The 112,086-nt window shown below is 51.6% G+C and overlaps 4 protein-coding genes across 9 annotated transcripts; 2 read left to right on the top strand and 2 right to left on the bottom strand.

Moving 5' to 3' along the window:
* The first annotated feature begins 10,457 nt into the window (after positions 1-10,457).
* On the top strand, positions 10,458-28,817 carry MFSD12 (major facilitator superfamily domain containing 12). 2 transcript variants are annotated; one of them, XM_006267378.4, is made up of 10 exons: positions 10,458-10,784; positions 18,219-18,429; positions 21,071-21,203; positions 21,705-21,902; positions 22,781-22,873; positions 23,133-23,225; positions 25,202-25,372; positions 25,925-26,019; positions 26,761-26,891; positions 28,367-28,817. In XM_006267378.4, the coding sequence occupies exons 1-10, from the start codon at positions 10,514-10,516 to the stop codon at positions 28,453-28,455; spliced, it is 1,485 nt and encodes a 494-aa protein (XP_006267440.1). In that variant the 5' UTR covers positions 10,458-10,513; the 3' UTR covers positions 28,456-28,817. The 2 variants fall into 2 exon arrangements, with proteins under 2 accessions (XP_006267440.1, XP_059575477.1); XM_059719494.1 differs by lacking the exon at positions 10,458-10,784 and adding an exon at positions 12,134-12,245.
* Positions 28,818-46,332: 17,515 nt separating this feature from the next.
* LOC102557863 (GRAM domain-containing protein 2B) lies at positions 46,333-65,954 on the top strand. 2 transcript variants are annotated; one of them, XM_019489905.2, is made up of 13 exons: positions 46,333-46,595; positions 56,027-56,164; positions 56,606-56,687; positions 57,107-57,176; positions 57,263-57,366; positions 58,462-58,560; positions 59,604-59,675; positions 60,175-60,249; positions 61,175-61,238; positions 62,051-62,119; positions 62,802-62,898; positions 63,191-63,298; positions 64,584-65,954. In XM_019489905.2, the coding sequence occupies exons 1-13, from the start codon at positions 46,543-46,545 to the stop codon at positions 64,597-64,599; spliced, it is 1,047 nt and encodes a 348-aa protein (XP_019345450.2). In that variant the 5' UTR covers positions 46,333-46,542; the 3' UTR covers positions 64,600-65,954. The 2 variants fall into 2 exon arrangements, with proteins under 2 accessions (XP_019345450.2, XP_019345449.1); XM_019489904.2 differs by lacking the exon at positions 46,333-46,595 and adding an exon at positions 52,517-52,745.
* A 481-nt stretch (positions 65,955-66,435) lies between these two features.
* TEKTIP1 (tektin bundle interacting protein 1) lies at positions 66,436-72,743 on the bottom strand. Its single transcript, XM_006267380.3, has 4 exons — positions 72,566-72,743; positions 71,398-71,630; positions 67,102-67,227; positions 66,436-66,591 (listed from the first exon to the last, which is right to left on the bottom strand). Exons 1-4 carry the CDS (start codon positions 72,646-72,648, stop codon positions 66,449-66,451), a joined length of 585 nt encoding a protein of 194 aa, XP_006267442.1. The 5' UTR covers positions 72,649-72,743; the 3' UTR covers positions 66,436-66,448.
* Positions 72,744-75,522: 2,779 nt separating this feature from the next.
* Positions 75,523-109,000, bottom strand: FZR1 (fizzy and cell division cycle 20 related 1). 4 transcript variants are annotated; one of them, XM_006267381.4, is made up of 14 exons: positions 108,915-109,000; positions 96,693-96,829; positions 92,544-92,669; positions 92,162-92,225; positions 91,481-91,608; positions 90,456-90,538; positions 89,878-90,061; positions 89,119-89,184; positions 87,926-88,028; positions 86,418-86,602; positions 84,937-85,170; positions 84,742-84,846; positions 81,066-81,158; positions 75,523-79,229 (listed from the first exon to the last, which is right to left on the bottom strand). In XM_006267381.4, the coding sequence occupies exons 2-14, from the start codon at positions 96,759-96,761 to the stop codon at positions 79,188-79,190; spliced, it is 1,482 nt and encodes a 493-aa protein (XP_006267443.1). In that variant the 5' UTR covers positions 96,762-96,829; positions 108,915-109,000; the 3' UTR covers positions 75,523-79,187. The 4 variants fall into 4 exon arrangements, with proteins under 4 accessions (XP_006267443.1, XP_014455337.1, XP_059575844.1 ...); XM_014599851.3 differs by having other exon boundaries at positions 108,911-108,992; XM_059719861.1 differs by lacking the exon at positions 108,915-109,000 and adding an exon at positions 108,355-108,461.
* Positions 109,001-112,086: the final 3,086 nt, after the last annotated feature.

Genomic DNA, 112,086 nt, shown 5'->3' with positions numbered 1-112,086 from the left:
GAGCGCTTCCAGGGCCTGCTGCAGGCAGCATGGCCAGAGGCCGCCGGTTCCGTGGTGGATCCGCCGGCCAAGTTTGCAAACCTCTACCTGACGGGCAGGGCAGATCCGTGCGGCTCGCCCTGCGACGAGCGCCCTACGCAAGCCTAAGGCCGGCCGGCTGAAGGCTCAACTCTTGGGCTTGGTTTGCTGTCAAGCGCTCCATCCAGCAAGAGCAGGCGCACACCCGCCGCAGGTGCTTCCTCAGCCTGGCGAAGGGTTTTTAAACCCAAAAGCTTGCAAAGAAAAATTGAAGTCAGTCTCATAAAAGATATCAGAGTCGCCCAAAGAACCTCGTCTTCCTAATCGTCGAGGCACTTTATATTGGGCTCTGGTCTTTGTGCCAATCTCAGTTGATCGCACTATCACAAGGCCGCTTCTGGCTTATTTCTAAATATGCGTGCTGTGTATCACTCGTACTGTAACCAAGCCTAGCAGGTTTAGTTAGTTGGTAGAGTGCGAATCTGCCCTGCTCTGCCTGGGTTCACACTAACCAGCTACCTGCCTCTCTCTGCTCATGGACAGCTAGTTTAAATCCAGCGTGGCTTGCATCGAGAGGAGCTGCTGTCATAACAGCAGGCAGAGGAGCTTGTATGCTCTGCTGACCGTAACAGTCAGGCGCTCGTATTAGCACTTTACATTTTCAAAGCTTACACAAATATTGACTAAGTCTGCCAAAGCCACTGTAAAATGACAATGGATTTCATTACATTTTGGGATTCTCCCTGGGCTATTTTTCCTTTATTGTTATAAGCGATATTGCTTTTTAGCACATGACCATGTTTTCTGTGTACGTGCTCAAACTTTGCTTGTAACAATTATTTTAATATGAGCAAAGAATATATTTTTCCTTCATTTCATTCTCAGGAACATCTGACCTGATTTTGCTGAATTTTTCCAAAACAGACTAAGCCATTTGAAATCAAATTTGAATCAACCTGCTTGCTGAGGACCTATCGTAGATTGGCTCTTGTAGTCCAGGCACCGACATAGGTAATATAGAGGGATGGGGGGCACTTAGTTGCAGTTCGGAGTCAGTTGAAGGATCTGAGGGTCCACACCCATCAAATTTGCTCTCTGCCTGCTGCCTTAATGGATGGGAATGAAGTTCACCCACTAAAAACAAGGCTCCTTCTCTAAAGCCCATCTGATCACTGCAGGCAAGAAGTGAGAGCCAGACTAGGGTAATTACATAATCACAACTCAAGGCCTTGGGGACACATCGGACAAGAGGGAACAAGGTCTCCTGGAAGGCTTATCAGTCAGGGCCTTTCTCACCCTTTCTCCTTATCAGTCAAGCTTCTCTCATTGCACATTCCCAATGGCACTTAACTGCTCTTGTCCTGTCTCCTCCATGTGCACCCATCTGGCCCTGCATTTTCACCCTCCTCTGCATGATCCCGTATCACCCTGGTTTCTCCTCTTCCATGGCATATTGTGTTGTGATCCAGTCACCACCACTGCCACTGCTCCCTTTCTGGCCTGGTACCAAGTCCTCTGCCTCCTCCTACATTGATGCCACTTCACCTTCCTCTGCTCGCTGCCTTGCAGCCCTGCCTCTTTCTCCATTTGTTGCCTTGTGGTCCTGCTGTTCCTGCTTGGCGTACTCTTCCACATTCTCCTTTGCAATTGTCCTTCCTTCTCCTCCTCCTCATGATGCCTCGGGGTTGTTCCTCCCTGCCACCTTTTCCTCTTTATGGACAGCACCTGGGCATGGGCTGCTGGTATCACAGCATTTTTACATCAGCTCCAGTGGGAAGAATGTCAGGATAAAGGAAGGTCACAGCCGGTCTTGAAGCCTTATTGTCCTTCACACAGTCCTCGTTGCCTTACTCACTGGGCAATCACAGGACAGCAGGGATGGAGCTCACTCATCCCACAAACACCAAGAATAGAAACTGAATAGTCTGGAATGTGTAGCCACAGACCGCATCCATGGGGAACCAAACCTTAGACTAAAGCCAAATCTGTCACAAGCATCAGCTGATTTTGGCATCCAAGTTGAGACACCCGCAACCTGATTTTTCACTTAACCTTGACCTTGAGGCTGGTGATGGACTTGGTAATTTCCTAAGGGCCTTCCAGCCTTTTGCTCTGTGACTTATGAAAGCAGATGTTCTTATGTAAACACCTGGCTTCAGAAGCTGGAGCATTAAGAACCACCCCATACAACATGAGATTATTCTCAAGAAAATTGGGAGACCAGTCCCTTAGCATAGATGTTCTGTGCCAGCACCCATAAGTCTTGCACCAGGCTGGCTGCTCAGGGGCAGCTACTTTAGTACAGTTCCCCATGCGGTAGGCAGGCCCTGGTTTCAAACCAATGGCATCCACTAACTAATAGGCTGCTGGTTTGAGTTCTCGTGTTGACAGTGCTCTAGAAAGAAGATGGTGTGTTGCTTTCCAAGGGATTAGCCATTCACCATGACCTTCAGGAGTCTCTCAGATAGCTGACTCTGAGAATCTAGAATTCTTACATCAGATATGGGAGAGAATATGTAAGGCCATTACATGCTCTTTGCAAGTTGCTGGCAGTTGGGCATCTAATTTGGGATGGGGTCTTGAAAATTTTCCTCCTTAGGACTTCACATGACTGCTAAAAACCCTGGAGTGGCTGATGCCTGTGAGGTACAAACACAGTGGAGACATGGCACTGTAGTTTTACTGTAAGGCAAGCTCACCAGCTGGAACTCATTCTAGGGGTTCCCCAGCTGGGCTGGAGGTTGGAGTGGGTGAATTGGAAGGTGGGGGGGTCTGATACACCCGACTCACCCTCCAGCAGGGGATGTAAAAAACCCCAGACTGAACTCCCTCTGCTCCCTTTCCCCGCTCCCATTTTGAAAACAGCTTGAGGCTGGGAGGCAGCATAAGTATAGATGATGCTATGTTTTGAAACATCTTCATCTGACCCCTCATGCAGTGGCCTGCAGCCATGCACTTTTGTTTGGTCACAGCTATAGTCCACTTTCTTTGGCCAGATAGGGAGAAAATTGTCACTTCTGTCTGCACCCTTGGACTGACCTAACTAGAGGTCTAAGTGCAAACTGTACAGAAGTTCAGGAAGGAATGGCTGACCCAATCTAAGTTAACCCTGCTTCGGAGGTAGTCTAACTTAGATTGGATCTTGCGAGGATCATCTAACCGTATAGTTCCCAGCATGGCCCCAGGGCTGGGAAAGCCCAGTCAATGGCCCCAGGCCTAGGGCTGTGCTTTTCCTACCCATCCCTCTGGCACTGGGCTGTTTTTAGTCCCCCAGCCCCTTGCCCTTCCCCCAGATGGACAACCCCCCACCATGAGGACCAGCCAGCCCCAGAGCCCACCAAACCCTTCATCCCACAAGTTACTTTCAGTGGTAGGGGATTGAAGTAAGGGGAGGGGTGGATGGGATGGGGGTTAGATCTGCTAAGGGGGATTGTTCATCTGGGAGTGGAGGGTGTACCAGAGGTCGAAAATTAGCCCCTGGTCTATGGGGGGAACAGAGCCCCCCATCCTCCCAAGCCCCCCATGGGCCCTGCTAGCCCCCGATTCCACCAAACCCTCCTAGACCCCAGCAACACCCCTGTGGACCCTGCTCACTCTCTCCCCTGCAATCACTCCAAGCCCCCTGTGGTCCCTGCTTGCCCCCCCGACCTCCCCCATCATGGACCCCTTGAGCCCCCCCAATGCCCTCCACAAACTCCGTTAGCCCTCCTAATCACAACCCACCCGATAGGCCCTCCCTTCCTGACTTACCTTTGATCAGGTGGCCCTTTTTAACTCTATCTAACCTCCCCAAATGCCTGTACGTTCCCACAAAGATCAGCCCAAGTGGCTGTATAGCAGGAAGACTGTCTTGTAGTAAAACTAATGTGCTTTGCTGTCATTGTATTTTTCCCTCAAGCAAACTTAAATGTTCAATTGTACATACCCCGCAGTGAGCAAAATGCAGTGTTTTGAGCAGCAGAGGTAAGCCCCAAATCTGAATGGTGCTTGCAGCAAATTGTGTCCACATCAGCACAGGGCCATTTCTACTGTTTAAATTACACGGCCTAGCCAACATGCCCTTAGCTATGCCGGCAGAACCCCTGGGGTGGATACAGGGATGCCAGAACCGAAACCCATTTTTTTCACGTGAAACACCATCACCATGGGGTTCTGCTCACGCAGCTGTGGGGCGGAGGCCCCAAGGTATAGGCAAGTTGTCTATGCAAAACTAACCTAAGTTTTGCAGGAAGACAAATGCATCACTGGCGGCTGGTTAGCAGGACAGCTGGAAATCTAAGACACTGGAGAACGGTGACTAGAAATACAAAGAATTACTCTCTGCAGATGGGGGAGGGGCAGCAACCACTCCCCCCCTCCCCCCTCCCCCCCCCCACGGCATCTGAAAGCACAGAGCAGACACAAAAATACCGCAGGCAAATGAGAACATCCCTTTTCTTGTTTTGCAGCACCCCCCTTTGTAGTCGACATCTGTTGCACCACCTGCCAGCCCTCCATGCAGAGAGGGTGAGAGCGCTGGCTGGATCAGCCCAGTGGGTGATCCTTTGCTCCAGAGGTCCTGCAAGGTCAGGAACTGTGGGCTTCCTGCCAGTGTCCCTGCAAGACCTGCCCTGGCAGTTTTGTTTGCAGACATTGCTGTTCTGAAGTAATGCCTGGATAACACTGAGCTTGACCTCCCAAGGGAAGGCAATTTGACCTGCGTCTTACCTGCATTGCCAGATTCACCCTGCTTCTACTGACCCGCATGCACCAGCGTGGCTGAGCAAATGATCCAGGGAACAGAGTTGGGGGACCTGTGGTTTCCTTGCCTAGCAGTGCAGTTTTGGTCAAAGATGTCATTCAAGCCAATGTTGTAGCTAAATTGTCTAAGACAGCGGTTCTCAACCTTTTTTGCACCAGGACCCATTTGTAAACTTCAATGGCCAGTCCCGACCCAGTGCCCCTCGCTCCCGATGCACTGCCCCCCACCTCCAGTACGCGGGGCTGGGGGTAGCTGTATGGGACACGTGTGGGGGGCACTAAGCAGCCCCTCGCAGGCTGGAACTCTCGCAGGGAAAAGCCACAGCTTCCAATGTTTTTCTCCTTTAAAAGAGAATCCATTTTTAAAGTTTGTTATCATATATTCTTGAGACTCATGTTTGGATCACGACCCATGGACTGAGAAACACTGGTCTAAAGCAGTGGTTCTCAAATAGGGTTCAGCTGCAAAGCACCCCCTGAAAACAGAGGTACACACAGCAGCTCTACTGGTGGCAGCAGCAGCATCTAGATCCAGGCTGTCACGCTGCGGGGTGTAACAGCCCCACGCCTCTGTTTTCTGAAGGCACGCTGGAGCAGAACTGAGAAAAGCTGCAGCAGAAAAGGTGGGCCTGCCAGTATAATGTAAAGCAGGGAGGTGCAGTTTTCTCTCGCAGCTTCTTCTCAGTTTGGCTCTGACATGCATCCTGAAAACAGGTGTGCAGGGCAGTTCCATGTACCCTGCATGCCTCGTTTCCAAAAGAAACTGTGCATGGTTGGACGGGAAAGACTGAGGCAAGGGTGGCCACAGTTGCTTCCTGATCTGGCACTGCAGGACACTCATGGCACAGATCCACCGGCCATAGCTGCACTGGCAGGGGGGTGAATAGAATGCAATTAGAATGACCTAACTAATTAATTTAATTAGCAATGTAATCACATTTGTATTATAATGTTCTTAATCTATTTTAAACAGATTTTTAAATGGGGTGCCACCAAATTTTGAGAAGTTTTGGAGGGGTGCCTTGAGCATCAACATTTTGAGAACCACTGGTCTAAAAAGGCCTGGGTAGATTTCCTGTATCTAGTTACATTCATAGCCATTACAACAGGGAACAAATATCATGATCCGTGATATCATCAAGCCACTTGTAGGGCTCAGATTGGAAGGAGGCCTCAGCTGAACCTTCTGTAAAACAACTGAAATTATACCTACCTGCCAAGGAAATGGCAGGGCTTATTTCATTGTAAAGTTGTTTTTAGCCAATGGCTCTGTGCATTTTTCTTGGGAAAGGAAGTTGGTGCTTTTCTCTGTATTTTTTAGTTTTGCCTCCGGCACTCTTTTGTTTTCACTTCCCTCTGGCTTCACTGATTCACAGAACCACCTTTTCATGGTTGGTGGAAAGTCTGAGCCAGCTGATGCAATGGCTTAATGGTCTGCCCAGAATGCTTTGGTGAACACTGGGGAGTTTCTGCAAAAATCACAAGACCTTGTGACAATGACAATTATTTGCTCAATGCATCCCTGGCTCAGCCAGCTGCCCTTCAGAGCTGCCAGGGCAAAGGTGAACTAACTCACTAACAACAACACATCTCTGGTCATCAGTCCCTATGCTGCCCCTATAGCTATTTTCAGTTTTGCAATGGCAGCTTGGATCAGAGCCCTGATCATCTCAACCCAGAGCCACTGGAGCTAGTGGAGAATCTATTAGCCATACAGTGCCCATGGCACGTAGATAAGAGTCTTTCCTGCCCAAGTGCAGGGGAGCTGAACCCGATGATCTTGTAAGGTCCCTTCCAGCCCCTAACAACTATGAAACGATGAAGCTCTGATTCCATCTGGCACAGGACAGCAATACCTAGGCATAGTTTTTTTACCACACACTGCACTTCCCTAGCACCTTCCATCCCATGGGTTTAGAGAACTGCACAAATACTAACAAATTGAGTCATAAGAGACAGGTGCTATCTCTGTTTTGCAGACAGGGACACCAGGCATTGAGCAATTAGATATTTGCTTCTGGTAGTAGAGTGAGCCAATGGCCAAGTTAAGAACGGCACTTGGGAATCCTGAATCACAGTCCTGTGCTTGGACATGCAGTGTCTCAGCTGATCACAAGTGTACTAAGGTGGGCAGCTTTCCTAAAATGGCATAACATTTTCAATCAATACCACACAGAGAAGCAAGAAGAGATTTTTCCCAATACGACACAGAGAAGTGACTCTATAATCACACAATGATGACCCAGCCAGTGGGAACTGCAGCTTGCAATTAACCTCCAAAGCATCCTCAATACTGCACATCACAGCATGCGGAGAGGGACAATGTCTTTCTGATTTCACCAGGGACAGGCTTACAGTCTGAAATACGGAGCGAGATTCTCCCTGCCCTTATCATGCCATGCCTAGCTGTGGCTCAGAGTAGCCACAGACCCACTTTTTAAAGTGTCACACTTTTTCTGGATAATGCTTTATCAATGAGTCCTACTAGCTGCTGTCACAGGGTGTGGTGAGGCCTTAGCACACCCATCCTCACCTAAAGTGGGCCCACGACTGAATTGAGCAGGGGGACTATGGTTATAACTTGCTGGCCAGAGATGGCTGACTTGATGGACAGAATAAGACTGAAGAGAAAGGCAGAGGTAGCAAATTTTCCAGTAACGGAAGGCGTATGCACATATGCGAGCAAGAGAAATCTGTGTGCGCGCTGCAAAAATAACCATGTGTTAACATAACTGTAGTCAAATGATGTCACACGTGGTTTGTTCTTGCCCAGGTGGATATTCTACAACCCTGTTAGATACCTGTGCTTTAACTAGGGTTATTACATGGTCTCTAGCAAAGTCTATCACATGGAAAAAGCAACCATGCTTTGGGTATAGCCATTTTTGAAATTCAGGTATAGCAGAATTACTTTAAGAATAAGCAGGGAGGAAGTGGGCAAGGTGTTAAACAATCTGCCTATTTCCAGGGATCTACTTTGTAGCTGTGCTGGCCTGAGACAAAAAGAGATACACAAAGCTCTTGGTTCAGAGGTCATATCTTTTATTAGGCCAACTAAATAGTAGCAAAAACACTGGGTCTCTCCTTGTGAGGAAATGATAGCAATGCAAATGACTTGCCTTCAGGACAGGGCTGTGGTAGCATGGTAGAGACAAGGCTGCAAGAAGGTGGTCAGGCAGTGCAGAAAGAAGCTTTCTAGCCTTAGGAGATGTGTTTTGTGGCTTTATGTTAGTGTCAGCAAGAACCTGCTTTAAAAGCCAAGTCTCCCAGGATCCCAGTGAGCCCTTAAAAACAAAGGCGTCTCTGGGGAAACTGGTAAAGCATTGTGAATAGTGCAATTCAGAATACTGACCTCCTGCTACAATGGGATCAGGTCACGGTGGTCAGTTAAATTAGGACTAATTAAATCATTCAGTAAAAGTAAATAAAGAGTCTTTTAACATTACAAGGAATCTCAGAGCACTGGCTAAAGAGATTGAGAGTGTGTCAATACTGCAATCCAAGGGTGGAGGGAATGCAACCCGTGCCAGGTAGTGTAGCTAACACAAGTAGCAACAGCAAGGCAGCAAAAAAAACGGGCTTTAGTGCATGATGGTGACCAGGGCACAGGAACTCAGGGCATGGCACTTTCCAATGGGTGCCTGGGGTCTAATGAGGTTGAGAACCACTGGTGTAGATAGACCCCGAAAGCACTGCGAACACCCCTCACATGGCAGACTGGCTTTTATCTGTTCACGGAAATACTTAAGTGAATCTTTTTGCATGCAGGGTGTCTGAAGTCAAGAAACCAAACCAGTGATCTGACTCTCAGAGATTCTCACAGAAACAATTGCTCAATCCCTCTGACTGTCAGGTCATTGATTTCAGACTGTAAGCATCAGAGGCGTTATGTGGCTGTAATTGGGACAGGAGGCTAGTGTAAGTCACTTTTTATGTTGGCAAATTCCATCGACATTAGTTGCTACCTCTGGTGCAAACCTCCAAGGAATAACAATGGATTTAAGTGCCTACTGTTGTTGTCACTGTAATTATTGGTATTATTATTGCATAATACCTTTTACATCAGCAGACACCCCAATCTGAAAATGGTGCTATTAATAGTTTTCAAATTTTTTTATGTAATGTAATCTTGGGCTATAAGTACAGAGAGCTTGATCCTGCAGGTATTGCCATGGAAATAGGGTGCTCACTACCATGAAGTTCAATATTTTACCTGCCAGAGAAAGCAAGTGCCCAGCAGCATTTCCAGGATTGGACCCTTGGATTGTAAATTTCTTGGGAAAGACTGGTAGCGCAGAGTGATGTTGTAGCCGTGATGGTTCAGAAATTATGCCAGAGGCAAGGGTTTCTTGGGATAATGTCTTTTATTGGACCAACTGAATAGAAAATCCCAACTGTGGGATATCCCAGCTACACAGTTAGTCCAGTAAAAGATATCACCTTAAGAAATCCTTGCCTCTTGGGAAAGATTCTCACTTCTCACAGGTCTTGTCACAGCAGCAGAAAGCGCATGTAAAATGCTACTAGGATTGTGACCTCTTTGGGGAGCATCTTTTCCTGTTCTGTATGTGTACAGCACCCTGCCCAGTAGGCTGCTGGGTGCATACCAGGCACTACTTTGAGCCAGCTAAGCTACCAATTAACATAATATCTGAGATTGCTATTAGTACCACCACTGAGTCACATGGAGAATGCTGCTGTCTCAGCCCTGCAAATGGACTGTGCGTGAATGTCAGTGCATCTGGCAGTCAGTCTCCGTCTCTGTGCGCTTCTGGCTTGGGATAAATGTTAAGCTAGTTATACTGGGAAGCTGTGACTCATTCAAAACAGGATACAGTCAGTGTGCAACAAGTACACCCCCCACCCAGAGCTCTGCCAGCTGTTCCTACTAATGCTCCTGCAAACACGAGAGCCGAGTTCCCCCTGTTTGGAAGGTCAAACGCTAGTCACATGACTAATCTTACTCCATTGATTTAATTGGGTCTTGTTGCCTGCACACTCATGTACAAGGCTGGAGATCATGGCCTGATTTGAAAGGTATTTAGGCGCCCGGTTGTCACTCCAATCAATCAATGAATCTAGACCCAAGCAAAGGGACTCCCTTTGACAGCTCAGGGTGCTGCCTCACCTCTGAACCAAACCCAGGCCTCTATTCCCAGTGCACCAACAACCGCCTCCCCCTCATACCCAGCTCTCTCCACAGCCACAGATGGGAGCAGCTCTGCGCAGATCCGGCCCGCACCGCTCCAAATGGGCATCGCAGGGTGAGGAAGGGCAACCAAAGCGATGCGGGCCTGGAGCAGCTGCCGTGCCAGGAGAGACCGGCTTGTGGGCTTAGCACTAAATAACGCATTACGTACAGTGGATTCTGGGGGACAACAAATGCACACACACACACACACACAAAAGGGGGGGCAGTGCAGGTTACAGGGGTAAACCGAGTGCAGCAGGTGGGCACAGCACCCGCCCGCCCTCGCGCGTGCCAGCGGGGCAGGAGAGAGCCGGGCAGAAGCCCTTCCCGGGGCTGGAGGCCGGGGGCTGCCGCCGCCTCCCGGGGCCCTTCCCACGCCGGAGCCGGGCCGCGGGCTGCGGGCAGGAGGCGGGCTAGGAGCGGCTCCCGCCCCCGCCACATCCCCATTGGCAGCGGGCGCTGCCGGCCCCGAGCCGCCTGGCCGCGCGGGGTGGAGCCGACGGCAGATACCGGCCCGGCCCGGCCGCGGCGGGGAGCGGAGCGGAGCGGAGCGGAGCCGGGCCCATGGCAGAGCCCCCCGGGCGGGCGCTGCCGGCGCGGGCGCGGCTCAGCTACGCGGTGGGGCACGTGCTGAACGACCTGTGCGCGTCCATGTGGTTCACCTACCTGCTGGCCTACGCGCACAGCGTGCTGGGCTACAGCTCGGCGGCCGCGGGCGCGCTGCTGCTGGCGGGGCAGGTGGCCGACGGCGTCTGCACCCCGCTCGTGGGCTACGAGTCGGACCGCTCGGCCGGCTGCGGCCGCTACGGCCGGAGGAAGTCCTGGCACCTCGCGGGTGAGCGCGGCCGCCCCGTGCCCACTGCCCTGCCTGGCCGGCCGGGACTCTCCATCCTCCTTGGGGGCACTCTCCATCCTTGGTTGGGGGACTATATCCATCCTTGGTGGGGCTCTCCATCCTTGGAGGGTTTGAAGGCCTGGGTTGGAGTGAGAGAGTTGGGGCTGGTCCTGCTTTGAGCGAGGATGGGAGGAGATCCCTTCCAGCCCGATTCCGTGACTCCAGGCTGCTTGGGTCTAGATGCGTTGCTTGACTGGAGTGAGAACCGGGCACCTAAATACCTTTCAAATCAGGCCTTGATCTCCAAGGTCCCAGCCTTGTAAATGAGTGTGCAGGCAATGTGACCCATTTAAATCAATAGAGTAAGATTAGTCGTGTGAGCAGTGTTTAACCCTCCAGGTGGGCATGCGCTGGGTCTAGGCCAGGGGCTCTCTGCCTGGGTGGACAACGTTTTGCTGTCACCCGTGTGTCGCCAACAGGAACTAATGTGGCGCCGCTTCCTGCGGCACCCTCGGCAGGACCTCGAGGCTGCGGCACCCTGGTGGAGAAGCTGCCCCTCCGAGCTGGAGGAGGCAGGCGGGAGCCTCCAGGGAGGATGGTAGGGAAGCAAGGCTGGAAGGGATCTGCACGGGTTATCTAGTTCAGCACCTGTCTGTCTATTTGTATCTTCTCTATTAACGTGGCACTCGGCCCCTGTTTGAGGCAGGGTCATGCTATCTGCCCCATCCTATACAAGTCCTTGTTTAGCCTGTGATCAGCTCTGCAAGGCACAGCGCCCTGACTTGGTACAGGTAAAGGTGGGGGGTGGACAGTGGTGGTCAGTGTCCTGCTGCTGCAAGGACTGTTAAAAGGCACTAGAGCGCTCCAAGGAAAGGGGCTGGGTCCCCTTCTGCGGAGGAAGACAAACCCCTCACAGTCCACACCAACCTGACCACCTACCCTGGTGTCTTCCTGACCCTAAATGCGGCTCTTGCTAAGGACTGGCTGGTGTTGGGATGTTGGAGATAACTGAGGCTGCTCAAGGTTGCATTTAACAGTTAAAGTTGCTTTGAGTCTGTGACAGAGGCTGGATCCTAGAGCTGGGCTATATTAAAAAAAAAAAAAAAAAAAAGTCATGTGTCTGGCTGATTCCCATGTAGATGTGCTGTGCTGCCAAATCACCTGAGTTGGTACCATCAGGGAAGTCCCGTGTCCTGTACTGGGGCAAATGTCCCTAAGCAGGTGTGTCCTACGTTATGCAGGGAAGCCAGCCCTGCTGCAGGTCACTGTTTGGGAGCATAGTCCATGGACTCGTGCTTTCCCGCTGGTCAGTCAGCCCCTCTTCCCCCCCCCCATCCCTAAGATCACAGGCCTTGCATTCGAGCATGCTACTCAGGGCTCCTGAAAGGAAGGCTAAGGAAGAAGTGACTAAGTGTGCAAGTGCCTGCCTATGGGGATTTCTGTGCTGTTGCTCCTGTGATGGTGAGGCTTCTCAAGTTGCTGTGATGGGCAGGGCTCTCATGGTGCAGAAATTCAGTTATGATGATGAAGAAATGGATACCAAAATGAGATAAAACATCCCAAATGCTTCATTTTGATAACGATGAAGCAACTTCTAGCTTTGCAGTCAGACATGCAGAATCCCAGAGCCTTTGGGGGGGGGGGGGGGGAGTGCATTGAATTATGCTTCTAGGATGCATCTGACTTATTTTTTGCTTCCAAGTGGTATCTCCTCAGAGTTTCATGGTCCATTTAGCTGAAGGAGCCCCTGAACAGAGACAGTTGAGCCCAAGGATTTAGACAGTCTGTACTTGAGTTTTGCTGGTGGAGCATATTAGTTGGTGTAGAGGTAAAAAGGTATGTGTTGGGTGGGGTGGAGGGGAGGGAATTGCATTGTTGACCAGCATCTGTATCAGCAAAAGCCCTGACAGATGTGGTTATACTGTGGTAAAGAGATTGTTTTGTCAGATGGCTTATTTTATTTGGGGATTCTCTTTAAACTTCAGCAAAAGAACCCATCGCCAAAGCACACGTTTCTCTATTAGACAGGTTGGCCAATATAGCTCTTAGCCAGGAGGGGACTTGCTTTCTTGGAGTGCTGTCCACCTCTCTTGTAAGGATTTTGGTGCCTTTGCAACCTCTCTGCAAAGGGGAGGATTTTTTCTCCAGCTCTCAGGTGGGGAAACTGAGGCACAGAGCAGGGAGAAGAGCCTGTGGCAGACTGGAGGTAGGATCTAGGAGTTCAGAGCCCAGGGTCTGGGCTGTCAGACTGACACCGTTTCAAACCTCAATATTGTGGACTGGTTGTAACAAGCAGGGTGCCACTAGCAATAGAGTTGTAATTTATGGCACAGTTGTTACATTTATCTTCAGAAACAATACTCCCTTGCTCTGTTATGCCAGAGAATAGAGTGCTTCGTGCTCACTGAAGTTATTTTCCAGTAGAAATGATTTACTGTCAGTGCTTGCTGCATTAGCTAATCAGTGCTCACGTGCTCTCCACCCTCCCCTGGGCATACTGACATGTATTGGATGCTGTCAGGTCCCATAACCCACAACCAGTGTGGAGGGCATTCAGTGCCTTGCTGGACTGGAGGCTCGAAGAGCTGCAGGAGCAATATGATCTCCTTGACTGCATGGTACTGGGGCCGTAAATACAATCTGAGCATCTTGTGCGTATTTATTCCTGAAGGGTTCCAGTGATAGGTCGATGCTATGTTCCTCTTACAGATGGGATGCAGGGCCAGACCCACAGAGGAACTGGATCACCTGTCATGGAACTGGGGTGGAATTTGGGCACCCAAGTCCAAGGGCATAGTCTTCTCCCTACCACACCCCACCCCAATCTTGAAAGCATCCAAAGTCTGTAGGCCCTTACATTGGTCCAGTGCGGTTTCTCAGACACCTACAGTTTTGCTTCTGTGTGCAGTCGGGGCTGAACAGCTCAGTCTGATTATTTGATGTCTGAACTTCACTGGGCTTGTTAAAGGAGATGTTACTCTGGTCCTGTCTCTAGAGGGGCCTGGGTCTGTAGGTTTGTGTGGACAACTTGTGACTCATGCCAATGTGGTCTGACCATGGACACTGCTTTTGTTTGAGAGGGACACCACTTCTTTTTCTTTTGGTCAGTTTGGGAAACTCCTCTCCCGTCTGCCTGGAGTATGCTAGTCTCGGGTGGAGAGCGGAGAGGGACACTTCTTGCCCTTCCTGCTGACACTGTGCCCCTGAGCCAGACAGAGGGAGATGGCATGCGAGGGCCCTAGCGACTTACTGTCCTGCTAGGAGAGCAGCGAGACAGTTAATGGGCTGTGTGGGGAAGGGGGATCTTGGCCTTAGAAAGCACTTGTTTTTAGTTTTATCCGTGCCTGGAACTTCTCTTTTGTGTTTCCGGTCCAGCAGTGCTTCACAGGAAGCTGAAGCCGCAGAGGCTTGGGCCTGCTTACACCATTGCTATGTTTCTGATAAAAATCAGTCCTGGACAGAGACTTTGGCAAGAGCTTCCTAGCCTTCCTGCTTGTGAGCGAGGCACCCCAATTCTATCTGATATTTTTAGCAGGCACATTTGTGACCGTGTCATGAGCCATGTCATGAGTAGACTTCAGGAACTGAGTGCCTCCTGGGAGTGCAGGCTTCAAACAGATGGGTCAGTTGAAAGCCCTAGCATCTCTATAGACCCTTTCATGCTGGCTTCTTCTGAATGCTGGGGGCACATCCTGACCTGCATCCCTGCACACAGCGCTCATTGATGTCTCCAATGAGGACACCATGTTGTTCCCAGGCTCAGAGTAACAGCTTTGATCCCCAGACTGGGAAGTGGACTGTCCCTGCTGGGCACTTAGATGTGTTTCGACTTGATCCTGTCCCACAGGGCCTTTGATTTGAGCTGTCCTAAAGTGCATGCCCAGCTTGGTCATGAGGCAGACTTCTGGCAGCTGATCACCAATGTAACAGCTAGAGGAACAGAGGCCTGGTGTGCACTAGAAAAATGTCCCCTGGTGACCGTCTCTACAGGGAAAAACGTGCCCTGCTAACCTGGAGGCTGACTCAGCTTGCCCGGCTACACTTCAGCAATTGCTGAGTCTGGTGTTTGCAGATAAGCTGACTACTACAGTTCAGGCCTTGAAGGAGTGATGCAGGAAAAAAAATCTCTAGGCTTCGTTGCAAACTGCAAATGGGGCCTGGTTGGCCACAAAGCCCGTTGGAAAATGTGACTGGGGGGAGCTCACTTCAGCCCCCTGCTCATCAGTAGCATGCGTGCTGTGGGGATCGTTCCTCTACCACAGGCTGGTTGAGAGGCACAGCTGTGCCAGTCTTGGATTTAAACCGATATAGTTAAAGCAGTGTGACCTTGGTGTGAACACTCTCTGGTATGAGAGGCTTGGCTGAAACGGACTTGGAATAGATTTAAGCTAAACTGGCCATGCAGGAACGTAAGCTGGTTTTAACCAGGGTTTGTCTCCATTGGGATTGCTCTGCAGTAGCTATTATGCTTTACCTTCACACCCTATCTTAATCTGGATTAACTCATTTGGAGACTAGCCCAAAACCTGTCTACATTTCTACTCAAGTCTAAACCGCTGTAACTGTCTCATTGAGAGAAGGCTTGAGACTGCTGGTTCTGAGGATGCTGTGTGTCTGCATAGCATCTAGCACTGTGGGGACATGATGCTGGCAGAGGCCTCTGTAATGCCAATGACATTGTTGAGTGGTGGGTGTTGGAGGGGTGGCAGGCAGGCAGGCAGCACTGGAGGATCCATGGGCAACTGGTGTCTCCCGAGTCTAGGGGGGCACCAGCGGTGCATGACTGGGGGGGCAGTCCGCCAGTGGCCAGCTGGCAACCGCATGCTGGGGCAACCCCCAGCACTTCTGCATGCCGCATGGCAGCAGTGGAAGTGCTGGGACTTCCGCCGCTGGCACTTCCACCACCAGTGGAGCCAATTTTAGGGAGGGACACAAGCGCTCTCCATGCCCCTGTATCAACTGGAGCATTTGCTCTCAGGGGGGTGTACCAGCACTCTTGGGGGGGGGGGGGTGCATGCCCCCCGCATCTCCCCTACACATTGCCTATGGGAGGATCAGTGCCTCTGGCTGGTGCTCAGTTTGGAGGAAAACTGCAAAACCATCTGGTTAAGAGTTGATTTTAAAGCCAAATGCTGGGAAGCTGGGATTTCCTCTCTCAGGTGGGATCAGCTCTTGCGCAGATCTTTGTAGCTGGTTCAAAGCTGCAGGGACTTGGTTGGCAGAGAGACTTAAGTTGGAATCTGGGCCTAGACTCGGAGTTGTCACCCACACAGAGTTGAAGAAAACAGTTGGAAACAGGATCCAGCCCAGCTGCCCTTCACGCTTCCCCTCCTGCAGATGAAGCAGCAAGCGTGGCTGGGAGCAGGAAAGCATCTTAGTGTGCTTGGATGTGTGCATTAGACAGGATGTGACACATAACCCCGTGGAAAGGAGATGCAGCCCAGCCAGCCTGTTCCTGCTTGCACAAAGCTGGAGCGTGGATATGGCCTCTTCCTTGTGAAAGGGGGCCGTGGTACTTAAATTGCTGTACTAGGCAGAGAGGCAGTTAATATCCTGTGCTGGAGCCGGGGAATCTCGGCCTTGGCTGGCACTTGGTTTCATTCTCATCCTGTGCCTGGAACTTCCCTTTTATGTTTCTGGTCCAGCAGTGCTTCATAGGAAGCCGAATCCACAGCCTAGCTCTGAATGAAGGTGGCAGCTTCTCAGAACAACACTTCTGGGTCCCACGCAAAGCTGCCAGAGCGTGTGGGGCTTGTTTGGAGAAGCAGCAGCAAGGGCATGTCTTGCCTCAGCAGAGTCCTGGTGCCACAATGCCTCTAGCAGCTCTCAGTGCATTGGTGCAAAACTTGTGCTGCCTTCTCTCTCTGTTAGCTCTTGCTGGGAATTTTGGGCAAAGTCAGGAAGGAGCCTTCCTGCTGGTCCAGAGCCTGCAGGGAATGGTCCATGAGCCTCCTAATGCTGTCTCTTCAGCCTGGCCCTTACTCATGTTTTGCCTTCTTGAGCGGCCTCAAACTTCCTTCCTCTCCTACTCTGGGCCTGGCAGTTTGCAAGTGCAAAGCCTGCTGCAGTGGATGGAGGGTGCAGGTGCCCTGTACAGGGAGGCAGGGTTATCTGCATGCTTACCCTGGGGGAGGTGAGTGAGCCACCTGTGCGGTGTGGTGTGGGTGGTGAGAGCAGCACTGAAATGAGATAATGTGGAGGAGTCACAAGCCACAGACCACGTGGGTTTCTCATGCATCTTGCTTCTGCAGAGAGGAGGGTGGAAGGGGCCTTCACGAGACTTTTCCGCGGAGAGTCCTCTGAAAGTGTTGATGGGGGAAATGATCTGGAGATGGTGTCTGCCCTTGTGGGAATGATCAGCTGCTGAATCTCTTCTGCTGATTAATGTCTGTCCATAATATAGTGCGCTGGCCTCAGAAGGGCTACTGAAGAGGGTTTCTCCCCTAGACTCAGTGGGAACATGAGGCACTGTTTAAGGCACAAAACAGGGAGCCCCAGCTGGATCTTGTCTGGGGTAGATCCTGGCTTAAGATGCTGCCTCACTGTCTGACCTTGAATTTACCCTTTTTCTGGGTCTGTGAAATAGGAAGATTGCCACCTGCCCGGGCAGGAAGGAGGCTGCTCTTGCTGTCTGCAGGGTGAGGAGCTGGTTGGCACCTCTGTGCCTTGGTTTCCTGCTGGAGAATCCTGGGCCTGAAATCTCTGAACCAGCAGAAAACTGTTGTCTCTTGTGGAGCAGCCTAATGCAGCAAGCTCCTCCACTTGGCACTGGATTGTAGCTTTTTGCTCCAGACTGATGCTTAGAGAAGCACACTTGTGCCTTCGGGTGCAGAAGAGGCTGGCCTGGGAGTAAGAGATGTGGGCCTGGAGCATCACTTGTCCAAGGAGCATTGCTCAGGCTGGAGCAGGGACTGGATCCTGCAGGCTGTAACTCTGGGGCTGAGAAACTCTTACCTGCTGTGTTCTCCCTTGCAAATAAAAATGTTGCCTGCCTTGGTTGGTGATCCATGTGATCCCAAGTTGGTCCAGGGTGCTGGTTGCCTCCAGCCTCTATACATCTGGGGGTGCTGCCTTCCCATGGTGACAATAGCTGCTTTCTGTTGTCTGAAGAGGCAGGAAGGTATCCAGGAGGCATTTGCACTTTAGCTGGGACGCTGCAGGAAAGGGGCTCCCAATTCTAGGACAGTGTGCCACGGACACATCTCCTGAGTGCCAGGGGAGTGAGGGATGATGGCTGGCATCCCTGTGGAGTGCCGCAGTGCAGACCCTGCTTGCAAACAGTGCTCTGTTGTTTTGTAGTCTGTGGAGTAACTTGGTCCCTGCAGGGCCATGTGGGTAGAAATGGGGCTTGTGCCTCTCGGGCCCAGTTCCCTCCCTTGTGTCTAGCTGGGAACAAAACCAGGCATTTAACTCTCGTCTCTCTTGCTTCCCCAGGGACTATCTGTGTCCTGCTGTGCTTTCCCTTCATCTTCAACCCCTGCCTGGGCTGCCAGGAGAGCACACCCCAATGGGCAGCTCTCTTCTACTTCATCCCCTTCATAATCATCTTCCAGTTCGGCTGGGCAGCCACCCAGATCTCCCACCTCTCACTCATCCCAGAGCTGGTGACGACCGACCATGAGAAGGTGGAGCTCACTGCTCTCAGGTGAGAGGTGCTGCCTGTACTGTGACTGCCGAGGCTGCCAGCTGGGTCCAAGCCTGAGACTTGGTGCTGGTGGTGTGGGCTGCTTCTGCATTAGAGGGAGCAGCCCGTTGGCTTTGGAGTTCAGGAAGGGGCTGAGCCCCTGCCTCAAAGGAGGAGCTCGAGTCTGGGCAGACCCCGGTACCCTCAGCAGGGAGATGCTGGGGTCTGTAGTACTAGGAGGCAGCTCTGTCACGTGCCAGATCTAGGGGCTGTAACCTTCTGTTGTGCTCTTGGTGATATGCCGTGACCCCATCTGCTCCTGCACTGCCCCTTATGGGACCAGGGCCGACTGGTCACCAGCGAGAGCCTACAGCTCCTGGTGACCATGTGCAGCAAGACTGCTGTGCCCTGGCATGGCTGAGGCAGGCAATGTGCTCTGCATATTCTTTCAGCCAGAACGGGCCTGGTTTGGGGCCCCTGTGCAGGGAGCTGCTGCGGAGAAGATTGGGCTAAACTGGATATACTTGGCTATCATGGCAGTAGATGATAACCCCTCCACCTCTCCCCAATGTCTGGGCATAGGCTGATAGGACTTGCTGATTGCTTGGTAGTGTTATATAGAGTGCCAGGGGGCCCAGCCCGGCCCTCTCACTGCTCTGTACCTTGTGCAGCACCTGGGACTTGGCACGATCCATTCCAGAGAGGCAGCAGGATGGGACCTGCCAGCAGGTTCTTGCTGTGCAGTGAGAGGTGGCTGAGTGGATGGCTGTTTTCTCTGCATGACCAGCTGCTGCTCCAGTGGGGAGCGGCTGTGCTTCTGCCCTTGCCTTGCAGCTGTTGCTGAAGTATAGGCCCCTTTGGGGGCTGAGAGGGTTAATCTGGCTCCTATAGGATAAATGCAGCTAAAACCTGACAGTCCTGAGCCTGAGCAGGATCCTAATCCAGACCTGTCACCTGTGGGCTGCTGCCCTGAGTGCCCCTTCTTTCCCAAGGAGCCTTGGGCTGGATCCAAAGTGCCTGGGACTCAGCCCTTGGCTCCTCTGGGTTATTGCATTGGGCCTGAAGAGGACTGGCCATGTTGGGCACTGCCCAGTCTCCACGTCCATTCCCTCCAGCAGCCAGGCTCTGGGGTGTGACAGATCCTGGATCCTCCTGCCATGCAGGAACAGTGGTAGCTGATGGTCTGTCTACTACAGGGAGTTCCCGCAGGAAACTCCTCCAGCGCGGGTAGTGAGGTAGGCACTGCCTTGCAAGGGTCCTCTTACAAAGCGAGGAGGAGAGGGTATTGATTCCCTTGGGGCAGGCCCCTGGGAGTCTGTTGCATGTGCCCAACAGCTTGTAAAGACCCTGGGCCAGCAGCTGCAGGGGAAATGCAGGTAGGGTAGGTGCCTGGACTGCTCTGCTGCCCTAAATGAGCCCAGCCTTGTGACCCTGTCTGTTTTCCTGAGGGGAAAGGATCTGAGCTGCCCTGCAGCCTGAGATGTTTGGGTCTGGGATTCTGGTTCTAGCCATGGAAACCTGGTGGGGGCTATTTCGGGCACTGGTCAGAGGGGCCGGGCACTCTGGGCACTTTTATACATGCTCCAACGCATTCTGATTAGAGCGTTCTGCTTAATCGACTCTCTTGGAGCATTCTCATCTGAGCGCGCCAGCGTGCTGCACCGTCCTGCCTGTTCAGCATCCCCACATTTCAAAATGGGGGCGATTTAACTAAAGCTTGTCCAAAGTGCCCCCCACAATCATTTTGAAATGTAGGGTGTTGAATACATGAGACGTTGCAGGCTTTTTAATTGAAGCATCTCCTGAGAGCCACTCTAATTAAAATGTGCTTCCTCCTGCCCCCGCGAGCACCTGCACAGGTGTCCTCTGAGTGGATGGGTGCTATGTATGGAGCTGGCCTCACTTTGCAGCCAGCTGAAGACATGACCCTTGAAGCAAAGGGCCCTCAGACACACAGAATGAGGACCCCAGCCCGACCAGCTTCAGAGCCCAGCGCCATGCTGCACTATCAGGCTGGATCAGGTGGTAGGGATGGCCGCCTTATCAGTCTAAGACAAATGCATGTGGCTTGGTTATCTGCAATCAGTGGGCGGAAGCCACCTCACTGTGGTGAGCTCTCTCGGCAAGTCACCCCCAAAGGACGGATGCGGACAGCACAGGGTCTGCTGGAGTCGATGCTGTGTTTGAGCTGGTGGCCGGGTGGGACCCAGCTGTAATAGGACCCAGACAGGACCCCAGGGTTTAGTATCCAGTGCTGTGCTGGCCTGCATCCCCCCCCAAGCGGGTGGAGGTGAGTACTGGTCTCAGCAGTCCTGGAAGCACTGAAGTGCTCCCCCCACTTTGGCAACAGAGACCTCCCCCCTTCCTGTGTTCAGGGACAGGTCTTTGCAGTATGCACTCTGGGTGCTGCAACACGCTCGACACCCCCCTCCCCCTCCCCCTCCTCCAGCAGCAGGCTGCATCCAGTACACACTTGCACACAGCTGTGCCTTGCCATGAGTGTGGCAGGCTGGTGGCCTGGGTTGCAGAAATAACTGAAACCTGGGAAGAAGTTGCTCAAACCAGAGGCAGAGCCTTGTTCTTTGTCTTCCTCTCCTGCGACACAGTGCAAGGTGGAGGGCCATGTGCAAGCTCTCCATGAACTGTTGTGCTCTCCCCCCAGGTACGCCTTCACTGTCATGGCCAACATCACTGTGTATGCTGTGGCCTGGCTACTCTTGCACTTCCAGAATAGGCACGCAGGGCCACAAGAGCAGATGGATCACCTGGGCAAGCAGGACATCCCCGTGTTTCGGGTGAGCCGGGCTGGGCAATGTGCAGGGGAGGGGTAGAGCGCTGCAGAGGGGGTGGGGTTTGGGGACGGGTCACCTGCAGATCCAAGACTCCTGGGTGTGGGGCAGGATTCTGTGCTCCCTTCCCTTGCCCCAGGCTCGTGCACATGGCCGGCCTGTCTGCCTGGATGGCTTGGGTAGGAGGAGTGAGCTGGGGCTGTGATGGCTCCAGGGATGGGGCAGGTGATATGAGGGATACCAGTGAGATGGCGCTGGGACTCAGCTTGCCCCCTGCCCCAGTACAGAAGTGCTGGGGGAGATGGAGGGACAGCATGAGGTACCTACACACAATTATGAACCCCCCAGCATATTGGGACTTGAAGCCCAGGGTCTCCTAACCCAAATCTCCCTGAACTCAGCAGAGGTGCAGCAACGGATTAACCCTTGCATGCCTGCCTGGTACCTGCTTTGTCCCCACTGGCTTCTGTGGCCTGTCTGTTCAGTCTCCTTCCTGCCCTTCCCCAGAACCTGTCCCTCATCGTGGTCGGGCTGGGTGCCCTGTTCTCACTCCTCTTCCACATGGGCACCAAGGAGAAGAAGCACCCCCAAGCCAGGCCACCTGACCCTGAGGAGCACACACCGCTGCTGCACGGTGGGGGCAGGACCCCCCCACGCCCATTTATGCTGTGGAAGCACTGGCTGCTGGAGCCTGCCTTCTACCAGGTATTGGGGACTAGGGCGAGGGAGCTTCATGAGAGCTGAGCATCACTGGCTGACCTGGACCTGTGGGCTGGTGCAGTCCAGGCAGCAGTGAGGTTAGTGCTGTGTGCCCCTGCAGGGCTCATCCCGCCCTGCTTGATTGGCATCACTTCCAGGCTTGGCCCCTGCTTTGAAGTCCATTGTACTGGCACCTTTGTGTGGCTGCTGCTGCCCCACCATGAACAGACCAAGATCCTCCTTGCTTTGCATGGTGACTTGCAGGCTGGGGCCTCTGGGGGCTTGTTCATTCACACCCCTCCAACAGCAGGTGCCTGGGGCTGGGGCTGGGCATACCCATCTGACCAAGGCAGCTGATGTACTCCAATCTTGGACCTTCCTCAGGGAAGCTGCCCTGGGCTTGTCCCCAGACCTGCTTTTGGGTGCCGTGAGAGCAGCCCCCGTGGTGATCTGTCAGGTCTGGAGCATTCAGTGGGGTTGGGTGGGCCTGCCCACACTGCGACCAGCCCCTGCATCTCTGTAGCTGAACTGTGAGTTCTGCAGTGAATAGCCCTAGTCTTGCCGGGACTTGCCCAGGCATGGAGCAAGGAGGAGGGGTTAGGAGTTTGCTCTGGTGGCAAAGAGAAGCAATATCTGCTTGTGGCAGCTAGCTTTATTTTGGGCCCCTGCTGGTTGGGCCTCCTATGGGACAAGAGCCTAGTGGGGGCTGAGCTGATCCTGGCCCTACCCCTGTAATGCCCTCTTTTTCTGTGCCCCAGGGTGGCAGGGGCTCAGTGCTGTGTGCTCCAGGGGCCCTGTTCATCCTGCACACGCTGCTCTTGAGCTGTGCTGGATGGTGGGGTGGGGCTGGGCACCAGCTGAGCTGGCACGACTCTCCCTTGCAGGTGGCGATGCTGTACATGGTCACACGGCTCATCGTCAATCTGTCTCAGACCTACATTGCCATGTACCTGACCAACTCGCTGCTGCTGCCCAAGGTGCGAACAGCAGGGGATGCCAGCAGGAAGGGTTCCTGCCAGTGCTGGGTGCCCACCCCCTTTGGGGCATGGGGCGGGTGCTGCCCTTGAATATTGGGCTCCAGATAACCTTTCATCCATGTGCTTGCCCCAAAGGGCCCAGGGGCAGGGCTGCTGGGGAAGGATATGGGGTAGGGCATCTCCTGCTTGGGGGAGGAGGGGTCCTCTGAGTCTAGCATTGGCTCCAGGGCTCACCTATCCTCATCTCTCCCCTCTCCAGAAGTTCATTGCCACCATACCCCTGGTGATGTACATCAGCGGCTTCCTTTCCTCATTCCTCATGAAGCCAGTGAACAAGTGGATAGGCCGAAATGTGAGTAGCTGGGCACAGGGGGGTGGGGGTGCAGTGTCGCCTGAAACCCAAGCGTGACTGAGCCAGAGGGAGGGAAGGAGCTTCTCGTCGTCTCTCTGAATAATCTGTAGGCCTGGCAGTGGGATCTAGGTGGTCCTGGACACCTCAGTGATTCCTAGCATGCATCTAAATCCCCAAGGGTCTGGCTGTGGAGCCCTGGGAGGGCTGGAGTCCCAGAGAAGGGGTTGCAGCTCCCACTGACTCGGTGGAGTTGAATGCCTGGCACTCCTGGAAACCCATCTGTTCTCCCTCGGTCAGTCTGGGCCACTTGCTCTGCTCTAGTCTCACACCCTCGTACAACTAATCTGCCCCGGTGCTGTTCCCCACTCTGTTGTGACCGTGAGAGGTGAGAATCATCTCCTTGAAGTCAGGTCTCAGTTCAGACAGGCGAAGGCAGGAGGGCTACCCTCTTGGTGCCAACTCCTGCTTTGCACAGCTAATAGTGCCATGGCACTAGGGAGTAACAGCAAGTGCTTGCATCCCTGTGGGTCTCACTTGTGTGGAACCCCATGCCCTGCCACTCGCTTACTGAACAAGGCAGTGAGGAGAAGCAGAGGCAGGGATGGACAGCAAGCAGTAACGGGAGTCAGCTGCAGGCGAGAAGAATAATGATGGGCCTGGACATGTCTGCGTAGGACTGAACGGGTTTGGGCTGCGCAGGAGTCAGGCTTAGGAAGCATCAGGGGTGAGGAGGCACTCGGTCAGGGGCTGGCATGGAGGTGGGCAGGGCCTTGCTGGCTGGTGCCTGAGCCTTGTGATGGCAGCTGCCAGGTTATGCAGGCCATTTGTAAATGCATTTGGGGCTGCTTGAATCTCACTGGAGCTCACCTCCCCAGGCTGTAGTGGGGACGCTACCCTGGAGCCTTGTGGCTCTGACTGGAGCACTTCTTGCAGCGTGCACTGTTTTGGGACTGTGGCCTCGGGTTTCCCCAGCTGGGGAGGTCAGGTCATGGGTTCATCACCCTTTCCTCCCCAGGCACAGCAGAGCTTCTCTGAGCGGGAGCCCAAACCACTAAGTCTGAGTAAACCCCCTTTCTTTTTGGCCGTGTACCAAACCAGCTTTGTCCTACGCGCCTGTTACTGCTGTGGCTGCTGGTTTCAGGGACGTTTCGCTCTCACAATGAGAGAGAGTGAGAGTGAACAGGCTCGTTGTGGAGAGCTGGCTGTGGCTTTCAGGCTCTTGGGCACTGACCCAACACTGCAGTGCTGGGCTGGCTGCTGTACGTAGGGAAGGGTGCTTTTACTGATTGGGGTTCCCCAGACTGAGTTAAGACTCCTCCAAGAGGCCCAGCTCTCAGAAAGTGCTTAGCGCAGGCCTGTCTGGAAATCGGGGCTCATGCAGAGTCATTTAGGGCATGGGGCACTAGACTCTCCAGCCCATCAGTGCTGGCCCACAGGCTGGTTATTTATGGCACAAGTCCAGGGCACAGGAGTTAGCCAGACTGGTCTTGAGGGTTCAGCAGGAACTTGCAGCTCAGTGGAGACAGCCCAAGCAGCACCGGGAGCAGAATACAGCCACTGTTGGAGCCTGGCTTCGGCCCAGGGCAAGGTGTGATGACTTGTTCAGTGTCTTATGACAACCAAGCTCCAGTTATTGGGGAATCTTTCCTTCTGGGCAGTTATGTCCACTGTCCAGAAGCTGCAGAGGTGACACCAGTGTTCACTACAGAAGGGACTCCTCTTTTAGAAGGAGGGTCCATATTTGACCCTGCAAACAGGATCATATCCAAGTTCACCAGGGAGCTGTGCTAGCCTGCATAGGCTTTAGTGCTGCTCTGCCATGGGACCATCATCCTGACCCCACCTCTGCTCACTCCTGTCCTGGCTTCACCTGGTGCACTGCTCTGCTAATGGGCTGAAGCACAAGGATCCCAGGAAACCAGGGTTTAAAGAGAGTTTTTCCTCTTCTACCCACTTTCTTCTTGTCTCTGGAGCAGCTGACCTACTTTGCAGGGCTGCTCATCATCCTGGCCTTTGCCACCTGGGTGGCCCTGGATCGCCGGATAGGAGTTGAGATTTATGGAGCAGCAGTGCTGCTCGGGGCTGGCTCAGCCACCATCTTGGTCACGTCCCTCTCCATGACTGCTGACCTGATTGGTTCCAACACGGTATGCTCCTTCTGCTCTTGCAGGTGGGACAGTGGGATGGGCTTAGTTGCTGTTGGGCTGCATCTCTTTGGGGTTTGAATAGCCAGTGCATAGCTCCTTGCCATCCCCGTATACAAGGGCTTCTCGGATGCTGTTGTAGGACACTTTGGCACCTGCCAACGTGGCTGGGGCCAGGGCTGCATCCAGGGATGGTTTTGGCATAGAGCTATCTGGGAACACCAGGCTCTGGGCTCTTGGGGCTGAGCTGTTCCTGGGTTTCCTGTCCCCATGCCTCTAACACTACTCAGCAGGGAGCTTGTCTGTGCAGAATAAGGCCCCTGCCCCAAGCTGAGGATTCTGCTGCAGTAACTCGTTTTCCCACGAGAGGGCACAAGGGCCCCATTCCTCATGGTCCTGGCCAGGTCTCCCTGGCTCAGCACTGGCAACAGGGTGCTTGAGCACTAAAGAGCCCAGCATGGGTTTACATGCCTGGATTCGGGCAAACTGGGATGTGGGGGCCCCCGCTCTCACCTAGCGGCAGGAAGATCTCAGCTGTTTGTCTTTGCCTTGCAGCACAGTGGAGCCTTTGTCTATGGGGCCATGAGCTTCACAGACAAAGTGGCCAACGGGCTGGCAGTGATGGCCATCCAGAACCTGCATCCCTGCCCGTAAGTGGTCGCTGGGTTGGGCACGGAGCAGGGCTGAGGCAGCTCGCCAGAGATGGAGATGTGGATTGACTGGGGATTGTCTCCATGAAAATGCACCCCCTACCCCCTCAATCTGTATGGAAACTGAATACTTCAGCTTCTGGGCATGAAGCGCTCTCAGGACTCCCTGGAATCCTCTTGGGTTTAAACTGTTCAGCCTCAAACAAACCATGCTGGCCCTAAACCACTTTATCTTTTCTTAACACATTGGAACTCCCTGCAAACCAGATACAAACACAACGAATGCTGATGTGGCTGGAGCATGAGTGCCTGGGGAAGGCCAAGGGCTCCTGAAAAAGAGGTTCTCCTTCCCCACCCTGCCTTGCGATAGGCCGCTGTGTCCTCTGGCAGCCAAAGGGAGTGACCTTGCAACTATCAGCACAGCCCTCTGAGCAAAAAGAGCTCCACTAAATGGTAGCTGTAGTAAGCAATCATCTACCCACCTCCCAGCAGGTGGGCACATTTGGGCAGTGGGGCACAGATATGGGCACATTTGGGCAGTGGGGCAGCTACGCCATCCCTAGTGTTAGTGCATGGCCTAGGGATGACTGCTGTATGGGTGGCTGCACTTTGCTGCACCCAGTTCTCATCCAGCCTGCCCAGAGCACCATCTTCTCCAGCATGGGTGTCAGAGCCTGGGGGATTTGGGAGCTGGACACGCAACTGGTGCCTCACTGCAACCTTCTTCCTCTGTCTCTGCAGGTCCCAGCTCTGCTGCACTGCTTGTATTGAGTTCTACCACTGGGTGATAGTGGTGGTCACTGGTGGGGTAGCTGTGGCTGCCACTGTATGTCTGTGTTGCATCATGATCTGGCCGATCCAGATCCGATTCCGTGAGTACTGTGTCCTGGGAGGGGGATGGTCTGCCATGTGCAGACTCAGGGGCCAGGTTTTATGGGCCCGTTAGCTTGGCAGGACCTCCTGCCAGGGCAGGCACCAGCCCTGTCTGACCAGGTTACGAGTGAAGGAACCTTCTCAAGCCATCCTGGCCACAGGGAAGTCCCGTACCTGTGTCCCAGCAGGGTGTGTGTAGCCAGGCCGGCTATGGGGCATCTCACAGTGTCCTTCAGGGGATGCTGCGAGGAGCCAGGTAACATTTCACCATGAATGGCATGTTTAACTACCAGAAAACTACACTCTTCCCTCTCTCATTGTGCCTGCAGTTTCCCCTGCGACTCTCCTGGGCAAGTACCCCACCCCTGCACAGCCGCTAGCTGTTCTTCACACGGAGTCCTAGAGACCACCCCCTCCCCTTCCCTCCCCCAGCCCTGTCTCCAGGAGGGTCAGCCAACCCAGGCTGTGGCCCCAGCTGCATGCCCAAGCTGGGGCTCCTAGTCCCTGCTTGCCGCATGTATGCACGTGAGCCTCTGCAGTGCACTGGATGGCAAAGCCTCGAAGGTAAAATGAGCAGAGCTTCCGCCAAGATGCTGCTGGCTGTGCAGGAGGGCGGCGCGGGGCAAGCTCCCACAGGGCTTGGCAGCGCCATTTCCACCCCAGGAGGCAGCCGTGTCCCATTGTCACCCAGCCCCACTGACAGAGTCCCTTAAACTCCCAGGCACCAGGTGGTCCCTGCAGCCCTGAGCCAGGCGTTGGGAGAGGGTGGTGCTCCTGCTCTTCACGTCCCAGTAGAGGTGCCATTGCTCGTGGGAGCAGTCCATCAAGGCCAGCTGTTTGAATGTGACAGGGGCTGGGGGACACTGCTCTATGGCTCCGAGTCCCGGGGGCTTCAGCTTGCTTTGAATGCCAAAGCAGTGCAGCCTGCTCCTGGCGCTCACTAAGCTCTTGCTCTTTGAAGCCAACACACCTTGTCTTCATGCTCAGAGCCAGGCAGGGGGAGTCGGGCACCAGGGTCCAATGCTGGATGAGCTGCTGTTCCTTGGCCCTGGCATGCTTGGTGCTCTCTGCAAAGCTGCAGCACTGCCTGCTGCTGGGGGAGCTGGCCAGGCTGGGGATGGGCGGTGCTGCAGCACTGAGGTCTCAAGGTTTCCTACGAGAGCTGCATGGCGAGTCCCCCACGGCTCTGTCCATTGCAGACTTTGAGGGCACTGGGCCCTAGAGGAGGGCAAGCCGTGGGCTTCAGCACACATAAACACTGCTCCCTTCCCCTCTACCTTACAGGGTGGCAACTGCTAAGCATCTCAGTTTAGGATCCCCATTAGCAGGGGCTCTAGTGTGAGCTGAGGGAGGTGGTGGAAGCAGCTGAAGGGACTTCAGTGAATGCCAGGGGAAGCTGGGCAGGGCCCCAAGTGGCCAGCGAATGTCTGACTGCCCATGGACAGCAAGGCAGACACTGCTCTTCTTTCCACAGATGATGTCTCGGTGCTGGGGCTGGCTGGAGACACACCCAGGGAGGCTGGGAGTGTTGAAGACAGGAGCCGAAGCAGCACGGTCAACTGAGGGGCTCTCGCTCTGATCCAGGACTGTGCTGAGTGCGCCTGGCCTGCAAGATGCTCTAAGGCAAGGGGCTGGCTGCAGGGGCAGGGCTCCTGCTGAGGCCGCGGCTGGGGCAGGCTGTTCCACGGCCCCTTGCACAGACTTTCCCCTCCCTGCTGTGATGTGCAACATTCCTGATCTGCTGCTTGGGCATGGGTGTGGGGGAGGGCACCTCCACACATGCCTGCATATGCCTGTAACACTAGGACTGGCTGGGTGGACAGGTTGGCTCTGCCCGGGCTGGGGGAGGGGCTGCGGGGCAGAGCTGTGCGTTTTACCACGGTCATAACCTCATGTCTGTAAAATAACACTTTTTGTACAAAGTTCCTTTGGCGTGAAGAGCTGGTGTTGGGTGACAGCAGTGTCTTCTGGGCTGAGTGCCATGCTCGGGGAGGTGGGCACCTGCCGGCAGGTTCCAGTACCCAGCGGGGCTGGCGTGATCCCAGTCCCTAGGCCCCTGCCCCTGCTGCTCTGTCTCAGTCTGGGATCCAGGTGTGCCTGTGCCCTCACTGCTCAAAGCCCCAGATCCCGGAGTCCTGGGACTGACTCTCAGTTGTAACTCTTTGGCCCCTTTCTAGTCTCTGGCCTTAGAAGAGACTCGAGAGGCTGCCTCTGAGGTCCCCTCCTGTAGAAAGCACAAATCCCATCCTGAAGCAGGTTTCTTCCCCTTGTGATGTTGGGCTCCAACTTCTCCACCTGCTGCTGGGGCTGGTGATGCTGCCTCTCTAGTGTCAGCACTGCCTGCCCCTGCCCTGGCCCTGCATCAAGTCTGGTCTCTCCCCAGAGCCCTGTCCTCAAGTGGCTGCAGTCCCCTACCCCCTTTTCTCTGTGCCTGCCATCTTGCTGTCCGGCTCCTGGCAGCAAGCTGAGTTACCCATCCCAGGCCTGGGCTCCTGAGGTGCCACCTACCCGGTTGGTACTAAGGGGTGGGCTAGCCAAGGCAGGGGCTGGTTCAGCTGGGTGGCAGCACAAGGATTTCTTCCTTGCCACCCTGGAGGAGGGAAAGGGAAGTGCTCTTCCCGGGGGAGGAGGGGGATGAAGGCTGGAACTGTCTGCCCTGGTCCTGCTCCTTTGTACTAGCTGTGTGCTCCCTGTGCTGGTGCCACCTGGGACCTCTGAGCTTAAATGACTGAATCTCTTCTGTTTTTATTTTGAAAAAGTGAGAGGGCTGGGCAAGGCTGCCAATCCAAAGATTTTTTGATTTTTTAAATTTTTTTTTACTGACGTGTTTTACGTAATGTAAATGTAACCCTTCAGCCAGGCACCGGATGGCAGTAATGAGGGATGGGTTCAAATGCAGAGGTTTAACACCAACTTTCTAAATCTGGCTCAACCCCCCACCCAGAAACCTGGGGAAACCAAATGTTAACTGGGTGTTGCAACGTGAACAAACTTCTCCACTTACAAGCAGCATTCAGCTAAAGCAGGTTTATGGCAGTGGGAAAAGGAATGAACACATGACCTTAAAGCAAACCTTAACTAAGTGAAACCCAAACTGTTAATAGCCCGGGGTGTCCTTGCCAGCAGCAGTGAGTTTGCACCATACAGCCTCCACCCCAGAGATTCCCTACTCACCCCAGACCCTGACAGCCCAATCTCGTCCTGCACCGTGCTACACTCCCCTACCCCCCGGCAGCCCACCCCCACCTTATCTGTGGTGGTCTTGCTCCCCACATCTTGGCCTGGGCTCCCAGCCACTGCCTATCCCCCTCCTCTCCCTGGCCCTGTAGCTCCATTCTGGTTGCACACCCCCTGCCTGGTGCTTCAGACTGTCCAGGCCACAAAGCCTCTTCTACCTTTCAGGTGAGCAGTCATTACAGGCAGGCAACTATGGATGGGACCCAGTGGCAGCACATGGCTGAGGGGAAAAGACCATGGAGGCTCTGGTGGGCTGTAAAACCCTGATGTGGCACTTTGTGCTCTGTCTATCAGCAGTTGCATCCAGTCTTTCTGACCACAGATCATCCATCAAGCTGGTGGCTTCTTACTATTTCACAGGCAGTTTAATTTTTTTTAAATTATTTTACAGACAAGCATTTTATCCTTCTTTTTCTTTTTTTTTTAAACAAATTATAAATTTAAGGACAGTTGGCAGCCTTGCAGGATAGCAGTACAGACTAGCTGGTGCAGAGGCATGAGCTTTTACAAGCACCAGCCTACTTGCTATGAATGGCCTTGCAGAAAGAAAGGATATCAAATAAAAAGTAATTAAATACAAAGAAAAGGGATGGGGGGGCAGTGCTGTGAGAGTAAAGGTGAGTTGAAAAGGTAAGGGGACTGAGTTAATGTACTGAGGGACATAGTAACTAGCAGCTGGAGTTAATAGCTAGTGCAGGTAAAGGGATACGAGTCTGTAGTGTCTGTTGAGATGGTACCTGACACAATATAGCATGCAGATAATTCCTTGTTCTGTAGTTTTGTGTTCAAATTGTTTTTTCCCTTTGTACTTAAATTCCTCTCTATTTTAAGCCCCTTCTGTGAGGCTCTGAGGTGCCACCCTGCCCTGCCTCTGCCTGACAGTAGGCACCATGGCTGACCACCTCTGTCATTTAAACAAGGATAACTCCAAGGGAGATCATTTTCCAGCAGCCCCAGCCCTTGAGCAGGGCCTGGCCAAGCCCACAGGGCTCTAAAATAGCAGGTGTAACTGGACCAGGCTGAGTAAATACACAGCAGGGTAAAACCTCTGCACCCACCCAGTGCCTAGCACAGCACAGTGGCTGCGTGGCAGGGATTTGGGAGGTGCTGTTGTATGTGCAGCAGCCTGTCATCCAAGCCATGCCGACAGCTGGCTCGTGATGCTGCTTCCAGCCCTGCTCTGCTCTGCTTTCCGGATGGCAGAGCCTCCTCCAGGCCTAACTGGGGTCAAGTGCTGGCTTGGAGGAAACCTTCCCTGTGCCTCTGTTGAAGCCCCCCATTCCCTGCCTTCTGCCCCAGCAGAAACCCCAGACTCTGCAGTGAGGCTGTGGAGCAGGAGACCCTGGGGCACTTTTGCCAACTCTTCCCTCCACCCCTGTTGCTGGTGGCACTCTGATGGGGGCACAGCAGCTTGAGTTAGGCTTTGTGCTGGGTTTGGTACAAGATAACAGCATCCCTGGTGTCAGTGCTGGGTGCTGCACAGTCTCTGGCTGTGGCAGGGGCAGGTGGTGGTTTGACTGCAGCCTGGAATGAGGATCCAGGCCAGATTCTCCAGTTTAGGGTGGATTTCTGCTGAGGCCAGGCACACCCCCGCACCTGTTATCATGGCCATGTCACTGCCTTGTTCCCGTGGCCAGCAGCACAGAACTGAACAGGACTGGTTTGTCCTCTAGCACCATGGAAGCAGGGCAGGAAGGCACAGGACCCTGTGTGAAGGCCTCAGCATCCATGATCTCCTTGTGCCAAGGCCAGGAAGGAGGCAGCTCAGGAGCATGGCTGTAATACCTGTCCCCTCCCTGGAGCAGGGGAAGTGCATGGACGTGTAGGGTATGCTCTGAGATCCCGGTGTGGACGGTACAAGGTTGGACATGGTTGTGATTCCAGCGTCACCCAGTTTCTCCAGGCCACATTGCTGCAGTTTGCCCCACGATTCCTCCATCTTCTGGTAACTCAGGCAGCAGCATCCCTGGTTACTCCTAGCTACTGTATCCATGGAGAGGCGTGGAGGGGATGCTAGACTCAGTCTGTGGTCAGGTTAGTTCAGTGCAGCAGCCACTGAATTGAAGTTGCAGTGTCCATGTGGCAGCTGGGGGAGGAGGTGCAATACCTCCAGCATGGGAAGGGAGGGGCATTTACAAGGGGGCATGCTCTGTCCCTGGGCAACACCTGCTCTTGTCACTCCAGCTGGGAGGTAGACTTGCTGTTACTTGGGCCACTTGCACGCACAGACCCCCCCCTGCCACCCCCCACCCCGCAAGGTCCCAGATCTTTTCTATTCCCCTCCCCATTACTGCTAGCTCTCTGGGGTTACTGTCCCTGCCTGGGTGTCCCAGCTCCTCCCTGCTCCCCATCGGGCTCCAGAGCCCTGTGCTGAAGCCATCCTGCAGTGCTGTCTGGGACAGGCTGTCACCACTCACCTGGGTACCCTCCCTTCCTTCTCACCCACAGGTCAACACCAGCTGCTGATTTGCTGCCTGCTTGGCACTTGCCACAGGCCAGCAAGTAAATGTCAGCCCCTGCCAGGCAACACTGCAAATGCCCTGGTAGCTTCTCCTACCTCTCCCTGGGGAAGGGCTTGCATCCTGGGCCTGGCACAGTGGTACCCACAATGTCTACCAGGAGATTACCCTCTTAACAAGCCCTTATAGGCCCCACTGGCATCAGGGTGCCTTTCTAGAGAATGGGCCAAGAGTGGTGGGGAAGTACAGGTATTGCCATCCCAGCTGCTCCCAGCCAAAGGGAACAGAGCTGTGGGGCAGCTTCAGCCTCTTCTAGCAAGGGATGCCAGGGAGTGTGGCAGGTACATGGCCCGTGGGAGTTGTCAGCTAGTCCAGCCCAGTTACCAGGGGCTGGACTAGCTGACCTCCTGAGGGTCGTGCCAGCTACTTTCCTATGATGCTGTGGTTCCTGAGGTCGGTGGCACTGAGGCACCAGCAGGCCATTAGCAGTTGGGTCTTAGTCCTTCAGGAAAGTGGAAGGCCTGGGATTGCTCTGACAGCCGGTGCCATTGGTTTATTGTACGCTGCTCCTGACCGCATCCAGGCAGCTGATGCTTTGGTTGATGGTGAGACCCCCACACCCCTCAAGAACACGTGGCATACCGAGTACTGCTGCAGGCGCTGGGGTTCCTGCCCGATCTCTGTGCTGGGTTCTCCACCACGGCATGGATCAGACTCCTATTGCCGGCGGACGTCCATCCTTCCCGTTGTCTCAGCACTTGGAGCTGCAAAGTGCTGGTGGCTGAAATGGATATGTGGACGTGTGATGCTGGGGGGCAGAAAGCACATTTCCTCTGCTTTCACTTTCCTATCTCCACTAACAGGCCAGATATACTGGGGCAGAGGGGAGAGATTTCCTTATTCCTCAAGGGCAGGTCTGGCAGTCTCTCCTGGCAGGACCCCACTGACTTGGTTTCCTCCAGTTCTCATTTTATTGCTGCCAGAGCAGATTCATCTTGACCAGGTCAGCCAGATATGACCTGAGAAAGGGACAACACGACTGCCTGGGGTCCAACTCACCACAAGCTCCCTACCTTTAGGCACTCGCAATCCAAGCGGTCTGCGTGGCATGGGCACGCATGCAGCACTCTCCCTGATCTCCTGCCCCAGCCTGTCCTGGCCCTGCAGGTAACCTGCCCTGCTTCTCACAGTGTTTGGCTTGGGAACACAGGGGGTCTGACCTGTTCATTCAGTGGACTGAAGAGGCCCAGCCAACGGAAGGAGCAATCGCAGGCCCCTTGCTGCAGTGCCTTAAATATGGCTCAGGCTTTGAGTCCTAAGCCCGCAGATTGCTTAGTGCCATGGCAACAACCACTGTTGAAGCTCTGCATTACCTTTTATAAAAGAAGACAGAAAAAAGTTTTAGGTACCAGATCAAGCACTGACCATGAAAAGTATTGCCGGGCTCTTGTTTTAATAGTGTCCGTTATACCCCGTGGAAAGATTTTTATAAGGGAAAACTTATTGTCGCTGTCCTTTTGAGGAACCAGCAAAGAAGTCAGCTGGATGGAGATGCAGCGGCTGGGAAAGCCAGATTCTGTTGAAGCCAAAATTAAACCCTCACAAAAGGAGAGAGAAAAGAGCAGCAACAAGAGGGGGAACCTGTTGGGTCTGGCCCTGGTGCTGCGACCTTGCTGCTGGGGAAACCGGCCCCTCGCCCACCCTTATCAGGAGAGAGGGATGAAGCCCTTTCTCCCCCGTGCACATTTCCATTGGAAAATGTTGCTTCAGGAATGCACGACATCTCTCACAGCTTGCAATGGAGACCAGGCTTCCTGCCAGCCCAACCTCCCCATCTCCCTGGACGGACGTGTCCCAGCGCTGCGGGGCACCATAGGCTGCTCGCTTCTTGGGTGATGCCCTCCCAGTGCTTCCCGGCTGTCCCCACAGGGACATTTGCAGAATGATGCTTCCATCCAAAACTCAATTCAGCCCGTTTAGGATTTTTGTTCTCTACAAAATCAAAAGTTTTCAGCGGCATAATATTGTGTTTGCTAGCCATGTCCCAGCTACTCCAAGGCTTGGTGCTCTGATACCCACAGCAGACTTCTGAGAGCACTTCTTTTACCTGCCCCATGGAGCATGAGCTTTCTGCAGTGTTGCTAAGTACCTGGTGCAGGCCAGCTAAGCCTGACTTATTAAACAGATGGTAGAAGGGGAGAGATAAGAAAAGAAGAGCTACAATGAGGAAGGAAAAGGACGCACTGGCTGGGGGTGTGAGCATGAATCCAGGTCTGATGGTCCAGGCGGTGTTTGGCCTGGGCCAAAGCTGCTCGAGGCGTGATGTAATGTGGGTTCCCCGCCCTGGTTCGGTCTGGTCAGGGAGTCTTTCATGGTCCAGGGCTGTCGTGACTCATCCTGGGGTCCAAGAAGACTGTGTTGGTGCCTACTGACTATTTATTCCTGGCTCAGTGTGTGTTAGAGTAATAATCCTTGGCCTCAACAGAGCACATGTAATCCACAGATTGTCAAAGGCTTCACACAGAGTGGGGCAGTGTCATTACCTGCCCCCTTGTAGGTAGACCAAGGCTCACAGAGGAGAAAAGATATGCCCGCGGTCATTCAGCAGAGCATAAATGAGGCCCGTGTCCTGCCAGCTGTTCCTCTCCCCTGGTCAACACTTTCCAGTGCTGCAGCACAGTTAGCTGAAGAGACCCACCTTTTTCTGCAATTGGGTTTATGCTTTAATTTTTCATGGGTTTTCTTAAAGCCTCCAGGGGACTTTTATGTTTACGAATAACACACAAGCTGGTTTTCTTAGAGTATTTCTGTCATCCAAGAAATGAATACCAGCAGGAGATCAGAGTCATGTTAGTTCAGGGCCATAAATGGTTCATTGAGGTGCTTTAAAAGCCTTTGAAAAACTTCAACACAAATAAGCAGCAGTACAGGAATCTGGGTCAGGCCAGGTGGTGAACACCAAGTGTGCAGTACTCCACTCCCTGTGACTGGTCTATATATCAGGTAGTAGCCTACTAACATCTAAAGGAGTTACTCCTCAGTTCACATGGCAGAGGTCTGTGCCATGGATCCTGGGTTCACTCTTGGCTGACAATTCCAGCCGGAGAGCATCATGCACCCATATGCCTGTGAGCTGGAGCACTGTGTGCATATACCAGCAGGGTGCTTCTCATCAGCGTGTCCATCTGTTGATGTGCATGCAAGTGTGAGTACTTGCCTGTTTGTGAGCTCTCAGGGACAGGTGCTGCATGCCCATCTGTACTTGTGCGAGTGTTTAGATGTACACAAGTGAATGAATACCTCCCTGCGTGAAAGGGGGCATGCATACTCCAGTCTCACATTGCAGCAAGGGGAGTTTCAATTAGATATTAAGAAGAATTTTCTCACTAGGAGGGTGGTAAAACACTGGAACAGGTTATCCAGAGAGGTGGTGGAAGCTCCATCCTCGGGGGTTTTCAAAACCCGGCTAGACAAAGCTTTGGCTGGGATGATCTAGTTGGGGATGGTCCTGCTTTGAGCAGGGAGATGGACTAGATGACCTCCAGAGGTCCCTTCCAACCCTCACTTTCTATGACTCTGTGAATATGTCAGTCTGTGTTTTGGGTGTATATCAGTCTGCACATGTACACTGCAGGAGGATGTCAGTCATTAGTGAGTGTGTATCAGTGTGTGTTGGTGCGAGCCTGAGAACTGGAAAAGCTGCATGCACTGCCCATGCCAGAGTATGAATTTCTGTGGGTGCATCTACACGTGCCTCTTTTAAGTGGGCTTAGCCTAAAATCACCATGTTTAAGGCACATTAAGGGCATATGTGTACACGTTCACACCCTTAATGCGCCTTAAAAATGATGATTTAAAGCTATGCATAAAGCAAGTATCAAATTTAGGATCAAATAGCTAAGTCATATTAGCGCACGCGTAGATGCTCTAATGTGCATTAATGCGGTGTGTGTCAATGGAAACACACCGTGTTCATGTGCATTAGCATGTCTGCACTTGCGCTAATGCGACTTAGCTATTGGCGCCTAGATCAAATGTGCCTTAATGTGTATTAGCGCGTTCATGTGTAGCTGCACACCTAAACTGGCTTAATACACCTTAAGTAAAGGCACATTAAGTTTAGGCACGTGTAAATACATGTGTAGACATGCCCTGTATCTGTTATTTCTCCCCTCCCCACCCCCAGCTCACGTCTGGGCAAGCAAAGGGCTTGTCTATCCTGAGGCATGTAAAGGGTGTTGGGAAAATTGCCCCATTGTGTGAGGCTGCACACAGCCAGGACCATGACTCAGACCCCTGCAGCCTTAAGAAGAGAGTCCTGTGCTCACCCATGTGCAATTCTGAGCTGTCACCTGGAAGGGTTGTAAATGCTTTTATGAGCAGTAATTGTGAAACCCAGCTGCTGGGGTGAAGGCCAGACTGCAATAAATGGAGATTCCCAAACACTCTGCTTCAGGGAACTAACTCCGTGCCCCTTCCGTACCACCTCCACAGCAAAAGTGAGAACAAGGAAGGGGAAATGTGGAGAGCTGGGGAATGTGACCAGATGGCCTGAGCACAGGGCTGGCAGACATCCAGGAAGGCCGGAAGTCCTAACCCTGTCACTGCCAGTGGCTTACTGGATGACCTTGGGCAAGTCACTTTATTCCCTAGAGTTTTCAGGAGGGGATGTGCTGGTTAAGCATTACGTCGGCCCCTTCAAGCAGAATGTGCTTTAATGCAGCCCCATGCAAAGCTATATCCCTAGGAACAGGGGTGCAGGCCTCTACTCCAGAATAAGGAGACTGTATCCTGGGAAGCTGTGACTCTGCAGGGATATAGGGGTCACAGTGGACAACTGAACATGAGCTCCTACTTTAATGTGTTGACAAAAAGGACTAGTGCAAGCCTTGGATGTATGGGCAAGTAGAGGGTGGAGAGGAGTAGACAGTGGTTTAACCTCTGTACAGAGCATTGGTAAGACTGAGAGTGGGCCATTGCATGTAGTTATGGCATCCACATTTTTAAAAGGATGTCACAAAACGGGAGGGCACAGAAAGGGGGTAGAGCATTGATCTGAGGACTGGAGGAAATGCTTTGCAGTGATATAAAGAGTTTCAGCTGTTAGATTATCAAAAGGTTTAGTGACTTGATGACAATCGGTGTACCCCGGTGGGGGAAAACACCGGGTACAAAAAGGGTGTTAGTCTAGCAGAGCAAGAACCAATGGCTGGAGGCTGAAGGCAAACACACTCAGATTGAGGGACATGATTTCAGCTGCAAGGATGTCTAAACATGGGGACACTACAGCAGTCACCTTCTCCTGCTGTTTTCAAGCCAAGAAACACCCTTTCAGCTGGACACCAGCTACTAGGTTCAACAACTGGGTGGAATTTAACAGCCTGGGAGATAAAGGAGGTCAGGCAAGATGATGGCACTGTCCTTTTTTGCCTTAAATTCCATGAATGTATAAATTAACCTGTAGGGAGGTCCAAGGTAGCCAGTCATCAGGTCAGAAGCACTGACCTTGCTGCATCTATATATGTAACACTTGTATCCGTTGAGCTGTTAGGTGGCTTGTGCCCTGGCCCCATGCAGCATAGCCACAGGAATCCATGGGCTGGCATAGGGGGCAGGAAGGTGAACTGAAGTATCATGTTTTGAAGCCAGCACTTGGTTTCCACCTTCACACCTCTCCCCCCACCCCAGCTCTGCAGCAGCCCTACCAGAAAGCTGACTTTCTTCCTATTGCAGTTCTCCAGCCTTCTCCAGTCACGGTAACTTTTATTAATGAGCCTGTAGCGTTTGGGCTCAGAAGCACTCTTTCCTGGCACTCCCACTCCTATATGGGATACATCATCACCATGTAGTGTTTTTATATGTACACAGCTCTGAGGCTAGCAGGGCCAGGTTTGGGTCTAAACACAATGGACCCAAATCTGAGCAATGGAGAAGCAGCTCTCCTGTAGTTATCACCTGTCTGGGGTCTTGTGAACCCAGCATTCATTCCTGCCTGTGGCAGGGGGTCAGGCTAGATGATCTGTTCAGGTCCCTCCTGACCGTAGCTACTATGAAACTATGAAAGTGGCATCTGTGCCACAGACAAGACCTCTTTCTCTAGCTCCGGTTGTCAACCGGAGATATGCAAACCCCTAGGGGTACTTAAAAAGGTCATAGGGGATACGGGGAATCCTGCTGCTGTGTGCACCCCAGCAGAGGCCCAGGGGGCATGTACCCCTCCCCACCCCCAATCTGTGCGTGGGGCGGCGGCAGCTGCTGCTGCACATTGGGCTTTGCGCACCACTGCAGCTGACCTGGGAGTGGCGTGATGCCACCTGGGTCCCGCTACTGGGTGGGGAGGGGGCATGGCACAGCCTGCTGGTGGCTGGCACATGGCATCGCACCACTTCCAGGGCAGCTGCAGTGGCCTCCACCCCACATACACATCAGGGGGCACATACCCCCCAGGATCCTGCAGCAGCAGGATCCCCCCCACCCCTGGATGAACTGCCCAGGTTCCAATTGTCCCATGACCCGGCCTGGGCAGGACCCCATTCACCCCAGCCCCTGCCCCTCTGTGCCCCACTCCCTTCCTCGCTGTGGGGGCCTTGATCTGCCCCCCTGGTCCTTTCCCCTCCCCCAGAGACTTAGCTGCCAGGAAGGGTGGTGCATGTGCATGCACACATGCACATGCTCAGCCCCCCCCCCCCCCCCCCCCGCAATAATTTTAATATAAAGGGGTACATGAGCTGAAACTTTGAGACAGAAGGGGTACACTTGTTAAAACGGGTTGAAAACCCCTGCTGTAGCTCAACCTCTGGCCAGGGAATCCCTGAGCTGCCTGGGAAGAAATTAGGCTATTCCCTGTATGTGTGTAGCTTATATGTTGGCACTGTTGGAGTTTAATGACAGGCAGGAAAGTGCTCTGGCTCATACATCTATGACGTGCACAAGGCGTGAGCCTAAATAGGTAGCATCCTGTGCCCTGTACTTCAGAGGAAGTCAGGCTCATGCTGCCCTTAATATCTCTGACTCCATCCATCACATGCACTCAGAGTTTTCATATATTTATTACTTTCTCTGGGTTAGTTATTAGAAAGCTGATGGCTTCAGCAAGCCAACTGAGGGAAGCAGAATATACTGCACCTGGAGTACATTGTGTAGGTGGAGCTGTCATGTCATCATACGTAAATCCTGGCTGTTGACCTGTTCACTGCAGTGTTTACTGTACTAATACATTAGATGGTATCAATAGGGATATTGGGAAACAAGTGAGAGGTGAAGCAATGACTCATAAGATGCCCGCCATCAAACACTTCAGGCCTGTGAAGAGACAATGCCCAGGCTGCTGGCTGAGAGGATAAGTGACCTAGAGAAGACAAAGAAACTTGGTGACTTTTATAAAGAGATCTCTCGCTGCAACAGAAACCAGCCGTGTTCTGAAGCCAGCAAGCTGGAACATGTTGCTTTACATAACGACAGCTCAAAAGCTTGGAGGGGACTTTCCCTGAAGAAACATGATGCAAAGGAGAAAATGGGGCAAGGCACTATCCATAATGCTCTGGATAATGCCGTATGATGACCACTCTGCTCCTGGAGAGCACAGGGAGCTGGTGGGGAGTCAGTCAGCAGGTACAGCCCCTTGCCCAATGTGTCGGCTAAAGCTAGGTCTGCCTGGGTCCCTATCACAGGGGGCTTTTGATAAGACAAATAATATGTATAGCAGTGGCGATGCATAGGGGGTGCACGTGCACCCCCTGAGAGCACTAGTGCATCCCCTGGCAGGCTGCACTCCTCACTTAGGTGACGGGCAGGTGGGGCAGGTGGAAGCGCCGGTGCCCCCCCTGCAAGTGCCAGCTGCGGAGTGGGGGCACGAGGACAAGTGCCGTGGCCATTGGCAGGAGCGCCATGGCTGCTCCCCAGTCAGTGCCATCTGCGGGGGGGAATGTCTCCCCTCTGTTTGGCACGCTTAGCCATGGGGGACCCCCACCCCAGTTGGTGAGATTGCCTGCCCCCCAGTCATTGAGACTGACTGTGGAGGGACACCCCCCCCCAGTTGCTGACTGATCACTTTTTAGCTTTGAGGCACTCGGTCATAATTTTTTGGAATTAGGGGGCAACCCAAAATTGTGGATTTGGGGCTCCCCAGCTGAGAGCCACTAAGCTAGAACCTCACTCATGCCAGGTGAGGGAGAGGGGGCAGGACCTCACCCCACTGTGCCCTGCTTTTTCCACCAGCTGCCCCCTCCCAGCCCCTGGTAAGCCCCTGGCAAGCTCTGCTCCTCTGGGAAGTGAAATGCTGGCAACTGGAGCCACGTGCACCAATGGCCCCTCTTGCCAGACCCCAGAGCATAGGAGGAGGGGTGAAGGGGCAGGAGATGAGCCAGGCTGTAAAGTGCAGCCCTGAAGCCCCATGGTTGCCTCCACTTGCACACACACACGCAGCACAGCACACTTCTGGGACTGGCCTGGGAGCTCTTGGGGAGTGGGATAGCCATGGACACTGCTTGTCTGTGGGATGCCAGGGTGCCCAGCACAGAGGAGGAGAGATCACTTACATCCTGGCACAGAAGCTGGATTTCATGGCACTCTTAGAAGGATCTCACAGTAGTCCCCAGTTGAGAATCACTGGTACAAAGCTGGTGTTTGAAAATCTCTTTTCTGTTTTGCTTTGGTTTGGTTTCAGAAAGCTATCTGGTCATGCATCCACCTCCTGCCCCAGGCTTTCAAAGGGAGGAACCACAGGTACCACACCTGGTTGGATCTTCTGGGTCTATAGTGGATCCAGAGAGTGTTATGGCACCAGACCTTGTCTACGGGTGGAAGATTTATGAATCCCATTTTGGAGAGGGAAGGGCAAGACACCTGGCACATGGAGGGGAGACTGAGTGAGAACTCAAAGAGAGATAGAGGAACACCAGGCCGAGAGATGATGTTTCAGTCCCAGTGCAGATTACACAAACACTTTGAGAAGGAAATGTGCACCTCAGTGAGTGAGGAAAGGGGAATTTGCCTACCCATGGGTGGGGTTGTTTGCAGATAGAAAGCAGTATGTATGTATGTATGGATGAATATGGTGTATGTGTGTGTTCATGTGTATGCATGACCATGTGTGAGGCCTGTGTGTTTACAATTCCTGGGTGTATTTGGGTGTGGGACTGTATATACATGGTCAGTATTGCCAGTCCCCACATGCAATAGTCAAATTCAAAACCATGAAATTTGAAAGCAGCAGTAGCAACAGCAGGGTCTTTTCCTTTCCTTCTGGCGTTTGAACCTTTTCATAAGAATCATAGGATTATCAGAAAGTTGAGCTGGAAGAGACTTCACAAGGTCATGTAGTGCAACCCCCCTGCTTGAGGCAGGATCCTCCCTGATTAAACCATCGCAGACAAGTGTGTGTCCAGCCTGCTTTTGAGAACTTCCCGGGATGGAGACTCCACAACGTCTCTAGGCAGCCTGTTCCCATGCTTGACCACCCTCAGAGTCAGATAGTTCCTCCCCATCGACTACCTAAATTTCCCCGGCTGAAGCTCAAGGCCGTTGCTCAAGCAATGTGACACTCCTGTTGATAAAACCCAGTGTGGTGTTGGCCTTTTTTGTAACAAGAGCACACTGCTGATATACAGCTTATGATCTGCTGTAACCCTCAGGCCCTTCTCTGCAGCCCTGCAGCCCAGCCAGGCATTCCCTAATGCGTATTTGTGCATGTAACTATTCAGTCCCAAGTGGAAGACTTGGCACTTGCCCTTCCTGAATCTCACCTGATTGGTGGCAGATCATTTCTCCAGGCTATCCAGGTCATTCTGGATCCTAACCCTACTCTCTGGAGTATACACCCAAGTCCATCCAACTTGGAGTTTGCAAATTTGCTAAGGGTATAATCAGTCCCATTTGTGGAGGGGGGAGGGGGGCTCATATGTTCCAGATTCCCTTCACAACCATGAAGTCTAGAAATTTACTTTTCTTCTTCTTTGAGTAGCCATGATCTCATTCAGACAAGAAACGAGATCCTTTGGTACCATCCATTGGAGCTGCACCATCTGCCTCACCATCTTCACCAGGAGTTTTTGAGACCCCTGATACTCTCGTGCAGCAAGTAGCTCGGAGTGTGGTATCTTGAATGACGAATAGATCCAAGGAAGTGATACTTCCCCTCTATCGGGCGCTGGTCAGACTGCAGTTGGGGTGTTTGACTTTACAGCAGTGGGTTTGATTTACACCGTGGGTTTGATTTACACCGTGGGTTTGATTTACAGCAGTGCTGAGTATCACAGTGCCAGATGAAATCGGTGGGAGATCCCAGCGCTCTGCACTCCTGAGAACCAGGCCCAGGGGATGCAACCAGGCTCTCAAAAGCTAAAGCCATTCTTAGAAACACTGGTCTAGGTGTCTGCACTGCTGTTGCTGTTTCCTGTGCTGCTTGAATGGAGTCTCCCTGGAAAGAAGTAAGAATTTTCCAAGATTTGTATGTCTCATTGGAGTAGTCTATGGTTTCCTAATGCAGTAACACAAGCCGCCCACCTTCCAGAGCTATTCCAGGCTCTGAAAGACACAGATTGAGGGGGATAAATGAATATATTAGAGGATGACTTCAGCATTTGTCAGGTGTTCACTAATGAGCCCGTCTGGCACCAGCATTGTTATCCTCATGTTGCAGGGGGAAGCAGGAGAGACTTGTCCTAGGCAGTTGTTACTGAGGATGAGACAGAAGCAGGGCTGGAAATAAAGCCCTGGGGCCCTGGATCCCGAGACTAGAGTGAGCTGGGACCCCAGGCGCAGTCTCCCATGGCTATGCACTGCAACATTTCTGCTCCCACACGGAGGATGGGCAAAGACAAGAGGCCGCCTTCTTCCGCAGAGGAAACCCATCTCCTCCAGAGCCTTGTGGGTAGGCTCTGGAGTGCCTGGATGATGTATCAGGTCCTGAGCTCCAAGCCAGGCAGGCAACTGGACGCCCCGCACCACAGCTCCATTCCCTTTGGCCATTCCCTTTCAGCAGATTTGCATCCTGTTGCTTATTGGGATGGGACCAGACTCCTCCCCGAACCAGGATGGCCTTTCTCCAGCCAGCTGTGCTCCACTCCTCGCCATGGGGCCCCACATCCTGCCAGTCAGTGTAACCCCAAGTCGGTTTGGCCTCCTGTGACTGCCTGTTTGACTCTCATTATCAGCCACACCACAGATTTCTCCCCATGTGTCTGAAGTCTCTAGGATCAGCGACTATGGGCTGGGAAAAGATCTCCCGTTGTGGGGCAGGCTTTTATAGGCGGCAGCACGTCACCGTGCCTTTGTCTGCAGCAGGATGGAGAGGTGAGACACTCACGTTCTAAGGGACATGTTCTCACAGGTCTGGTTCAGACAAAGTGAGGTGTTTGGTACTTATTTTGATTAAAAATAACTAAAGAGATGCTGTTTGGTCAGTGCAGCAGAAGCCAACTAGAAACCTATGAACGCCTTTCATCTTCCCAGACCAACCCTCAGCTTCTGCAGTGCTCTAATAAACTGGCGGCGTTAGCCCAAAAGGCACCAAATTCAGGTTACTGCAGAATGGAGAGGGTTCAGGTCTCAGCAAACCTTGTGCCAGCCACCCGCTTTCTGGAGGACCAGTTCCAGGTCCCATATAACTTTACAGAACATAATACATGCCTTAATCTCCGCCCAGGATCCAAGGGGCAGCCCCATGAATGCAAGAGCACTCCCCAGACAAATGTCCTGCCACTGCATCCTGCACCAGCTGCTGTCTCTAAGTGGTTTCAAGGAGTAGCACTGCACAGAGCACATTATGAAGCTTTGATCCCAAGGTAACAGAGGACTGTGTCACAGCACCTAGAGGAAAACTTGTAGCTGCCTAGTCAAGCAGAAGGTTAAAACTGGTGTGGCCACAGCCATAATAGAGTCATCTCGATGCTCACAGACTTGTCCAGTTCCACGTGTGACAATGAGCACTGCTGTGACCACACTGGATGTTCTAGTTCATGGAGACAGCATACTACCAATGTGCCTTTGGTTTTTAGGGGATAAACAGCTCGTGAGTTTGCACCAGGGCTGCAGTTCTTGTGGCGTGATGCAAAGCCAGCATTTCAGACCCTTGCTCACTTATAATGGACTCTGTAGAGCACCGATTCACAACCGGGGAAACCCCAGGGTGTCACGAGATCCTTTGAAGGGTGTATCAGGAAGTGCAAGAATATAAACAGATACGGTCAGGCTCAGGCTTTCCTCGCCTGGCTGCTCCCCTGCCCCCACTGCCTGGCCCTTCTGCTAGGACATGAGCACTGGGATAAATAAAGTAGTTTTTGAAATGGGGCACTGCTCAATTCACACAAGTCATGGGGTGTAAGGAGGGGTGCCTCAAGACTCAAACTGTTAAGAACTGCTGCTGTAGACAAATCCAGCCAAGGAAAGGTTGGGGGGAGCCCGCGTCACCAAGCATACATGTGTGAGTGTATTCTCAACAGGAGGCAGGCGAGATTCTTTGGGTAGATGCAGTATCTTGTATTAGACCAACTCAATAGTTAGCAAAAAAAGTTCTTTGCAAGCTTTTGGGCATAAACTCCCTTCTTCAGGCATTGGGAGACTCTGCTGCTGTTTTGTGTTCTCCAAAGTGGACAAGCAGCTAATGGGGCCTTACCAACAGGCCCTACCCAGCAAAACCAAGAGACAACACCGGCGAAGGCTCCCAAAGAGAGTGTGAAGTGTGTGTGTCCAGTGGGACAGGCTGTAGCCGAACACAGCATGGCGGGGTGCTGGGTTTGGAAGCAGGTTGTTTGGTACGATGATCGGGTGAGCAGGAGGAGGTGGTGGGAAACTGTGGCATAGCACCCAGGCTCCCCATGCACCTGCAGCATCTCCATGGGCCTGTGCTGCAGGGAGTGTGGGGCTGGCTCAGGAGGCTGTTACTGAGAGAGGAAACTTCTCGTGTTGGCAGCTGCATATGAGACTGTTCAGGAACCAGGGGAAGGGGGTTTGGCTGTCTGCTGTCTGGGGAGGCACTGGTGCGGGCAGATGAAAGGGGCTCGGGTGTAGAAGGGGACCACACATTGAAATGGGCAGTGAAGGAAGCTAGTCACAGGCTGGACAGCACTGGTCTGTGCTCCAGATGATGGCTAGAGAGCTCAGGCTGAGCAAGGCTCATGCACTGAGCAAGGCAACCGCCTCTGGTCAGTCGATTCCTCCTATGCCCCAAAGAGCAAGACCTTGTAAATAAGCAGAGGTGCATGAGCGATCCCTGACTCCATCCCTGGCCCCTGTTCCCAACTGTGTCACTAATGCCTCGTACTGCCTAGAATCACTAATGTTCAGCCGTGTGTCATGGGCTCTGTACTGCTTACAGATGCTCTTCCTTGGCACAAGCCCCTTTTGGCAGCTGGAGGCAGTGGGCCTATTCCCTGCTCTCACCACATACAGCACAGGGAGAGGCTTACAGTGTGAGACAGCTGCATGTTGTCACAGCATCGGGGTTGTGGGGCTTATGTCAGGGACATCTGCCCAGCGCCGGAGGTGGAACGTGTGTTAGCGCAGAACTGCAGTTGTTCGAAATGAGACGCTGCCTTAGCACCAGCCGCCCCCAGCCTGTCCTTGGCGAATGCCGCGCATGTGTGGGTGCACGGTGCTGGGGAAGGGGTATAAAACCCACGGCGCTGCCAGCATTGCAGAGGAAGCATTGCCATCCTCGGGCTTCCCTGAAGGAGCGAAACACCTGCTGTCGCTGGGGAAACCGTCACAAGGGGAAAGAGCCTTGAGTCAGCAGAAGCTGGAAGTGAGCAGTGCCTTTTGTGCCCAGGGTTTGCAGAGCCTTTAAATCAACACAGGCTTCCCAGTAAGGGCAGGTCCCTAAGGCAAGTCAAGTCCCAGTCTGAGCTTTGAACTCTCCTTTTGTGCTGGTGGCTGATAAAGCAGCTCCTGGGAGCACCCAGTGGAGTTAGTGACTGCCAGGCAGGTGCCCAGACAGGCAGAAAGGAAACCCAGCCCGATGGACCTCCAGAGCTGCAGTATGGACAACGCTCCAGGACAGCCCAATGACCAGTAAGTGCATTTTTCTTTCGAGATGCCTGGGAGCAAGTTCCTTCCTGGGACCACTCTCAGGGGCTGGTCCAACAGCATAAGATGGGTGCGATTCAACCTGCCCCTTGGACCATGCAGCCCTCACTGCCCACAGAAGCAGCCTTCGAGGGGCAGGGCATGGACTCTCCTTGTGGGCAAACACACAGGTGTGCGTGTGGATGGGGATCTCTGCCTCTGCTGCCCGCTCTCCCATACCGCTGTGGGCAGTGGGGCACTGTTTGACACAGGCCAGAAACACAGCAGCTGGGTTCACTTTACTCCAGTTTTTTGAGATCAGATTTATTGTTCACCTGTGTGTGTGTCTGTGTGTGTGTACGTGTGTTCCTCCCAATTCAGATTTTGTTCCACCACTGACACTCTGCATGCCCTTGGGCAGATCTCCTACAGGCTCTGTGCCTGTCTGTGGGCTGGTCATAGTGGTAGCCCCCTGCCAAAGTGGTTGTGTGCTGGGTGGGATTTCAAGAGACCCGGGGCTTGAAGGGAGAGGCATTGCAAAGAGAATTTGTCTTGTTCTCAGACTCTGCCTGGCTTGTTCAGTCGATGGCACGTTCGTGTAGTGAGAGTGTACACTTATGCATCCATGAGGCAGGGTATTTTAGCTAGGGGCAGGGTCTGCTTAAAGCATTTCAGCAGCCAGGAGCTGCTAAACAGGGATGCACTTTACAGAGGTGCATGTGTGTTTAATGGAGCCAATGTGTGTAGGGAGGGAGTTGCAACTGGGCTGGGAAAGAAGGTATATATGAGTGTGGATGGTTCGCTGGTGAATATGGAGGGTGCACAGGATGCAAGTGACAGTGTCTGAGTGGTTGTGTGTACATGGGAAGTGTGTGTGTGTGTGTGTGTGTGTGTGTGTGTGTGTGTGGAGTGTGAGAGAGCCCATGTGTGTTAGTGGTGGTATAATGCAGGAATGCAGCATGTATGCCTGGATGTAAGGAAATGATGCTGTGTAGTTTGGGAGCAGTTGTGCGTGCAGGGTTGAGAAGTGAGGATGTGTGTATCTGTGTAAGACGGTACACACGGGAAGTTTGGGAATGAACCTATGTGCTACATCTCCAGCCTATGCACACACTGCTAGGCTGTCAGCCCTTTCTATGTGAGGATGATGGGCACATGTGTCCAGACTTTGCACTGTGCTGGGCTCTTGGCCCCCTCTACATATGCAACTGGGTGCAAGGCTGTCAGTCCCTTTTCTGTGCTAGAGCCATGGGGGGTAGTGGCATTGCAGAGGCAGCTGCAATGGCGCTGAGCACCTGGGCTGCACCTTGCCTGTCAGGTCCAGAGCCCCATTGTCAAATGGAAATTGGCTGAGGGATGCTCCATGTCTCCCATGCCTGCTGTGGGGGGATGCAAACCCCTCCTCACCCCACATTGTGCTGACCCCTGCCCCAGTCTGTGGATAAATGAGGCTCTCACATGGCCCCATGCAGAAGGTGCAGGTGTCAGAGCCACAAGGGGAAGGCACCAATCACTGCCTCTGCACCAGGGCTCCTTGCAAAGAAACCTGGTGCTCAGCCTTGCCATACTTGCTCACATCACAAGGCCTGATACTGGAGATCAGCCACATACCCAGCAGATCAGACTTTCCTTCCCATGGGCTGTTTTTTAGCCTTGCCAACATATGGTTGGAGCTGGAGCATTGGCCAGGCAGGACATCGGAGCCACAGGCTGCTCCTTCCTTCCTCCCTTCTGCCCCCAAGATGCGTGCTGACTTGTGTGGGAGTGCACGGTCTGAGCTGTCAATCAGACTTTATGGCACATTCCCAGGTAATCACCTGGCTGGGGGGGGGGGGGGGACATTTATCTTGGAAGGTCCAGAGAGCAAGGTGCAAAGCATCATGTGAGCTCCAGGCTGGGAAGCAGAGAGGTCGTTGGGGCACACTCAAGGGACTCATTTCTCCTTTCTGTCAGATGAGGGAGGTGAGTCTGAGAACTTCAGGCTGAGCTCTGGACAGAGGCTCAAACCCAGCCTTGAGCTGCCTTCTCCCCTCTTAGCCCTGATCTAGCCTGCACAGTGACCCTACCATCTGGGCGAAGCTGAATGCTAGAGACACAGTCCTGGAGACATGCACAGGGGGACATGGGACTAGAGCTCTCACCTATCAGCCCAACAAGCACACACCTATCTCTCCAGATAAAGAATAGCTCCTCTACTCAATGTATGCACCAGCAGGCTACAAAAGCAGATGCATGAAAGGATTTCCAGGAGGCAAGAGGAATAGGATCTGCCTCCTGAAGTAGCTTCCCTGCAGTGTGCTGACAGTGGGCTCCAATAACATTATTATTGCTTATTTAACATGAATATCAGCATCACGACCAAAAGCCACCCCTGTCTGGGGTCCTGTGTGTGGGGCACAGTGCAGACATATTGGTCTGACAAATGAGTTTGTCTCTAGGCTAAGTCACAGAGTGAGAGGACTCCACGCTGGTAAACAGGGGAAGTAAAGGAAGGCATGAACACAAAGGGATGCGTGCACTTCTTAGCCGGTCAACGGTAGGGTCACACTGTGGATGCAAAGTGTTGTAAGTAAAGAGGCAGCGTCAATGGATGACGAAGGATGAATGATGGCAAGTGCTTCAGGAGTGGGTGACTTCAAGGGCTGGATGATGTGAGCTTCCAGCAGCACCGTGGGTGGTACAGAAGGCTGAGTGGAGGAAATGACAGGGGTCATGGTCTGAGAAGATCCTCTCAGCTATGCGACAGAGCGGGGAGGCTGGGTGCCATAGACGGTGGAAGGGGGTGGTTAACGGGGCTTAGCCCCCCCCAAACATGGGGCAGCTGTAGGGCCACAAGTCAGCCCCGCCGCAGGCTTCTGGCCGCTGCAGCAGGTGTGGGGAGGCGTGCGCATGCAGCGGTGAGGGAGGGAGTGGGGCTGGGTCAAGCGCTGCACAGCCGGGGCAGGACGCGGGACTGAGCCGCGAGCAACTTGTCTGGGGGGGGCATGGCTCCTGCAGCTGCACGCACCCCGGGAGGCTCGGGGGCCATGTGCCCGGGATCTGCACTTGGGGTAAGGGAGGGTTGCTGCTGCCAGGTGAATCTTCCTGGCTTACATCGCCACCTTCACACTACTGTCCCTAGCTCCCTGCAACCAGACGCATCAAACACAGTGTACCTGATTTTGCCTTCAGGCTTTTTGTGGTTCCCCGCAAGTTGAGCCACTCTAGGAGTTTATGAGTCCACTGGCTGTCCTGTGCTCTGCCAGTGAGGACAGCCAGGCGACCTGAGCCATCGTCTGTGCTCCACACAGTCCCTTCATGTACAGCCAAGCCTCCACTGTGTCATCCAGCCAGCCAGGCCTGTGCTGCCCATAGCCCATGCGGAGCTGAGAGTGGGAAGGGCTGCCTTCTGGGGGCAGGGAGCAGCCGCCTCTGCCAGGGGCATTTTGGGACTTCTTTAGAGTTTACCATGGTTGATGATCCCCCAGCATGCCCCCCATGCCATCAGCCCAGCTTGCCCTACCTGACACCAGCAGTGGCTATCTGCTGTGTCACAGAGCCCAGCGTTATGGGGTGCTGAATCCTGGCTGGGTCCTAGGTGCTCCCACAGCCCACCAGCAAATGGCAATACCACAGGCAGGCCAGGGGGTGCCCACACTCCTCTCTGCAGCTCTTCAGGGACCCAGGAGGGTAATCAGCATTGCACAACAGGCTCCTCTGTGTTCTTAGGAAGCTTTGGCTTAAAACCCCAAAGCCCAGATCCACCCGGCCTCCTACTCACACCACCAGAAATAGAAATTCCCCAGGGAAGGCAGGAGGCCAAATGTACCACAGATGCCTGGGAAAGGTATGTGACGCACAGAGAACAGGCTTGAATTCATCACTCCCTGAGCAGATGGCAACAAAGCAAAAGGGATCCTGAATGCGGGTGAGCTGTCATTTTTGGGTTAACACAGGTAGTATTCAAGGAGTATATTTAGCTCCTTGCTATACATTGCTGGTGCCTGCTAAATCTAGGCCAGGTGGTTATGCATTAACTTGTAGCTTGGCAGGTGAAACAGGCTCCTGCGTGCTACAATAGACAAGCTCCCCCATTACTCGAATGCAGCCATCTCTGGGCTGGAACACAACAGTGCAGCAGGATTTCTGGCTGTAGCTGTTTCTTCTCCATGAAGGCTTTCACCTGGTGCCTTCTCCACCCTGCCCATGTCACAGATTATTGGGTAGTGGCAATGATGTTCACAAACAAGGATGAGCATCCTTGTGGCAGGGGCTTGGCTGCTCACTTCAGGGCATTGAAAGGGTTAATGGGTTTCGGCAGAATTGCACATCTTCTTTAGCCAGTGCTTGGGAGCAGCGTGCATTGGCACAGCCTGTCTTCGGCATCCAGGCCCTGCCTGCTCTTTACTGGGGCAGGCGCAGTGCCCAGGAGAGCTGGGACAGGGGCTTCATTTCCTGTCTCCTCATTTCCCTGCTGCGATAGAGCGGAGGAAAACGCAGGGGCCTGGGAGCAGGTGCCTGCACCGCCTGCTGCCTCCAATCTGCTGCCTTGGCCCTGCGCAGCATGTCTCTCTGAGTGACTCATTACTCAGCCTGGGGTGGAGGCACGTATTTCACAACCTGGCTCCCAGTGACGTGCTGCCAACATCTCTGAGCCCCCCACCTCTCCCAGACTCATGTGGGGGGGGCACTGTGCACCACATGGCAGATGCTGGCCCTGGGCCTGTTCCCAGCTGCACTCTGTGAATCTGGACACACGTCACTTGGAGTCCGTGGCGTCACTGTCTCAGCCGGTGCCTCTAGGAGCACGGCATGGGAGCAGAGCAGTTAAGGCATTTCACTCTGGTTCCAGAGGCGTGAATATGAGCCTTCCTCTGCTCCTCTGCCCGAGGCCCCGGATGGCTGCAAATAGACTCCTGCCCATTTGGGCTGGGAATCCAAGGTGGCCAGATGTGATGCCGGCCACACCGTGGCTGTGTGCTGCTGGCCAGGGAACTGGGCTGTCCTGTCCATGTGAAGCCTGGCTGGGCTTCTGGCCATTTCTTTCCAGGCAGGGGCAGACCCCAGCCTACTGTGCACCGTGTCTGGCCACCAGTCCTTGTTTGCATGCTGAGCTGTGAGGCTAGCTGCTCCTATCGCCCCTCTTGTGCTCATATAAAAGTGCCGTGGGGCTCTCTCCATACAAGAACATACCATATGCCGCTGTACCTCCCCCCCCAGGTATAAATTACCTTCCCCCCAGTCCCTGGAGGGATTTACTTGCTGTTTCTGCTTGCTGTGTTTTTCCCCTCCCCATGGAGGAAGCCACTGGGGACTGAGAGGGCATTTGGAAAAAAATAATTGTCCTACCTCATATCCTGCCTTTATCTAATGGACTGGTCTCAGAGTCAGGAAGGAGATATGTCTCTTGACAGGATATCCAGAGAGAAAGATGAGACAGAAAAGCAAAATGACAAAGACCCCCCGGCCCTGGTTTTTGGAGGGCTGCAAACATACTTCTCTGTTTAAATCAAAGCTGCGAGAGGCAAGGAGTTTTGTGGGTGATTTCTTTTTACTGGACCAGCTGCACGGCTGGGAGAGACAGAAAGCTGGTAGTCTCTCCTGAATGTTCACGTGACTCCAAGAGGTGGAGATTTAAGCGGGGGGAAAAACGCTGGTTATTGTGAGGCTCTTCTCCCGCCCCCAGCCTGGGCTCTGGGGAGGATTTGAGGTCATTTCCAAGCACTGGGCCACAGCCTCTGGTTTCTGCTCTCAAATCCAGAGAGCTGCTCCAACAGGATCTGCCCCAGCCCTGGAGTCACTGGGAAGGAATGTGCTGGTGTACCATAGGTTCTCCCCAGCTTGTTCCTGGGCTGGCCCAGCTCTTTAAGGAGACAGTATTTGAGCATGACACCTCCCCAAGGAACTTGATTAAGCTGGTCCCAGCAAGTCAGTTCCCAGAGCTGGATGTGGGGCATCCCCGCCCTTCCTCTCCAGTTGGGAGGAGTAGCAGGCTGGGCTATGTGGGCTGAGGGGCAGGGACTAGAGGAGCATCAGAGCCCGGCAGAAGAGCGAGAAGACAAGCAGGGAGATGGAGCTGTTCAGAGCCCGAAGGAGCGAGCTGGAGCCCGGGGCAGCTGGGATGACTAAGCTGGGAGACAGGGCAGGACCTGGGATCTCTGCTTTCCCAGTGATGAGGTACAGGGCATGGATCAGCTCCACTGGGCTCTGCTGGAGTGGGGGAGGAGGGTGCTTTGGCCCAGGGGCAGGGCCTGGGGGATGGGAGGGCATGGGGGAAGGAATAGCTCTGCACTGTACACCCCCTGGAGAGGCCCAGATCTAGATCCAAACTTTGCAGCCCGGGCTCAGCCATCAGCACTGCTCCCGCTCCCCTTTCTGTTTCCCCGCCACTGGCAGCAGATAGTAGAAACTTGAAAGCCCTTTGCACATACCACATTTCCTGGCACTGCAGAGGCTTTCTGAGCAGTGGGGAGGCTGAGAGGGGCTTGCTCAATGCTATGTGGCAGACTTGCATCATGGCAAGCCAGCATCAGAGTTGGGAGGAGAAGGCAGGAGCCCTGACACACACCCTGGCATAGCTACAAGACCACGTGCCCTCCCCAAGCAGGGCACAGAGCCCAGGAGTCCTGTGCCACCGTCCCCACAGCATCAGGCAGTGGTTTCCCAAAGAAGCCTGAGATCTCCCACAGGGCTATAAATACCCAGACGCAGCCTGTGACCAGTGGCAGGGAGAATTCAGCCTCCAGTGGAAGGATCCAGCGGGCTGGGGAGGGTGTTCTTGTAGTACTGGAGGAAGCAGAAGACTCCCCCCGTGCCACAGCTGGACGGCACTGCTGGGCAGGGAGAGCTGTGGGTGCTGAGCGGGTGCTGGTGGAGTCTGTCCCACAGGCCACGTGGAGGAAGTGAAGTTTTCCCTGCAGGATGTGAGTAAGGTGGGAAGCTGCTGGCACTCCGGTTTTCCCCACATGGCTGTCGGATAGGAGGAGCACTGAGATAATGAGGTAGAAATTGCTGCCCCTCTGTGAACCTCCCACCCGGCTCCCAGCAAAGCTTTCTGCTCTATCCAAGGTATTTACTGAGTGCCCATCACCACAGTCTGAGCTCCTTGCAGGCCTGGTGTATTTAGCCCTTGGCTTAAGTACAGGCCAGGGTGACTTGCCCAGGGTGCACAGGAAGCCTGTGGCAGAGCAGGAGTGTGACCCCAGGTGTCCCATGTCCTGGGGGCATCTAGCTTTGGGCTCTCCCTTCCCTCCTTCCTGAGATGCTGCAGTTGGAGCTGAGTGTGGCTTCTCACTAGTCCCATCAGGTCTCCTGCAACTGTGTACTGAAAATCCCAGTCCTGCCTGCCCTGGGAGGTGCCCAGGGCTCCAGGCAGCAGTGAAACTCGAAACTCGGCAGGGATTAGTGTGGTCATCAGTCAGGTCAACCTCTGGCAGCTCCTGGTGGGTCCGGTCCTATGCAGAGGGCAGGGCTTAATGTGACCTGGGATCCTGATGTGAATGGGAGGTGGGTCAAGAGGATGTGGACTCTCAGTGGGGTGTGCGAGTGGTGGGAGAGGCAGAGCTGGAAGCCAGGAGTTGTGGTCTCCAGTGCCCATCTGTACCACACGATATCAGCTACTGTTTGCAGACTTCATAGAAAGAGACAGGCTGAGGGGCCAAGCCCCGGTGTCCAGGTGCAGACAGACTTCCCTTCAGCCTGTACGGGAGACGGAGGAGCTTCGCAGCCCAGAATCCCGCTTGCAACCGTGGCAGCACCAACTGCTTCAGCCAAAGGGCTGAGATATCTGCTCCCCCCAAGACAGCCCTGATGAGAGGCTGGCCCATGCCCTGACTCAAGAGGGTCTGCTCCCTTCTCTGTGCTGAGCAATTTAGTATCTGAAACTCTGATCCCTTGCCCAGTGCTGCCCCTTTGCACTTTGCCTGTCTCGTGATTCTGCCCGGGGTCTGTTGTCCTCTTGCACACAGGGGATTATATAAGATGAAACCGATTGTCTAGGAGCAGGTTTATGATGACTTGCAGATAATAATTACAGCTCAGCCCAGGTAACTCCCTCTAATGACAGGGAGGTTTGATTAAGAGTGCCTAAAAGTGTTGTGGGGTAGCACATGGGAGAACAGACCCAGTGCAATGCTCTGGAAAGTCGGGAGGGCAGGAAGCACAAGCGGTCTCGTTGCATCACCCCTGCTGATGCCCGCTGATGTCATGCATGTGTGAGGATGTGGCATGGGCCGGTGCAAGGGGGCAGGAGGGCGAATTGGGACACCTGGGTTCTGTTTCTAGCCCTGTCCCCAACCTGGTGCATCACCATGGGCCTGTCAACAGCACTCCTCAGTGTCTCAGCTGATCTGTTTGCATTGTGGGGAGACTGAGAGGGCACCTGCTAGATGCAGCCTCAACTAGGCACTTAGGTGACCTGGGTGACTGTGGGTGACTCAATCCCCCTTCCTATGCCTCAGTTTCCCCTTAGGTAAAATACAGGTAATGCTGCTGCCCTGATACTGGGGTGAGTGAGAAGCGCTAGTGAGCTCTCCCAGCAGCGTGCTGCTGTGGAGAAGCAGGAGACAGAGGGACACCTACAGCCAGTGGGACAGTTGTGCCACGTCACAGCAGCACGGGGATTGGGGCAGTCTGACACAGCATGGCCTGGGATGGAGGATCCTGCTGGCCCCTTGCTCCACTGTAGTGAGGCTCCCCCAAGCTCCTCGGGTGCTTCTTGGCACATGGCTCCGGCTTCTCAGCCTGACTCCACGCCCCACAGGTGCATTCTGATCCCTTCAGGCCCCCCGGGAGCAAAGGGGCTCAGTAGCTAGTAGAAATTAACCCAACAGAGCCTGGGCCTTGGTAAGCCCACCCCGAGCCTTGATTGCAGGGTAGCTCATCCCTGGGGAAGCTTCAAGCCCTGGCGAGGAGGTGAGCTACTTACTGGAGAGGCTTTAGCAGAGCGATGTAGCCCCTCCACCCCACACAGCCTGTGCTGTGAGCAGTGAGGACAGTCGCAGCAGGGGCTTTCTCAGGCCCCCGCTCTGACGTGAGAGACTGCAGAAGTCTGGGGAGCAGTGCGGGGAGGGAGGCAGCTAGCATCATATTGCCATGGGAATGGCATGCACAGATATGTCCTTCTAGCTCCTGGGTGGCCTGAGCTGAGACCTGCCCTCCTGTGCCTAGGGAGAGGCAACAGAGACCCAGCCCTGTGTCTGGGGTGGGCTGCGACCAGTGCCCGTCCTATGATGCGGAGCTGGGTTGGGGCACGGGAGGGGAGCTGCAGGCAACCTGTGTACCAGGGCTTGGGCAGCACTGGGATGTAAGCAAGCCATGCTTCCTGCGCTGGCCTCCTGGGCTGGCACATTAGCCTGCAGCACCAGCTGGGCCCCTTGATCACCCTGCCCTTGGTGAGGGGGCAGGAGAGGGCTTCTCGCTGTGGAACTGACCCCTGACTTGGCCTTTGCCCTCCCCAGCTGCCTGGCCAACCCGGCTGTGCCATCTGGAAAAGCCAAGAAGAGCAAAAAGAAGGTTTTGGAGCAGAAGAAATGGCAGAGCCTGGAAGAGACTGGGAGCGAAGTCTTGCAGCCAGGGAAACAGGCCTTGCTCGCCAGGTGAGGTCCCGTCCTTCCCGAGGAGCCGTGGGCTCCCACAAACCAGGCTGCCACCTCCTTTCATTTCTAAGGCCCAGAGCACCTCCCTGCCATCTCAGATGCCAGCAGCCCCAGGGCCTGGCCTGCTGTCCCAGTGGCACCAGCTGAATTCGCCACCTCTCAGGTTTCCTCTTGGCCCACTCTCTATTGTTTCCCTTTGCACAACCTTGGTGCAAAGACCATCCCTGCAGCCCATCCCCTCATGTTCCCCAGGACAAATATGCTGCCAGCGTGTGTGTGTCTGTCATGATCCTGTGGGTTTGGCCAGACTGCTCCACAGAGCCAGCCCTGCCATGCAGCACGTGTGCACACACATGCCATTGCACACACACGTCTGCCTGCAGACACACCCCCTGCCTAGGGCTCTGGTGGTGTTGATGTTTGGCTCCTGGTTTCTTTCAGATCAAAGACCTATGACCCATCCTACTCCAAAGAGCCTGAAAAGGACTTGGTCTCGGGAAAGCAAAAGAATTCCTCTTCTTCGGTGGGTCTCTGCCTGGGCTGGACTCTTTGCTCTGGGGCTGGGATGTGGGTGGGAGTTGGCTTTGCCTGCCCATGGGCATTGGGTAGAACTGGGGCCTGGCCAGCTGCTGGTGGGCTGGATCTCCTGGGCCCAGCTGGTTTAACATTGTCTCACTGGGCCCTTCTCAAAGCCAGGGAGGACTTTTCTGCATAAACACCCCTGTGTTGGCCTGGCCTCGGCAAATGTTGCTGATCACATCTGTGGACTCTTTCCTCCACCCACCTGGAGTCAGGGGAGGGATGTGCCATAGTTTCAAGGCAGATTTAGAGATTGCCCCAGAGCTATTTGGATCCTCCCCCTATGCTAGGTCCTGTGCTGAGACTTACCAGCTGTGGGGTCATATTCTGCAGGGCTGAGCATCCCCTCTGTTCTGTCCCCAGCTGGTCAAGCGCATGGTGAGCTTCCACAAGGCCTTCAAGGAGATCCCCGAGGAGGAAGCCCTGCTTGACAGTGAGTGCTGCTCCTCCTGCTCCCTACCACACTCATGCTGCCCTGGCGCTCCCACTAATCCTGGTCCCCCTCTCCCTGGCCCACAGGTTTTTCATGTGCCTGGCAGAAGGAAGTGCCCTACCACGGCCGCCTCTACGTGTCCCAGAACTATGTCTGCTTCCACTGCAGCATGCTGCTCAAGGACGTCAAGGTGCGACCCGCAGGGCTGGCAGCTGTGCAGGGGTCGCTGACCCCGTGCAGTGCCCAGTGGCTCTTAGCACCTGTTAGTAGTGTGAGTCACATGGGGAAAGTGTGTGTGTGTGTTGGGGGAGTTGTCTGGGGTGAGTGTGCGACCGTGGGAAGCAGTGACAGTAAAGAATGGAGGATCATGTTGTGGGGGAGATGGCACTTTGTATAGTGTGCAGGGTGTACTGTATGGGAGGATGGTGGTTGTTGTGTGCTGTGTGTGTCGTGTCGGGGAAGTCAGGCCATGGGGAGGGCTGTGTGTGGTGTGATGGGACAGGAGCGAATATTAGCAGGGGATGGTGATGAACTTCAGGGGGGTGCTGCTGGGGATGGTGGTATGTGTAGAGTGTGTGTGTGGTATGAGGGGTGGGGGCATGCAGGGTGGTCTGGGGCACACTGGTGTGTGCTCTGTGTGTGTGGTGTGGAGGGATGATGGTGTATGAATGGTGTGGGGGGATGTAGTGTGTGGAGTGTGCTGTAGTGGGAGGGTGCTATGTGAGTGTGTGTGGGTGGTGTGTACAGGGGGAACAGTGGTGTGTGCAGTATGGGGATGGTGCCGTGTGTGTGAGCTGGGGGCTTGGGCAGTGTGAGAGGATGGTGATGTATGTGACATGTGAGGGAGAGTCTAAGGGGTGGAGGACAGTGTTGTGTGCTCTGCAGTGGATCTGTGCCAGGGCTACTGCAGGGGGCCAGAGTGGCAGCTCAGTGATGGGGGTCTGCTTGAGGGACCTGGTGCTCTCACCCGTGTGCTGCAGGAGCTGGCCATAGCTCATGCTCGGGACAGTTTGCCAGAGCTGAGTGCTGAGGGTGGCAGCCCTGAGGGGGCTTTGGCCTTCCTGCACCAGCCCGGCCCCTCCTCTGACACAGGCAATGGCTGGGGGCGACTCCGCCAGCCTGCCTGGTGCCCGCAGGAGGGATTCTGGAGCCAAGGCAGCACTGGGCACATTCCAGGCTTCTCTGTGCCAGGCCTGTGCTCCCCACCCCATCCCAGCTGGAGGGTTTGATGGAATCGGCATCATGCCAATAACCCTTTGCTTATTGCTCTTCTGTGCTGGCTCAGGTGGTGATTCCTGTCTCCTCCATCACCATCTTCAAGAAGGCCAACACTGCGCTCCTGGTGCCCAACGCACTCAGCATCCGGACAGTGGAAGGCGAGAAGGTAAGAGCAGGTGTGACTTGTGTGGCACCACATCCCCAGGGCCTCTGGAGCAGAACATGCCCTGTTCTTGGCAGCAGGCAGCTGAAGTTTGGCAACATGGCAGAGCTCCTTGATAAGCCAAGGCCGGAGGGACGGGCTGACGGGGTGGGAGAAGAGCGAGTGGGAGCCTGGGGAGAGGTGGCAAAGTGGAGGCAGAAAAGCAGTGCCAGTGTTACAGGAGGGGAAGCCGTGAACACAGGGAGGAGGGTGGTGGAGACAGTTGGTGGTTTGGGTCCAGCGAATGCAAGGAAAAGTCAGGAGGGAAATTGGTTTGGACTGAACCACATTTCTTTGAAAGATGTGAAATGCTGTTTCCCTTTGACCCTGGGGCTGTGGCCCTTTCCCAGGAGGTGATGCACAAAGTCTCACTGCCTGCCTCTGCCTGAGAGGTTGAACTAATGTCACCCACTTTCCAGGAGAGCCCTCCTGGCAGGCTGCACGCGGCTGCGGGCTGGGGGTGCTCCCTGCACCCCAGTGAGGCTGCTCAACTGTAACATGTTTAACTATCCGCTGAGACAGAGTGAGAGGCAGACCAGCTCTCTGGCCCAGTGATTAGGCCATTCCCTGGGAGTGGGACCTGGTTTCCCATTCCAGCACCTGCTAAACTACCAATGCTCGTTGACCACTGAGCTCACCGCCTAGCACGGTGTGTTCCCTGGGCATCTGGCACTCTCCTGCAAGACGTGGATTTGAATCCTAGGCAAAGCAGTGACCTGAGCCCAGCCCTCCCGCTTGCCAGGAGGGTGCTCCAAACCCTGGGCTGTTGGATCAAGGGAGGCACCCATCTGGCCCTGGGAAATATTTTCCAGCAACATTCAGCCAATTTGACCCAAATTCACGAGCACTTTGGGGACCATGGAAACTGCAATTTTCAACAAATGTACTGGTTGCTAAAAACTACCCCTGGCTCTGGGTGGGAGGGCCTGGGGGGAGCAAGCGCTGCAAAAGGGGCTCTCCAGTGGGGTCCAGCCAACACTGACCTCTCCCCATCCCTACCTGGGCAGTTTCTCTTCGTGTCGCTGCGCACCCGGGAAGCCACCTACCAGCTGCTGAGATCAGTCTGCAAACACCTGCAGGTAGGGACCGAGCCGGCCACCCTCATGTTTGGTCTCCATGTCTCTGTCCTGCCCGTACATTAATACTCATGGGGAGATGGGGCGGTGTGTCCCTGTGTGGCTAGTGCTGGCCAGCTGCCGTCTTGCATAGTGCTGCATGGCTTGCAGCCCACTACCCCCCACTGCCCCCCTGGCGTGTCCCCTCGTGGTGCTGCTGCCCCTCCATCCTGACCCCCAGGGGCTCCTCTCATGGCTGAAGCTCTGGGGAGGCCCCAAACAGTTCATCTGCTCCCTTTCCCCACAGCTCAGCTGGAGCCCCTCAGTCCTGGCCCCAGCACACATGCTCTGCAGTTATCTCTGAGCCAGAGGGGGTGAGATGAGGATGAAATTCCCAGAGATGAATGCTCCTGGGGCTCCTTGTTTGGGGGAAGCATCTCCCAGCAGCTGCACAGAGCCCCCCTCAGCCTTGGTGACCAGGCGTACGTCCCCACTGTGACCCTCCAACTTCTTGTTGTTCTAGGACGAGAGCAGGAACAGCAGCCCCACAGCCACACCAACCATCGCCAGCCCCGAGCACCTCCTCAAGAAGCCTCTGGTACGGCTGAAAACTCCCCCTCTGCCCTGACTTGCGGCTGGGCACTAGGCCAAGGGGTCTAGGCTGGCACTGCTGCTGCTGGCATTGGTTTCATTAGAGCTGGGGTGCTGCTCCAGGACTCGGGCAGGGGCCCCATGCTCTAGCTGGACCTGCTGTGCTGGCTGGTCTGGACCCTGCTGCAGGCTCACACAGGGCAGGTGACTTCTTCCTCCAGCCCTCTGCTCAAGGCACTGACCTGGCTCCGGCCCTTCCTAGGGCCACCCATCAGCTGGGGGTTTTGCCTGAGCTACAGCTGCCTTGCCAGGGTCCTGGGCTGGGAGTGGAGCTGGCTCTCTGGGCAGCAGTGCTGGCGATGCCTGTGCTTTGCTGTGGGATCTGTGCCCTCGTCTGCCCATCCTTTGGGCTGCCCTGGTTTAAAAGACCCTGTGGGGAACCTGCACCAGCCTGGCTGCCAATTCGAAGAGTGCCAGGATGGGAGGTGGCTCCAAATCCAAGCCCAAGGCTGACCCCGGCCTCCATGGCAGCCCTCTCTAATGAGGGATCACCCCTTACCCCATGCTCAGGCATGACTGACACCCAGGATCTCATTGCTTTTCAAGTGCTTGGAAAGGGCTCCAGGACCCTCTTTCATGGCTCCCAAGAGAGGTGCCAGAGAGCCAGGTCCCTGGAAGGCTCAGGAAGCCCCAGACAAGAAACCCCTAGAGGCAGCAGGGCCCTGGCACCAGCCCAACATCTTGGAGGCCCTGGGCCTGTCCCCTTTGCCAGGAAGCCTGGCTGTGTTGGATCCTGCAGGCTGTCACCCCTCCTTGCTTTTGCTGGTCAGTACCAAGAGTCAGCAGTGGCGAGAGAGATGGGGAGGGCTGGGCAGCAGCAGTGGAAGGAGGGAGCAGGGTCCCTCTGTGACCAGTGACATTTCCTCTTTCAGACCTCAAGCCAGTCGGACCTGGAACACAACCCGCAGGAGACTGACAGCCTCCTGGATACGCTAGGTGAGGCTGGGCCCTCCCTGCCAGGGACCGGCTTCAGCACCCTGGTACACTGACCCCTCACACGCTCACCCTCTTGCCTTCACACGTGTGCCTGCACACAGCTCAACTCTCATTCACTCACTCATTTCCATGTGTAGCCATACTAATGAGAGTTCACTTGCACGACTATTGTCTGTGCATGTACATGCACATTTGCACACAGGCTGCATGCTCAGTTGCATGCTCATTTGCACCCATGCACACTCATTTGCACACACAGAAAGGCTCACTCACAGGCATGCACTTGCACTTTGGTTCCTATTTGCAGTCTTTCACATTCTGCACCCATTTTGGGAGCATGTTTCTCCTTGCAAATGCACTCATTTGCACAGAACCATGCTGCTCAGAGCCATGCTGTGCCCGTCAGCCACAGAGCCTGACTTCCATGCCAGGACCATCACCCAAGCGTTCTGGCTGGAAGGAGTCTGACCAGCCTGCTCCACACAGCCCCTTTGGGGAGGCACAATCACACACACACACACATGCAGCACCCCTCTCTCCCTTCCCACTCCCATTGCCTTGCACTCACCGGAGCTCCTGACTGCAGGCTCTGTGTGCCAGCTCTCTGGGAACATGGACTGCCCCAGCCCACCCTGGAGAGCAGGATCCCTCTTAAGTCAGTGCCCGCAGTCACATATATCACTGCCCTGCCCTGCCCTGCCCTGCCCTGCCCTGCTGGTGCACTGACCTCCCTGGGTGGGGGGACACCCCTGCACTTGGCTTCTGCTGGGCACGTGGAGCGCTCAGTGAAGGGGATCCTGTTGTGTGTGCAGATGGGCCCAGGCCAAAGCAGAACAGGATGAAGGAGGATGTGGGCAAGCACTCAGCGGCTCTGAGCAAAGGTGAGTGGGCCCTCTGGGTCAAGAGTCACAGCCCTGGGGTGGGTGAGGGTGGGGGCCACCTCTGCAGGCCCTGTCCTGCCGGGCACTGCACCACCCACCCTGTGGGGATGTGTCACCAGGCCACCTCCCCAGCGCCCATCCTTTGCAGAGACACTAGGCATCAGCTCAGCTGGCCCAGGAGATTGTGACATGTTACTCCGAATAGTGGGAAACGGGGTCCTCATCAGTGCCCCCTGGTGCCAGCTTGTCCTGCAAATCCTATGTGTACCCCGGGCTATGTGTTTTTCTCTGTCACAGTGACTGCTGGACAGTGGCATGGCCATGCTCCCTTGCCAGTTCTGCCACAGCTTTGAAACCAGGTGCTAACCTGCTGTCAGTCAGTCTGGAGGAGTCAGTACAGGCTGGCCCTGGGACAAGTGAGACAGGACCTGGCCAGTTGGATCCCTTGCCCAGAGCAGTGGAGCTGGGCTGCCATCACTCCCACAGCTTTCATGTGCAGTAGGCACTGTGGCTCCCCTCCTTTTGCAGGAGTGAAACCTGTGGCTCTTCAGCCCCCTCACTGGCTCATATGGGGATGCACCCACTTTTACCCCCTCAATTCAGAGAGAGGCTATGGGGCAAGGGGGAGGCCATGCAGTCCCCTGTACCCCCACAAGATCTGCAATGGTACCTTCTTCTGCAGGGGGCACCCGGGCCATCGGGCAGACCAAGGTGACGACGAGCAGCTGGTGGTCGCAGCTGAGTACTCTCAATGTGGTTATCCTCATCTACCTGCTGCTGTGAGTGCTGGGGCAGGGCACTAATAAGGCACCCTTCCATGGGCACGGCCAGGTCTGCACTGGGCAGTGCTATGCCAGGGCCACTCTGTGCCTAGCACTGGCACCCCATTGGCTCCAGGTCTTATGCTGCTTGGCTGGCATGCCTTGCAACCCTGGCCTCAATCAGATACCGTCATGGCTCTGATGTCCAGACCAGCCAAGCAAGGGTTAATGTCACCCTTTCCCCTTCCCACCCATGTTGGCAGCTCTGGGTGTGGCAGGGACCGTGGGCTCATGCTGCCCCTCTCTCCAGGGTGGTCATCTTGCTGCTGTCCTCGGGGTACATCGGCCTGAGGATCGTGGAGCTGGAGCAACAGCTGACGTCGATGGGGGCCTGGCCGGAGCTGAACCTGCAGCGCCAGTGAGTGCAGGAACCCCGTCCCTGTCCTTTGGGTGCTGGGGTGGGCATTTGGAGTAGATACTTGTGGAAGCCCAGCAGCCACTTTTTCCTGGTCACAAGGTCCCCCGCCCCCAGTCTGATGGGCCAGGGCACCTGCCACCAAGGAGTCTGCAGACCGGGTCCTGCTGTTGCTCATGGGACTCACTTTCCTTCCCCACCTTGTTGGCATGCGAGGGTAGGGACTGCTTCTCGCTGCCTTTGTGCAGCACCTGGCACCGCACCGCGGGCCTGGGAGGGAGGGAGTTCACAGTTCCTGATCTAGGCCGTCACACCTCGCATCAGCAGAAGAGCCGAACGGCTTGAAGGTGGAGCTGCCTGTCAAAGCCCAACCACCAAGGGCCATGACCGTGCACAGGGGAGACCCCAGCCTGGCAGACTTCTCCCTCTGAGACTCAGGCCCTGCAGCTTTGCCCTGGGGGCCTGAGCAGGGCTCCTGGGGTGTGTAGGATCTCGCCAGCACCAGCACATAGTGGCAGGATCCTGGGGCTGGAGAATACAAGAAGGTGGATGTCAAATATCCCCTCTCCCCTAAGTGCTGGGGAGTTCGTTCCAGGCCTTGGGGGCTTGGACAGTAAAGAAGTTTTTCCTTATGTCCAGCCTAAAACAGCCTTGCAGGAGTTTGTGACCATTGGACCTTGAGAGCAGACACAGGCCACCTCCTGTCTTCTCACGTGATGCAGCTGCCCTCACGTGATGCCCAGCACCAGGGTGCAGCGTAGGGGGCTGCAGGGCAGGTCTTGCAGGCTGGTCCTGTCTGATGCAGATTCCACAGGCAGCTCTCTGTGCTGAAGCCAGCTATCTGTGGTGCTGTTTCTGGCCGTAGCTCGTTGTGAGCAGCTGGCCAGGGAGTCTGAGACCATTTGGGACTGTTGGGTCCAGGTGCTGCCTACAGCACAGCAGCAAGAGGAAGGCTAGCCGAGGCCTCCTGGGCAAGCCCACACTGCCAATTAAGCACTTGGCTAAAAGCATGCCATCATAGGGCTGGAAGGAACCTCAAGGACCTCTAAGTCCAGCCCCTGATGCAGGACTGCCTGTTCCTAAGGGACCCTGACACGCAGCAGTGGCAGGAGGCTGAGGGGCAGAGTGCAGGGAACCTGCCCTGTGCCCCTCAGGAGTTTGCAGGGAGTTTGCAGGGAACCTGTGCCTTACAACAGCGAGCTGCCCTCACTCCCAGAGCTGCTGCCCTGCCAAGCAGAGCTGCCTCCCAGAAGTCCTGAGCCCAACCTTCTTGCTCTTATGTATTTAGATACAAGAAGACATGAAGTCAGCAAACACTCCGGCCCCTGTAGGACCTGCTTTCTGCTGGACAGAAGCCACCGCTGACCCAGAACGGATGGGACAGAGACTTCACAACCTCTCAGCAGCTCCCCATCACTGCTGGGAGACTGATCTTTATCTTATGCTGAGCTGAGCTCAGGCTGATTTTAAGGAGTGTGGCGGGTGCTGGATTCGGGACAAGGCACAGCCCAGGAAGGGACCTGGGCAGAGCTCCTCCTCAGCCGGGGCCTGAACAAGCTGTATTTAATCCTTAGCACTCCCCTGGGGTCGGGCACCACATGCCTTCCAGAGTGACACTCCTCCGCACCTCTCCCTGGGGCTCCCGGCCTGCCCTTTGGAACCGTTCCCAGCGAGGACCTTGAAGCTCCTCCTTGGCCCTGCTGATTTCTGCCTCGGCTCTGACAACTAATGATTTAACTGCACTGGGCAGGCCACTTTCCAGTGAACTTTGGCCAAGCCTAGGAGCAAATGAGATGGCAACACCCTTTGCTGTGAGGGAAAGGAAACGGGCATCTCTAGTTTCAGATCCACGTGCTTTGTCACGTGTGTAGTTTATTCGCGTGGGGGTGGGAGTCTGGTGTTCTGGCTGCGCCAGGCTGGGTGGGATGTGCTCGGAGCCAGTCAAGTCTGGGAGCAGGCTCCAGGGTTTGGCTGGGCAGCAGTGCAGGGTGGCAGCCTCTTGCCTGTCTCCTGTGACCAGGGCTCCAGCTCTGTTCTCCACCTGGGGGAACCACGCACGCCTCTTGGAGACAGGCTTGGCTCAGGCTTCGCCTGTGCAGAGCACTGCGGGGGGTGTCATTGACTTCTCTTAGCACCTTCTGTACAGTCAGCTCCAGGGAATGGGGGCAGCAGGGGGAGGAGGGGTTGCAGCTGCTGTTACCCAGCACGGGCCACCAGGAGGGTAACAACTGGGCCTGAAATTCCTCGCCAGCCCCCAGCCAGAAAGCAATGGACATGGGGACACTGTCGGGAGCAACGGGAACGGGCAGGCAATGCTAGAGCCATTTGGCCATGCACTGTGTGACAGCTGTGGTGGCACCACTGGTATGAGCAGGGAGCCAGGGCCAAGCTGCCCCTGCAGCTGCAGTCTGCACGGGTCTGAGTCTAGTGCTGTTGGGGACCATTTCATCATGCTGCCAGGCTGAGAGCTGGGCACTGGGGCAAGGTGCCCCTTATACCTCTCGGCACTCACAACTTGCACCCAGTGACAAGCTGATCCCTAGAGGTGTACAGTCAAACCCAGGCTTGATTCCCTGATTAAGGACAAGGTGGGGGTGGGGAGGGGGCGAGGACAGCTGTATTGTATTATCAATAAAGGAATTCACCCAGTCAGAAAGCCCTGCTTATTCTCCACTGGCTGTCCATCAATGCATCAAGTGATCCTGCTCACTCTCAGGGGTGAGCCGAAGGAAGGATGGCCCTGCTCTACTGCCTGCCCCCTACACCCCTTCCCTGCACCCTCCCTCGGGCCCAGACAGGGAGCCTGGGAGGCTGAGGGGGCTCCTCAGAGTGGGTCCCTGCAAGGGGGACCCACCGGCCTCTCCGGAGGGCAGCAGGTCTCTGAGCGGGTAGGGACTGGGAGAGGTCTGGGAGAGGTCTGGCTCCCCCACAGCAGGTGCACAAGCCCAGGGATGGCACTGGCAATATCAGAGCCATGTGCTGCATGAATGGCACAGGCAGCTGGACACATCAGCCTGGACTCAGCTGGGCACAGGGCCCAATAAAGCAAACAGGCTTGACTTGCCCAGCCACCCCACAGTAGTAGCCACCCCAGCCCATCCGCCTCCTTCCCCGTCCCCCAGGAAGGCACAGGCCAGAGCTGCAGTGCGGCATTTATTGGCCGGTGGATGGCTGGTGGCTGAACAGGCTCCAGGTGCGGAAGTCCCTGGTGGTGAACCGGGGGGTGTTGGTCGACAGGTAGGGGACATAGCCGGCCTTGCCCTTCAGTTCGCTGGTGCAGCGGTTGCGGTTGACAACTGGAAAGCAGGAGAGCAGGTGAAGGGGGCAGTGGTGCAGGGGCAGCAGCAGGGCATGGGCAAGTAGTCAGGCAGGGGGAACCCCAGGCCCACTTGGCCACAGCAAGGGACAACAGGAGCAGCCCCGGGTGGGAGGGCTCCAGGCAGCCATACCCGGTGGCCAGAGCCCCTTCAACTGACTCCCCAGCGAGGCAGACTGAAGGCTCCCAGGCCCACAGGGGCACCGCAGCTCCTGGTCCCAGTCCAGGGCTGGCAAGGAGCAGTGATACAATTGCCCAGGCCTGTGTGGAGTAACACTGGGACTAGGCACAAGGAGCCCTGTGTCTGGGGTGCTCCAGGATAGGTGACACCCCAAGTTACTCCTTGGGAGGACATGGAGGGAAGTCACGAAAGCACGGTAGTGATGGGCATGGTAACCAGTTGCAGTTGCTGCCCATCCCACCCCACCCCACCCCTTCACAAGCGCAGCAGGGGCCCAAGAGACCCTCCTTCCCTTCCCCACGCCCTTACCGTACTCCTTGCCCAGGATGGGTTTGTCTCTCCAGCGGAAGGCCCCCCACCGCGTGCTGGGCTCCAGGTACTGAGCAGGTACAATGGGGTCGTACCACGCCACCTCTCGCAGGTGCTGGGCATAGGCTGTGGGTAGGAGCAAGCACAGCCATCAGTAGGAATGGGAGGGCAGGAAAAGCAGGGACCCAAGCTGCCAGGGCAGCAGCTGATGCTGGGATTAGCCATAGGGGAACCATCACACTGCCCCGGGCAGAGAGCAAAGGAGTTGCCTTTTAACAAACACGTTCAGCTGCCTGATCACAGCCGCCTGGCGCAGCCCTGGATGGAGCCACGTGTCCCGGCCTCTCGTGTCCGTCAGACACACAGCAGCCCTCAGCACCATCCCGGGTCGTACGTTCTGCAGGCCAGGCAGACAGCAGTGGCACGTCTGCACTGGGCAAACACATACCCCCTCCTTCCTCGTCCCCCACTGTGGCTGCCTCGGGGGCATGCTGGTTTCCCAGACACTTCCAAGGGAAGGCAGCCCAGGGCTGGGGACCAGCCTGGGAGCTCCTCAGCCCAGGAGAGGTGCTTGCTAGAAGCCAGGGAGTGAGAGTCCGGGCTGGAGTGCAGCCAGAGCGTGAAGCACAAGGGAGATTTCAAAACAGAGGGCACATTCCCCAAGGATGCGGCTGGCTGCCGAACTAATACAGGGCACAGCGGGTGCGTGAGTGTACAGGCACTGCAGGTGGAGGCTGGGCATGACCCCATCCCCACTGCCAAGATCCAGCTGATGCTGCTGGACATTACAGGATGGTGCAGAGCATGTCCCAGTGGGAGCTGATCCATGGGGTCCTGGCACAGGGACCTCATGCCAGTAGGTAACATGCCCCCGCCTTTTCCAGTGCCAGCCTTGAGCACTAGCCTGGTGCACCTGCCTCTGCAACTGCTTTCACCTGCTGCTGACAGGAGCCCCGCTGCCCTCTGCCGGACGCTTGGTGCTTTGCTTGCAGCACATGTATGGGCAGGCCAACAGGGGCAGTAGCAGCAGGTGTGCGAGTCAGTGCGATGCCCCCTTCGTAGCCCTGAGCCTGGCTCCTTCCCACACCCCTGTGCCTGCAGCTCAGATACTCACCCCCCGCATCCCCAGCCCCTGCCATGGCCTGGCCACCTCTTGTGGAGATCGCAGGGCACAGATCTGCACCTCTTTTGCTGCAGCTTCCTCCCCTCTGCAGCCCCAAGCAGCCAGGATGCAGCCTGTGCAGAGCTCAGGGGTACAGGCACGGGAGCCCTGTCCTTGCCCATGGCCGGGAGGCTGAGACCAATGGTGTCTCATGGACCTGTGTCCCGAGGCTCTTCGCACATCAGCTCTTCGGGGCAGGAACTGTTTTGCTGCCCTGCATTCATCCAGCCTCTGGGACCTGACAGGTCTGCCCACGGCACCAGGTTTCTGACTCTGTGTCCTTCATTTGGTGGCTCCCACCTGCTGGCTCTTTGTTCCAGGCCTGTTCCTAGCTCCTTGCCTCTGACTCCAGTTCGAACCTGTCTGCAGACAGTCAGCTTCTGGCTGGTGGCTTTACTTTGGCAATAGCCTGCATCCCTGTTATAGCTACTGCTGCCTGCTCTGGACCCCCAGGCCAGTGGTGCCAGTCTGGATCCCTGCATCCTGCTTCTGATGCCCCCTGTCCCTTACAGACTGCAGCCTCCTGCCCCACTGCTTCTTTTCCACCCCACCTCTAGACTGGTCCTTCGCTGACTCCTCAGGTCCCCTGCATTGCAACCCTCTAGAGCCAGCCTCTCACCCACCCACATCCCAGTTGCACCAGCACAGCAAGGCCTTGAGCTCTGCTGGCATCAGTCAGCAGCACCAGGCCTAGCAATGACCTCACTAGATCCTAGGCTCTCTGAGGGTTTTATGCTGCTGCCTGTCTCCATGGGAGCCACTAATGGCTGCTTTATAGGGCTTCACTCACGTGGTTCAAGAGGTTGGTGATTAAGAGATGCTATAAACATGTTACCGCACAAAGGTAAGCAAGGGTTGTGATGGGGGCGGCGTTTCAGAAGGCGACAGGATAATGGCTGCAGGCAGCTAAGAGATCTGTCACCAGGGATTAATCCTTTACCACCACCTGTCTTTCAGCTCTCTACAAGCAGAGCCCCTAGTGAGATGCACAGTTTGTATCCTCAGCTTCTCCTGCAGCGTGTTCCCAGACTAACATCATGACTGCCTGTTCCCTTCCTGAACAAGTTGGGAAGACACGAGCAAGACAGCAGGTGTGCTGGATCCAAAACCCCTCAGTCACACAGCAGGGGTAGAGATCCTTCAGACCGATCTCCAGGTCCAAGTCCCCATTTCCCTACTCCTCGTGTCTTCACACACCAGGGCACAGGGAGAGGAAAATGGGTGCGAAACGTTGCCATAGCAGCCCCGGAGATCTCCGAGCACTGGGTGGCCCCTGCCACGTGCACCTGCACAGCACAGGTTGGGTGACACTGGAACAGGGCCAATAGCTCAGAACATTAATAAGAGCCCCAGCAAACGGCCGCCCCATTGAGAGCCATTGCAAAACGCATCTCCCCGAGGCTCCAGGCATACACAGACGCAAGAGGATGAGGACCTGTAGGGGAACCAGGGCATGTGCACACAACACAACTATGAGGGACTAATTCAGTCCAGAGTTTACCCTGTATAAGGAGCAAATTCAGCTGTGCTCATGGTCTGCCTGCAGCAAAGAGCTATTACAGTGCCAGGCTGCAAGGCAGCAGAGGAGCTGGTCTACTCTGAGCAGACAGCTGTCCTGGGAAAGATTGCTCAGAGCACACACCCACGCAGTACACTGGGGTAAGGATGCTCCTCGCTTTCCTGGAGTGGACTGACTTGCACTGCTGTAAAGCTGTGCACTGTACGTCCACTCCATTTAGACCAGAGGAAAATCCATCTCCTTTAAAGTATACGAGCTGTATCTGCACCACTCACAAATTTCTTTTTCAGGGCCTCTTAGCCCGTTATTTTGTATGTACTAGAGTAGCACCATGGAGCTCCGCTCCTGGACCAGGAACTCCATGTGATGACCTATCTACAAGCACACACTGAGATGGTGTCAGGCACTCCAAGCCCCAGCAGCACTTAAGGGAGAAGGGATATTTGACATTCACTCGTATTCTCCAGCCCTTGTGCTCATGCACCTGAGGGGTAATGAAAGAGCAGCCAACAGGAAGCCCTGGCCTGAAGACCCTGGTGTCCTAGGAAATGCAGCTCCCACTTGCATGTCTGCAACAACACAATACTTCCAATGATGTTGGAAAGGAGATGCTGCTAGACTCTGCTGAGCTGTGGTCTTCTAGCCTGGGAAGCACGGGCAGGATGGAAAGGGCAGGGCACTGGGAGGGAGAGAGACTGTTTCAATGCAGCTTCCCAGGTGTTCTCCAGAATGACCAGATACCCCAAGGGGCTCCCAGGGAGGAGGTACAGAGCGTTACATGCACTAGGCTTCACAACACAGGGAAACTGAGGCATGAAGCAGTTCAGCGATTTGCCCAGCAGCCCCCTAGCCAGGCAGTGGCAGAGCTGGGGCGTGCAAGCAGTACTCCTTCCCTTCCCAAGCATAGCCTGGACCACCTAGCTGCACAGTGGGGACTATTATAGAGACAGTGATGGGGGCCCCTTCAGCTTCCATCAGCAAGGTGCAGGAAGCAGGAAAACACAAGAGCAACATCATAAGGAAGCACTCAGTGCATGTCAAAAGCACCTCTGCCATGCAGAGTTAATTAGGCAACTGGCACTTGGTCCTGGTGCAAGCAGTCACTGGAACCAGCACACCTCTCTGGTGCTGTCCTCCCTGGGGCTGCCGGCTCACCTCCTACTGCTCTTTGCATAAGTTTCCCTACATGTTGGGGGAAACACACCGTGGCCAGCCCAGCACACAGTCCAGGTGCCCTGCCCCAGGCTCACATGCTGGCTGGCATCAAGGTGAGGATACAGCTTGGGGTCATGGGGGCAGGGAAGCACATCCTGCTCTCACTGTTGGTGCTAACTCAAGCTCCTCTGGCAGCAGGATGTCAGTGCAGGGCATGTGACAGGGGAGGGAGGCTGTGAGGAGTGCTTGGGGCTGGGCAGGCAGCAGATGCCTTGCTAAATTCAAGCCAACAGTTACCTTAGGGCAGTGGAAGCAGCTGCTGCTGGCATTAATCCCTGTGGGACCTGGCTCTGCAGAGGCAGGGCACCACCAACTGTAACAGCACAGGGTGAAACAAGAGGCCTCACAGGGCGTTGCAAGTGGCCCAGCCTCCCCTCTACGTCCCACCACTCCAGCTTACCAGGGGGCAGGGTTTTTTGCTCCCGCTTGGCATGGGCCTGGGCCCAGCGGTGGTAGGCCTCCCGGCTGACAGGGCTGGTGAGCGTGTACCAGGCATCCCGGTTGTCGCTATTGGTCAGCCCTGTGTACCAGGTCTGCCCGCGGGCATCCCAGCCCATGGGAGTGCACGACCAACGCACAGCCTGCTTCAGGATGGGGGCGTTGCGGGGCCCTCGCAGTGTCAGGTACTGGTCACTGCAAAACAAGAAGGGTGGTTAGAGCTGGGTGCTGGGCCTGCAAATGGGAGGTGCTGCATAGCCAGAGCCCCCACCATTGACTTGTCCGGTCACATCCCCTTCGACTCTGACCTGTGCCACCCGGGGCCTCTCACTCCTGAGTCTGGTCCAAGGGCACTAGAATATGGATGCGGGTGCAGCACCTGAGCCGGCATGGGGCTGCCCACAGCATGAGCTGCCCAAACCCCTCAGCTGCCATACTTTGGACTCTGATGATTTGCCTGTGCTGGGCTCCATGCCACTGCAAGCGCTCCATGCCCTACAAACAGGACTCCAGGCACCTCCCATCTGCCTGCCCCAGCTGCAAGGTGAACCCTGACGTGCCCCCACAGCACCAGGTCAGGGCCAAAAGGCAGGCCCAGCCCTGAGAGCTGGCAGAGGAGCCCACAAAAAGGTGCTTCCCCACAGCTGATCAGGGCTTCAAGGTTTACTCAGGTCAGAGCCGGGTCTAGAGAGCACATCTCCCACCCCATACTGATGGGTGGGTGAACAGCCAGCTGTGAAAGGGGACAGCCTGGAAGGTGGCTCGGCCCTCCCGCACCCCATATACACAGCAGGGAACACTGGGGGGGGCGGCGTGCTTGGGGGTCTATTGAGAACCAGGAGGCAGAGCAGGAAGACCCTTTTGGACCGAGGATTATGGTGCAGGGTAGATGGGTCCATGCTCCCCCGTTCCAACAACCTCTCACCCCTCAGCTCCGATGCTGGAGACAGGGAAGGTGCCTCGTGCCTGCAAAACACTCGGAGTATCTACACTGAAGCTGCCCAGGAAGCCAAGGCCCAGCTGGCCAAGCGCCACAGTTGGCAACAGAGCAGGCGCTAAATCTTGAGGCTGCCTCCCACCCCCACCGCAACCCTTTCACTCCAAGGAATGGGGGGGGGGGGAGCTCTCACCTGTACAAGGGTGTGGGGAAATCAGTTTCCAGAGTCCCCTGTGGGACGTATGGACGGTCGGCCTCCAAATCCAGGCCCTCCATGGCTGCCTCCTCTCAGCCCACGGCTCGCACTGCACCTGCAAGGCAGCTGCCATATCCAGGCTATTGTTGCTGTAAGGAGAGCATGGCAACCATCCCCCGGGCAACCGGGCAGCAGCAGGGACAGCCAGAAGTCCCAGCAGGCAGCGCTGGGTCCTGCAGGAGGGATGGCAGGTGGGCTAGAGCAGCTCCTCCAGACCACCGAGCCGGTGGGATTCAGGCCCCTGCTGGAGTAGGCCAGAGCTGATCCCCCTTGGGCTGTTCTCATCCTAGCCCAAGGACAGCATGGCCTGCCAGAGCTCAGCTGAAGATGCTTTACATCACCCCCTTGGGAAACAGGAGGAATAAGGAGGTTTTGGGTACCTTAATGGAGCAGGAATTTCCTCTCTGGAGAGATGCCTGCTCATTGGTTTGATGCATCTCCTTCACCAGAAAGCTACTAGTTCATTGCTCTGCTAAAGGAAGGGTCCCAATACACACAGAGCCTGTCCTAGCACAGCCATCCTCTCTGAGAATGTGGTCCTCCCACCCCACTCCCTTGTCACTGGTAGCAGGGATAGGGGCAGAAATCGAGAGGTTTGGAGGGGGTTAGTTTCAGATCCTCTACCTTGGATGCCCTAGAGGGTTTCAATGTGGAGGTGAAGCACATAAGGGGGTCAGACATTGAGGAAGAAGCAGCTCAGACAAACCGTGGACAGCCTGGTAGTTTGATGTCTAGTCGAAACCAACTTGGGGGCTTGCTCAAAGCTGTCGATTAGCAGGTAGGGGAGGAAGGAGACCTGCGTCCTGCCATCCCAGAGCCCTACGCTGGCAATCTCCAGTGAAATACACACAGCACAGATTGTGGCCGTTCCCTACTCCCCTAGTATGTGCTTCCTCTCTTGCCACCGATACCTCGGAGTAAGTATGTTAGCTACTCTGCTCAGCTTGCTGCTGTGTATGTGTATGACCCACTTCTGGGGGTGTCACAGTGAATGAGTGTGAGGAGCCTAGAACTGTGCAAGAGAACAGCAAAGTGGGTTAACAGTCCTACTTAATGGGCATGTCTACAAGAGACGCTTTATTGTGCAGCAGAGCTAATTACTGCGCAGTAAGCATCACCGTCTACATGTGCCAACCCTTACTGCACATTCATTTCTTGTACTCAGTTCATTTGCTACCTACAAATGCAAGTAGCAAATTAACTGCTGATTAATTATTGTGCAGTATGGCATGTATAGTTGGTAGACGGGTAGCAGGGGGAAGGAGATTGCTCCCTCCCTGCTCTCAGGAGCTGCCTGCTGCGGGGGCAGGCTCTGTCAATGAAGCCCAGGCCTGGACAGCGTCCCCCTGCCCCAGCAGCAAGGAGCTCCCAGTCCCAGCTCTGCAATTGCTTCCCTTTCCAAGCTCCCCGCCCCCGGGAGCCAGGGCTGGGAGCTCCCTGCTGCTAGGGCAGGTGGACGCTGTCGCTACCTGGGCTCTGCCACCTGAGCCTGCCCCAGCAGCAGACAGCTCCCAGGGACAGGGAGCTCTCTCTCAGTCCCCACCAGGAGACAACTGTCTCCTGGCCCTGTGCTCACCTGCCAGCCCCTGGGCTAGCACCCAAGGGAGCCTAAAGCTCCCCCTGGCTACTGCAGGGTGCCAGTGCAGGGCCGGGAGCAGCAAATTTACTCCCAAATTGCTGCACATGTAGGCACCTGCCCAGGGTGGATTTATCTTAGAACAGGGGCTCCCGAAGTTCTTATGCTGCGGCCCAGCAAACTATGGCCCAGCAGTCACCTGACCGCAGCCAGAATTTCTGGCTGGAAGAAAGGTAAGAATACCCCCACCCCCCAGGCAGTGGGGTGGGCCATACCTTGCGCTGCCACAGGCCCTGCGAAAGGAGCCGCGGCCTCTCCACCCAGCTCTGGGGGGCCGCAGTTTGCCAGTCCGCAGCCATTTCTGGTCCAGCAGCCGACCATGCTGCAGACCGGCAACCAACTTGCCACAGCTCAGCACCGGGCCATGGCCCGGGGATTGAGAACCCTTGCCCTAGAGTAAACCCATCCTGAAGCATTTGCATGTGTAGACAAACCCAGTGAGCTCTAGGAGGCAAACTTTACATAAGGCTGCTTTCAAGCCTAAGGCAACAGACGTTAAAACTGGCAGGTCAGTCAACTGATCAGTCCCTCTGCCAGAAGAATGGAGGGGATCAAGACTGAATCTAGCCTAGCCTGGGGGATACTAGCACATCCATCAGCTAAATTCCTACTGCAGGAATTACAAGAGAGGCGATTCTCAGCCAGGGTGCCATTGCACTATACTGTACCTTGACAGCCTTTCAAGGGTGACACACAATGGTATAAACTGGTGGGTGTACAGACATGATTCACAAGATAAAATGTAGAGCTTTCACATAGGAATCTGTAGTGTCAAAGACATTCTGACCTATTAGGATCTTTCTGAATTCTTTGCACAAAAGAATGGTTTTGTTTTGGGTTTTTTTGCCTACAGGAACATAGAGTGAAAGCTAAGAGCTGGCATTTCCCGAGTCTGAAAAAATTTGAGAACCACTGTATTAGAGGGTTGGGTGGAGACCAGAGAAAGCCAAATGGATTTACATACCACTGCAATCGAGACTACAATGATACCCCCACCCTTCTCCATTAAAACATCCCATCATATCTGTCCTGGGCCGTACTTTTTGTCTTATTATAAACAGATGTTTAAAAAAAAAAAAATGATGCAGAATTTCATGTTTATATGGTCACTTTGATTGTTGTCCCAAACCTGTGGTCATATCCTGCCCCAAGGCAGGGGAGTCTGTGGCATGAGAGTCCACTTAAATATCTGAGCACACAGCCAACTGGCATGCACAAGAGAAGACCACTCCTATACATGCTTCACGCAGTGACACACTTAAATTCACAACTTGTTTAATGCCAGTAACATTGCTTTACATGAAAAAGTTACAATGTTCTCTATATTTTCCATAGGATGCATTATATGTAACAATGCCACAAGTTCTTAGATTTATCTGCATAAACTCTGAGGGGAAACCCTTTGTTCAAACTGAACTGTACATTTCAGTACTTTTATGCTTCATACATTGAAAATACAAGCATACAAGATTTTTGCCTTTTTTTTTTTCCAATTTACAACGCTAATCAGCACACGCCAGACAGCCGGTCACTTCACACTAGTTGCCTACATGAAAAATCTAGACAAACTTGCACACCCACAAACACACACACGCACACCCTGGCGAGATACCTTTTGAGGGCACTTTCATGGACCCAGCCATCTACCTTCCTTGGCAGCTGCATGTGAAGTGGGACCATATGGTAGGGGAAGGGCAGGGAGGGGAATAGGGGTTGTTACTTGAATGGACATAAAGAAGCCAGTCACTGGAACAGTTCCCTTTACATTTTGCCATCATCCTTTTTTTAAAAGGGGACACTATTTTACAGTTCCGGTACTATAAGCAGAAGTAAAATAACTTCCCTCCTCCTCTCTCAGCCCCACCATTTATTCCCTTGGCAGATATATTTAAATGCTTGCCAGATTGCCAATTCACTCTACCATAAGTCAGATATGGATTGGGGGCAACTATCCTTCCCTGCTGAGCTGATCAAATAAGGAAGTGAAAAAGTAATGGTCCTATCTAAGAGCAGGTCTTGATTTGCTTTCTAAGCAAACAGAGGGATGGCAATGCAGTTGCCAAACCTGTGTGACTAAGTGAGGGGAATATTATTGAGAGAAAAAGAGAATGACTAAGGAGATACCCCCTCCCTGCTGGACTCTGGGAATGCAATTCTACACTGGAGCTGCAGTAGGAAACAAGGAAGCTCCCACACACATCCCTATAGCAGTTGGACACATCAGACCACGGCACTTCTCGTCTAAAGCTTGAACACTTCTTCAGGCAAACGTCTCAGCAGAAGTGGCTTTAAGGTGTATATATGGAAAAGCTTGGCTAATGTCCTCCGAGTCTGCTCTGCTCTATCACAAGGCAAGGAGAAGTGAGGATGAACTGTTAATAGTGCCTGCTTGAGGCCAGTGCAGTCACTCGCTCCTAAAAAGGGCAGACTAGGAACACTGCACATCCCAAGTTTCACCTTTCCCACCCCACAATAGTATCTGCAGGTATGCATGGCTTTCTGCCATTCCTTTCTATAAACCCCTCAGAGCTCTCTCATTAAATAGATGTGTGCATTTTCCAAATAGAAATCAAAGCATCTTGTCCCCTCAGGTGTTACACACACCTACCTCAGGGACAGCTTCAAAATTCCCCGTCCTTTGTTTAGAGACTGGGCATAAGAAATTAAGTGAGAGTTCTCAAAGCCTAGACTGCAGGTGTGATACTAATCTACAGAAGCAGCTCCCCCCCCCACATATAAACACATGCAGTACTTTCCCCTAGTCCACTCTACTCTCTTGTGGCAACTACAAATGGAACAGGCAGTGTTTATAAACCATGCTGAACCGCAGGTGGTGTTTTCAATTCAAACATGCTTGCCCAACTTAATCTAATTGGATAACAATTCTGCAGAGCTTTACGATGGATATTTCAGCATTGTGATGTTTAAAGATGCTAATGAATGTAACAAAACAGCAGGAAAGGAGTCTGGAAGCCATTAGACTATTTTTACAATTCCCAGTAGTTTCGTAGCAAGAAAACAGCAAAGCAGAGCTGGTTTGAGATTGTGACTGGGAATGGAGAGAGGGGCAGGGGAATAAATAAGAATTTTCTGATCCCACTTTTGGCTTTCAAGATGCCCAAGGCTGTCAACTTTGCTAAGGAACGTGGCATGTACCTGGCACACAAGAGCCTGGAAGCATCTGCAGTACACACAATGCTTGTGTCAAGCCACTGAGGAGAGCAGCATCCAGGCACTGTATGAATGGCATGCTCAGTCAAGGCCGTTGTGAACATGGAATGAATTAACCAATACATTTTGCCAGCCTCGCCACCTTGGATGCCTTTGCTTTCCAAAAAAATGGGTTAGTGATGTTTGGGGGGGGGGGAAGCAGCTGCGTTCCACACCTCCCCTAGCCCTGCGGTCCAATTTCACAAAAGGTATCTGCCTACACACTGTACTGACACAGGACGAGGTCTATACACACGCACGGAAAAACAACGACAAAAAAAAACAAAACAAAAAAAACAGGACACAGCACTTACATCCAAATGTGTTACAAAGGAGGCAAAGAGGTGAGCAGAAGAGCCAGAAGCACAGCTGGGTGAGCGTTGGCACATGTACAAAGTGAGACAGGAACAGGCTGCTGCAAGCATAACAGCTTCTCTTAAATTAAAAACAACATACACACTCAAGTGCTTTGCATCACATCCCACTGCATTCTTCACACAGGCTCCACACTGGCAGGATCTCTCTCCCATAACAACTTAAAAATGGGTCCCTGGCTTTGACCTAATTCATTAAAAAGAAAAAAAAAGAAAGAAAAAGCATCCAACCTCTCCCTTTCTTTAAAAAAAAAAAAAAAAAGTTGTGCAGAGATTTAGACATGATGTTTCCTTCTTCTTAAGTGGAAAAGACAATCGCCTTGCCTTGAAAACAGATCCACAGTAGTCTTTTTACATACTCATCTCAACTGGTTTTGTCCTCTGAAAGACACTCTGCAGTGACTGGTTTGCAATAATTGGCACAGAAGGAAGCTCCAAATAAACACTCCTGGATCTTCATAAAAGCCATTGTTTGTATGCATTCAACTAAAAATTTAAAGACCAGCCTTGAACATGTATTGTTTCTTTTAAAAAACAAACAAACGTTGATTGTGCAGTAATCTTTCCCTTCAAACACATGAGAAGGCCATTAAAACCTTTCTAAAAATTGAGAGACAAGAATTCATTTTTATAGCCAGGCATCAGAGGTGCTGAAAATTAAACTGATTTAAGTGAACGGACATATCAAGTACTGCAGCATCTTTTTAAGAATGGAGAACACTGTGTTAAAGAGGAAAAATAAGCATTTCTCCATTTTACCTGGAAAATGGATGCAAGGCTAGAACAGTGCCTTGTTATTTGAGAGGCCACTGCCCAGCTCAAAGGTGTGTCGCTTTGCACCAATTAGATCTGATCAAGCCTGGCTAGCTCCTGCTTTCAAAGATGTTGATCAAATTGCAGAATGAGAGACCCACAGCAGCATATTAAAACCATTCCCCCCAAAGAGACAAGGAAACTCTTCTCCCATCATATGTAACAAAGCAGCAGTTGGGATGCTCTTGGTCTGGTCTTAGTTAATGGTCCATATCATACAAGTTCTGCCCAGTGTACAACATCAGATTAGGTTTTTTTTTCTTCAGTTTTCCCTCTTGTACCCATGCCCCTTGATGAAAAGTGAAGCCTTTGGCAGTTCCATCACCCTCCCAGTCCAAATCCCACATACTGTCCAATATGGTTCACAATCATGTATTTAATAAGTATCTTGAAGGTCCATCCTTCAATCCCAGTGACACTTCCCTCCCCCTCTTCTGGTTGATATATTGGGGATCCATGCACGCCAAGTTAGTGGTTTTCTCCCGGTATATCATACTGTGGTCTCATGGTGTGCAGTAGGTGGGGTTTACCGTATCCTGGTGAAAAGGTTCAGAACAGACACAGACTCCTGGAAAAAGAGAAACTAGTGATGTACCCAAGATGCCCAATTCAGTTATTTGCTGAGAGATGAGTACAGCACATATAACATCACTACACTGCTGAGGAAATATTCCTGCAAGAAGCTTGCACTTGGGCACAGACAAGTCTAGGGAAAAGGGTCTGGAACCCTTCAAATGGTAGGTTCAAACTCCAAGCATCCTTGTTGCAAGAGATCAGCCATTCAGAGCACATAAACATGTATAGGGAAGAGCAAGTGCAATAATGGGAGAAATGGGTTAATTCCATAGTACATGTTTTTCATAATCACGAGGGAGTGAGTTTATTCTCCCTCTCCGCTCTGCTCCCCCTCCTCAAGCCCATTCAGGACATCATGGTCCTTAGTACTCTCTACTACCTCCTTTTGTGTTTGAAGCTACTTCTTGAACAGACCTGCAAAAGACTACTTTTGCTGAATTATATTTTGAGGAAGTCTCTATCTGTGGTACCTCTCAGGGTCAAATTTACAAAATCCCCTTTTTCTTAAAGTCATTGTTTTGTCCTAGCACAACTGTGCTACGAGTTAAAGGATACAGATGCCAAGGACACAACTGTAAGCATATGTGCAAGATGGTGTTGTGTCTTGGCCATGTTCTAGTGGCATGTCAGCAGCATAGCAAGATATCCAGTGTTATAAACACAGGTTGAAAACAATGTTGTGCTTAGCTGTAATATTCATCTGCGGGTGCATCTACACACGCAACCTGGGCAATGCAATAAACTCCAGTGCAGTTCACATCAGAGTCAACTGTGCCTGGACACAGTGTCTGCATGTGCACCTGGGACCGAGGTGAGTCTGACTGTTCTGTAGTTCCCTGGATCTTTTTTCTTCCCTTTCTTAAAGATGGGCACTGTCACCGTGAGTCTTCCAAAATAATGGCCAGAGGCTCTGCAATCACATCAGCCAACTCCCTCAGCACTCTTGGATGCATTGCATCCAGCCCCATGGACTTGTCCATGTCCAACTTTTCTAAATAGTCCCTAACCTGTTCTTTCACCACTGAGGGCTGTTCACCTTCTCTCCGAACTGTGCTGCCCAGCGTAGTAGTCTGGGAGATGACCTTGCCCGTGAAGACGGAGGTAAAAAAAAGGCATCAAATATTTCAGCCATTTCCTCACGATCTGTCACTAGGTTGCCTCCCCCATTCAGTAAGGGACGCACACTTTCCCTGACCTTCATCCTGTTTGCCAACATGCTTGTAGAAACCCTTCATATCCCTTGCTAGCTGGAACTCCAATTGCACTTTGGCCTTTGATTTCATCTTTGCATACCCAAGCAATATTCTTATACTCCTCCCTAGGCCTCTGTCCAAGGTTCCACTTCTTGTAAGCTTCCTTTTCGTGTTTAAGTTCACTGAAGTGTTCTTTGCTAAGCCAAGCTGGTCATCTGCCATATCTGCTATTCTTCCAGCACATCGGAATGGTTTGTTTGTGTCCTCTGTAAGGTTTCGTTAAAACAGAAACGTGTAGACTGTGATGCTTTACTGTGGAGCTAATTAGTCAACTCCACAGTAACGTTCACATGTAGATGCACCCTGTGTGAAGACCTAACGTGTAACTTTCAACTGATGATCACAAACCCCTTTAACCTTATGCCCAAGCTCTGACCCAGGCCCCACTCCCACAAAGACTTGCTACACGAACAGCTACAGGAAAGAATATACAAGAGGTGAACTGATCATGCACGAGAAACACCCAGAAAGCTGATAGCACAGCTAACCATTAAGCCTCAGCTTTGGTGACTCCTCTCCTGATGGATCTAGTCTGCTCCAGAAACTGACCGCTAGGGATTTGCTATGGATTTTACCTTTGTTGAGCGGGTTTTGCTGAAAACATTCCAGAATCTCAGGGTTTCGTCTCCAGCTCCTGTAACTATGGCTTCTCCATCAGGAGACATTGCCTAGGGCAAAGAGAGTGAATAAAGAGACTGCAAAATACATTTTATTGAGTGATCACAATCCCCACCCCCCCGTTCTCCAGCAGCGTTTGCTCTGAACGGCCACCTGAGATGATTAGGCAGGAGGAAATCAAAGTGCAAAATTTGGGAATAGACCTTATTTACATTCTACAGGATACTCAGGGGTAACTCCTACCTTTGGATCCCATTCCTGCCTAAAGCAGTATGTTTTATTTAACCTCAAGGGGATATGCATTAGCCTGTTATAAAAACAGCAATGAGATACAGAAATGTTGTTGGCATTTTAAGCCCTGTTAATTACACGAATGATTTTTACTTCTAAAACACTCTGGCTAGTACATATCCCTTCAACAAATTTGACTCATACTATTTTCTAGTGAAGCCTCCCAAAAAACTATGCGAGTGAGGGCTATGCACGTAAAGTGAACAAGAGAAGAATCTATCCAGAGGCAGAGGTGGATTAAACAACCAAATCACACTGGACATTTTATACTGTACTAAAAAGAAGAAACAGAGAACAGAAAATGGAAAGAGGGGAGAAGAGTAACGAAGAGCCTTTTATGCTAAAGCAGCTGCTGGTTTTACTACCTTAAGATCCAATTACTATGCTCCTTTGGGAATGAGAGAAGCTCACTTTTGGCAAGTTTTGACACCTGTCAAGATGTAAAATTCACCATACACTGTGAAGTGTTAAGTCAAGAAACCTATTCCATGTCAACAAGCAGGAAGAGCCAAATTATCAATGGCCCTGCTACATGCAGTTTTGCTTAACAGCAAATAGCTATAGAGAATCATAGAAAGTTAGAGTTGGAAGGTACCTGAGGAGGTCATCTAGTCCAACCTCCTGCTCAAAGCAGGACCATCTCCACCTAGGTCATCCCAGCCAAGGCTTTGTCTAGCTGGGCCTTAAAAACCTCCAAGAATGGAGATTCCACTACTTCTCTAGGTAAGCCATTCCAGTGCTTTACTACCCTCCTAGTGAGAAACCTTTTTCTAATATCCAACCTAAGCTTCCATTGCTGCAAGTTGAGACCACTGCTCCTTGCTGTCATCTGCCACCACTGAGAACAGTGTAGCTCAGAGATGGGCTAAATGATGGATCCAGCCAGCAGCTCCTGCCTGCATCACTGCAGCCAGTTTCCATGGAGACCCCAGAAGCATGGGGCCAGGATTTCTAAAGACTGGCCCCAGCAGTGTGGACAGGGCACGCGGTTGTGCGGGGAACTGCACTGCAAGATCCCAGCCCCAGAGCAGCTCCCCGCTCAGCCATGTGCTATGCCAGCACTGCTCAGGCTGGGCTCCATGGAAACCCCGGCCCTGCACTGTCATAGCCCCAGCACTGCTGGCCACAGCGACACAGGCAATGGCTGCTGGAAAATGGAGCCAGTCCCTAGTCTAGCTCCATCCACTTCGGAACCACCCTTCAAATCTATTTAATCTGCTATTAGATCCCCCCCACCAATCTTCTCTTATATAAACTAAATAAGTCCAGTTCCCTCATCCTCCCCTCATAAGTCACATTCCCCAGTCCCTGAACCATTTTCATTGCCCTCTACTGGACTATCCAATTTGTCCACATCCTTTCTGTAGCAGGGGACCTTAAAACTGGACACAATACTCAAAATTTGGCCTCACCAGTGCTGAAGAGAGGAATAATCACTTCCCTTGATCTGCTGGCAACACTCTTAATGCAGTCCAGCATGCTGTTAGCCTTCTTTGCAACAAACACACACTGCTGGCTCATATCCAACTTACTGCCCACTGTAACCCCAAGTCCTTTTCTGCAGCGTTGCTGCTTAGCCAGTTCGTCCCCAGCCTGTACCAAAGCATGGGATTCTTCCATCCTAAATGCAGGACTTTGCACTTCTCCTTATTGAACCTCATGAGAATTCTTTTGGTCCAATCCTCCAATTAGTCTAGGTCTCTTTAAATCCTAGCCCTACCCTCCAGCGTATCCGTTACTACCCCCAGCTTGATGTCATCTGCAAACTTGCTGAGGGTGCACTCCATCCCATCTTCCAGGTCACTGATGAAAATATTGAACAAAACCAACCCCTGGGGCACTCCACTTGATACTGGCTGCCAAACAGACATGGGGCAATTAAACTACTACCCTCTGGGTGTTTATACATGTGTTCCAGGTTCATAGACATTAGGGCTGGAAGGGACCTCGGAAGATCGAGTCCAGCCCCCTGCCCAAAGGGCAGGAAGTCAGCTGGGGTCATAGGATTCCAGCAAGATAGACATCCAAATGTCTCTTGAAGGCGTTCAAAGTAGGTGCTTGAACTACCTCAGACAGCAGTCTATTCCAAACCTTGGGGGCTTGGACAGTAAAGAAGTTCTTCCTTATGTCCAGACTGAAACGGTCACGGTGTAGCTTGTGACCATTGGATCTTGTCATCCCTTCGGGCGCTCTGGTGAACAGATGTTCCCCCAGATCCTAGTGAGCACCCCTGATAAACTTATAGGTGGCCACCAGATCACCCAAGCCTGTGCTTTTCCAGGCTGGAGTCCCATAGCTCTCAGCCTCTCATTGTAAGGTCTGTTTTCCTGACCTATCATGCGTATGGCTGTCTGCTGGACTCTCTCAAGCTTCTCCACATCCTTTTTGAGTTGTGGAGCCCAAAACTGGACACAGTACTTCAGCTGCGGCCTCACCAGGACCGAGTACAACGGGAGAATGACATCCTGGGATATGCTCAAGAAGCATCTATGGATGCAAGCCAGTGTTTTGCTTGCTTTACTGGGTGCAGCATTACATTGAAGGCTCATGTTCATCTTGTGGCCAATCCCCTCAAGTCCCTTTTGTCTGAAGTGCTAGCCAGTGTAGCACTGCCAAGCCTATAAGCATGCTGCGGGTTTTTCCTCCCAAGGTGGAGAACCTTGTATTTTTCGGTGTTAAATGCCATCAGGCTCTCGTATGCCCATTTCTTGAGCCCATCGAGGTCAACCTGGATTGCCTTCCTGTCCTCAGGTGTAGACGCTTTACCCCAAAGTTTGGTGTTGTCAGTGAACTTGGCCAGTCCGCTTCTGAGGCCAACATCCACGTAGGTGTCGGGGGCACTTTAATTACTGCGGCTCCGAGACTTGCGCTAATTAAAAGCACCCAGACGGTCATGTGTATCAGGATCCCTGTACTGAAAAATGACAGCAGGGCACTTTAAAAGTGCCCCGCTGGCATTTTTCAGCATGGGCATGCTGATGCCCGTGATGCTGGGGGCTGCTGGAGTGTGACAGTTTCCACACTCCAGCAGAATCAATTAATCAAGTCTGCTCCAACGCTCTAGAACTACAGCGCATCAGAGCAGGCATGTGTATAGGAGCGTTCTCAGCCCAATGCTTCAGATAGTTTTCTATATACTTTACAGTCCACTCATCCAACCTGTACTTCCTTAGTTTGCTTGCGAGAACGTTGTGGGAGACCATATCGAAAACCTTGCTAAAGTCATGAATCCGGCTGAAAGCAGCACAACCCTACTTGGATTCCATCACTGTGCATAGCATAGTCACAGCAGAATCAGAAGCTACAGAGAAGTTGGTTAAAAAGGTATGGATTATAGCTTACCAGGTATAAAACTCTGTATGAATGCCCCGTTAGCTTTGCTACTTGGGTTAGTGAGGGGTATTTCCAGACGAGAATCTGGTTCTGTGAGTATCCATGAGTGCTCACCTGCAGGAGGAGGAAAAGACAAGACAGTCAGGGGCTCAGTTCCCAATACCTGAAGATTAGCAGCAGGACACTGAACACGGAAGCACTTACTAATTCATTGGCATGTTTGGACCAGGCCAGATTGCACACTTGTGACCCAGTATCAATACACTGTAAAGGCTGCCCAGTTAAAGTGTTCCAGAAACGTATGCAGCGATCTGCTGTCCCGCCGCCCGAGGCCAGCAGGCCATGCTGATGCGGAGACCATGCGATAGCTTTCACTGCTGCTAGGTGTTCTGTGTACTGCTGAACGGGACTCAGGCTGGAGTGATTCCAGACAAGGAGCTAGCAGAAAGAAGAAACAAGATGGATTAAGCACACGTACCACCTTCTAGTCTCCAAACCCCTACACTAAAAAGAAAATAGCGCCAGCCAAAGCTAGACAGAGTGAAAGCAGAACAGCTCAGCCTGAACAATTCTGCCAGTGCACCTCCATCTTGAGTATTTTAGATTCCTGAACCACCAAACATGCTCAAACTGAGGGGGGATTTTGCAATTTGAGCCTAGGGTAAAATCCCAAAGCTCAATTCCTTTGAGCCTTAGCCAGGATTTGAATTCTAGTCCACGAATGTAGACAGCAAGGTCTTTATCTTGCTTTGTGACTGAATAATCCAGCCACATCGCAAGACAGAAAGTCTTATTTACTGGAGGAGGAGTGCCAAAACTGGCAATACTTCGTACGCGTGACTTTGGTCCAATATACATCCCATGAGTTACCTGTGCAGGAATCTATTCCAAAGGTGCTCTCAGAACCACTTCTTAGAAACACAAGATATTTCTCTATACTCGCTGGTAAACTGCAAGCTTGCATTGCATACACTGAATTTAAAAACTTACATTCGCAGGAGGAAGTTTAATATAAATGATTTAGAATGGTGAAAATGTTGCCCCCGTCTGCTCCCCCAGACCCCCACGGCTGCCCCACACGCTGCAGCTCCAGCCTTTTAAGAAAAAACCAATAAACGCCCCAGATTCACTGGCTCCTGCAGTGGCCTTGGGGCTTCTGGGGGCTTGTGCAGAGCCTCCCACGCAGCGCGGAGCAGAGGGGCAGAGGGGAATTGTCCCCTGCCAGGCAGGAGCAGTTGAGTTGGGGCTTTTTTTTTTTTTTTTTTAAGGCCCTAGAGCTGGGCAGGGCAGGGGAAAGGCTTGTGGCAGAGCCCCACCCCCACGCAGCATGGGGCAGCGGGAATCACCCCCCTGCCGGTGAGTCTGAAGCAAATACTAGCCACTTTGCACAGGCCTAGTAACAGACTATTAATCCCCATTTACTTTAGTAAATAGTAGAAAACTAGAGAGGGTAGTAGGTTAGCTTAGTTTGGCTATATTTGAGGAAGAACAAAGTCCAATTAGCAAGTTGACAGGAAAAAAAAAAACCCCACCCTTAAAAAAAACCAAAAACATTGTAAATGAGGCTGGAATTTAAGTTAAAAAAAAAAAAAGGCATATCCTTGAAGAAAGGAAACTTTTTTGAAATTGGCAGTGAAAGTTCAGAGATGAGGTCAAATTTCTTTCTAACAAAAACAGTACTATACCTTGTTATCATTTCCACCGGATGCCAGGAGTTGGTGGTCTGTAGACCACTTTAGCCCACACACTTCCTGCCTGTGGCCCTGAAGCCGCCGCTCAGATTGTAGTGGTGGGGTCCGGATGTCTCTCTGAAGGATCATTCTATCCCGACTCCCAGAAGAAAGTTGGTCTGCATTCCATGCCAAGGCACCTGTGAAATAGGAAAAGCACAGTGAGATATTTGATGCAGTCATTAATAGTGAACTGGATTGCCAGGGCGGAGGCGGGGGGAGTATGCAAATGTTAAGCACCACTACCATTATATGGTTATAGCATTATAAAAGAGTCTTCAGCACTTGTTTGAAGATTGTAAAACAGTTTCCAAAACACAAACCTCATGAGTTACCACCACCATTTGATAGGTCAGTAGTGGATAGGGAAATGGGACTCATGAGTTCTAGCTCCCAGACCTGGATCCGGTGACCAGAGTTGCATTGCTTTCTTCCATAACCTACTTGCTTAAAGATAAAATGAACTGAAAACTTCCCGGTGTTAACAACCTAACTGGAGACTGGAAACCAGAAAATAAGGACATTCCACAAGGTTAGTAACATAGCAGACCAACCCCCCCCCCGTCTGCCTCAGGCACATGAATAAAGTAATGGCACTTGCCAGAAGTTTGTGCTGCAATGATACATGTATCAACACACCCAAAGCAGGTCAGTGCTGCTACAGAATGAAATTTAAAATGAATTTTTGAAAAGAGTCTAGGAGTTGCAAGGGTATGCCTCCTCCCCATATTTCTGGCACTTCTTGTTAATCAGGGTTAAGGCACTACTGCAGTATTTACATGGCTTGAATTCAGGGCTGGCAGCCTGTGAGGGCATAAGCTGTGACCCACTAGACTGTCACCCACCACCACTCCCTGCATTGCTCTGGCTGTAACAGCAGCCAGAGCCTCCAAGCACCCCTCTCCCCTTTGGCTTCTGTTGCCTGCCCTTGCCTCAAGGGACAGGGTGGGGAGCCAAGGCCCAGGCTGAGGCCATGCAAGCATGCAGTGCAGCAGTGAACTGAGGGGTGTCTGTATGGTGCAGAAGGAAGGGAGGCGTTAGCAGGGAGTGCAGTCCAGGAGGCCTGTGGCCAGAGCCATCCTGGGGCGGGGGAACCGAGGCGACTGCCCCAGGCCCTGCAGAGCCAGGAGTGGCTGTGGCGACTCTACACCGCTGCTGCCAGCTTTGCATCCAGCCGCTCACTAACCCCCAACCCCGCCAATGGCAGCAGTGGCTTCTTCGCATCCAGGGTTCATGGGGTTGGGGCCCCGCACAAGCCAATTTGCCCTGGGCTCCACACACTGCTCAAGTCAGCTCTGCCTGTGGCTCACCATGGTACGGTCCCCACTAGCATGACCCACAGGGCATGGGGCTCGTGGCCACTTAGAAGGTGGACAGCTCTACCTTTCATTGATCAATTTTACATTAGAAGTTGGTATTCAAAAATAAAACACCTCATCCTTTGTCTCCTACTTGCTCCTTACCAACTCTGGCTGTGTGACCCTCAAGCATGGATAATTTCTTCCCTGCAGCTGCATCCCAGATCTGTACAAAGCCCTTGTGAGTTCCAACTGCTACTAAGTTCCCCTAAATAAAATTAAAAGAAAAATTCCAATCAATACACCCAGCAAGGAAGTACACAAAAAAACCCCCAAAAAAACAAAAAACCCCAACAAGACTAAAGGGCCACACCATAAACTTGAGGTTCTGAAAGGGGGGGAGGGGGCGGGGAAGGAGGAAGAGAAGGATAAAAATCTCAAGAGAGATCATCCATGCTCAAAGGAATTCCAGCTAACCTGGGAGTACTCGAACAGGGTATATACACATCCTCAACATCTTACAACTTATATTAGGAAAAAATTGCTCTAGGAACTAAACTAGATGCATCAAGAGAATCCTTTCAAGGCAAATAATGCTGGAACTTTTCATGCATATTCTAAGCACTGTAGCATCATCAAGTCCTTGGTTTAGACAAGATGAAGCATCTTAAGTTCTTTGCAATGAGACATGATCACTTTGTCCTCCACTTGCCACAGTCTAGCCTACCCTCTCCAGAATATCCAATGGTATTTGAGGACTTGGCTGCAGGGGTTTTGCCTCTAAGGTTTCCAACAGGAAGCTGAGATATTTAGCCCAGGCCTTCCCCAAAAAGAATACATGCAACATGATAGCACTACAAAGAATTGCTTGAAATGCACTGACTGTATTAATTCATGTCAACAACTTTCCACAATGAGCAGCAAATATTAACTGAAGTTTGTGGCACTCGGGGAGTTGCACTGCGGAATCTTCACAGTGGGGTCTGACAGCATGGGCAGATTTCTCTACTCCATTTATGATACATTTCTATACAGCAAGCCCTTATGTATATAGCAGGATAGTTGAGATGGTCCCTTTAGTCAAAGCTGACTCATCTGCCTAGCTTTTAACAAAAGGCAAAAAGCAATTAATGGTCTTTGGAATCACTTTTTTTCCCCCTCTTAAACTATACAGCTCACACTGATATATCGAACTGCATTCCTATCAATGGAGAGGCACCAAAAATAGTTTCAATTGTTTTACACAACAAGTGCTCATTTTTCTGGGTATTTTGAAATGCAACAGTAGTTGAGAGGGGCAGAAAGTCCTCAGCACTTTTGAAAATGAAATCAATCATGTCTGACAGCATTATACAAACCCGTTCTGACCAGCCCACTGATGTTACAGAATCACCTTCCACAGATAAATCACACAACCGGGTCACCTTGAAAAGAAGGGAAAGAAATTGAACAGCAGCAGCATAATGACAATAGTAACAAATTAGCTATTTAGCAGGCTAAAAACTGGGACTAAGAGCACTACTGAACCCTTGGAAGATGTTACGCTTAAGACACGATTAACTAGTTAATCGCATTTTAAATAATGATCTGGCCACCTGTTCATGAAATTTATGGCACAATAAAAGGGTGAAAACAAGCTCCAAAATTATTTCACAGAATATGTAATAATTTTGTGACTAGTTTTCATTATGCCTCAAATTGCACTTGTGATCAGTGCACTGGGACTGCCAATCAGGTTGGCAGCCCCTGCTGTGGAACAACACCAGAGTGTGGAACTCACTCCAGTGTAGTCCTGGGGCTGTGACACCCAACAGCCGAAAGGAAGCCTCAGTCCCAGGACCATACAGCTTCACGAGGCCCATGGCTCTCTAGGGCACACTGGCAAGTAGGGCGCGACTAGGATCTGATCCCAAAAACTGCACATATGCCATAGGCGTGGCATGGCAGGAGGCACGATTGTTGGGATAGGAGATTAAATCCCATTGTTCCTTAAGTGAATGTCTGCCAGAGGCTTTAGTGTTGCACTCAATATAAAACACATTTCGTTTTATTTTAGTGCAGGGCGGGGAAAGAAGTGACACTGCAAACAAAATAGATTAGATTAGCTTATTACTTACTTGGCTAGTGCAAGCGCTCCACAGATAGACACAGGTACCAAGGCCAACACTGAGTACATTGAGAGATGACCAGTCCACAAGGTTCAGGTAGAAGTCATCTTGCAGCTCTGGAGCATCCAGCACTTTGAAAGGAATCTTGGATATTTTTCTTGTTGGCTTTCGAGGCGACCTTAGCAATTTCTGGCTGTTACCCAAAGATATGCATTTTATAAGGATCTGTGATGGTACCAGCAAATTTAGAGAAACTGCTACTGTACTGATCACAGCCTTTCTAAAGGACAGAATACAGGAAGTCATTTTGGTGGCTCGTTCATCAGCGACACCCACCCAAGGTGAGAATGAAGTTAGGTTCTGGTTCCTATAATGAAGCTAAGAAAAGGAAGGAACCTGGCAGTGGAAACACTGACCAAAAAAAAATCTCTATTTTTAAGGATGCTTGCTCTTTAGGAACTGGACAACTCCTACTTCCTACTCCTTTGTCCAAAATTCTGTAGCCAACTGGTATCACAATCAGTTACTATAAAACCAATTACTCAAGAACCTCATCCTCTTTTCCTGCCCAGTGGGTAGCTTATTACCTTTTGTTGCTGACGGGTGAAAGGGAATACGGGGAGACCTCATTGCCATCATCTGGACTGGAGCGTTTGGTACTGAGGGAATACTGTACAAAGAAAGTACTAGATATAACAACCCTATACAGTACAAAGTCCCAACATGAGACACTACCTACAAAATCCTGCATAAAGGCAGATCTGTTTTGTTTTCTACCCCTGTCTGTCCCTTCCCTTAACATTTCCTTTAAATATTTACTCTAAAACAATATAGAGAAGTTAATTTTTACCCAGAGAGGTTATGGAATCTCCATCTTCGGAGGTGTTTAAGACTCAGCTAGACAAAGACCCGCAAACAACACCAAGTTATGAGAAAGCGTGGTCATGCTTGAAGATAGGCTACAGATACAAGCAGATGGAGTCCCACAGAAGCACGGGGGGGGGGTCCCCAGTGCACTCGGCAGCAGACCTGAAAGTGGACCAGAAGCACTTCTGGTCCACTTCTGTGTCTGCCTGGGAGCATGCTGGGGACCCCGCTGCACTCCTGTGGGACGCTCCATCCACCCCACAATCACATCATTTGCGAGCTGTGCCTGGTACCTTGAGGTACGTAGAACAAACATTTAAAGCTGCGTCTATGTCCGAATTATCGAATCTCTCCAAATTGATTCAGAGGGTTCCAATTCGATTTGGAGAGATTAAAGGGTCTCGACTCAATAAGGATTTGGTGGCCGAATCTTCTCAGAATCAGCACCAACTCTTCAGATTTGGATTCAGCCGAATCGAATTGGGACAGTGATCCAAATCAACGAATTGAATCATTGTCCCCGATTCGGGCTGAATCCAAATCCAATACAGTCCGTTCTGCATGCCCCCCATGTCTACCCTAGTTATTTAGTATCACTGTCAAGGACTCGTTTTAATCTGTCGAGACTACCAGATACAGCAATGTGCCAGGTGCCTATTAACATATCTGAGGAATGCCTGCTCCTCTCTGCAAGTTATAGCACAAGCACTGAAGATTAAAAAGTTTTTCTGTTAGCCATGCTTACTGTGAAGAGGCTCTTCTTCTCTGGTGTAGATGGTTGCAGCCTCCTGTCCTCTGTTTGAGGATCCTGCACTTTCTCAATCCCTGCTCCCAAGAGTTCATTCTTCAGCAAGGCAGAGTATGCAAGGCCATCTGTATCAACAAAAACACATGCTTGAGCAAAGCCCTGAACAAACAGACTGGACTAAAGCTTGAAACCCATAGCTGGAAGCGAGGATGACATGTCTGGTCAGCCTTTAAATTCAAATCCACTTTATTTGCGCGAGGAGAAGATAAAATATACCGCTAGCCTCATTCCTAGCTTTATTCAGCCAAGACAGACATATTTGGGAGATGACAGCTCAAAAGAACAGAAAAAAGGACCAAAGAGCCTCTCTCTTCTAAGTTATGAGCTCAGCAGCCCACCCAAAGTTCATTCTAGTTCTTTCTGAAGAAGTATCCACATCACAATTGTGCTAAGAGTGCTAACTTCTTTATTCAAGATAGATTGGCCATTTGGAGCAAGATATCTTTCACCACTGAGAAATGCTTCCAAGCAAAATAAAGGTCCAACAGTAAGACACTGAGAGGAATGCTTATATTTTTACTGTTCATGCTTATGACTTAGACTGGACTTCAGACTCAAATCAAAGCTAAGAATGCAGGGGGAACAGTGGTACAAAAAAAAAAAAAAAAAATAGCTAACCTTTGCCATTGTCTGAGGTAGCATCCTTTGCTTTTCTGTTCTGACTTGGAGACTTTTCATTTTCCTGAAGGAGGAAAAATGCATGCTATCAAGCCAATCCCCACATGAACAGAGTTCTGACAAAAATCTTTGAAAAAAAAATGATGTTAATGGGAAAGGCACCATGCTCTTTAGAAATCTGCAGACGTGTATTCACAAAGATCAGACGCACAGTTGATGGGAACTCTCCAGGGAGACAAGTTCTGAATCAGCAAAAGAACTGATGCAGAGAGGAGGAAGGAGCAAGATCCTGTCAAATCAGCTTTGGTAACTCCTTGCAAGGTATCACATCCTCCCCCATGCCTATCACCACAAGGCCTTGTCCTGACACTGCAATACTTACATTTATCCTGTGGAAGTTAATGCTCCAGTTGGCCCCAGCTCTTGAGGGAATAAACCTGTCTCCATGTTTACTTGGAGAAGACATTGGAGAGTTGGAAGGAGTCAGTGTTCTTCTCATCTCTGCTACCTGAAATTGGATGCATTTTAGTAACCCTTGCAGTGGTGAGACACACCCTCACAATTGTATGACATGGCTGATTTGCAGTTTTAGGAATAAATTAGACAAGTATTTATATGGAATGGTCTGGATAGGGATGCTCCTGGTTTGAGCAGGGGGTTGGACAAGATGACTTCCCAGGATCACTTCCAACCCCTACTTTTCTATGATTCTATGAAAGAGAGAGAAACGTTGGTCATAGGAAGATTGAAAGACACCACAGAAATCCATTCTCCTTCAGGTTGCGCAGATCTGGGACAGACTGCAAATGGCTGGCACCTTAAAAGCCTAATTGTACTCCCACCCTCACGTCTTCAGGGGATCTTTGTGATACAGAATCTCTCTCCTCGTGCTTTCTCTCAACAGTTGAGTTGAGTAGTATGTCCCTTGAAAGCTGGAAGACTGAAGGCAGGGCATTGGGTACAAGTAGCTATGTAGGAGGCAATGATAGAATGAAAAAAGACCCGTTTTTTAATCCTCTGTTTATTTTGCAACTTTTCTCCTTCAATCTCTCTACACATGTGAATATATGCATTACAATGCAGTTTTAAAGATTTTTGCAGTGTTAGGCAGCAGACAATGCTTTTTAGTGCCATTTCTTTCCTTGGAGTGAAGCCCGAGTAGCATGCAACTAGTATACTGTAGTTTATTATACACAACATGCACCTGAATATAATACACATCTTGTTTTTGAAAGGTAGAATGAAGGAAAAATTAAAAAGAAAGATTTTTCCAGCGCTATGGCTCCATAGAGCAGAGACAGCTTAATCCTCAGCTCACCCAACCTCCCTGAAAAACAAAGCTGCTGGCTGAAGACTGGTCTCCATGTGTAGGATTTATGATTTTGAAAAGAGTTAGTCTCCAAGGCTGTGAAATAGGAAGAGGTAGATCAGGAGCTGCTAGCAGACAGCAAAATGGCCCTAAGGTTAGTTTGATTAATGGAACATCAAGGCCATTAAAAAGAAAAGACAACTATTAACAACTCTGGAGTGAAGAGCAATGAGCCATTAGGTCAGACTCCTGCACCTGCCTGAATACTAATACAATGGCAGCTACACTGTGGGGCAGGAATCAAAGCATGGTGCTTCTATCCCAGGAAGAAAATCAGCTTTCCTGCTTAACAAACACATCCCAATTTTGCAGGGGAAGGGGATGGTGCATGTAAAAAAATATGGTATTTATAAGACATGTAAAGTGTCCCAAGTATGGGCAACTCAGATCTTGCTTCACCTTCTCATAAAACAGTATCTTATCTTGAAGGAATTTCACAGGCAAAGCAAGTGAACAAAACTGACAAAAGGTTACAAGCATTCAATGTCCTGTACCTCTCCTGGCCTTCCAGATTACAAGAGGTTGGCATTTTGGGAACCAACTTTATGGTGACAAGTCCTTCATACCTCCCCTCGATCCCTGCCCTGAGATATCCCTCATGGAGGCCACTATACTTTGCTCCTCCCCACACCTCTGTTTAATGAGATCTCTCCTGACCAGACTTGAGCACCCATTAGTAGGCCTGTGTGAAGCAGCTAGTATTCACTTCGGATTCGGCCAATTCGGGGGACAGTGATTTGATTCAGCGATTCGAATCACTGTCCTGATTCGATTTGGAGATTCAGCAGCAGCCGAATCTCCAAATCAGCCAGGCCAGGCCCATCCCTCACCCCTCTCCCAGCCCACCAATGGCTGCCCCTGCCTGCCCCAGCTCCCGGCACTTGGGGGAAAAAAAAAAAGCCCTCACTCTGCGGGTGCTGCTGGATGGGTGGGGGATGATCCCCTCTGCCCCCTACTGCCCCATGCTGCATAGGGGGCTCTGCATGAGCCCCCAACCTCCATGGGTGCCCTGCACAGGCCAGCTCTGGCCCTTTAAGAAAAACCTGAAAAAACCCCAGGACTCACCACTCCTGCCAGCAGGGGCAATCCCCGCTGCCCCCTATCACCTGGGGGCTCTGCATGAGCCCCTGAAGCCCCAAGAGCGGTGAGTCTCAGGGCTTTTTTCTGTTGTTTTTTTTTCTTAAGGGGTCAGAGCCCCGGCAGGCAGGGTAGCCGTGGGGGGGCTCGTGCAGAGCCCCCCCATGCAGTTTGGGGCAGTGAGGATCGCCCCCCGCCCAGCAGTGCCCGGTGATCACCAGGGCTTTTCTTTAAAGTACTGGGAGCTGGGGCAGACAGGGGCAGCCATGGCGGGGACTGGGGGTGTAGGTGGGTGGGGGGGGGCAGTAGGGTCCCCTCTCCCTCTCCTAGTATTTACTAGCTCAGAGCGGCTACAGCTCCCTGCTGTAGCCACCAGGGACTACCCCAATCAAAGCTCTCCGAATCTCTGCCGAAACTTCAGAGAGCTTTGAATCAATTCAGACCTTTAAATTGGTCCCCTGATTCAATTTGGATTCAGAGATTTGGCCACCAAATCAGGCTGAATCTCCTCCAAATTGAATCACCACCCGACGCTTCGCACAGCCCCACCTATTAGGTCTATACTGCTGTCCCAGAGCATATTGAGGTTCTACTGCAGCATACAACTACAAACCTGGTTGGAGTAGTTGGATGCACAGAGAAGATGGAAGCTTTTGTTAGGGTTTAAGGTAAATACTGCCCTAATGTACTGTTCCAAGGTCCTTGTGGCATTGCTATGGAGCAGTGTTATGGCTGGGTTGTGTGGGAAGTATCACTTTAACACTATTTTCAAATTCATTAACATTAGTGTACTGTTCTTTCTAGGATGTCAGTGTTTGGACAAGAGGCATGTAAAGGGGATTCTTTGTGCGTCTTACTGCAGGCCTGAGACCCCTCAAGTCATGGATCTGGACCTGACTTTCCATTTCAGATTCCTTAAGTCTGCTAGATATACAGGTGTCCTCCAACAACATTCCTTCAAAGAGCTTTCAGCATTAGCTGCCATTTCAATTCAGAGTTGAACCTAGATCAGTTAGACCAAGAGTGGCCAAATCATGGCATGCAGGCACAAGCAGCTGATGAGTGACACAGGAGCCCTGGGCTTTCAGTAAAGGGAAGCAAGAAATGGGGGCAGGGGCCAGAGGCAGTCTGTGGAGGGAAGCAGAGGCACGAAGGGTGCAAACTTTTGGGGGGGGGGGGGGGGAAGGGAAGAAAAGGCCAGGGATCAGAGCAGCCCTCTGTGGGGGAGAGGGGGTTTAAACTTGTGGCATGGCTACCCAAAGGGTTAGTCACCACTGAATTATACTATATGGGATCACTGCAGAAGAGAGTTTGTCTTTAAAGTCCAGGCTTTAACAATTAGTAATGTGTACAATATCTATGGGGTAATAGATATGTACTGAAACAGATTAATCTCCCTGCTCCCCCCCCCCCCCAAATCCCATGGGACTTTTTCAAAACTTTAAAAAGTCATTTATGTGCATCAGTGAATGATGTTGCAGTTGGTGACCAGGGAGGAAATGAAAGATAAGGGCTCTGCAACATCACCAAGAAGTTCTGGGGCCAGCAGAGATGCATGAAGCCGGTGCGGTGTTGGTTCTATTATACGTGTTCTAAAGTGGAATCATAGTTTAAATCTACAAAGATCAGATATGGCTGAAACATGGGGAGAATATGCAACCTGGATCTCCTGCCCTCTCATGATATTTCCCCATGGTACTATTCTCTCCTTCTCTAAAGCTTGATTAAAACCCCCAAACTATTTACATTCCAGGAGTACCCAATGTGATTATGTAGCTCCTCAATGCCATTTTTATTATGTCAAGTACTAAGTAAAGATGCTATAACCCCAATTAGACTTCTAAGTAGTACATATATATATAAATACAGACGTTAAACTGATTTTAAATGACAAGTCAGCTACATTAACCAGTTGTTTGCAGCAGCTGTTTTCCAGAACAATTCAGAAACTCAGTGAAGGTTTAGTAACCCCCCTCCCCCACCCCTTCTTTAATAAAACGGCTCAAATAGTAAAATCTGAAAGCCATATCGGAGGGACAGTAAAAAGATATTACAGGACAGGGAATCTTTAGTCTGCATACTTACACAAGGCATCGTATTTTCATTCTGTATGTTGATCTGGCGCAGGAGACGTCTCTCATAATCCTGGTCCATGGTAGACAGGGGACTGGGGAGTTCAAATCCTAAAACCGTGTATTCATGGAGTCCAATCACCAATCAGTCTGATGCAATGACAGGATGGGGGTGGGGAAAAAGGGGGATGGAGCGTCAAATGCAGCACATCTCTAAAACACACTACCTATACTTTCTCCTTACCCTACTACATATCCAAAATGCTCAGAGACATTTGTATATTAATCCATACAACTAGAAAAGTAGGCAAATATCACCTCCAAATTTCTACCAACCTATGAAAAGGCACAGACGGGCTATATGAGCTGTCTAAATGCACATAAGCAAGTCAGTGACAGATCAGAAAACCCAGAAATCCCAACTTCAAATCCTGTACTTTAAAACAAAGTTAATTTTATTACTTTATAGCACAGTAGTCAGAAATTCAAGTGGTTAAGCTTATCAGAACATTCTTTCAATAGGTGACTGGGAGCATCACACACTAGTATTTCCTTAATGGTTGACATAACTCAACCATTCTGTGTGGCTGGCTGAGCACAGGGCACATTTCTACTACAACCAGAGGGACAGCTGCAGCACTGGTTACTAAATTAGGTCAAGTGACAATAGTGAGCAAATTGCAGCACTGTGGACTTCAGCATAAATTAGCCACTTACCTACCCAAGACTGTAAGTAGATATCTACAGACTGTGCAAGAGCCTGTGTCACATCTCTGTGGCAAGTGAAAAGGTGCTACAGACATACCCAGGCTAGCCGGGGTACAACCAGTAGCCTCATGCAATGGAGACAGCACAAGCCTGCCTGGGATACTCTGTAAATACTTAAATTACTGAAGCCTGTGTGCCATCTGATTTAAAAAGCTCTCCTCAAATATAATCTACAAGAACTACAAAGACTTTTGGACTACAGTGATGATCTCTCTCTAGTCTCTCCAGCAATGATTCTCAGCCTTTTTAGACTTAAGTCACCTCTCCACAACTTTCCTGAATTTAGCAGTACCTCATTTTCCAGGAAGTGCGTGTAGGACTGGACTGGAAAGATGCTAGGGCTGGAAGGGGCATTCCTGTCTGTATTAGGTGTATCCGATAAACCTAATGCAGGCAGAAGCATGCCCTCCTTTCAAAGGTGCCATGGCACTAGTACCAGCACCAACAGTGAGGCCAGCTGAAACTGCTCCACGCACCCGTTTCCAGGAAGCACTTGCAGGCCTAGACCAGGAAGCAGGTGCAGGAGGAGGGGTGCAGACAAACCCAATACCAACAACAACACTGCCTCCTGCTGCACCTGCTTCCCAATCCAGGCCCACCCCTGTATGTGCCTTGGTTTTGGGGAGTTTTTTTGTTTGCCTTTTTTTTTTTTTTTTTTTTAACTTGTTAAGTTTTCCTGAAAACCAAGGACTTTTAACTGCAGCTAGGTGAAACTGCCCTATGCAGGAAGTACTGGCACCGTGGCACCCTTGAAAAGGTCTCTCAGGATCCTGGATGAGGAACACTGCTCTACTGAGCATCTCTCAGTCAAGGGCTCCAGGATGCCATACTTCGAGCAGGTATTTGTGTACAGTATTAAGCTTGTAACACTTGTAATGCTATCTTAAAGTCACATACTCTCTTACAGCTTTTCAATTACTAACTTCTGTACTATTAAATTACAAGATCACACTGTGTTCATCACTCATTACTGACAGGATAATTTGAGATCCCTCTTTGCAGAAAAACAACTGAGGAAGACTTCACTCATCACTCAAATGTAACTACTTTAAAAAAAAAAAAATAGAACAGACAGGTAAATACCCATTTTCCTTAGATGGACCAGCTGAGTAATACAGGTTCCCCTCGCTTTATTCAGGTTCTGTATATGCGAATTCGCTCTTATGCGATGATCCTTTTTATACCAAAAATTTGTTATACGCAACGTAAATTCACTCTTATGAGATCAGTGTGGTGGAGGCACACAGTTAGCTGCTTTGTGTGCTGCATTGTGGGACTGACGCACACCAAAATATAGTCTCCTGTGTGGATCTGTGCTCCTCGCTTGTTGTCTGGGACACATATTATTGTAATTGCCATCCCCATTATGGATTCTAAGCGTCCTGATAGCTTCTCTCCAACCCCTCTCCCTGTGCCCGTGTCTACTTTTGTCTGCTGTTGGCAAGTACCAACACTGTCTTGTAAAAGTGGTAGAAATGGGTCTGGGGGTCAATAAAGTCGAGGTCTTGGAACATATCCCTATTTGTTACATTGTAAAGTAGGTTCCCTTTATGCAAATTCAAGTTATGCACCATTTTCCAGAAACACATGTACAGCATAAAGCGAGGGAAACCTGATAAGAATAGGGACTACACCAAGATGGGATTTTGGGAGCACAGTTACACATGCTAAAACTGTTAATGTTCTTAAACGTTAAAAGCCGAGGAAGAACACTGCATATGGACAACAGCCAGACAGGTTTTAATAGTCAGATCAACCATGATTTCTGTAGCTTTCCAGATTACAAGCGCTTGCAACTGAACACCTTAACTTTATATCAACACAAGTAAAAACTAAAAATGAGAGAATCAAGTAATCTGTAACAGTGGGTTCTCAACCTTTTTGAGTCAAGGCTGCCCTCAGAAAATGCCAGATTTGAGTTTTTACTCTCTTTTTGTGGGTGGAAAAAAAACCCAACGAGCAATTCTTTGATTGCAAAAAATTCAGGCAGATCACAACAGGCCAGCGTTTTATCTATTTTAGTCAAATAGATGACTATTTGGAAACTCTGGGTTTACCTTATTAATCATGTTTTCACATCTAACAGTGCTAACATTGCAGGGCCCACCACATCCTTGAAAGGATTTGAAGACATTGTGGGACACCACAAAACCCTGGTTGCAAATCAAGGCTCTTTGGGTAAATCCAATATCTTTTATCAGACCAATTCATATAGCTGGAAAAAAATCTTCTTTGCAAGCTTTCGGGTACAATTACCCTTCAATCAGGCAGAGGAAACGTCTGCCCGAGAATCACTAATTTAGAGGTACATTACTTAAATCACCTTACATATTCTAGTGGCTTTACTATTCCTATAGATTTAGGTTTTCCTAGAATAAATAAAAAAGCAGAACATCAATATAGCCTATGTGCAACATTTATCTAAACAGTTTAGCTTCTCTGTTAAAAGCACACATTCAACCACTGTAAGAATCACGTGAATAGGCATTTTTAAAACCAAGTGTTCAACTCTTGCTCAAGAGAGGGGTCAAGAGAGTTCAGCTATGACTGAGCTAGTGGCAAAATCTACATTACATACCCAATACCAAAATTTCCTGAAGACTGGGTAGAACCAGACATCTCTCACAAGACAGCACAAGGCCAAAGTATATAGTTTAAACTGGATGCATTTGAATGTTAACATATCTGTTGACTATTTAAACTGGCACTCAGAATGTTATTTCAAAAGAATATTTAAATGAGCAGTCGCTATTCTTGATCTTGTGTGGTTTTTGCCTTTTTTTAAATGTGATTCTATCCTAAGAGATGACAAGAGAAAACGTAAAATACATTTCAAGAAAATATTTCTTGTAGAACAAAAAATTATGATGCAATTCAGTCACATTAAGTTGAGAACAAATTTCCCTCATGCAATTAAAGCTGTTCTGTGTAGTATTAAGCATTTATACCATCATTTATCATTTTTAACTGCAGAAAAGCTGGATCAGAGGACTGCAATTTATTTTTCCAAGTAAAAGTTAACAGGCTTAACAACAAATGTACTGCAGTCCATCAAAATATAAACCAGCGTGCACTGTTCTTCAACCTACATTTTATACACTAATTTACAAACTTAGAATTCTTAACAATTAAAATGCCTGGTTTTGCCTTGATTTAAAAAAAAAAAAAAAAAGAGGGGGGCAAGAAAGCCAACTTAAGGCAACCAACTTTCATGCACAAAACTTTCCAAAAGTTAGAAAGTCTACCCAAGAAAAGAGAAATGAATGCTTAATGAGAGTTAAGTACAAGCCACAGATAAGAGTAACATACTGAAGTCCAAAGTATTACCAACAACTCTCAAAGAGCCTTACAAAAGTGATTTTCCCATAATTTATGGAGAGGAAAACTAGAAAAAGGTTAAATGATCTGCTTACGGACAGAATCAAACCTAAGCCTCCTAGCTTCCAACCCTTCGAATTGTCATACAATGCTTTCTCTAATTAAGACTATTACTAAGCAACAGAAAAAGGTGTTGTGTATACAGCAGGTAATTATGAACACCTGTTTCTAAGACTGCTAAGAGCCAGCTGTTAGAAAAATCAGTGCAAGCTAAATACATGCAATACAATAGCAACTTGCAAGTTATTAAAAGGTCAAATAAAAACATAAAGGATGATATTTAAGTGAGAACCCTTCATTTTGTTTAAGCCCGGATTTATGAGGAATGAGCATCAATTCTTAGATGCATTAGTTTACGCCAGTTTAACCACTGCACAGAGATACTCCAAATTTAAACCAGAATACTAAAGCACAAGTCAGTCCATTTCATCTAAATGGATTAATAAGCATTAATATTTTAAAGAGCTATAATAAAAATGACTGATTTATCTTTTGAAACCAGAAGCAGCTTTTCCATTAACAGAAAAAAGATAATGGCATCCCTGGTGAATTAGTTACTGTTGGCATTCAGAGTAGCTCACTAGGCTGCTGAGATACAAAAATGATTTGTCACTATTCCCCAGGCTCTATCATACGTCTTGCATAGTCTATGAAGGCACATGCATAAGAAGTTTTATTTTTGGCTAAAAGCAGTAACCACCAGCTCACGTCCTAGCTGTATCACAACGGGTGCTCTGGAGGCAGCTCCAGCAGCATTAAAGAACCACCTCTTTGGGCACATCCAGGTGAGCATTAGGCCTGTGCAAAGCGGTTAGTATTTGTTTCAGATTCAGATTCGGCCAATTGAGGGGACAGCAATTCGATTCAGTGATTCGAATCACTGTCCCGATTCGGCCGAATCAGCCAGGCCAGGCCCATCCCCACCAGCCTGGCAATGGCTGCCCCAGCTCCTGGCACTCGTTAAAAAAAAAGCCCCGACTCAGCAGATGCTGCCAGGTGGGGGGGGGGGGGGCAATCCCTGCTGCCCCACGCTGCATGGGGGGTTCTGCATGAACCCACCAACCAGCACTCCCCCAGCTCTCCCACAGGTGCCCTGCTCAGGTCAGCTCCAGCCCTTTAAGGAAAAAAAAACAAAAACAAAAAACAAGAAAACCCCTGGGGACAATCCCCACTACCCTGCACCACGTGGGGGGCTCTGAACAAGCCTCCGAAGGCTGAGGCTACTCCTAGAGCGGTGAATCCCAGGGCTTTTCTTGTTCGTTTATTTTTTTCCTAAAGGGCCAGAGCTGGCCTGGGTGGGGGCCAGGAGACTCATGCAGAGCCCCCCATGCAGCATGGGGCAGTGGAGGGCAGCAGAGATTACCCCTCACCCAGCAGTACCGGGGCTTTTCTTTAAAGTACCGGGGCGGGGGGGCAGCCGTGGGGGGGCTAGCAGGGTTCCCCCATGGTCCCCCCTCCCCTAGTACTTTCCAGCTCAAAGTGGCTGCAGCTTCCTGCTGCAGTCACTAGGGACTGCCCAAATCAAAGCTCTAAATCTTTTCAAAGCTCTCCCAAGCTTCGGCATAATTGGTCCCGATTCAATTCGGATTCAAAGATTCTGCCACCAAATCGGGCCCAATAGAATCACCACCCAAAGCTCTGCACAGCCGTAGTGAGCATACACGTGCAGCGCGTGCCACAAACTGCACACACCACACATGCAGGCATTCACCACACTGCTAATTTGCAGCGTGGTGGGTGTTTTTGACATTGGGGTGCCACACGTGGCTGCAGCGTGCACCACCTGAAACTGGAGCCTGGCTAGCCAGTCATGCTCTGCGTGCTGAATCATTGCCACTGGAGCCACAGGAAGCTGAATCCTAGGTAAGGCTGCTGGGATGAGCCCCAACTCTGGCCCCAGCCTCTCCTACCCCACCCAGGGCAACTTGCCACGTGCCACAGCACACCTGCAAGTGTTCCTAGGGGACAAATAGCAGTAGCAAGGCTATGTGCCACTGCTGTTTGTCCCTGGGGAAACACATATGTGTGCTTGTCTGGACACACCCTTTATGGCTGCAGACCCAGGAAAGATCTCAAAGCTCACACTACTGATTGATGACTGTTGAAGCTTTTGACGTTAGACCACAACACATTGCCAATCCCCTCCAGAACATGGGAATAAATAGCCCACCCCTCACCAAACACTCCTCATATCTGAGCTTACAAGGATCCATAATATCCCAGCATCTTTGTTACTGATTAAGACCTTTGGGAGAAACGAAAAGATCCCAGAGGCCTAGTGATCAGTAGTATGCAGATATCTTGTGCTCAACTGCTATCAGATGTAGAAAATCTGACATCCCTTTAAGTCAGCTGGCTCAAGCAGAAACCAAGGCAAGACCAGAATGATGCTGGTCTGAAAGCAAAGATACATTAAAGAATTAGCCAAAACATTGTTTCTGCTTTCCATACAGCACCCAACTAGGCAGAGTCATGCAGACTCAAGACCTGTTTGATTTCTTAGTAAGCCTAGATAACTAGGTGCCATCCTTCACATCCATCTTGTCAGAAAGCCATATCCCTTCCTCATAAGAAAGAACCTGATCACAGTGAATCAAGCATTTTTCATCTCCAGTATAAATTTCTGTAGTTTGCTGAATTTGAATGTATGTGAAGGTAATGCCAAGGGTGCAGACTGCTCGCCATCTTATGACTGAAGCTGCTGTGCACACACAGCCTTATGCTCAAGTTCTTCAACTGCTTCTCAGGAAGCTTCTGATGCCAATGATCCTGATCTATTAACTGCTTTGAAAATTAGAGACAGAACTGTGATCTGTATGCTGCACTGCAATTGCGCTCAGCCAGAACTATACAGATGACAAAACACCGGAGAAATACCACAGGATTAACAATTCATATCTGGCAGGTTCTAACCAAGGAATACATTTCTAGAGTCTGACCATCTTTAGGATAATCCATATAGCTTTGAAAAGCTTTACATCATGAAGAAATAGTACCAACGAAACCAATGTTAGATCTTTGCTTGGGGTAGGATTAAAGAACACAAACTCAGTTTTGTTTTGTTCTTACTCCCATACAGAGACATACAGAAGATTCCATTAGGTCCACACAAGATTTGCTTTACTGACACTTAACTGAAAGGGACATGAATACTATGGCAGTGGCCGAGCATTATCTTCCCCTCGCTAAGGCAGGGGAACAGTCTACCAGGAAGAAATATTGTATTCCTACCCCCCCAAAAAAAGGCTAGTATACTTTCACTCCAATGGTATAAACATGCAGATCAATGCAGGTCTGAAGGGGGAATGATGGTTTTTAAGACAATGCAAATGTTATTGCTTGCATACAAATGCCATATCCTAAGTGAGAAAATTCTTACAATCCCCTTCCTCTGCCTAATCAGCTGCTCTGGTTTCTGCTCCCTGCCCTGTATTCCCCTTCCTGCTCTGCTTGCTGTTCCCTGCCCTACCTGCCACTGTTCTTCTTGTCCCTTTTGCAATCTGCCATGTGCCACACAGAGGCTGCTCATGTCACTTGCGGCATGATTGCTACAAGCTGTCTACCCCTGACTTAGCACATGCCCAAGTTTTACCAGAGAGCCTGAATCAATGGCCTCTGTCTCCAAAACAAGAACTTTGCACTTGTTTAATAAAAAGACCTGATAAGTTTCCTTATCACAGAAAGACAAACAGAAAGGGCAACATGAAAGGCAGAATGGCAGAACAGCTCAAAAAAAAAAAAAATCTTTCAATTCAGAGGCCTCAATGAATAAAGGATGCTGTATAGCAAAACAATGAAACAGCTGAAGTCCCCTTCTTCTTGTCTGCAAAAAAAAAGACGTTTAATCAAAAAGGCAGAGAAAAAAAAAATCAAGCTCAATTCCAGCAGATCCTGTCAGGAACCTAGTTTTAGCATTTGAGATATTAAATCTCAGGCGAATTTCTTCAGAACCTCTGGTTATCTATATCAAAGCTATTAACTCCCATTGATACATTGGACCACATTCTTTGCTGCCTATACTTTGTATACTTGGTACCATCATCTATATCAGTGAAAGATATGAATAAAATGCCACAATTTTCCACAGATGTTAAAGGGCTACCCACTAATAAGAGTCAGGCCTAACTGAATTATTACATCTTATAAAGCAACCAGAAACTAAAATTGAATATATTGCAATTAGAGTTTGACTTCTCACTTCCTCTGTACATAAGCAGGAACAATATAGAGTATGACAAACCCAGCTTCTCTCAAAGTACTCAATTGCTGTACTGGTACTTTGAGATGGAAGGACTGCCTCTGCAAGAGAAAAATCATTCAGTTGCTCTGTCCCTTCACTCCTTGGCCTCTGCCAAGACTGCCAACAGGGGATGCAAAGGGCCAAATGTGCTCACTTCATGTACTGACCTCTGCAGTCAGAGTTCCTTTATCTAAAGGTATTTTACATAAATTACTGGACAGAAAACAGGAAATTACAAGCGTATCAATAACAACAAGGAAAATTAAAAACAGAATCTGTTTAAGTTCTGCAATTCTTTTTAATTCTTTTTTTTTTTTTTTTTTTTAGATGAACTGAATTGCGCTGTGCATAGGATACAGATCATATGAAAAAGGGGCTATTTTCCCCATTAAATAATCCAAATTCAGACTATATGGATTCTAGATGGGGACACACAAGAATAGAAGGAAGAAAAGTTACTGTATACAGTTCCATGAAATACTCTGACTATACACAAAACATATGGGCTTACTTTTTAGTAGCTTATGCTCTAGTTAATAGCACTTTGCTAGATGGTTTGAGAAAAAATGGTTACTGCATGGGTAATCATGAGCACTAGAGATGGTACAGCTCAACTACATCTGGCCTGAAATTTCCCTACTGAGCTGTCTTTCAAGCCAACATTGTACAGTTCAATACAAGCCCTGAGGATCTGGCTGGACAAGCATCTAAATACTTTCACCATATTCATACATACATTATAAAAATAACTATACTTATTAGAATGTAGGCATTATTAGAATTTACCTTGATTTTTTTTTAAAAACCCATAAAAGGAGTAAAAGTTGTTAAAGGCAAACATCCAGAGAACATCTGCTTTACTGAAACAAAATATTAACAGATGCTGATAGATCTAAAAACAAAAACATTTAATTCTCAATTCCATCTTCTTACAGAATTTTACTGAAAAACAAGCAATTAAAAAGGAAGTCAGTTTGATCACTGCATCCAATATTTCCACTACTTAATTCAATGTGGTTCCTGGCCATCTATGAACAAAAATATTAAGTCACAACATTTATAAATGTAGCAGCCCCTATTGACAGCTACACAGAATTCTGTTTGTACATTAAAAACAATTTTTAATATGACAAACTGTTACCAGCAGGAGAACTGCTTTCAGTGATGAACCCTTAAGCATGAAGCACTAGGCTAGCATCATTAAACACACTAATTTGATAAGACTCAGCATTTCTCCCCAGGAAAGTGAGCACAGTGCCTTCAAGAGAGCTACAAATCAAATAAAACTCATTCAAGCAATGAAGTTTAAGACAGGAGCTTTGACAGATAACCCCAAGATGATCTAAGAGGTTTCATTTAGCTTTAATGACTATTCTAACGAAAAGCTCTTCCCTAGTACAAAACAAAAAAGCTGACTTCAGTGTTTCTAAACCAGCGAGTAATAAACTGCAGATCAGGAGCAGTACCTTTTTAAAAGGTATTAACGGAACCTTCTGATCTTAAAATACATGGAAAAAGAAAATGCTTGGGAGGGGACAGCCAACAAGCTTTTACATACTGGCTGCTTGTTTATATACAGTCCAGACCAGTGATACTATGCTGTTCCTTCTAATACGTGTTCAGTAGGGTTTGAGAGCTGAATTTGGGGCTAGCTCCCAATGGGTATGCCCATCATGCCATGAAAGGCACCATCATAGTTACTGCTACAGCTGACAGTGAGACAGTCAGCCATATTAATCTAAAGTCAAATAGAAGCCAGGCTAGATTTGCACATTATAGACTAACAAAAATATGCACATATAATTAGGGACCTACCAAATTCACAGCAGAAGGCAAAAACTGCTGTTTTAAATATGGTGCTGTCTTTGCATCCCGCTCCTGATTGGCCAAAGGGCCTCCGACAGTCCTGTGGTCACTGACCAGAGAGTAAGCAAAAACAGCACCATATTTAAAACTGCAGTTTTCACTTTCCCACCGATCAAGAACAGATGGAGAGTGGGGAGCAGTGGGGCCCCTCCACCAATCAATGGAAGGGGGGGGCACACAAGGGAACCTGCAAAATTAAAGGAGCCATTGGGCACTCCACTCTGCCGTTAATTCAGTAGGTTTCTATGTAAAATATTATTTAGAGCTGTGCACATTGGATACCCGACCATCTCTTTAAGCCCCTGGACACGCCACATACCAACTCAAGGATCGGTCTGCAGTCTTGTCATGAATACTGAGGCCGTGCCCAGCTCACAAGACCCGTAGGGACCTACTGAAGCTATATATATAGCACAAGTTTTTGTGGGCTGAACTCATTTCACCTACATGAAAGCAGATGAAGTGAGCTTCAGCTCACAGAAGATTGTGATGCGTGCACACATGCATACACCTACCCCCAGGATGCCTTGAGATCCTTTCAAGAGTGCCACAAGCTGTCATGCAATGTTAGCACTGCTAAAACGATTCACAAGATAAACCGAGAGATTTTAAACAGGAATCTGTGGTGTCCAAACCATTCTGCCCTGTTAGCCCAAGTTCTTGGCAACAGAAGAATTGCACTATTATTTTTCTATCATCAAAAATAAATGAAAATTAAGTGCTAGCATTTTCTGAGGGGCGCCTCAAGTCTAATAGTCTACACGTGCATGAAGGTGCTTTTTCTAACGCACGTTAAAATTGAATACCTCCAATATGAGGTACTGAACAAATGCGCATTAGGCTGCCTTAATGTACAGTAACGAGCGTGCGTGCTTTTTAAGTGATCCTTAATGTGCAGTAGCCTATTTTACTGCATGTTAGCATAACTGCACAGTTTTTTAGGTGACACTTTAATTCACAGTAAAATAGGCTACTGCGCATTAAAAAACATGTGTAGATGTGCCCAAAGAGTTGAGAACAACTGTTCTAGACAGGTGCAAGTCTGCGCAGCCCACTACTGGCTGTTTCAGCAAACGAACCAAGCAGCGACTAGGCCGCAGAAGATGACCTGTCCTCTCACTTCCAAGAAAGACCCTTGCCGGGCCACAGCTGAAGAGCGCTGGATCAGCAGAGACGCCTCGTACTCGAGCTGCGCACGCTGGATACCTGCCCGTGCCCCTGGACACGCCGCGTACTGACTCAAGGATTCGTCGGCAGTCTCGTCATAAACGCTGAGGCCGTGCCCAGCTCACAAGACCCGAGGCAGAACGGAGAACAGCAGGATACGAACTTGCCCAACTGTACTTAACAGATGCCAAGATATTCATCAGGACATCTTCTGACAGGTTAAATTTAGGAGGGACTAAAACGTGAAGACTGTTACCTCCGACAGCCGTTATACGCTTTTGTGCTACTGAGAGGTGCCAGCGTGATCCTTGCGGAGGGCGAAGCCCTCTCTGCCCCAGAGGAATGGGCTCGGCAGCGAGAGCCCAGCACAAGCCTCCCTCGCCCCCCGCTCCACGAGGGGCCTCCTCTAGGCTTTAAGGAGCAAATTCACCCCGCGCGGCCCTGCGGGTTCCTGGAGCTGCCAGCCTGTGGGCGCGTCCCCGTCTGCTGCCACCTGCTCGGCGCTGGGCAAGACCACGCCGAGTCGGCTCGGCTGCCCCGCTGCTGGCAACCAGAGGGAGCAGGTGGCCAAGCCCCAGGGCCCCACCCAGGCTTCCCCGCAGCGCCCGCGGGAGCTGCCCAAGGGGGTCTGCGATGGGACGTCGCCCCTGCCCCCCGGGAGCAAGGAGGCCCGGCTCGGCCCTGCCCGGGAGCGGCCCGCCCCTCCAGCCTCAGCCCACAGAGAGGGCACCGGGGCCCCCGGAAGCTCCAGGCCCACCCCCTGCCCAGGCCCAGGCCCCCAGCCCCCAGCCCCCGGCCCCGGCGCCGCTCACCTACCCGGCCCGGCCCCGCTCCGCCTCCTGTCAGTCTCCGCCGGCCCCAGCGCTCCCAATATGGCGGCCGCTCCCCCCACTGCCCGCGGCCCCGCCCCCAGCGCGGGGCATCACGGGAGCCCCGCCCCCCTGGGCCCGTTCGAATCAATACAGGAAGGAAGGATGCGTCTGTTGCTGTGGTAACCGCTGCGGCCTGCCCGCGCCGCATGGCCTGCGCTCGAGTTATGACGTCATGTTGTGATGAAATGGTGCAGTGGGCCGCGCTGACCTCACTGGCAGGACCTGGTTCATCACAGCGGGGGCAGGGGTGCTGCGCTGCAGTGGCCCAAAACATGTCCGATCCCCCCACATCTTGACCCAGACTGGACTGGGGGGGATAGGGCTGGGCCCCTACAGCCCGGTGGTGGCCTGTAGTCCTACGAAGACGCTTCTGGGCAGGGAGGTGCGTGGTGACCCAATATGGTTCACGCAACAGATTTTATTACAAGCTTTCCAATATTTGATCTGATTCTTAAAGCCTCGGCTCCTGCAGTCAAGTGATTATACGAGACCCTCGGCTTTATTGGTTATAAAAAATAAGCCTCCGATTGCTTCTGCGCAAAGAAAAGTGTGACCTGGGTGAAACCTAAGGGCCCAAAAACCAAATGAAGGATTTTTAAAGATGCCTGGGACCTTGCCTCCTAAACCTTGTCTGACTTGATCCCAAGTGCATAGATGGTGTAATACAAAAGATCACCCGAAAGAAATCCTTGCCTCTTGCATAATGTCTGCACCATCACAGCTGCATCATCTGGATACGACCGTTTTTAAAGACGTTTACTTGATTTAAACGTAATCACGTGATTTGGGTGGAGTGACTGGAATGCTTGGGCGTGGCGACGTTTCGGATATTTCTGCCTCTTTTCCCTGTGGCAAAAAAGTCCATGTAATACATTCACAACGCAAGGAGAACACAAACTCCAATCTCTGTTCAAGTGCCTTACGACGACGAAGGATCATCTCATGACGTCCTGTGAAAAATGAAGGGTTGGCGTATGCCCCTTCAGTTCGTGGCTTTGAAGGTTGATTTGCCGTGGTTCTGGCTGCTGGGATCAAAGGCGAGTTCCCCTGAGAGCTTCGAATGAGATACGAATCGCAGGATTGCTGACACTCGCAACTTTATGGCAAGCCTAAGAGATTTTCATCTGCTTTCCATGATGCTTGCAGTCGTGGCAGGAATAGGCTGCAACTCAGAAATATGAGTTTAGCTGACTTTAGTATAACCTGTAGCCAAGAGTTCAGCTTCCTGGGTAGGCAGCAGCTAGCTCACAATGACTCCAGTCTATAATTCTTCCAGCAGAAGGCGTGGTGTGATTGCGAGCCGTGATTTCGAGCCGTGGCCGTGAGGAATAGCACAGCAACTCCAGGCCCAGGTTTTGATGGCATTGGGAATGGAGAGTGTTAGTCATGGGGGAGCACTCAGACACTCCCGGTAGTAAATGGGAGGATGAACAAGTGGCAGCAGCTCTCAGCTCCAGTATCAGTCTGTCTCAGCAGCAGTCCTTGCACAAATTCCAGGGCCAAGTACAGCTTCAGCTGGGATTACCAGCATTTTCTAACTATTAACTTAATAATGAATTTCCGGATCAAAATAGCCAGTGACCTGTTGTATCCAGGTAGTCCTTGGAGGGTTTGGTAAATGTTAAAGGAAATTAAATATTCCTTATATACAAATGATATATCTGTAACACCTAAGCACTTCTCTTTTAGAGTATCTGTCTTTGGTAGACAGACAGCCCACCATATTTTAGCAATACACTGAACAAGAAAAATGTTTTTGAGGAATCTTGGAGAAGTATGGCGGGAAGGGACCTCAGGAAGGCTGCAAGTCAAACTCCCTGCTCAAAGCAGGATCATCCCTATCCAAACCATCATATACAAATGTTTGTCTAACTCAGGGGTCAGCAACCTATGGCCTGTGTGCTGGATCCAACCTGCAGAGGTCTAATCCAGCCTGCAAACTCCAATTTGGCCCAGGGGATTGGTGGCACGGAGCTTTGCCATGCTGCCCAGGCCCTTTCTAGCGCTTTGCAGTGTCTGTACTTTCTTTGCTGTAGAGAGGTCAGGAATGTGCAGCAAAGGTGAGGCAGCTGTCAGCTGGAGGGGAGGGGAGAGGTGGAAGGAAGTGAGACTTTCGGCCTGCAGCCAGGGCCAGGTCACAAGCTCCAGCTGCATTGGGAAAAGGTGACCCCTGGTCTAACCCATTCTTAAACTGCATGAACAATCCTCTTACGCAACTGCCAAACACAATGCACCAAAACACCTAATCTGCCACAAGTAAAGTGGGGGATGAAAGCAATGTTAATGTCCTGCCACTGCAAGGACATTGCTAGATCCAAGGAAGAGGGCTATGCCCGTATTAAAGAGGAAGACAAAACTCCCCACAGTCCATGCTGATCTGATCATGGGGTATATCTCAAAACCGTGAAGTAGGTCCTGATCCCAGATGTGGTGAACAATCTAACCCTGACTGGAGTAACAAGACCCTCTAGCCAGGAACCTCTGGATTTTGTAGTCCCAGTAGAAGCACTGGTACAACCCAGTCAAAGTCCTAGTCTTGGCTACAGCTGAACACCCAGTGCTTCTGGGGAGGGAGGGGGAAATCCTGACATCAGTAGCAACAGGAAGGGGAAAAATTCCTTCCTGGCCCCACGCAGCAACCAGCAAAGCCCAGGAGCATGGGATAATAACCAGACACTTTCCACTCTGCACTACAGCCTGGGAACTGTAAACACAACTGCACACAACACACACCCTGACTACAGAGCCAGAACTCCCAATCATCTCATCCCCAGCTCCTTTAATCTTCTTTTGTGACCAGTCTGGTTATGGAGCTCTTCTTCATTCACCCAATGCTGAGCCTGGCCCTTTCCAGTTTTCTGGCCTGCAGAGCTTTTCTCACGATCTCCAAGCAGTGTGTATTTTGCTGGAGTTTCTTGAGCTTTCAACTATTGCTTTCACAATACACTCCAGGCTTTGCTTCTCCTAGATCATCCCTGACTAACACTTATCCAAGCTCTTCTAGAAAACCTCCAGTGAAGGAGATTATATAACTTCCTTGTGCAATCTATTCCACTGACCTGACAGTGAAGAAGTTTTTCCTAATGTCCAATCTAAGTGTACCGTACTGCAATTTC

This window comes from Alligator mississippiensis, chromosome 16 (assembly GCF_030867095.1).
Source record: "Alligator mississippiensis isolate rAllMis1 chromosome 16, rAllMis1, whole genome shotgun sequence".
Classification (NCBI taxonomy): Eukaryota; Metazoa; Chordata; order Crocodylia; family Alligatoridae; genus Alligator; species Alligator mississippiensis.
This window is presented reverse-complemented; position numbering and strand designations above follow the sequence as displayed.

Excerpts from the sequence above, each read along its gene's own strand:
- MFSD12 (XM_006267378.4), top strand. The coding sequence starts at position 10,514 with ATGGCAGAGCCCCCCGGGCGGGCGCTGCCGGCGCGGGCGCGGCTCAGC. Across the intron at positions 10,785-18,218 it reads GAAGTCCTGGCACCTCGCGG|GGACTATCTGTGTCCTGCTG; the intron begins GTGAGCGCGGCC and ends TTGCTTCCCCAG. Across the intron at positions 26,892-28,366 it reads GCCGATCCAGATCCGATTCC|ATGATGTCTCGGTGCTGGGG; the intron begins GTGAGTACTGTG and ends TTCTTTCCACAG.
- LOC102557863 (XM_019489904.2), top strand. The coding sequence starts at position 52,639 with ATGGAGCTGTTCAGAGCCCGAAGGAGCGAGCTGGAGCCCGGGGCAGCT. Across the intron at positions 56,165-56,605 it reads AAACAGGCCTTGCTCGCCAG|ATCAAAGACCTATGACCCAT; the intron begins GTGAGGTCCCGT and ends GGTTTCTTTCAG. Across the intron at positions 62,899-63,190 it reads ATCCTCATCTACCTGCTGCT|GGTGGTCATCTTGCTGCTGT; the intron begins GTGAGTGCTGGG and ends CCCTCTCTCCAG.
- TEKTIP1 (XM_006267380.3), bottom strand. The coding sequence starts at position 72,648 with ATGGAGGGCCTGGATTTGGAGGCCGACCGTCCATACGTCCCACAGGGG. Across the intron at positions 71,631-72,565 it reads TTCCCCACACCCTTGTACAG|TGACCAGTACCTGACACTGC; the intron begins GTGAGAGCTCCC and ends CTTGTTTTGCAG. Across the intron at positions 67,228-71,397 it reads GCAAAAAACCCTGCCCCCTG|CCTATGCCCAGCACCTGCGA; the intron begins GTAAGCTGGAGT and ends TCCTACCCACAG.
- FZR1 (XM_006267381.4), bottom strand. The coding sequence starts at position 96,761 with ATGGACCAGGATTATGAGAGACGTCTCCTGCGCCAGATCAACATACAG. Across the intron at positions 92,226-92,543 it reads TTAACTTCCACAGGATAAAT|GAAAATGAAAAGTCTCCAAG; the intron begins GTAAGTATTGCA and ends TTCCTCCTTCAG. Across the intron at positions 89,185-89,877 it reads GGAGCGCTTGCACTAGCCAA|GTGACCCGGTTGTGTGATTT; the intron begins GTAAGTAATAAG and ends CTTCTTTTCAAG.